Source organism: Ochlerotatus camptorhynchus, unplaced genomic scaffold (genome assembly GCF_037179485.1).
Source record: "Ochlerotatus camptorhynchus isolate MF236.1 unplaced genomic scaffold, CSIRO-AGI_Acam_v1.1 ptg000114l, whole genome shotgun sequence".
NCBI lineage: Eukaryota > Metazoa > Arthropoda > Insecta > Diptera > Culicidae > Ochlerotatus > Ochlerotatus camptorhynchus.
In genome coordinates, this window is record NW_027040604.1 from 1,125,656 (window position 1) to 1,269,834 (window position 144,179).

Here is a 144,179-nt window from a genome sequence, read left to right on the forward strand (position 1 = left end):
AGCAGGAGTACTGGCAGCAGCAGTGGCAGTAGCAGTAGCAGTAGACGTGGCAGAGGTGGCAGCAGTAGTAGTGGCGGCAATGGTAGTTGGAGCAGGAGTAGTGGCAGTAGCAGCAGCAGCAGCAGCGGTAGTAGCAGTAATAGTTGCAATAGTATTGGTAGATGCAGTCGAAACGGAACTTGCAGTATTTTGGGTGGCTGTGAGTTGGTTCACAGAATTGTTTTCCACGATAGGTGATAGAGCTGCCAGACCATCCTCACCAGCTGATGAGTTCTCCAACTGCGATTGTAAGGAACTGTCCAGGTTTATCCGATCAATACTCGAATGAAAATCCGTAAGACCGCCACCAGAACAGAAGGAAAGTAATTGCTGGAGACGATTTGTAACCGTTTTGGTTCCTGTACCCGATTGGTTCACTTCGAGCGAGAAAAATCAGGAGATAGCGAGAGCAAGGAATAGGGTATATGTATGTTCATTGTGAATTCAATCTGTATGTCAGTTTCTTGTATGCAATATTGTCTTGTTTTGAATGTAAGTAAATATGTACTCCCAAACCAACGGTCCAATTAAAAATTGTAACCCAGTCACACCAACAACTCATAACACATAATACATAACGGAAAGGAGTAAGGATGAAGGTGGGCGTTGGAAACAGGAGAAGGATGTGGACAAGGGGTGGCGGAAAAGTGGGAGGGAGGTGGAAATGGGCTTAGGTCAAGGGGGAAGCTACTGGGTTAAACTGAAGAGAAGATTCTCTTTCACTTCAGCCATTGCGCGAGATAGTTCAGTCTGCCAAGTTTGCTATAAGTTTTGGAAAAATTAGTGAAAAGTTACCAACAAATACCGGCTAATACCACCGAATACGGAGTCAGGTAGGACCCAATCAATAACCCGGTAGCGGAATTCCCAGCCCTAAGACCACCTCTCATATTCCCTTTAGGACCCATTAATTACGGGCTAAAACCACGAGGGCGTCCGTTAATACGCCAACACCCGTGTAGCAAGGGTCCATCGGTTATATACCGACGACCACTGGGAGACCACCGTCGATCACCCGATCGACTTCCAGTACAACATCCGTCGTGCCACACGGTGATAACCGTCGAGTACTGGCATCCACCGTGAGCAGTCCGTTCATCCGCCTCCGAAAAACCCCACCCGCTGCAGAATCCCGCCATCGCTGGCCAGCACTACACACACATACACACTACAGACACCTAAATCGTAAGTAATAAACGAGTGAAAAGTGGATAAGAGGTGTTTTGTACTTTTGATCAGTGTCGACAAGCCAGGAGCCGACCTTGAAGCTCCAGGGTTTCAAGCTCGAGCTAGCCAACAAAAGAGGCGAGTGTAGCCCACCCCAGACGATCTCCGTGGCTAGACCAGAGGTTAGGGGAATCCCTTTTAACTAGCCCATCTGGCTAGCCATTAACAATTGGCGCCCAATAGAAACAAGCTTTACTGATCGGAAGTACAAAAGGAGTGTAGGAAGATAGAAAAGAGTAGGGTATCAGAATAAAAAAAAAATAACCTATAAATTTCTCGAAGTGGTGCAAAGGGGTAGTGGATCCAAATTCGTTAATACGAGACATTTTCTGCGGAACACATCGTTATACCTGTGGACTTACTAGAGCGCGTACGCCGAATAGAGCAAATAATTTGGTGAAAATAGTCCCGGATAGTTGCTCGCGAATAAATTCTAGGTTTTTTCAATTCAATTTTTTCTTGATTAATGGGTCTTAACTCAACGAAAACTAGTTAACCAATTCATGAGATTCTTGTGGACAGCTACTTGAAAGTATTTGAGTTCAATTAGTTCTTTTTTTTTTTATTGTGATTGTGGTAGTGGAACTGCACGATGAATTTGCAATTAGAATACAGGCACATGAATGTGTCTCATCTCGCTATAGATGAAGTGGAACACGAGCTGTTGATTAGGAATATGTTGTTTCACTTTGACGATCACGAGAGCGTCAAACGTCGTAAACTAAAAGATAGGATGAATGAGGAGAGAAGTTTAGGAATCAATTCTGTAGCTTTTGCGAGAACTTGGAGATCTGCAAACGAGGAACTTGCAATAGTGCTTTCCCGAATGAAAGCTATCGGTGGGATATTTGAGAATCCCAAAGCTGATATGAGGCAGAAAGAGAAGATGAGAACCCGAGTAATACATTACCGTGTGAGGATTGCTCATTTAGCGAGAGCACTAGACGCGCGCAAATACTTGAACAAAATTTCCAAAATCGAAAACCAGATCGACCGAATCATAGACATTCACTTCCCGCTATTACCAAATCAGGCAGACAAGCAAAATGAACCGAAACAAATAGAGAAGAAGATAACAGAGGCTTTAGTTGAGGTACGAAACGAGATAGCAACATTGAACGATACTGTTGCTAATCTCGACGGAGAGGAAGAAGAAGGAGACAATGATCAAGCTACTGGAGGAGGAAAAGTTAACCCTATTGAACAGAAAAAGAAGGAAATGGAATTGTCAATGAAACGAACTGATGAAATTTTGGATAAGTTGAATGAATATGAGCAAGGAAAAGAAGAAGATTTTGAGCTGTTAATCACAGCATTTAAAGATTTTGTTGTTCAAACATCTGATCAACAGAGACGCAAGAAAGAACAGGAAATCAAGCTAGAGGAAGAAAGGAGGAAAGAAATGGAATTAATGATTGAACGAAAACAAAATTTAGAAAAACTTTTGGCAGAACTGAATGAGAAAGTAAAACAGGGACACACCAAACAGTCTGCAGCTCTGTTGGAAAAGGACAAACAACATGAGTCTGAGTCAGATGAAACCCCATCATCTGAGAGTGAAAAGGAGAGTCCAAGGAAACCTAAAAAATTAAACATATCGAAAACAGAATCGAAACCTAAAAAGAAATCGAAAAATAGAAGAGACAAATATAGTTCAGGTGAAAGTTCGCACAAAGAAAGTGAGGATGATAAACAGAAAGAGAGAAAAAATTCGAGTAAACAGAAAAACAGACCAAGTCAGAACGATAATATCAACAAGAAGAAGAAGAAAAGAATAAGCTCCGATTCGTCTGAAGGTTCTTCCTCTCCAGATTCATCTGAGAGTACAGAGTCGTCGAGTATAAGCTCGGAGATGCAAAGTTCGTTGAGCTCATTTGACTCTTCCGAAGTTGATAGGAAAAGGAGAAGAAGCTCAAATAAGAAAAAACTTAGGAAAAGCAAGAAGAGTAGAAAACCGATGAAAAGGATACCAGTTGCGGAATGGAGACTTAAATACGATGGGAAAGATGATGGTAGGAAGGTGGCTGAATTTTTAAAGGAGGTCAAAATGCGATGTCGGTCTGAAGACGTTTCGGATTACGAACTATTTAGATCGGCAATACATTTATTCACCGGTCGTGCCAAAGAATGGTACATTGACGGGGTAGATAACGGGGATTTTAGGGATTGGACCGAATTGAAAAAGGAGTTGAAGCGAGAATTCCTTCCTCCTGACATTGACTTCCAGTTAGAAATCCAGGCCACGAATCGCAGGCAAGTCAGAGGTGAAAAATTCACAGATTATTTCCACGAGATACAAAAATTATTCCAGTCGATGACAAAACAGCTATCTGAAAAGAGAAAATTTAATACAATCTGGCGTAATATGCGTCACGATTACAAAAATGCTTTAACAGGAGCAGGAATTAAGTCCTTGAACAAATTACGGAAATATGGCAGGCGAATTGATGAAAATTTTAGTTTCATTCAAAAACAGTCTGAACTCACAAATCGCTTACGCAATAACCATGTTAGCGAAATGACATCAGATCAAAATAAAAACCAGAAGAGTTCTGGCAGCTCTGGAAATAATACTCGAATTTTCACCAATAGTAAATACAATCAAACAAAACCTAAAGGTTCAGGCGAGGAATTGGGATATCAGAAAGGAAAGGCAGGAAATGAGAAAGGGAAAAGAGAGGAGGGGAAAATGGAACCTATGGAGGGATCTGCTAAAGGTACGATGCAAGCATTGGTCCACAAGTACCAAAGACCACCTATAGGAACATGCTACAATTGTAGAAAACACGGACACCATTACGTAGACTGTCCCGAACTCAGGCGAAAATTTTGTCGTTTGTGTGGGTTCTCGGATGTTTTCACTAGTGCTTGCCCATTTTGTCAAAAAAAACTACGAGGGATCAGCTTGAGGAGGCAAGTTGATAATGTCCTCGAAAGTCCTCCCACTATAAATCAAATTTTCAGTGAATTGACCGCATACGGTTTAGAGCCACTATCCGATACTGATTATGTCACTGAACCCAGCGTAGACGAAATTTTTGTTCACGTTCAGGGCGATGACCGACCTTTTGCCAAAGTTAACGTAATAGGGGTTGAAGTTCTTGGGCTTTTAGATAGTGGTGCTCAACGTTCTGTGTTGGGAGCCGGATCTGAAAAGCTGATAAAGTTTTTGAAATTAAAAATTCACCCAACAACTGTTTCAGTAAAAACTGCGGAAGGAAAGAATGTTCCTGTAAAAGGTCTTGTTTACCTACCGATCACTTTCAACAATGTAACCCGAATCATACCCACACTAGTTGCACCGGAGCTCCGTAGGAGACTCATTTTAGGATTCGGAGATTTCTGGAAAGCTTTCAGCATCCGACCAACATTGCACGGAGGAGATGGGCTCGTTAGAATTGACGAAGTCGAGAGTGCCGAAATGAATTCTGTTAGAGAATTCTCAAACGATCTCTCCGATGAGCAGATAACTCAACTCGAGAACGTAAAACAACTTTTTAAAGTCGCGATTGATGGTGAGATCCTTGACGTCACCGCATTGATCTCTCATAAGATAGAGTTCAAAGACGAATTTCGACACTCTGCGCCAATTCGAATCAACCCGTACCCAACCTCTCCGGAAATGCAACGAAAAATCAACCTAGAAATTGATAACCTTTTATCGCAGAAAGTGATCGAAAAGAGTAAAAGTGATTGGTCACTTAGTACTGTGCCAGTAATTAAACCCTCAGGAGAGGTGAGATTATGCTTGGACGCCCGTCGCCTCAATGAACGGACTCAAAGGGACGCCTATCCTCTCCCCCACCAAGATCGTATACTGAGTCGGTTAGGAGCGAGTAAATATATGACCACAATTGATTTAACTAAAGCTTTTCTGCAGATTCCACTCAACGTTGACTCGCGTAAGTATACGGCCTTCTCGGTGGTGGGTAGAGGACTGTTTCAGTTCACCAAGTTGCCTTTTGGCCTCGTAAATAGTCCGGCTAGTCTGTCACGGCTGATGGACGAGGTTCTAGGTTATGGGGAACTGGAACCGAATGTATTCGTTTACCTGGACGACATTGTCGTGGTAAGCGATTCATTTGAGGCCCACCTTACCAGCCTTCGGGAGGTTGCTAAGCGACTCAGAGCCGCAAATTTATCAATCAACCTCCAGAAATCCAAATTTTGTGTAACTGAATTACCCTATCTCGGTTACCTATTGACACCCGAGGGAATTTGTCGAAACCCCGATAGGGTCGACGCTATTTTGAATTATGAACGGCCCAATTCAATTCGTGCTTTGCGCCGATTTCTGGGGATGGCAAATTATTACAGGCGTTTCATTGCTTCCTTCAGCGAAATGAGCGCCCCTCTCACTAATCTGCTCCGTAAGAAACCCAAATGTATCGTTTGGAATGACGAAGCTGAAAAAGCTTTCGTCCGTATTAAAGAGAGCCTTATTTCTGCTCCGATTTTGAGCAATCCGAATTTCAATTTACCCTTCCAAATACAAACTGACGCAAGTGATAATGCGATTGCAGCCGTGTTGACTCAACAACACACAGACGGGGAAAAGATCGTTGCGTATTTCTCGCAGAAATTGACCCCAGCTCAACAGTCTTATGCTGCTACAGAGAAGGAGGGATTAGCCGTTCTCTCTGCTATAGAGAAATTCCGGCCATATATCGAAGGGATGCATTTTGTGGTGATGACCGACGCTTCGGCTCTCACACACATCATGAACGGAAAGTGGAAGACATCTTCCCGATTAAGCAGATGGAGCATTGATCTTCAAGGGTACGATCTTGAAATCAGGCATAGACGAGGTAAGGATAATATTATACCTGATGCGCTATCCCGAGCTGTCGAAGAATTAGATGTCGAATCAGAGGATGACTGGTATACGGGATTACTGAAGAAAGTTCAGGCTTCCCCTGATGAATACTTAGACTTTAAAATTGAATTGGGGAAATTGTACAAATTTGTACCGACGAAAACAGAAGTTTTCGATTATCGGTATGAGTGGAAACTCTGCGTGCCGGAAAATATCCGAAAGGAAATTCTTTAGAAAGAGCACAATAGCGCTTTCCACATAGGCTATGAAAAGCTGTTAGAAAAGGTGCGACAGCGGTATTTCTGGCCGAATTTGGCTACGTCGGTAAAGAAATACGTTCAGTGCTGTCAACAATGTAAAGAATTTAAACCTTCAAACGTGTCACAACACCCCGAGATGGGAAAACAACGTTTGACCACTAAACCATTTCAAATCTTATCGATGGATTTTATCCAGTCATTGCCACGTAGCAAATCTGGAAACATGCACCTTCTCGTTCTGATGGATATGTTCTCCAAGTGGACAATGTTGTTCCCGGTTAAGAAAATCGCCTCTGATGTCGTCATCCGTCTGGTTGAGCAGCACTGGTTTCGTCGATATTCTGTCCCTGAAGTCCTGATTACGGACAATGCCAGCTGTTTCCTCAGCAAAGAGTTCAAAGCCTTCCTCGAACGATATCACGTGCAACACTGGGCAAACGCACGCCATCACAGTCAGGCAAACCCCGTCGAGAGACTAAATCGTAGTATTAACGCATGCATCCGTACATACGTGAAAACCAATCAACGGGTGTGGGATACTCGTATCTCGGAGATCGAGTTCACGATCAATAACACTCGACATTCATCAACTGGTTTCACCCCGTATAGAATCCTCTACGGTCACGAGATTGTGGCTGACGGAGATGAACACAGGTTAGACGTAGAAACGCAGCATCTCTCTGAAAGGGAGAGGATTAATCAAAAATTGAAAATTGATCGTGCTATTTTCGACACTGTTTACAAAAATCTCGAGAGAGCACACGAAAAGAGTGCCCGATGTTATAACTTGCGATATCGGAAACCTGCTCCTATCTACCAAGTCGGTCAGAAGGTTTTCCGACGAAATTTTACACAGTCCTCAGCAGTAAATGCGTACAACGCAAAGTTGGGACCATCGTATATTCCCTGTACAGTTGTGGCCCGGCGTGGTACCAGTTCTTATGAGCTTATGGATAGCTCAGGCAAAAACATAGGGGTCTTCTCAGCGGCCGATCTAAGACCGGGTAACCCCGAGCCGGAGTATTCCTAGAATAAAATTTGTTATTAGGACGCGGTGAGCTAATATTATAGGATAATAAATTTATTTATTTTCTGGGTTTTGTTGTTCAGTTTTATTTTGTTAATTTCTTTTGTTAATTTATTTTTGTTTGTATAATTATTTGCATGATAATTTCTAGGGTGTTCATAAAATATAAGTTGCCCATTCGTATCGAAGTAGTGTAATTTACAAAAAAAAGAGAGAGAGAAAGAGAGAGAGCGATTCTAGAGTGTGATGAGGTTCAAGGTCAGTCTGTTGGATTTTCGATTGTCTGGTTTTTTTTTGTCTTTTCAATATTCGTATTATTCAGTCCCATTTTTGTAACTTTCAAGGTTCCCATAGATCGCACTCGGAAATAATATAGGATAGGCTTACTGAAATCATAGTACGCGCATCAGGAGGAAAACCGATCAAGGGCATCACAAATGTTAAATGCAACAACTCCGTTGTGCATCGAAAAATTTTAAACGCGTTATTATTTTTCCTATGACAACAGACAGCACAAATCTATAAAATTTCCACAAATCCGTCACATAAACCTCACTATACAATATAAATATCTCCAGCAAAAACACTAGCAATTCCAACCACAATCACCAGGCCAATAGTTCGCTTGAGTTCAACTTCATCACGTACCACTCGAACAAGATCATAGGTAGTGTTCGGTCATTGTTCTTCCTCTCAATTTAACTGTTGAGATTTCGGGAGAGAAAGACCGATCAATCAAGAAAAAAGGGTAGAGGCGTTAGTAAATGGTTTCTTGTACAAAGTAGACAAGACATTCTATTTGGTAGACATAGCGTCATTGCATTATTTGTTCTTACCGATTCCGAAGTTTGCAAAAGGCAATACTCAACCCTGGGTACATGGTTAAAACTGTGATGTTCTGAAAATCAATTGGTATTTGTGAATAAGTTGTTGAAAAATAAATCGATAAATCAATTTATTTTTACAGGGAGTGTGGGGTAGTGTAACCGTTTTGGTTCCTGTACCCGATTGGTTCACTTCGAGCGAGAAAAATCAGGAGATAGGGAGAGCAAGGAATAGGGTATATGTATGTTCATTGTGAATTCAATCTGTATGTCAGTTTCTTGTATGCAATATTGTCTTGTTTTGAATGTAAGTAAATATGTACTCCCAAACCAACGGTCCAATTAAAAATTGTAACCCAGTCACACCAACAACTCATAACACATAATACATAACGGAAAGGAGTAAGGATGAAGGTGGGCGTTGGAAACAGGAGAAGGATGTGGACAAGGGGTGGCGGAAAAGTGGGAGGGAGGTGGAAATGGGCTTAGGTCAAGGGGGAAGCTACTGGGTTAAACTGAAGAGAAGATTCTCTTTCACTTCAGCCATTGCGCGAGATAGTTCAGTCTGCCAAGTTTGCTATAAGTTTTGGAAAAATTAGTGAAAAGTTACCAACAAATACCGGCTAACACCACCGAATACGGAGTCAGGTAGGACCCAATCAATAACCCGGTAGCGGAATTCCCACCCCTAAGACCACCTCTCATATTCCCTTTAGGACCCATTAATTACGGGCTAAAACCACGAGGGCGTCCGTTAATACGCCAACACCCGTGTAGCAAGGGTCCATCGGTTATATACCGACGACCACTGGGAGACCACCGTCGATCACCCGATCGACTTCCAGTACAACATCCGTCGTGCCACACGGTGATAACCGTCGAGTACTGGCATCCACCGTGAGCAGTCCGTTCATCCGCCTCCGAAAAACCCCACCCGCTGCAGAATCCCGCCATCGCTGGCCAGCACTACACACACATACACACTACAGACACCTAAATCGTAAGTAATAAACGAGTGAAAAGTGGATAAGAGGTGTTTTGTACTTTTGATCAGTGTCGACAAGCCAGGAGCCGACCTTGAAGCTCCAGGGTTTCAAGCTCGAGCTAGCCAACAAAAGAGGCGAGTGTAGCCCACCCCAGACGATCTCCGTGGCTAGACCAGAGGTTAGGGGAATCCCTTTTAACTAGCCCATCTGGCTAGCCATTAACAGATTGGATGCACTGGATTCCCTTCTGTTAGATGGTACAGCCGATAACATAGTATTGAGAACTTTGAAATTTTCAGCAAAACAGAAACAGCAAATTCTAGTACTACCCAAAGAGCAACTAACACAGATACAGTATGAGCACAAAGCAGATAATGAGTAACACCACCGATCGTTCCCTAAAGAAAACACAAACACTCCTGGCAACGAAATTGACTGTCAATGGCGGCAGAATAGAAGCAGGGAGTGAATTTTCAAACCAGCTCACCACTTCGATTTGGGCAAAACTCGATGCGTACTTTATGTTGGATGGTACAGGAGCTAATTGTTTACCGATTCACTGAAGTTGCAGTCCAAATGGTATTAAACGATACTATTAAAACCGATTCGAAAACAGAGCGCGTATCTATGCAGGTTTGACGATTTAGCCGTTACGTTACGTCTACGAAGTTTTTAAAGATCTTTCTATTTCTTTATAAGTTGTATGAATTTTCTAGAAGCTATACGAACTTTCAAGAAGTTCTACGTACTTTCTAGCTGTACTGAAACTTAAGTTCTACAAATTTCGGAGAAGGTCTACGACTTTCACAGAAGTTCTACGAATTCTGCAGAATTTCTACGATTTTCCAGAAGCTCTACGAATTTCTACAAATAATTCGTAAATGGGAATAAGGGTGTGAGTTAATTAAATTTCGTTGAGTAAAAGGGTTCAAAGGGTGACATCATGAGTGATTAGCTCTGATAACAAGGTCGATGCGAAGGCATGGTCATGGAGAAATGATAGAAAACGAGATTAAACAGTTCTGGAAATAACGTTATGGTGCCAACATCCAGTGGGAGCTGAATTTTATTAGGTCCAAGATCATCGAAATATCCATTAATTTGAATAATTTTTACACAGAGTAATTAAGTTGTTTGAAACCAGCAAAGTCAATCATGCTTTTTAATAAGTTTCTGGGACAAGAAATATTTCCCTGAATTTGAATTAAATTCCCTGATCTTCCAGGTAGTCGACACCCTGTTTGATTGAGGATGACTCGTCATCCTCTTCACTTCATCATCAACGTGAAGCGACACCGGTAATAAGAGCAAAAGAGTCAAGAGTCCGGAACAAACCCAGTACTAAAATACTTAAGTCTAGGTGCCTAGTAATGTGGTGGTGGTGTGGCATCACTCAAAATACGCCAGCTTCACGGCACATGACATCGAAGAAAACGTTCGAGGTAATGCTCACCACAGCTACATCAGTGGGATCTGGCCTATCAGTCATCTTCTTTCTGGTGGCTGAGAACGGAAAGGCGGAAGCTAAATCTGCATCTAACAGTATGAACCGATCAAATTAGTAGGTCGTTAACATGTGATCAATTGATAAATAGGGAGCACGGAATCAGTCATCATGAAATATGCGGTGATACAATCTAAGTTACGTACATTCAAAATCCCCGTTGAAAACTTCCAGAGTTTTGTTTTACTTGTTTAAAAATGTTCTCCTTACCTTGTTTCGGTGAAAATAGCCTCTCTCAAATCGTATCCTGTTTTGCGATAAACGGGTGAACTTTTCCCAGGAGTTTTTCAAACGATGGAGCTGACATCCTGGAAAAGTTTGGGAAGCCTTTTATGTCCTCGTACCGAAGTTCTTGTAGCACCAGATGAGCAAGATCCTTAGCGGTATTTCTCTTCAGTAGCCACTGCCGACTCCACAATTGTCTTTTTCGTTTCTTTTGCATTTTATTGCAAGAACGTAAATATACCAACAGAAGCAAGTGCTAAATTTCTATAATTCATGCTCATCCAGCGGAGTATCGGGCACTTAATAATGAACAAATACAATGATTTACCCGAGAAATTGAATTCGTTTAAAATGTTCAAATCAAAATCGAAAAACAGATTACGTTTTCGACTAGTGCAAACAGTGTAAACACGGTCAGATAAAGGGATTCGACATGATTTGTCGAAAGTGAAATCGAGCAGATTTTTCGTTATGGCGGCATGGAAAGTCAGACATACAAATCAGATAGTCTAAACGGACCTTAATGTCGACTTTGTTTTAGCGCTATAGCTGCATAATGCAAAGCTATTAAAAAATGTGATTAAGGTTAAGGGACCGAAAAGTTAAGATAATTTCATCAAGTCTGAGCCGTTCAACATTTTCGCTTTGGACATTTTATAGTAACTTAGCAGGGCATTCACGACCCAATCGAAGATCCAAATAGCCATGAGTAGAATTTCTTTAATTAAAAGAAAAGGGTTGAGAATTAACAACAACTCTTTTACCCCCTTTAAAGAGGGTTCAACAGCCTGATTGGAAAGCTTGTCAATGTCGAACCCTCCTAACGAGGACATCAAGTGAAAGTTTTTATTGAATCAGATTTGCGAATCAATTTCAAATTGCTAGGAAAACAAATCGGAAATTGTCAGTGAAGTCGTCCTGCTTTAAATGATGTTAAAGCCCAGCGAAAACTGACTGAAACAGTGGCCGAACACAGTGTGTTATTCCGGTGTCAAACAATGGGATTTCGATTTCATCCTCAACGGTCTAGACAATAAGCTTGAAAGTCATTAAAATCAATACGATTTGTTTACCCATGATTGCACGAGTGTTCGAAGTAGCAGAGCGAAGTCAGAAGCACAATAATTTAATGACGATCATGACGTTGGTGACGACGATGAGGACGGTACTTGACGAAACTGGCACCAAATCTCCGCAGAACCCACCTCTAATGAATGGCAATTGAAAAGTTTTTAAGAGGACTTTGGCGGCCAATTTCCCACCGAGAGAAAGAGAGTAAAATATAAACAACGACCTAGGATGATGATGATGAGGACGATAACGACGATGATGGCTGACGGTAACGATGGAAGACTGTGCTAATAAGTATTGAGAAACAGTTCGTCGCTCGTTGCTGCTTCCTCATCGTAGTAACCGCCTACTTTGTTCGCTCTGTGTGAGCTGTTAAATAAACAGCGAATGATTTTCGCAAAACCTCGTCGACCCGGAGTCGGTGGTGCTGTTGCCACTGTTTTCGTGATTCGAAGGAGGTGTGAGTTATGCGATGACATTAAATTAATTAAAAGCCAATTTAAGTTCCATAAAATGGATTCGTGAATGTAGGACGGGGGATAAAGCATCGACGGAGGATGGTGGGTGCCAAATTAAGTGACGATGGCAAAGTTTAAATCTCGACGATGGTAAGTTTTTGTTGGCAGCCTGTGCTTGGATGGTTTGGCTATAGCCGGCGGCTGCCAGCAGCAGAAGCGATTATGAACGCTCCGTTAGGTTTAATCCATTGTGGCAGCTAATTTTAGCTCCAACGGAAACAGGTCCACATAATTGCTGAAATGGGTTTAACAAATTGCCAGTCAATCAATGGCTTTACTGGAGCCGTTCGGTGGCTTTATCACGTCAATCAACGCTGGATGAAAGTTACTTTGCGTTTTGTGTGGCCTACTGTGCGTCTCCTTGGAAACATTACGGTTTGGTGGGCAGTTCAAGTCTGCTGTGCTGATTTCGCCTCCATGATGTCCATCCACAAACAATGGAAAATTAAAACCTGAAAGTAAACAGCTCGCTTTTATTGGGTCAATTTGCAGTCATAATAAAAACATGGATAACACAGGAGTTTGCGATGGCGACCAATCCCAAACACGGTGGATTTCACTCGGAAAACAAATATTGATACCGAAAAGCCACCTTCATCCGAGTGTACAGGAAAAATCCACCAAAAACATCATCCCACGTCCGTTTTCGCACTCACAAAAAAGTGATCCCCGGAAAACGGAAACGACGGGGGCGAAGAGAGTAGGTAGATAGCTTAATTGATACCATGTAAATATTGCGGTTTAATGAATATGCAAAAATTTAATTCAATCAAATATTCATAACAGCCATTCGTCCTGTTTGGTCCCTTTCGTACAGTGTTCATTCCATCCATCGGAATCGAAACCGTAACAGCTTTTTCCCTTTGGGCTGAAAGCTCTAGGTCGGACGAGTTGACAATGAAAATTTGAGCGTGAATGGATTTCCCCCATCCCTGCTGGTGACACGCGACAATGGCAGCAACGATGTACAGGGTGATGCAGAATGACTGGCACCGATTTCACAAATATTCAATTCTCAATGGGTATTTTTGTATTAAAGGGTGTGCCAATATCAGCTTGTATTGATAGTAGGATTTGAAATTTCATTCGGTTTTCGATTTCGAGCAGCCATGGGCGTGAAAATGGAGCATGTCATAAATCTGTATAAATTCGTGTGTTATCATTTAGAAACTGAAATCTCTTCGAAAAAATGAAACAATTATTTTTCGTATCATTATAGAGGTAAAAAGGAACCATGCGTGGAAAATCCGTTCAATAGCAGAGCTTAGACGCATCGCCAGGACTCTAAAAGTGCATCGCCAGGACTCTAGTTTGGCCATGTTCTGTTGGATCTATCCAATCCAAAAAATCTCAGTAGGATAGTTTTCGAGATAAAGCTAAAAATTGAAATTTCACTGCCAAAAAATGTGTTTAGTAAAATACAAATATCTCCGGTTGTAATTATGTTATATTCAATATTTTAACGTCAAATTAAAGGTGTTAAAATTTGCTTTTGACTGTTTGAACGTTTTTTTTTCAGTAAGATTAGTGGTACAACCACTACACATATTTTTATTTACGCTGCTTAAAAACACAGCAAAAATTAAATTTGTTTAAGAAAAAATACAAGGGACAGCCCTACGGGGTTGTACACAATGGTGCCGGAGGACTACGTGGACTTATATAATAAATCTTATTTGTTAACTGCAGCAGGAGCTTGTGTTTTGTGTAGCAATTGGAGTTTGAGCGGGGTTCTCTCTGTTTATACTCCTTAGTATGACGCGCTTGACATAGATGGCCCACAATGACTCACGAAGAGCTACTGATTCCGATCAATAGCGGTGTGGCTTCTTCCTCCTATGGATGCCCATGTGGGCTGCAGCTCACTGCTTGCAGGCAGCCTTTCGTTGTGTACTGGAGAACACCACCACTCACCACGCGGTGATTGAATAAACACCGTTTGGTCAGACCGGATGGAATTCAACTTTGAAATCTGTGTTAGGGAAATCGCTTTTCACAGGCAATCGGCGATAATTGTCATTCGTGCAATTTTCAATAGTGACATTTTGAAAAATGATAAAGTCTTTAATATAGCAGATGCGTCGGAATATTTCTGATCGATTGGTGGTAAAACTATTGAAATTGATCAAGGGGCAGCTGAGTTATTAGCGTTCAAAATCTTTCATAATTTTGTTACATGTTCCATTTTCGGTTTTCACAGTGTACCCCCATATAGAAATCACAGGCGTAGTCAACATGCAAAATATAAAAAATAAACGAACTATTGATTAACAACAATACTACTTATCTCACTGACAATTGATCACCAGTTGATCGAAAGGTTTTTTTTACCTTTAATTTGGTTAAAAAAAATGATATAGTCTCATTACAACCGGAGATATTTGTATTTTAGTAAACAAACCTTTTTAAAGTGAATTTTCATGTTCTATCTGTATTTTTGGATTCAGCGCACGATTGGTCAAAGGTTCAAGTTCATTTTTTACTCTTATTTGTAAACTAGTTTAAGAGAGAGAAATTTGAATTAAATTATGCTAAGTTGAAAGCTATATGTGTAGTATATCTGAAATATACTGATATCAAAAAATCATTCAAGCGTTCAATTGGGTTCTTTAATTTTGAAAAATATATCCGTTTTTATACATCATCTGAAAGAGCTTCGTTTTCTGAGCACAGCGATATTTTTTTCGAACCCTCACACTTTTATCTCGATTTTAAATCAATATTTAAAGCAAAATAATAATATCACTGTTTGACACTAAACTGACAAACTGACAGCTTGCTCCCATACAAAGTGACACCGCGGGGCGCTAATAAGTTGATTTTTGCAAATGTAATCATTCTTATTTAAAATAGTTCCAGTGTACCAAAATTGATGAAATTTTGGGTTTGGGTTCCATTTCTAATGCAGATTACGAATATGCATTTACCTCAATACCGTTAAAGAACCCAATTGTTATGCCCATTTTTAAAAGTGACAGTTATTCCGAATCACCCTGTAGACTGGGGGTGGTAGTAGATAGGTAGGTAGGGACGGTTTCAGAATTTGAAATCATTCCACAACTGGCGCTGGCAACACTGACAAATTCAGAGAGGGAGAGAGAGAGAGAGAGAGTGCTGAGGCTGATGCTTGATTGAAGGCTGCTGGTGAAGACGGGTGCTCATATGCAGTGTAGTCTGGGTACACATCACTACGGATGGATAGGAATGAGGATAACAATAACTTGAGCGATATTTTAAAATGTCAACTTGTCAATTTATTATTCATAACCATTCATACAAGCTGAAATTACATCCGGGCACGGATGCTGTTACTACTGGAGCCATGTGGATTATGGCGCGACAGACTCAATTTATACCGTGAAATGGAGGTTGTGCATTTCGGCTTTCGACGGATGATGGAAGCTGTAATGTGATAGGCCGTAGTAAGCTGAGTTTGAGGTATGGATTTTATTTTATTTTGGATACTGACAAGTTGCCGTTACACTCATTATACCTGCATGGTGACTTTATAATGATCCTTTGTACTAGTAATTCTGTTGATGCTGGACAGACGGTTGCCACAGTGTCCCTGTTGAAAAGAAATCGGCATTCCCGAAACCCTCACCATTCGGTAGATCACTGTGTGAAACCTAACCTAGCTCTCCCGTCCCCTGTTCTCACCCACGTTGACAGTTCTTCCGGGCTTGTTTTAGTCCCGTTCGTTGCCATCTCTTTTACTCTCATGGCGAAAAGTGAGGTTAGCTTTTGCGTGCAGTGCTCTATAGAAGGGACTTTTCTCGTCATTTAATGCCAGCACCCGTTTTAAAAATGTTTTCTACAGTGAACGATATTGTTACTACACCACGGTCTTTTTTCACGTAGGATTATGTTTTTCGGCAACATATTGGGGGTGAAATTTAAAAAAAAAACCAGAATCGACCGCATTACGAAAAGAGGTCAGGTTTTGACCACTTATAACTCTGTCAATAGCAGATGAATTTTAATTCTAACCAAGCCAATCGATTGGAAATTTATCGATCAATCTGCTAAAATGAACACTTTATTAATTTTCTATAGGTTACTATTGAAAATTACACAAATGTTCAACTGTTGGAATGGTGATCAAAATTATCACCGATTGCCTGCAAAATGCGCTTTCCCTAACACAGCAGCAGCATTTGTCAAGGTCATCAGTTCCCGCAAGCAGCTAGCTATCAAGGCTCAACCTTGTCTATAGAAGGTTTGGAACTGTAGGCCCGAATGTATTGGTTAGATTAATCATATCGTCCGGTCATTTTCCACAGAGACGGTGCTGTTCCGCAGGTAGGAAGTGATAAAAATCCCCATATAGAATTTGAGAGAAGTGGGAATAATTCGCTTTCGGTGCATATTCAGATCTAAAAAGTGAACGATAACCTAAATAAATTAGTCAATATAAATGATTTTTCCCCATACAGTTTTATCTGCTTTACTACCAGTCCCCAGAGAGCCGAAAATTCAAATTTGAGAGAGCTCAATCTCCTAACATGCCACGTTTTTTATGACACCCGATTTGTGATTCCCCTTTCACAGATTACAACATAGAGTACCTGACACTACAAAACATATCTGGTACCTCTATATATGCATGGAGGCGAACCAGCCTAAGGCTGAAAGCCTCCTAAATAAAGCTAAATAATAATAATCTATATATGCATTTAGATTAACATTCGAAGTCCCACCTTTTTTACATATTCTGCACAAACGATACTTTCTGCCCCGCCCCATTCATATAATTCGACAGGAAATTCTGTGATTTTGAGTGCAGAATGTGTAAAGAAGGAGGAACTTCGGATGTTAATCTAAATGCATATATAGAGGTACCAGATATATTTTGCACTGCACTGTCCTCTGTGAACAACTATCGGAAAACAGATTATGTGTAGTTTTCGATAGATGCCACCGCCAACAACAACAGTGAAATCTGATGGAACATGAATGCAGAAGCTTGATAACATGATTAATTCGTTTTTCCCTCGGCTTTCATTCCGCTTCTACCGAGCACGTAATCCTACGTCAAATCTACGGTCGAGTCTTGGATACATCCTCTTACTTTTTTTGTCTTTTCAACAATATTTTTAAAATTTGATGCTTACAGTATGTTTCTTCAATTTTTTCTGTATCTATATTCTGTACTTAATACATTTGCATAAGAGAAAAATATAAAATTATATGGTTGTGAGCCAAGGGGTAAGTCACTCAGCACATTGTGTCGAAATTAGATTCGGCACCGCTTGGGCACATCCATCGGCACACCTTTGAAGTTGTTCACAACATGCTGTTTGACTGTATATTCAGCAACATCCTCTAATTGAATATACCCGAGGAACTCAGATCAGCAGTTCACTTATAGATCTAAATACGAAATGTAGGTTCTAGAGTGGGCTCAAGAGAAAGAGGCAGCTATTCAGACCCCATTAGCACCCTTGATTCAAATAATGATGCAACTCACACAAAACAAACTACAGAAGTCTATTCATCATCCTCTATAGTCGGTCTCCAACAATGTTCCTCGCCGATTCCGTCTCTTTCCGGCCACTGATAGACCGTTGTTCTTCACAGCACGATAAGCTAGGTTTCTGGTCTGCCTTTGAGGGCATTATAAAACCCTAAAACACAGGACTTTTATCATCCTATGATCATAAAACACTAAGACCCGCCACTTTCTGCGTCATCCTCAATCCTATTTATCCTTGTGATTTCAAACCAAAACATCCAAGGTGTCAGAAATACCGGCTTGCTGGGATGGGTATTTTACAAAAAATCGCAGCTTGCTCTATGACCGGCACAATCAGCACACCTGCGGCACTCCTGCGGCACACCTACGGCACACCTGAGGCACACCTGCGGCACACTTGCGGCACATTGACAAAAAAGATGACCCAAAATTGGTGTGGGCAGAAAAACCGAAACAGAAGGAAAAAACCATATACACTGAAACCTCTGTTTACGAAGTCTTTTTTTACGCAGTATTCAATTTACGTCCCTCCTTTTAAGAACTAAATCCCAAATAACGAGGTTTCGTTTTACGAAGTAAGTCCCAAATACCGAGGTTTTTTTTACGAAGTAAATTCCAAATAACGAGTTTTTTTACGATTATGGGAATCTGGGAAAAACTATGAAATATCCCACAATATGGGTATCTTTGGAATCGGAGTGAGATGTAGGAACCGGAAACCCATGTCTGACGCCATTTTGAAATCCAAGATGGCGGCATCCGGTTAATGAAAAACTGGAAGATACTTTCAATACCCCACAATATGGGTATTTTTGGAATCAGGGTGACGTGTAGGAGCTGGAAATCTATGTTTGACGTCATCTTGAAATCCAAGATGGCGGCTTCCGGTTACAGAAAAACTTGAACATTCTGCCATATACAACACAAAATGGGTATTTTTGGAATCGGAGTGACGTATAGAGAACGGAAATCAATGTCTGACGCTATTCTGAAATCCAAGATGGCGACTTCCGGTTACATAAAAACTTGGAAATTCTGCCAAATACCCCACAATATGGGTATTTTTGAAATCGGAGTGACGTTTAGGGACCAGAAATAGATGTCTGACGCCATTCTGAAATCCAAGATGGCGACTTCCGGTTACATAAAAACTTGGAAATTCTGCCAAATACCCCACAATATGGGTATTTTTGAAATCGGAGTGACGTTTAGGGACCAGAAATAGATGTCTGACGCCATTTTGAAATCCAAGATGGTGACTTCCGGTTACAGAAAAACTTCAAAATTCTGTCAAATAGCCCACAATATGTGTATTTTTGGAATTGGAGTGACGTGTAAGAACCGGAAATTTATGTCTGACGTCATTTCGAAATCTAAGATGGTGGCTTCCGGTTACAGAAAAATTGGCAAATACCACCACGTCACCCCGATTCTTAAGATACCCGTATTGTAGGTTATTTAACATTATTTCTATGTAACCGGAAGTCACCATATTGAATTTCAAAATGGCGTCATACATGGGTTTTCAGTCCTAATAAGTCACCCCGATTCCAAAAAACCCATATCGTTAGGTATTTGACAGTATTTCCCAGTGTTTCTGTAACCGGATGTCACCATCTTAGATTTCGAAATGGCGTCAGACATGGATTCTCGGTTCTCACAGGTTCCGATTCCAAAAATATCCATATTGTTGTGTATTTAACGGTATTTTTCTGTTTTCCTGTAACCGGAAGCCACTATTTTGGATTAAAAAATAGCGTCAAACATCGATTTCCGGTCCCTACACGTCACTTCGCTTCCAAAAATACCCATATTGTGGGCTATTTGACAGAATTTCCAAGTTTTTCTGTAACCGGAAGTTGCCATCTTGGATTTCAAATGGCGTCAGACATCGATATCCGGTTCCTATACGTCACTCCGATTCCAAAAATACACATATTGTGGGGTATATGACAGAATTTTGAAGTTTTTATGTAAGCGGAAGCCACCATCTTGGATTTCAAAATGGCGTCAGATATTGATTTCTGGTCCCTGCACATCACCCTGATTCCAAAAATACCCATATTGTGGGGGTATTTGGCAGAATTTCCTAGTTTTTCTGTAACAGGAAGTCGCCATCTTGGATTTCAAAATGGCGTCAGACATCGATATCCGGTCCCTACACGTCACTCCGATTCCAAAAATACCCATATTGTGGGGTATTTGGCAGAATTTCCAAGTTTTTCTGTAACCGGAAGCCGCCATCTTGGATTTCAAAATGGCGTCAGACATCGATTTCCGGTCCCTACACGTCACTCCGATTCCAAAAATACTCATATTGTGGGGTATTTGGCAGAATTTCCAAGTTTTTCTGTAACCGGAAGCCGCCATCTTGGATTTCAAAATGGTGTCAGACATCGATTTCCGGTCCCTACACGTCACTCCGATTCCAAAAATACTCATATTGTGGGGTATTTGACAATATTTTCAAAAACCTCTTTTTACGAAGTAAATCCCAAATAACGTGTTTTCTTTTTACGAAGTAAATCCCAAATAACGAAGTTTTTTTTACGCACTAATTCGATTTACGAACCCCCGTTTTGGTTCGTAAATGGAGGTTCCAGTGTATTCGAAAAAAAAATTTCTTTAACTCTATATAACTAGGAACCATCAGGCGGTGAAAATTTTACGTCTTGAAAAGAGTTGTTTATTTTGTCAAGATAAACTACTTTGCCGGAGACACAAAGTCTCCAAAACGTCAGAGAAAGAATTTAGATTGTGACACCATCTTTGCGGAAGAGTTTTGAACAATTTGTTTATGTCAATAGATCGTTCTTATTATGGTGAGAAACTTTACCGGAGACACCAAGTCGCGAAAATGCTACATTTCAGAATTATTAATTTTACTCCTCTAGGTCACTGCGTCACTGAGTACCACCTTTCCGGCGAAGTCCTACTAGCTCCGCCGGCATCAAGAGATCGCCCTGATCGTGGACATTGCCTCGGCCTATTAGTGGCCGCCATCACGTTCATCTCCACTTCCGAAGCCACTACCAGCAGAGACGGCGTACTCTGGACCATCGTCACCCCCAAAGTCTCGCCTGCATCGTCACCATCGGCGCCCACCGCCCGCACTGTATCGGCGTCCACCGGACCATTTTCAACTCCGAACAGGTATTTAACCGTTTCTGTAGTGTTGGTTAGGTTCTCCCGTTTCCAGTGTTGGCAAAATCAGGAATCAATTGATATTTTTCCGCTCTCATGTGCACGCAATATCACGTGCAAAAATCAAGCTGCGAGTTGACTCGACACAAAAATGATTCCGTTGCACATCGTTTACTTAGAAAGAGAAAGCATAGTATGCTATCTCTTTTTACTCTTCACCGATGGCAGACACAAAGCGACTGCTGCCAGTCGTTATGGAAGTTTCGGTTGCATTCGGGTGTAACGCAAAAATTATGAAACTCAATCTCACCACAGTTTGCTGAGATTTGCAACTGGTGAGTTTTGTTAGCTTGATATTCCGAGCTGCGATATCACAGCTTGCAAAATCAACCGCAGTTGTTTGCTTGTTGATTTTTGACCACGAAAATCAAGCGTGATCTTGGGCGTTGCTGAGATTTGATTTTTTGATATTTTTCCAACACTGCCCGTGTCCGAAAAATCTCCCATGTCAATACGCCCTGAGACCCGGAACACATAAGGGTTTAGAGTGCCCACCCAAGAAGCTGCCATTGGTCAAGACCACCAGCTTGGGGCTTTGGGTGGTTCCAGGGCTTATAAAAACAAACTAATATTATATTGGACGGATCTTGAGGATTGTTATAATTGAAATGGCAATTTTTATCGACTTGTTACTTGAAATCAATAGCGTTGCTAAGGACTTGATAACAACTAATAAAGTCTTCGGTAGCTTCGATTTTGATTACATCAATACCAAGAACTATGGTTCACTCGCTACATGTTGTCCTATAAATATCCCACAGCCTCGGATGATGATCCCATCCATGCTTGGCATACACAGTTTTGGTCACGAACTGCTCATTTGCAATAACTTTGCACACAGTTGACGGAACATAGCTCTTTTTAAAGTAGTAGATAGAATAAAGTTTAAGCTTGCTATAGATACGTAAGAAAAAGTAGATGCTTATTCTAGTAATAAACTGCATTAGTTTTGCGTTGTAAAAATCTCGGGCTTTAAGTGGAAAAAAATCATTGGTGTTGATTCAAATGTTAAGATTTACCTACTCTTAGCAAATCTATAGTAAACTATGATTCTAATCTATCAATTACTTTAAAGAAAAACAAATTTCAACAACTGAGTGAAAAGTTATTAACAAATGAGCAGTTGGTGTGTACAACTGTGCATGCCAAGCATGATCCAATCCTCTGGATCGAAACGTTAGCGATGATAAACAATAATCGACATATTTCCTTGAAGACTGAAAAGCCAAATCAAAATTATCCATTTATCACTCCAGTCGAATACCCTTCTTCTAGTTATATATGGCACCATAAAGCAATATTCACGAATTATTTGATATCTTCAAGTTAATTCAAATCAATCATTCATAGCAACCACCTCCCTTCAACCCATCATCACGATGAAATGAATTTCCAAATAAATTGAACAATCAATGCATTCTTCGCTTGTTTCCCGAATGCAAGGCTCACACTCATTCTCTCACTGAATCAGAAGAACAAACGAACATCGGTATGAACAGCAGCATCAGCACTTAAAATCAATTGCTCGGAACGCCATTCCATTTATTTTTCCACCGAAAACCCAGCATCCATCCGATGGGCAGACAGAATGGAAACGAATCGATTGCATCGATAGTTGTTCGGATTGTTGCCGAGCAACACTAACTATTGAAATTTATTTGTTCGAAAGTGATTTTTTTGTGGCTCGTGTTATGAAAACAAAACAAAATATGAAAATGCTCCGAATTGTTTTGCTGGCAGGGGTTTCTCACTCATCGTACATAGCTCGAATTCAAAGCTCGGTGATCGTTGATCTAGACGTGTATCTCAACCAGACCTCATAACGCCCCCCCCTCCCCCAACCCCTAGCTCTGCTGCTGATCGAATAAAAGATAATATGGTGGTACCTAGTCTTGTAAAATCTCTCCACGCTCGATTCGACCGCAGACGAAACGAGACAACATTCGAACACGAACCTGCAAACACCGGGGATAGCGATAAACAAAATATAATACGATAACGAGATTTCCAGTTGATGTTTATCGAAGGGAATTCTATTCTGTGCTGCTCTGGCCGACAAACTGGTTCTTCTCGATTTTCCATAGGAAGAGGGGTACCTACCTACATGCTCCACCACTTTCGAGTCTGTACGTTCTTGTGTGTGGTGCAGCGTGGTTAGTGAAATCCTAGCAAACGCGCAGGATAGTTTTCCGATATTCAATTTCAACCGAACGAGCTTCGAGCTAAAGAGCCGAACAGTGAGTAGCTTGACGGTAGACTCGTGAAAAATCCGGCTCAAATTTTCCGAAGAGAAAAGTCCGCAAACTGAATCCACAAACTGGTGCACGATTTACATTTCCTATCCATCAGGATGAGCGGCCCCAGTCACTGCCAGTGAATGAAAGCCTCTCCCCTGAAGAGGAAACGTGATTCGAGACGTGGATGGGGAACACTCTTGTCCTCTTTGTTTTCCCACGCTCTGTCACGTGGACTTCGGATTGGATGGGTTTGTATTTTTCACGATGCTTTTCTAATAATATCGGGAGACTAGAGGGATGTTGGATATCTGTACTTCTGCTGGCGCCACTCAAGTGAAACACTATACCACGCTCGGCCAACCCTACGAAGACGGACGGACGGGAGAAGGGCGTAGAACGAGGGTTTGCATTGGATATCAAATCACTCAAGTGTCATAACGGAATGGAAATGGAAGATGGGAAAGTATCACCGGTGAGTTGGATTGACATGGTAAGTATCAACTGGTGGGAGGACTGGGAGTGAGGGTAACAATGTTGCAACATCACAGTGGAGAGTGGTTGTACCTTTGACTCAGCCTGATCAAATATTTGAATCGTCTGATATTTTGATTCGTGTTAAGTAATTAAATTTCTGGAACGCTCACGGGGTTTGGAAAATGGATAAATATGAAATATTTTACAATAACAGCGATTAGATGGGAATATAGTTGATGTAAATTACCCCAGTCTGTGTTCTGAGGTCTGGTTTTGGATCCGTCTCTATTTAAATTGGTTAGCTTCCTTTTGGGTACGTTAGCGTTAATCAGAAGAAGAAAAAGTTTTGACATACCTATTCAAGCAATTATAACAGTAGGCTGCGCGTGTGAACAAACATGACGTTCGTTTTTTTTTCTCGAAGTTTTTTATGCTTATTTGGTTATTAATCCGGGTAACATTTTCGACGATTGGACACTTCAAATTGGTTCTACATAGGACGGGACTAGTTTATGTCGATCCCCATCAAGCGAACCGTCTTCGATTGGAACTACGATGCAACAATAGCACGGATGCTTCCTGTGGATTCATTTGAACTAACTTGGTGAGATCGTATCTGATTTTATCTATTTAAACTAAATTTACATGATTCTCTTGAAATTTGGCAAATTCTTAATGGATTTTTCTCCACACATCCCATTTTTTGTGTATTTGAAATCATCATTGTACGCCAAATGTCTGCACATTTTTGAACATGTGGTGGAACATTACTTTTCATATTTTCATATTTTTTTTTTCATATATATTAAAACATTATATTATATACTGGGTTGGGAAGGGAAGCCTAAGTTAATCAAAGGATTTGTTGACTGGACGAGGGTTCGTGGATTTGTGATCACAGATGGCCATCTGGTCGGTTTGTCTTCCAAAGGTCTTCAATGAAGCTGATTCACTCTGCTGCAACAAACCATCAGGCAGAAATTTACAACCCGTAAAGTATCTGCAGACATTGGTAATCCTTGCACTGATGGTGGGTTCCATTTACATCACCTATTCAAGCAATTATAATGATTTCACACCAGAGATACCTCCGAACTCTTCAACAAGATCGAAAAAATATCATGACCCAGAGGTGGCAGGGAGAGACAAATGCCCCTTTCCACTTATTTTCACTCACTTTAAGATAAATCTAATGGAATGAAACTACCTTAGGAGAACTTCTTGACAACATCAATAAGGATTGCCTGGAAACAGTGGTCCGAAACGGCAATTTACCAGGAAATATATATTTACTCTGTTGTTATAAATTTTTGGAGGATTACCCAACTAACATTATCAGCTTTGTAAGCCAACTTTTCCAGCGTTGTGCTGTAAAGTAGCTGAAAAGAAGCTGCAGATACAGCTACAAGCAAAAGCTAGCAAAATAGTTTTGGAGAGCGTTTACTCAACTTTCTCACAACCATTATTCAATTTGTCAGTCGCACTGAATAAAATCAGCCAATAAACGCTAATGTCACTTCTATACACACACTACCCAACTTTCAACTTGTAGTTGCAAAACAAAGCTAACAAAGTGAATATATTACTCATTTGATGGCTTCTACACAACCAACCACTCTTTCTGAATAACATAAACATCAAAAGTGCTTTTTCAACAACTTAACAACCTATACTCAGCTTATAAACTGTGTTAGAGCTACTTCGGAAGCATTTTCACAGTCAACTAGGTTTATTTTTAGACGTGTGCAGTTTTACAGCTTTTACTCTGCTCTTTTATAACTAGTCGAGAAAAGTGATTCATGTGTACTATTATAAAGCCTCTACTCAGTGATTTTGTTGTAGAAGGGAATGTTGATTTGTTTACATAAGTTCAAAAGGTTGGCGTAGCACAGTTGGTAGTGTCAAGGTTTGCCAATGAGGTCGTCTCAAGTTCGATTCCAGGTTCTCCGGTGCAGGGTAAATAATTTGGTGATGATTTGTAACTAATTTCGATTAATTTGATTCACAGCAAAATAAACTCAATAAATTCCTTCATAAAAAAGCGTAAACAGTATTTAACCCGGCTTCAAGAGAAAGCTGTGTAGTGATTATTGGATAACCGGGAAAAGGTTGAATAAGCGCTTTTGGAATGATAAAAACATACTCGTTCTTCTTTAAGCGGGGTAAGAAGAACCACCCCCATAAGACGGACCATGACGGATTTTTCGACAACCAATGCACAACATTGGATGCAGCAAGCGCCACATGAAAGTTACTATAGCTACATAAATCGGTTAACTGGTTCCACAGATATAACCGGAACAAGTTCCAATGACCATAAGTTCGGTGAGCAAAGGTCTTTTTTTTCTTTATTAGAGTGACTTTCAGCCAGTTGCTGATTCGTCACTTGAAGCATAGATCTAGAAATGACCAAAAACGGTACAAAACTATATTGTGACACATAAAATCGCATGAGAATTGGAAAATTTGATCAATAGGAGTCCAGGGACTCATTTTTTACACCGTGACATGAGAACTCTAAAACATTGCCATTGGTGATTAAATTCAGTATGGTGGACCACATTGGCCACTCACAGACATGTTCCGGATATCGACCGGGAGCAAATAAAATCTATTTTAATGTTGGAATGTAAATTAGCAAGAATAGTCACATCTTACCAGAGATGGATGCATCCAAATATTTATTGCTGGTTATAGCCAAGAGAAATGAATGTAGCTCGATCTGGAAAAACATAACTACAGTTTCAATCCAAGTCACTACGCAGCAAAGAAGGGTGACGCTTTTAAAGGGCGAACACGAAATTATTGCGACACATTCAACAGGGCATAACTTTTTTACCATTGGGTAAAAATCAACCAAATTTTGCACACTTTCTCATTGATGTGTAGTGTGTACATGCTGTCAAACTCGAACTCGTGTTTTTCGATTCAACGAAAATGGAGGTGAACCAACACGAGTTGAGAGAACAAATTCTTTCCAAACACCTGGAATTTCCTGACCTGTCGCACCGGCAGTTGGGAAAAATGTTGAACATTCACCATTCAACCGTCTCCAGAGTGTTGAAGCGGTTCCAGGAGCGGTTGACGTTGGACCACGGCAAAGGAGCTGGAAGAAAACCGGGACCGGAGAACAAAAAGATGGAGGGAAAGGTGAAGCGGATGATTAAAGCAAATCCCAACGTCTCAAGCCGTGATTTGGCTAAAAAGATCGGCATGTCGCAGAGCTACGTCCAGAATGCAAAGAAGAGAGCTGGACTACATACATACAAGGTACAGAACTTCCCAAACCGCGATGAGCGGCAACAATAGACGGCTAAAACTCGGGCACGGAAGCTCTACGAGAAGATGCTGACAAAATATGGCTGCTGTGTGATGGACGACGAAACGTATATAAAAGCCGATTTTAAGCAAATTCCGGGGTTGGAGTTTTTCACCGGCAAGCGCAAGTTCGATGTGGACGACAAATTTAAGAAGAAGAAAATGTCGAAGTTCGCCTCCAAATATCTCATTTGGCAGGCCATCTGCTCTTGCGGACTGAGGAGTGAGCCTTTCGTGACAAAGGGCACAGTAAATGGCGAGATCTACAAATCTGAGTGCCTCGAGAAGCACCTTTTGCCGTTCTTGCAGCAGCACGACAAAGCTCCGCTATTTTGGCCAGATTTGGCATCATGCCACTATTCTAAAAGTGTCCTGGAGTGGTATGAGGCCAATTCTGTCCATTTTGTTCCAAAGGACATGAATCCGCCAAACTGTCCGGAGCTGCGCCCGGTGGAGCAGTACTGGGCAATAATGAAGCGGGAACTTCGGAAGAGCAAGAAGACAGTCAAAGACGAGAAGGACATGTTAAGAAAATGGAAAAAACTGAGAAACTGGTACCGGATGACACTGTAAAGACTTTGATGGAGAGCATCAAGCGAAAATGCGTTCAATTTTACACTCAAGGCTCCATAGATTAACTTTTCTTTTGATTTTTGAAGTAAATATATGTATAAAACTACCCTAAAATTTTGGTTTGATTCTAAACATTATAAGAAAATTGGCATGACATTTTCGGTGTCGCAATAATTTCGTGTTCGCCCTTTACCCCGTCAGAAGTGATCCGTCTTACCTCTGGTTTAAATTTTTCATAATATCAGGCGTAACATTTGATAACGGCACAAAAGCTTTTGTAAACAAACTTTTTAAAGCCCTTTACATGCGAACCGAAGTACGATCACGCAAACCAACAACATCATCGGATAGGGGCAACTCTCACCTTTCCGAAAGTGGTATTGCTTTGCGTAGGTATACTTTGGTTCGCGTGTAAAGGGCCTTAGAAAGTTTGTTTACATATGTTTTTGTGTCGTTATCAAATGTTACGCCTGATATGGTATATTTTCACATGTTTCCTACATTTTGACATACCTTTATCTACAGTCACAGAAACAGTACAGTCTATTGAAGGAAAATGGTACCATCAAACGTCAGAAAACATCGTTTGTTCATCAAAAAGTCTTATATTGGTTGTTTTCAAAATTAGATCGTGAAAGCCCCACCGAACGAAAAGTTTGTTTTTATTTATTGTTTTGAAGTTTCAAAAGTTCGGGGGCTACAATGTGTTTCAGAATGATAAAAACATGCTGTTAATCTGTTCTGTATTGAGTATTGGCAAGAGTCTTGAGGATTTCATATAGAACTGGCTGTGATCCCTCTTACCCCACCGGACTTTCTTACCCCGTTTTTCCCTACGTATCTTTTGATATTATAAGGAAAAACACGTAGAAAATCAAGAAATTTTAGACACGTTTATCTCTAAAATGTAACTAAATACAGCTAACTTGAAGTAGAAAGCACACTATTAAGTAGGAATTTTGACGTAGGACTACGTCTGTGATTTCTATTTGGGGGTACACTTTGTGAAATCCAAATATGGAACATGTAACAACATTATGAAAGATTTTGAGCTTTAATAGCTCAGCTGGCCTTGGACCAATTTCAATAATTTTATCACCAATCGATCAGAAATATTTCTGCAAATCGATAGCATTGCTTTCAACTGTTGATGTTTAACAAGAAACTATTGAAAAGTGGTATATGTAAAGCATTGTCCAGTGTACACATAAAAAGTGATAATTTTATCACTGTTTTCATTAAATAAAAGTTCTTCCCAAACCCAGTCGTCATAATCGAGTACCACTTGGTTGCACATCATTCTGCTTTAGCTTCAACTCATTTTTGCTTTGGACGGCGTGGTGAACAGGCAGCAGAAGCAGTAATACCAGCAGTAGGAAGGTGGATGCAGGTTAGGTAGTTCACTCTTCTACCTAACAAACAACAATGACTGGTCGTGGCAAAGGAGAAAAGGTCTCGGTAAAGGAGACGCCAAGTGTCATTGCAAGGTTCTTCGTGATAACATCTAGGGTATTACCAAGCCCGCCATCCGTCGTCTGCTTCATCGTGGCGGTGTCAAACGTATCTCTGGTCTGATCATCTGATGATCTCATCTAGTCACATAACCAACAAAGCAACTTCACCTGTGTAAAAGTAGAATCATCCACTACCTCTACTACCATCGGCCCTTTTCAGGGCCACCCACATTTTCCAAAAGAGTTAAATTTCTGACCATGTCCATACTAAAATTCATATCAAATATTCTTTTCGCGGCAATCATAGTCATTGTAAAGAGTATAAACAGAGAGAACCCCACTCAAATTCCTATTCCTACACAAAACACAAGCTCCTGCTGCTGTTAACAAATAACATTTATTATATAAGACCACGTAGCCCTACGTCACCATTGCGCAAAACCCCATAGGGCTGTCCCTTGTAGTTTTTTAAGCTGTCCAATGGAGGCAATAATGTTGTGCTAAGTAGCATATTTTTCGAGGTAGAGCCAATTTATGGCAAGCATAGACCAAAGCAGAAAAAAATTCGATAGCTCAGTAATCTTTGAGATCATATCAGGCATAACATTTGATAACGGCACAAAAGCATTTGTAAACAAACTTTCTAATGCCCTTTACAATCGAACCAAAGTATGACCACGCAAACCAAAAATATCATCGGATAGGGGCATCACCTTTCCGAAAGTGGTATTGGTTTGTGTAGGCGTACTTTGGTTCGCGTGTAGAGAGCCTTAGAAAGTTTGTTTACAAATGCTTTTGTGCCGTTATCAAATGTTCTGCCTGATATGCGTAGGCAATTTTTTTTCATCAAATATGATCTTCAATCACTCCTTAAAATATTTGCACCTTATATAACAAATTTGACCATAATTCGGGGTATCAGGAACCGATTCTTCGGTGACCATAAGGCTTTGTTATTATTTGTTAGAGCTATTTGGTCATATTTTTATGAGTAGATGAATTGGTAATCGAATTTGTATTTAAAATAATGCATCTGACAATTTAGTCTTCATTTTTCAGAGTTATCTCTGAGGCTCCTCACCCGTTGCGAAGTAATGAACCCACTGGTGATCGAAAATTTTGAGAAGCTTCTGGAGCTAAATCCTCAAACATGTTTTATGACTTTGTACTACCTATATTTAACACAGGATGTCAGCCCTTCAAGAAATATTCCCAATCGTGTAATCTTCTCCGATTTCGGCAATTCAGTGAATTTTGATTTATCTATGACGCAGGAAATCCGCGGAATTCCAGAGCATCATCGTCCTATGATTGCTCCGTCATTATACGCTGCAAAGTTTGGCCATGTTGATTCTGCAAGAACGTTTTTCACAGATGGATCTCTAATAGAGGAGTCCGCTGGTTTTGGTGTATTTAATGAATTTCATAGCGCCTCTCGAAAACTTGAAGCTCCTTGTTCTGTGTATGTGGCTGAACTGGCAGCAATTCACTACACTTTGGAAACTATTGCTTCACTTCTTCCAGACCACTACTTTATTTTTACGGATAGTCTCAGTTCTGTCGAGGCTATCCGTTCCATTAGGCCGGTAAAGCACTTCTCGTATTTTCTCTTGAAAATACGAGAACTGCTTAGTACTTTATCCGTGCGCTCTTTCATCATCACCTTCGCGTGGGTCCCTTCGCATTGCTCAATTTTGGGCAATGAGAAGGCGGATTCACTTGCGAAGGTGGGCGCTATGGAAGGCGACATTTATGATCGACAGATCGCCTATAGTGAATTTTTCTCTATTTATCGTCAGCAGTCGCTCGTTAGCTGGCAACATCAATGGAGTGAAGGGAGCTTGGGACGATGGCTACATTCAATTATCCCTAAGGTGTCGAAGTTTGCATGGTTCAAAGGGTTGGACTTGAGTCGAGACTTCATACGCGTGATGTCTCGTCTCATGTCCAATCACTATTGTCTAAACGCTCACTTGTTCCGTGTGGGGTTGGGAGACAGCAATCTCTGTGAATGTGGACAAGGTTACCAGGACGCTGATCACATCCTTTGGTCTTGTGCGGTGTATCGTGGAGTCAGATCACATTTTTATGATTCCCTTCGGGCTCGAGGTAGACAACCTAATGTTCCAGTTCGGGATATTTTGGCTAGACGCGATCTGGAGTTCATGAAACTCATATATGTTTACTTTAAGGATATTAACCTTAGATTGTTAGTTTGATTAACCTTGTGTTTAGTTTGTATTTTGTACGTGTGGGTTTTTTTTCAATGTTTGTTTTCAAGATGAATAGAAATAATTTCATGCTTTAGGATTAATTAAATAGTTGTATCGTAAACCACATTTCAAACCTCCTTCTTCCCTTTTCCCATCCAAAAAATTGTAAATCTCCACTAACCTCGAGACAACCGCGAGTACTCGGTCCAGTTCCTTTAACTTTAAATTTAAGACAGTAATAATGTATAACGCAAAGGATAACTCGGCTCTGTAAAGTTTATTCGATTGAGCCTGTACAAATAAAGTAAATATATAAAAAAAAAATTTAGTCTTCATGAATAAAATTAAAGTTAATTTAACACAGACCTAATCAGATTTGCAAAACGTCCAGTTGGATTATTGAACTCGAAAAACTCTTTGACAGCCGTAAACGCATGAACACACCCTGAGATTGGTTCGTTGTTCTCAAACATGGTTCGGTGAAAACTTGCTTGCAATAACGTTGTATTCCGAAGAGATTTGCTCGGCACACGAAAGTTCAACATTGCAAGCAGATCGGGGGCATCAGTTTCACCATTCAACAGCTTAGCAACGAGCAACGATTGCTGTACTTTCCGTCGCCGTTCCAGTGTGTCTAAACCCAACAGTCAGCATCTATCAGGATACGGCGGCAAATTGCTCAGTGCCAGACGAATTAACCGTTTCTGTACCCGTTCGATCCTTAGGCACCACGTGACATGGTGAGGATGTCAAACGACGGACGCATTTTCCAACATTGTGGGTCCGAAAAATCCCAAATTTGGTATTAATCAGCATGACATAAGAGGTAAAATACCAAAGAATAATATCAAAAAAATTACATGCAAAATACTTTCCTAATAACAAAAATTGATATTTGGATACCTGAGTGGTATTGTTTTGGTATTGCACTATCATAATTTGGTATTGGAATGGTATTGTGGGAACATTTTTTTGGTATTATTTTTTGGTAATTTACCTCTTATGTCAGGCTCATCCATACCAATTTAAGGTATCGAGATTTCGTTCCTACTCAGGACTGGTAACTCTAGTAAGAGTATCGCCGTCGATATCATAGTCAAACAATGTGGCACCAATTGGCAAACAAATTAAGCGAGTTTTGCGGAAGCCAACAATACACCACAATGTATAGCTTTAAATCATCTGCATAGATCAGTTTGAATCCTTAGCACAGAACCAAAGCAGCAACGGTCTGAGATTGCTACCTTTTGGATCTCCAGACTTGTTTGAAAACGGCGAAGATACACATCCCTCAATCTTCACTATAAGTACACGCTCTGTAAGGTAGGATTCCAAACAAAAATCAATTGCATAGAAACTCCAAGATGAGAAAACTTGTGTAGCAGTATGTCAATTTTATCGAACGCCGCCTTCAGGTCGGTATAAATTACATCGACTTGCGCTTTTTCCTCCATACTCGTTGTGCAATTCGACGTAAACTTCAACAAGTTGGTGGTAGCCGATCGTCCGGGCATGAATCCGTGTTGATCAGTGGAGATGTAGCTTTTTGTGGCATCGAGCATAACTCAACCCGCTATAATCTCTTACAATTTCGAGCCAGCTGAGAGATTCGGGATTCCCCGATAGTTAACAACATTGTGACGATCGCCACGTTTGAAAATGGGTGTCATAAACGATTGCATCCAAATGCGAGGGAATTTTGCTTGCTGAAGTGAGCGATTGAAGATATCACAAAACGGTTGCGCTAAAGCGGCAACACAACGACATATTATAACTGCAGGTACACCTTCAGGGCCAGGGACATACGAACGTTTCAGCTTATTTGCAGACAATGAGACCATTTCTGGATTTACAGCATATAGTCCAAGCTCAACAAAATCAGCTTCATCGATGTAAAATGCTTGGCAAACAACTGACGCTGTAGTAGACATTCGTTGGGATCACAGCACTTTTCCATTTGGAGTTAACAAACTGGAGTCCTGTTCTCATTTGATACGGTGAACATAAGCGAGGCAGCAGGACAATTGTTTTGTGTCGGTGCAGATGAAATGTTGTCAACTTTCTTGCTCAATACCTTAACCATGCCGGATAATTGCTGCTATTGTGAAGCAAGGCTGTTGATGTTTGACGATTTGGAAGAGTCCAGATCAGCTACATAGGCGCGGATACTTCTTCGTCTGAGTTTGCAAGCGCACAGATTGATACCACAATGTATTGATGCTGGCTAATGTGGAAGAAAGCTTTACAGAAACCACAAAACACTGGCTCCATATCATTGATATCCAATTAACCATTTTATTCGAGCACTTAAAATGGCGTTTACTACCACTCGAACTTTGAAATAAAACATTATTTTGAGATTTTTTCTTCTAGAACCTTGAGAAAAGTAGCCAACATTTGTGCGTTTCATAAAAAATATAAATTATTTGGTCCAGGTTTGTGAAATCGCTGGTAGAAAGTCACGCCAAAACTGCTTGACAAAGTGGTTAATTAGCAGGTGCCGCATTGTATTTTTCTCCATTTCTGCTTTCGATTTCCGTCGTAGCTTCCGAAACGATAAACAAACTCTGAACTAAACGAACAATTGCACTGTTGGGTGGTGCTAACGGTCACGATGGCGTGTGTAGCGCTGACTCCGATTCAGATGCGAAAAACTGGTTGTTCTCCACTTTTCAAATGAGACACGGGAAATAAACAAAGTTTTAATTGCCAAACCGAAAAGATCAGTGGATTGTAACGCAACTTAAAAACGGAAAGACTATGTATATTCGAGGTACTTTGGAAACTCATGATGATAATTTTCATTCAAATCAAAAATAACTTGTAATAAACACTGCAAACATCTAGTGAACCGTTTTCCTTTTTTTTCGGTTGATTTATTCCATTCAAGCTCACCAATAGATCACATCATTCGAGCAGTGCCGTGGAATAATATTTTGATAATGTTTCTTCTAGAACATTGAGAAAATCATAGCGGCGCCGGTGTTGTAGTGGTAAGCGTGATTACCTCTCACCCTAACAGGCCTGGGTTCAATCCCAGTCGGCGCCGCTGGGATATTCTGAGGCATAACATCTCTGATCACACCTTCCTTCGGATGGGAAGTAAAGCCGTTGGTCCCCGGTTCATGAATTGATGGGTCGATAGGTAGGGTCCAGGTGTGGCAGCTGCCTCCCTGGCGTCGGTAGCATTGGTGCTCAGCACAAAATCGACGGAAAATAAATCAAGGAAAAAAAAAATTGAGAAAATCGGGTCTTATTTATTCTCAGCTTCTCATCTAGAGTTTATTGCGTCGTTCTCTTAAAATCACTGTTAGAAGGTCATCCCAAAACTGCTCGACAATATGATTAATTATGTGTAGGCCGCCTAAGCAAGCTGGCTCGTTTCCTACAACGTGCTCCTTATGTTGATTGAATAACATTCGTTGTCTCAGCATGTAGATGAAAGCAAAAGGGGCAACATTCAAATATATTCCGGACCAATGGGGACGGGGATTTTTCGGACTGCTTTCCCGGCAAGAAAACTTTTCCCTTTTCTTCAACCGATCTTATTTATGGGTTCAAGCGGAAATTTTATTCTAGTAATTATTCCCAGCTAACTTTTATGTACAAAATTATTAAATTTACAATCACTCTGTTGATCTTGCTCAACTCTTTGCCTATTTACTATGTGGTACCATATTACGGGTTTCCTTTGCCTCACTATGTACAGTGCTCGTGATATTCTTTAGCTCTCCTTCCGCACACCTTACTCTCTGTACAGGAATTAATACGAAACAAAAACTTAATAGGAAAACTAAACTTAGAAAAAGCTATTTTCTTTCGTTCTTCGGGTCCTTCGGCCTTCTCCACCCCACCGGCACCCCGCACCTGGCCATAAACGCTATCAAGTAAATCACGTTGCGCTACCATGGCTCTCTTGTCCTCCTATAGATCGTAAATATAATATTTATACTTTTCTCAAGTGTGTCCTTTTCTCGATTCTCGCTCAACTTAGCTCACTACTTTTGATATAGTTTTCTTCTTCTTCTCCAGTTGCCATCCTCATGATCATCTTTCCCGGTCTGTCGTCGGTGAAGTGAAACGCAATCGGAGTGGCCAGGCGAGTCTCGAAGTTTCCGTAAGTTTTACTTTAATTTCAAAAAACTTCACTTCCATCCACTCGACACTGGCCAAGCAGGACCGGCCCTTCGGGACAACGGCGATGGTTGATGGTGATGATGCCATTTAAGTTGGTGACAGCAGCCCCAGTGGTGGGAGAAGTGGTACCAGTAGCTACGGCTGCAACCGGAAGGAACTGATGGTGGTGGTCCTGGCAAACAGGGTGGAACAAAGTAGCAACGTCATGCTGACCAACCATCGGGAGGAGCTGCTTTTCACTGTGTCAGAAAGGAGAAACCAAGGATGTGAGAGAAAGATTAGTTTTAGAAAATCAATTTACTGCCAACATGTCAACGACGACGGCTATGATGCCGGTGGATGAACGGATAGTTTTGGTTTAACATTGTTTGCAAAGACTTCGAGGGAAGAATTGAGTTATAATGTGATTTTGATCCTTTCGATTGTTTATGTGTGTTCAAAATGTCAGTTTATTGGCACCGGAAGGAAAGGCATTATGGATTGTAGGATTTGAAATGATCGTTGAAAATGTACGGACTGAATTCTCTTGTCACTTTTCAAATATACCAATCTACATTGATCGATTCTCTTCATCGACTTTCGATTTTCGTTAATAACTTGACTGCATTCTTATTTAGGGCTATTTTGTCAACATAGTCTGCTTAAAGAAAGTATTATTAAGCGTAGTGGATGATAAGAACAGCTGAACATGGAGCCGAGTTATTAACGAAAGAGTCATTTCTTGATAGGTTCATCACTCCACGATCTACCTGGACCTGATTGGTTGAATGTACCTACAAACCGACTTAACCGCTATCAACAACTGCAGCAGAAGTTCCAAGGATTTTGGAACAGATGGCGTAAGGTGTATTTGTGCCAACTCCAAGGACGCACTAAACGCTTGGGTCCTGCGAAATCATTCGAGGTCGGCAGATTGGTGGTAGTTTGAGACAAGAACTTACCCGCAACACGGTGGAAAATGGGGCGAATTACGGAGACCCATCCAGGTGAAGACGGAGTCGTAAGAGTTGTAACGTTAAAAACGAAAGATGGGTTCCTCATGCGACCAGTAGAAAGGATCTGTCTGCTTCCTCGCCTGGACAGAAGGCACTCATCAGTTGATCAATTATGATGCTCAACCGACGAACACCCCCCAATCCTGATCTCATCCTTTCCCTTCGTAGAGGAAACTTCTTTCTTTTCTTTCAGAAAATGCAACAATTTCAGGGTGGGTGAGAGTGTTCGGAATCCAGAAACCCAGTCAACTACAACCCTGGCCTTCATCTATTACAGCTGAGCAGTACAATAGCCTGTCCGTGCATCCGCCGGGCAGATTTGTTTACGTTTGGGCTATTGTCTACAGTCTAGACCATACATTATATACCATCCAATGATGGGGATAAGGAATCGAGCCGGTTTAGGTATATACAATTCATCTCTTCTTGGGAACAATTCATCTCTTCTTGGGAAGGTGATCGAAGTATGCCCTGCTTCTAAACGGGCGCGAAAATTTGTCAGTTGTCATATTTTTCGTCTCGTTTCTTTTCGATTTTAGGTTGAAGGCGCTTGATAAGATTTTTCTAGAAAGTGCGTGAGTATAAAAATTGAAGACTGTTTCCATAAGTATTTTTAACGGAATTCCAGTCGTGTGAGCTGTGATTCGGGTTTTCCGTTATTTTCGGTTCCGTCGTGAGATTTGTATTTTCTAGTGCGCGGTTCAAGAGTAAAATTTACGGGCTGTGAAGTGTAGTGGTACTTTTACGATTTTGGTTACCTCTGATATTTCGGAGCAGCTGAATGCTGAAGATTCGGAAACCAGCAGCAGTTCCGGTGTATTTATGTTTCCGAGCTTAAAAAGAAGGAGTTGCTGCTCTTCTGTTTCTGCTGCTTACAAAACGAAAACTCTGCGATTTGGATCATGTCAATTTTGAAAGATCGGTGAGATCATTTCATATTTTATATTATTTTGCGAACAATTTCAATTTATATATGGCAACAAGTTGTGTGTTGAGTTCTAGACATTGTTGGTGTTAATGACAATCGATCGATAATGCAGACTTGAATTTTTCCTTATTTCCACTGTTGAACTCTGATCAGCTGGCGTGAAGACACAAACTCACACACACAGTTATCCAGTTAAGGGGGAGTTCACGGCTCCGAAAAAGATAATTACGTATTGATTTTTGCAAAGGTATTGTAGAAAGATAACAGAAATCTAAAGATATCACATTTTTTCTGAACTTTTAAGGAGGATTCATGTGCAAAAAAGTTTTCTAGTCATCATGGCTTAAAGCAGGACTAAAAAAAAACACGAAACATCGACTTTTCGGTTTTACTGAGTGTCTTATTTCTTAATGATGCGACGGAAAACATGTTTTTGCATGTAAATTTTCTCAGGTATCTGAGGACGGAACTGATTTTCTTGGATTTTTATGTTTTTTCCCGGTATTTTTAGGAAAATAAAAATTCCTCTTAAGGATGCCCACAAAACTAGCTTCTTTTCCCTTTTTTCCATTTCCTTCACCTCTTTTTAGAAAGCGAGAAATGGCGCTGTAACCATAGGCCATATAGGGCTAGGCATGCTTGGCATGCACAGTTGTACACACCAACTGCTCATGTGTCAATATCTTTTTACTCAGTTGCTGAAATTTGTTTTTCTTTAAAGTAATTCATAGATTAGGATCAAAGCTCACTATGGATATGCAAAAAATAGATAAATCTTAACATTTGTATCAACAACAATGAATTTTTACTCTTAAAGTCCGAGATGTGCAGCGAGCATTTCTCACTTCATTTTTACAACGCAAAAACAAATACAGTTTATTACTAGAATTAAAATCTACTTTGTTTTATGTATCTATAACAAGCTTAAACTCTATTCTATCTACTGCTTTAAAAATAACTTTGTTTCGTCAAATCTGTGTAAAGTTATTAGCAAATGAGCAGCTCGTGACCAAAACTGTGTATGCCAAGTATGGGGCTAGAACAAGAGTTAGTGCTAATGTCCGAACCACTAAAGGAAGATGGACCATTAGAGTGATGCAAAATTTGAAATTTTTGCTCCACAATACTTAAACGGTTCCAAATCTGATCCTGACTAACCTCTCAAAATTTGAACCCATTTGGTGAGAAACTGAGATGGCACAAACCATTTGAAGTTTGTATGGGAATTACTATGGTAAAACCAAGATTTTTGTTCATGTCTATCTAATAATTCACCATATCGGTTTGCTTCAAAAACTTTCAACTGTACTTGTAGGAAATTTTCCCAGCTACAACTTTGCTCAAGACCATTTTTTGATTAAATCCAAGGATCGAAAGTTATCAATTGTTAAATGCGCTGATGTCTTATGATCATGCTCAATCAACTGATCAGCAGGCAACATTGGTGTTTCTGGGGCGATGAATAGGACACAAAAATCATGGCTACTATGTCACACTGCAAAATACAGTGTTGCCTACAGAGCAGCTGCTTAATCATATCATAAGTTTACCAATCTCTTAAATAATTAATAACTTTTTCCTGTCTCGTTTTACATACAAACAATCTTCAGCAAAGTTGTAACTGAGAAAATTTTCTATAAGAATGGCTATCAAACTGTTTCGCAGCTCAATACGGAAAAAGACTAGAAGGCAATGAACAAAAAGTTTAGATTTCCCATAGTAATTTACATGTAAACATCAAATGGCTTGTGCGAAGTCTGTTTCTAACCAAATGAGTTGTAACTTTGAGAGGCTAATCAGGACCCGATTTGAAACCATTTAAGCACTGTGGAGCGAAAAAGTCAAAAAGTCAAATTTTGCATCAGTCTAATGGACCATCCCTAACATTTTTAGACTAGATGCTCCCAACGACTAATCTATCTATCTATCTTCTATCTTCTATCTTCTATCTTCTATCTTCTATCTTCTATCTTCTATCTTCTATCTTCTATCTTCTATCTTCTATCTTCTATCTTCTATCTTCTATCTTCTATCTTCTATCTTCTATCTTCTATCTTCTATCTTCTATCTTCTATCTTCTATCTTCTATCTTCTATCTTCTATCTTCTATCTTCTATCTTCTATCTTCTATCTTCTATCTTCTATCTTCTATCTTCTATCTTCTATCTTCTATCTTCTATCTTCTATCTTCTATCTTCTATCTTCTATCTTCTATCTTCTATCTTCTATCTTCTATCTTCTATCTTCTATCTTCTATCTTCTATCTTCTATCTTCTATCTTCTATCTTCTATCTTCTATCTTCTATCTTCTATCTTCTATCTTCTATCTTCTATCTTCTATCTTCTATCTTCTATCTTCTATCTTCTATCTTCTATCTTCTATCTTCTATCTTCTATCTTCTATCTTCTATCTTCTATCTTCTATCTTCTATCTTCTATCTTCTATCTTCTATCTTCTATCTTCTATCTTCTATCTTCTATCTTCTATCTTCTATCTTCTATCTTCTATCTTCTATCTTCTATCTTCTATCTTCTATCTTCTATCTTCTATCTTCTATCTTCTATCTTCTATCTTCTATCTTCTATCTTCTATCTTCTATCTTCTATCTTCTATCTTCTATCTTCTATCTTCTATCTTCTATCTTCTATCTTCTATCTTCTATCTTCTATCTTCTATCTTCTATCTTCTATCTTCTATCTTCTATCTTCTATCTTCTATCTTCTATCTTCTATCTTCTATCTTCTATCTTCTATCTTCTATCTTCTATCTTCTATCTTCTATCTTCTATCTTCTATCTTCTATCTTCTATCTTCTATCTTCTATCTTCTATCTTCTATCTTCTATCTTCTATCTTCTATCTTCTATCTTCTATCTTCTATCTTCTATCTTCTATCTTCTATCTTCTGTCTGTCTGTCTGTCTGTCTGTCTGTCTGTCTGTCTGTCTGTCTGTCTGTCTGTCTGTCTGTCTGTCTGTCTGTCTGTCTGTCTGTCTGTCTGTCTGTCTGTCTGTCTGTCTGTCTGTCTGTCTGTCTGTCTGTCTGTCTGTCTGTCTGTCTGTCTGTCTGTCTGTCTGTCTGTCTGTCTGTCTGTCTGTCTGTCTGTCTGTCTGTCTGTCTGTCTGTCTGTCTGTCTGTCTGTCTGTCTGTCTGTCTGTCTGTCTGTCTGTCTGTCTGTCTGTCTGTCTGTCTGTCTGTCTGTCTGTCTGTCTGTCTGTCTGTCTGTCTGTCTGTCTGTCTGTCTGTCTGTCTGTCTGTCTGTCTGTCTGTCTGTCTGTCTGTCTGTCTGTCTGTCTGTCTGTCTGTCTGTCTGTCTGTCTGTCTGTCTGTCTGTCTGTCTGTCTGTCTGTCTGTCTGTCTGTCTGTCTGTCTGTCTGTCTGTCTGTCTGTCTGTCTGTCTGTCTGTCTGTCTGTCTGTCTGTCTGTCTGTCTGTCTGTCTGTTTTTAGTCACGAACAGGTCATCGGACAGAACACTGGTCATTTATTCATACATTCGCGGTAACCGCAGAAGATTCGTGTTCCTTTGTATAATCGTGTAGTTTAATTTGATAAGCCAAATAAATTGTAGTGATTGTGAGTTTGTGTATTAAAATAAACGATGCGTTTTGATACTGTGACCATTCCGAGAAAGATAATTCTACCTGCTGTTGAGAGGATTAAGTTAATGGTCGGTTTTACTAACTGAGTAGAAAATCGTGGTTTTAATCCCAGCAAATAATTTTAGAGCCAAATTACTTGCTCGTCAGTGTGAGGTAATATAAGTGGCTCAGTGGCCCTAGAGTGACTGTTTTTGCAAATTTCTATTATTGATTATTTATAATAGAAAGTTAATGAATATCATTTGTCAAATAAATACATGGTCACGCATTTAGTTTATGGGTTCACATATGGTGTAAATATGTGTTTACCCAAAATGAAAGTATTAAGTTGATGTTTGACAAAATTCATAAATGAAGCACATGTATAAAATCATTCATATATACAAAGTTCTAGAAAGTTGTGGCCTATGTCACCGTTTTCGTTTCGTTTTGATATTCTGCGAATACCCCTTTTACGGTTTTGCTCTAAACTAATTGCTCTAAACTACATCCCTGAATTTGAGTGATTTTTAGAAATTACATCCGGTGTCCTAATCACTTGAGCTGGAATAATCTAAATGAATTATTCAACTCTTCATTATGAAAATTAGAAAAAAAGCATTTCAGAGCCCGCAGTTCCTCGTATTTCCACAAGAATTCACCAATCGTTAATTATTGTGTTTAAAGCTTTGCAAATAATTAGCCAAAAACTTACCCAACAACATCGCAACCCGGTTATCGATCGAGGGCTTTTCCCACTGCATAATGCTCTCCTGCCCGTTGCGCCACAGCACTGGCGACAGACTTGCGACGCACTTTATCCTCATGAACCCATCGATGTAGTGCTGATGGTGGACGACCATGCTCAGCCCGAGGAAACTCGTCACCATCCCGTGCTGATTGACCAACCGTGGATACTGGACGATGCTGCTGGGGTCCGTCACGACCTTATCGTTCAGGTACCACTGCAGCGTCGAAGCCGGATAGGACCGTCCCGAGGTGCAGTTTAGCTCCATCGTTTCGCCTATGTGGTAGGACCTCCTCTCGCTTCCGTTGATGTGGGGACCATCCTTGGGGACATCTGTGCGAAACTTTCAACACTGTAGGAATTGAAGGTCTAGGGGGAAAATTTCACATTCAAACTTACGTATCACATCCATTTGTCCATCACCCTGGACCGAATCGAAGTTGGGCGCCTCTGCAGAAATCTCACACCGGTACACGCCGGACGATTTTAGCGTGAGCTGTTTCAGCAGGACTTTCGTGCCATCCGAATGGTTCGGATCGACCCGAATGCCGTCGATTTTGTAGCTTTTGATGGGTTGAGCCGCCGACGGGACATACCGGTAGAACTCTTCGTTGTCTTTGTACCACTTGATGGAGTAGAGACGTTCTTCGCCCTCCGAATCGTTGTAGTAGTCATCGTGGTGGGCACTGCCATAGCGCGAGCCCCCGGAGGAGTCATTTCGCGTTCGACCTCGCTGCTGGTGGGGGTGCTGCTGTTGGTAGTGGTTGATGTTGTTGTTGGTATTGTGAGTGTGGCTACTGTGGGACTGCTGACCGTTCAGTTCGTACTGACATTCGAGCAAGGCTGATTCGCCGCGGAATTTGTACGTCGGGATGCGGACCGTCGTGAGCCGTAGCGCTAGGGATTCTGTGGAGAGGAGAAGAAAATGAATTTTTCATATTGAATAGTTAACTTAAATTAGGTTTTGAGAATAGATAAACAGTCGAAACCCGATGTCCGTTGAAGATTTTTTTTCCTAATGAAAAACATTCCAACTTCAAACTTTTACAAACCCTTCAAATCACCCCTTCAATCACGCCACAAAGTATTAAGAAAAAAACTTCCATCAACAGCCGGAACAAGTTCGGTAATCTAGCAAGTCGTAAATCTCGTAATGAAGCTAGTGCAGCGCAACCCTCCCTCATGGCCATTTCGAGCACAATGTTACACCACACCACCGATGCCAGGCTGAAATGCAGCTCGTTAAAATCCCGCATTCAACCCGTCCTCTCACCTCCCCACAAAGGACCACCGTCCAACTTTCGCACCGGAGAGCAATATAACGGCCAATCTCAAGTGCTATCTATCCGCTGGTGATTTTCTCCACTTCTGTGCATTTTTTTTCTCTTCTCTTGTTTCTGTTTGCTCACACGCCGCCACTTCAGGCGTGAATGTGGATTGTGTGTCCCGTCAAAAGTGTCATAAAGAGACCACCCCCCCCCCCCACACCTGGAGCCTGTCTACAGTACTGTTTTCCGCAATGATGATGGTAGCAGGCACTGGTTTTCGCGTTGCCGTCAGCGTCAGTGTTGTCGTCGTCGTCGTCGTCGTCGCGGTTGATAACCCGTTTAGCGAGTGCACTAACACAGTGCTTCAGCTCTCTTTTTTTTTCTTTTCAATGTCGCTTCCGTTTTGCATGTGGGCGCAACGTGAGGCTATTCATGTAAAATTGCGCCGGGACAACCGACTACCTACCTATGGGATGCTCTGGTGGAATGGCAGTCCTACCACGAATATCATCACCATCATCGCGCTCATCAGCTTGAGCGTGCCATTATTTGGCAATAATGGTGTTTGGTGCAATAACGCATCGAAGCAAGCTAGCAGCTCGCTCACTTGTCGTTCGGAATAATTGTTATTAACTCTGGCATGTGTAATAACATTATGGCAATATGCCATGACGACCATGTGGTTTTGAGAGTGAGCTTGATTTTGGCAAAATATGAACCAACGGTGATCGCAAATTGCCATTTGAGATGGAATGAATTTCGATGATATTGACATTATGACGTTGATGGGCTAGGTATCGTTCGTATTGAAGTAATTTAAATTAATGTTAACCAGTGCTGTCAATTCGAGTTAAGTAAGCTTAAATCTAATTTTGGGCCCACGAATCACAAAGTATACTGATAAATTCGGAATACTTATTCAAATAGCAGCCAAAATTAAACATATTTTGATGTTCATACTGAAAAGTAGTAACTGTGGGAATTTTTATAGAGAGACAAATAAATCATACTATTTTCAAAAGCGACCAAAAATATCCATTAGTACCATCCAAATGACGCGTTGTTCTAGATAAAATTGATAAATAGCAGATTTTTAGCGATGGGCGCAATCTTAGATCCATAGGCCAACATTAGAGCCATTTCCTCTATCTAAAGACTGGAACGCGCAAAAATTAGTCGACAAAAAAAATCGTTTCTTGCAGTCAAAATTCATATCACAACAATCTTCTTATTTTTTTTTTGGTAGTTCAATTCATATATTTAAAGGAAAAAATATTCGTTTATTCTTTTGGTTTGCCAAATCCGAACTGGCGTGCCTTCTGCTTAACCCCTTCCATTAAATTTTGCACAGTGATCTCATCGACCTTATTCGCCGCCGAAGGCCAGTTAGATTTAATCTGCTGCTCGTTTCCCATGGATTTATTAGTTTTTGTGAGATTCCGTTTGACCAAGGCCCAATCAATACCGTTCGATAGGGTGGAGTTCTGGGCTGTTGGGAGCGTTGTGGTCTTTGGGTACCACAACCACGTTGTTCGCATCGTACCACTCGATTGCCTTTTTCCCATAGTGGCAGCTCGCCAAGTCCGGACAGAACAGCACAGGTTTATTATGTTGCTTTAGGAATGGTAGCAGCCACTTTTGCAGGCACTCCTGGACGTAGATCTCTTGATTGATGGTTCCCGTAGTAATGAAAATGCCGCTTTTTAGACCACACGTGCATATGGCCTGCCAGATGAGATATTTTTTCGGGAACTTCGAAAGTTTGATGGTTTCCATTTTCCTGATGCGGTATAAAACTCCTGTCTCGGAAGCTGTTCCTTAAATTTCGTCGTTCATGACGACACAGTCAGACTTTGTGTGCAGATTCGTATACAGCTTTTGGGACCGTTGCTTTGCCGACGTGTTTTGTTTGTAATCTCGGTTCGCCACCTTCACCTTCTTAAACGTCGACAACCCGGCTCATTTCTTAGCCCACTGCACAGTAGTATGAGTAGTATGGGAGACATTGAACTTGCCAGCGACGTCCTGGATGGAGAGGTTAGGATTCCGCTTATATTTCACCGCCACCTTCTTCGATTGCCACCGCTTCCAGGCTTCCTGGTGGTCGACAGACGCTCCCCGAACACTTTTAAAACGTTTGTCACGATCGATTTGGCCACATCCAGCAATTTTGACAACTTGGCGTGTGAGAACGTTGGATTCTCTTGCTGCGCAAGCAAAACTTTGACACGCTGCTCCTCTTGCTTGGACGTCATTTTGAAAACTGGAGAGCAAACGGTGAAAACTCATCATAGAAACCATTGTATATACACTCAACTTCCAAATGCAGTATTTCAGGTTTTTTTATGCATTTTTAACAGAAATACACCTATTTAAAGTTGACCAATTTTTGCGCGTACCAGTCTTTAGTACTGTAAGATATTCCCAAGTAACAACTTTGGGTTTATGAGGGTTTTGTAGACCATGATTTAGACTTGTAGAATGCTATAAAACCTCTGTTATGGTTGCAATGTTATTTGGGTTGAGACTCATTTCAAGATATTCTGAGAACCGTGAAATGAGGAATACATTAGTTTATCTATTCAGTGAAAACGATGGTTGGACGGAGGTGCGTGAAATAGCTCGGCTCGGTCGGTGTTGATGTTGGTTCGCTCGCAACTATTTTTGCAAAAATTAAGTGTTTTCGACCGAAATTAATACCGAAAGTGTATCAAAAGTGCTTCTGAACGTGTTTCGCAGTTGGGTGTGCTGAAATTCGTGCATTCCCGGTTGATTTTCAGTGGAAATTCCGTGTCACAAAATTGCTCACCGAGTTCATTTTGTTTTGCCGTTCGAAGACGACAGGTTTGCTTTCGCGAGGGTGACGTTTATTGGATCCGTTTCTTTGCACGGGTGTGTTTTTTGTAACCAGCGGTGTGTAAGTGTGCTTGTGATTTTCATTGCTTACCGGGAGGCCGGTTCACCGTGTTCGGATGTCACGCTTTCGGCGTGTAGTTCTATCGAGAGTCTCGTCACCGTGTGCGAGTTTGAACATGGTCCGGTTGGTAAATTAGCCGGGGAAGTGCTGATAATGTGTCCGCCGCGAGTTTTGGTGATGATTTGGTGGCCGAAGTTGCCGTGAATCAACGAGTTTATGGCTCGCAAAAGTGCTCGTCTGCTGATCTCTCGCCAGTATCGGAGATTGTGAGCAAGCTGAAAGATGCCTCGCTGGATACGCCCAAGACTGGACAGGCGGTAGCTGGTGACAGTGAGCAGTTCCTGGGGAAAGCACTAGACGCGAACCTCCTCCCAGATGACCATGGCAATGCAAGATAAATTGTTTTCGTTGAAGGAAGTATTACAACAAAGGTAATTGCTATGAGATATTTTTGCAAACAGTGATAGATAGCAAACATGAAGCTCAAGTGCCGGACAAAGGTGTTATATCCTAGACAAATGGTAAGTTACAAATTCGCTGTTGTCGTCGTCGTAGGCGCCGTCGCAATCACCGTAGGAAGTACCGTTAGTACATTTAAAATTAACCATCAGCCGCTGAAACTATTTGAATTATTGCGTATTTTATTTTGTTCATTACATACCAAGTGAAATTCGAGAACGTAATTTCATTTGAATAGCCTGTTTAACCAGGGCTTAATCAATTGCCACGCTGGTTATAGCTTGTTATGATTGCTTGAACAATGCATAAAGAGTAAATCGAAACATTGAACGTCGCGTGAAAGTCGAACTTAATGAAGGCCTAAGTACTCTTTCGAAGCTTTTAGTTTTCGGATTTGTAAGATCGTCGATTGCAGTGGCTTGCTTACTGAGCAGAAAAACGCGGTCCCAGGTCCTTTCATATTAAAAAGGTTTGGTAAGATCGCTTGTTTATCGTGGATTTTGTAAAACTTTTCGTTGTCATCGGTGCCGGGTTTGAAAAGTTAAAACAACTTGAGTAACGGTATAATGTGATATGAGGGGCTCGGTGGCCTTAGAGCAACCATTTTTGCTTACTGAGCAGAACAGCATGAGTTTAATCTCAAGCTCATCCACATTCATCCACATTTTTAACATGAGTACATGGAAATAACAGCAACTCGATGATTAAACAGGAGCTCGTCTGCCTAGTGGCAAACGTTTTTGCTTACTGAGCAGAAGACTGTGGGTTCAATCCCAAGCTCTTTCGCGTTATATGATTGTTAGGACATCAATTCAGCTTATCGTTTACCAAAACGAACCCTGTTGCAAACCCAACCATCTTACCTAACATCCCAGTGATTCCTTGTGGAAGTACAGAGGACCATCAAAGCGAGTGTCATGTCAACACATTCCTACCCATTTCTTTCTTGACCTGCGTTCAGGCGCGGCTGGCGCTGGAATTGCCTAGTTTGAGATCACCAGTTTTTACACATTGATTGCTAGTCCCAAGCATCGTCTATTGGTTCTCCGTGTAATAACAGCTGGTCTGGCAATAACAGAGGTGGTTATTCATGCTCATGCTCATGTTATTTCTCTACGTTGTGCTGAGCCATTCAAATTTGATGTTTAAAAAATCTAATGATCTGGACCAACACCAAGGCATACGTCCCTTAAACAGATTCGTTCGAAAGATAAAGTATTAGGATGAACACTCAAAATATTATCCTAAAATTAAATTGAAAAGTAATGAAACAAGTGTATCTTCAATGGCTGTCCAAATTTATTCATATCAATGTAAAAGTGCGATCAATTCATTGCAATAGTCACTAATGATTGTAAAAATCCTCAACAAATAAAACATAATCATCAAAATAACGGGTTTGAGGGAAATCAGCAAAAGCATATTCGACCGTTTGACTTGATATTGATCAAGTTGTTACTTGATAACAATTTTAAAGCTTATTTCGAACTTAACAAAATATTGACTCATGTAATCAAATAATAAGAAAGTCAAGAACGAGGTCTCATTTTTGCTCTGAAAAAAGGTGTACTCTGAAAATAACTTCTCTAAAGTTTGTGGAACTGCCCTGTTCTTCCTGAAATTTTAGAAACCTCTCTAACGTTTTTGCAATTCTTGTGAAGCTTGTGGCATTTCTTAAACATGTCTAAGCTTTCGTGAAGTTCACTGAACTTATGTGAAGAACTCAAAATGTTTCTCAACATCTTTGAAGTTCTATGGAAATCTGAGAATTCTCCTGAACATTTGGGAACTTCTCAAAATTTATCGCAATTTTTCCGAAATGCAAGGAACTTTCCTGGAGTTTCAGAATTTTCGAAGCTTATGAAACTTCTTTGAAATGTTCCCACATTTTCCTAATGTTCATGAAGTTCTTGAATCATCCCCAAAGTTTGATGGACATATATGACGTTCTCGAAGTTTTTCCGAAGATCTCTGGACTTCTGTGAAACATTTGAAGATTTTTCTGAAACTTATATACATACATAAAATTTCTGAAACTTTTTTAAGTTCCTTCAATTTTTCTGGAATGAAAACGATATACACTCAGGTCTGGCCAGATCAGAGAAGCTTCCATGAGCTTCTGGTTCTGTTTTGGATTAAATGGAACTCTCCTCAACACCTAGTACTTTGGAGTCAATCGATTTTATTTTGCAAGCCAATAAAAATTGGTTTTGCTGTTCCTTAGTTGATTCTCATAAAAAAACTCTGAGCCAATAAAGTTTGTTTGCGTACCTGTGCCGCCAACGTATGTTTTATTGTGAGCTGAGTAGTAAAAAATGTGCAGATTCATATGTTCTCGTCGCATAGCCTATTGGCTTCTGCTGTTGAGTTTACAATTAAAAATATGTTACGAAAAAGAATGGTTGATTTCTATGAGATAACTATATTTTGCAATGGATAAGAAAAGTAACTACTTTTGTGGCTTCTGAATGTTTGACTCCCGTTTGACAGTTCACGCTGGCTCCCAGTTGACGAGTACATTGAGTGAGTCCATAGTACTCAGCTTAACTCTTCTGAACTTTTAACTAAAGTTTGCTGGATCTATGTGAAGGTCCCGAAATATTTCTGAAGTTTTAAAGTTCCTGCAGCAGTTTTGAAGCTAATGGAAACGTTTTGAAGTTCTTAACGCTTCCATGAACCTCCTCATATCTTCAAGATGTTTTAAGAACTTCCCTTACGTTTACGGAGCTTGTTTATTAAGCTTCACTGAAATTCTTAGCGCTTCCTTTCATTCCTCAGATCTTCTGTCAGGTTCCTGTAAGGTTCTTTAATTGATGGGACTTCAGTGAACATCTCTAATCTTTCATAAAGTACCATGGCCATCCGGGTTCATGTTTATGTCACAATCCCAAATTATTTCTTCTAATATCAGTTTCGTGGATTGACCACTTTTACGGATGTTCCGGATCTTCCGGAAGACGGTCCCACAGTTATGATCTCAAATTCTTTCCTAAATCACCTAAATGTTTTGTAAAAAATCACGGAGTTACAGGATTAGTTTCGTAAATTGACGACTTTTACGGATGTTCCGGATCTTTCAGAAGATGAACCCATGGCCATCCAGGTCCAGGTTTATGTCATGACCTTAAATTCTTTCTTATATGACAGTTCCTATTGTTTTCAAATAGGAAAACAACGCAGTTCTAGGCTCAATTTCGTGGATTGACCACTTTTACGGATGTTCCGGATCTGGATTCCAGAAGACGGTCCCATGGCCATCTGTGGTCACGTTTATGTTACGGCTTCAAATTCTTTCTTATATCACAGTTCCAAGCGTTTTTGAAGAAATCCCGGAGCTCTAGGATCAGTTTCGTGGATTTACCACTTTTGCGGATGTTTCGGACTTTCCGGAGGATGGTTTCATGGCCATCCGGGTCCATGTTTATGGTACTAAATTCTTTCTTATATTCATAGTTCCTAATGTTTTCGAAAAACCTGTGGAGCTCTGACTAGGATCAGTTTCGTTTATTGGCTACTTGTACGGATGTTCCGGATCTTCCGGAGGACCGTTCCGTTGTATCCATAAGCCACTTGTAGACCCCATAAACGCAACTTAAAAATCGTGTAACGACTCTTTTTGCTTTTAAAAAAGGAAGACGACCCTATTTACGATCTAAACGGTTTGTGTGTGAGATATTGAAGAGATTTATTATTCGATTGAAAGGCCTATCATTAGGGTGGGGCTTATTTTTCAAAATTTTTTGGGGACACGTTTTCTCATGTGGAAAATGATTACTAGGGCCAAATGAGGAACATATCCAGAAATGAGCGTTTTCGTTAAGATTTAGAGGTGGCGCCAGAGGCCTAAGGACCAAAAGAAATTTTTGTTGCACACTTCTCAAGTAACGATTTCGGTTTTATAAGGGTTCTGTAGACCATGATTTAGACTTGTAGCATATAACCATAAAACTTGCAATGTTACTTGGGTTGGTATCTAAGCGATGAACTAGTTGGGTTGCTGAATTCGATGAAAGTCTTCCCGAAATGGAGCGACAGAATCTCGCACTGTCGATTCGATTGAAACCAGGAGGTAAGAAACCACAGAGAAAGCGGGATCTACCATTCAATGACTTGTTGAATGCAACTTTTAGCAACAGCAAACACAGCCAAATTGTTTGATACACTAGAAATGAACAGCAGTTTCCTCACTGTCCATGTATCGTCCTGGATCAAGTATGAAGCCTATATTCATGGTATGAACATTGTCGATAATTTGAAAGTCGTAAACGACCACACTGAAAGGGTTATCCGGCAAATTCATGATTATAATCGTAATGTAACTCAAAACGAAGAAAGTTTCCAAACCTGCTATGCCGTATATCTCGAAAATGGCTAAAGATATCGCCAAACGGACAAAATGTTTGTCTTTCAGGGTAACGAAATCACGTGTTTATTTAAAAACGCACTAGACTTGTTCGAAAATCAGCTTCGTTCGATATATTGGACTTAGGCCTCTGGCGCCACCTCTAAATCTTAACGAAAAACGCTCATTTTGGATATGTTGTTCGTTTGGCCCTAGTAATCATTTTCCACGTGTCCCCAAAAGATTTTGAAAAATAAGCCCCACCCAGCCTATCATTACCATTATGTATGGAGTATGACATCGTTCAAATGGCCGCCTCGGCTTCGCTTGCTGGCGTGCATCCGAGAAGTTCAATTTTCCATGACTCTGGCGCACAAATCGGGCTGAATCTCGTTGATGGCTTAAGTAATTTTGGCTTTGAGGGCATCGGTGGTTGGCGGCTTATTGGCATAGACCTGCAATTTAACATAACCCCACAAGAAAAAGTCTAGCGGGGTTTAATCACACGATCTTGGTGGCCAGTTTACATCGCCTCCGCGCGAAATAACCATGCCCGGAAATCGCTCATGCAGAATATCGATTGTTTCATGCACTGTTTGGCACGTTGACCGTCCTGTATCATTCACATCCATATCGTCCACCTTAGGTCAGAAGAAGTCGGTAATCATCGACTTGTAGCGCTCTCCGTTGAAGGTGATGGCCTCGCCAGAAATACTGGCCGATGACGCCTCCGTGACTTTCTGGGGATGCATTGTCACTTGGTGGACCTCGTGCGGATTGGCCTTGTCCCAAATTTGAAAATTCTGCTTGTTCACATACCGGTTCATCCAGAAATGAGCCTAGTCACTGAAGAAGATTTTTTCATTCAAAATCGGGGTCAGATTTTGTTACATCCCCACCAGAGCTATATCCCGGAGAAAGTCCTTCACGTACTCGTCGAGCAAACATTACACAAAGTGCTTCCCCAGTGCCGGCTGTTGCAAACCAGCGGCCGTATGGGGCCTAAAGCGGTACCATGGTGGTGCCCTGAAGCGAAGGCGGCGATTCGACATCGACGAAAGTGTCTTCGATATCTGCGGCGGCTGCAGACATCTGATCCTGATCAACCCGCTGCATTGGCGAGGTTTCAGGACACCAGAGCTGTAGCACGGAAGGCGATAAAGGAAGCAAAAGAACGATCGTGGGAGAACTTTGTGGCCAAAATTGCACCAAGCAGCACGACAACCGAACTGTGGCGAACGGTGAACACGCTACGTGGCTGCCGACAACAACGTACCGTCGCACTCAAGCGATCGGATGGCTTCACCGATGACCCCGAAGAAACTGCCGAAGCGCTAGACAGTTTTTACAGCGATAGATCTGCGACCTCCAGTTACCCTATTTCTTTTCAGAAGACTAAGGCAGCAGCTGAAAGAGAGTCCATATATGTTTCGCCAAACACGGACGACGTGTACAACAGCGACATTACCCTAAGCGAACTGCTGTGGGCTCTCGAGAAAGGGCGAGCTGCCTCGACAGGACCCGACATGATAGGGTACCCAATGCTTCGACGTCTACCTTTGTCCGTGAAGATGACGCTGCTAGAGCTGCTCAACCGGATCTGGCGTAATGGAGAGTTTCCCACCAGCTGGCGAAATGCAATCGTGGTGCCCATTCCGAAGCCAAACTGCCTCGATACCGGACCCGCTGCGTTCCGTCCAATCTCGCTCACCAGCTGCATGGCGAAGCTGCTTGAACGCATCATAAATCGACGACTGATCACCGAGCTAGAGTCGAGCGGGCGACTCGACAAACGACAGAACGCTTTCCGTGCCGGGCGAGGCACCGACACGTACTTTTCCGAGCTCGAGCGAACGCTTCCAAGCACAGACGAGCACTGTCTGATAGCATCCCTGGACCTGTCGAAGGCTTACGACACCACCTGGCGGCGTGGCATAATCCGCACTCTGAGTGCGTGAGTGAGTGACCTCTCTGCTGCAAGCTGGGTCAGCCATAGTTACTGCGAAGCTGCTCTACGGGATTGGACTTGTTAGTCGAGGAGGGCCAGCAACCTTGCAGACTCTCGCTCCTGCCTACAACAAAATGGTTCGCTTCGATTCCGGAGCATTCGTGACGAGCCCGATTAACTCGGTGATGGCCGAAGCTGGGACTCTACCCTTCGAACTGCTAGCAGCACAGACCACAGTACACATTGCCATCCGAATGCTCACAAAAAATCCAAACAGCAGCACCCTACCTCTGATTACACGCGCTTCAAATCGCCTCCAAGAATTAACCGGTTCAACGCTTCCTGCTGTCGGTTCACTCGTGAGGCAGAGCAATCGCTTGTGGCACGCACGAAAACCGACGATAGTGTGGGATGTGAAAAGAAGCATACGCGCTGGAGACCCACCGGAGAAAGTTCGTCCAGTTCTTCGACAATTACTGGAGACTCGCTTCCATAGTTCAACCATCGTCTACACGGACGGCTCCAAGTGTGAAGACACGGTAGGAGCTGCATTATTCTACGAAGGGCTATCTAGGACCTACAGTCTTCCGAACGAATGTAGTGTTTTCTCTGCGGAGGCCTACGTTATTAAAATGGCCGCCACCATCCCTAATGTTCAAAATGAGTTGGTTATTCTCACGGACTCCGCAAGCTTCCTACTGGCTTTGGAGGCTGGAACTTCCCGGCACCCTTGGGTGCAGGAAGTAGAGAGAATCGTGCAAAGCAAAATCATCCGTTTCTGCTGGATCCCTGGACACGCCGGCATCAGGGGAAACTCTGAAGTTGACCGACTAGCCAATGAGGCTAGAAGACAACCAGCCATCGACGTACCGATTCCAAGCGAGGATGCGATAAAAGCGGTGAAACATGCGCTACGTGGTCAGTGGAATAGGCAGTGGTTTAGCACAACAGAATCGAAGCTGAGGGAGGTGAAATTCGACACGCACAGATGGACAGAACGAGGAAGTTCAGCCGACCAGCGTATGCTTACACGTCTGAGAATCGGCCATACGCGACTAACCCACACGTTTCTTCTGAAGAATGAAGCCCCACCGGTGTGTGAATGTTGTGGCACGGTGTTGGATGTAAAGCACATCATTCTTAAGTGCAGGAAATACGACGAAGAGAGAAGGAAAAATGACATCAGCACCAGTCTACGTGAAGCTCTGGACAACACGGAAGAAAGAACAACACGAATGCTTAATTTCCTACATGAAACGGATTTGTACAAAAAACTCTAGAATAACAAATTACAAGAACTTTAGAATAACAAATTGCACAGGTGAAAGAAATATTAAGCAACACGAAGTAGAAGACTAGAATAACAAATTAAAAGAACTGTAGAATAACAAATTACACAGGTAAAGATGGTAGAAAGATGAAGAAATTCGTCAAGAAAAGCGAAGTAGGAGAGTAGTATGAAGTGAAGCGAAGGAGAAAAGTAATTGTTTGGAAGCAAAGAAGAAAAGAAGAGAGAAGCAACTGAATTGTAGCACTTACACTAACAAAAACACTTGCACACCATACACAATACACCAAACATCAAATCGAACGGACATGAATGCATCGTGGAGATGTAAAATGTCCTTAATAAACAAACAAACAAACAAACAACTGTTCCAAAACCCAATCAGCGAACACACGGTGCTGTCTATGATCGTTAAGCTTGAAATCCTGGATCAACTGGATCTTGTATATGTGCAGACTCAAGTCTCGATGCAGAATTCGCCAAGTTGAAGCTTGCGAGAGGTTGAGTTCTTGTGCGCGGCGCAGAATCGACTGCCGCGGGTTCTACTGCTCACTTTCGCGTACAGCGGCGATATTATCGGCAGATCTTGCGTTCCGTTGAGCGTTCACCGAACCAGTTTCCTCGAATTTGTTCACCACATTGCGAATAGTCCTCTCGGTAGGATGATTATTGGGACCGTAAAATGGGCGAAGCGCTCGGAACGTTGCTCGCAAAGAACAGTTCCTTTTATAAAACTATTTTATCATTTGCACGGGCTGTTGGACGCTATAACCACCGACAAACCGGCATGAATGATAATACAACATACAAAGAAATTTCTGATCAAAGCACAAAGCTGACATCTGCCGCCGTGTTCGCGGAAAATATTTATCCTAGACACGAACACGCGTACAAAATTTATAAGTTGGTTCGTGGCTAATCTATTTCGGACAAATTATTTTTATCTAGATAAAAAGATAAGATTTATATGGTTTTGACAGATGGGATCGCAGCACTTTTGAATCGGCCGTTATGGATTCTCGATCAAGAGTTAAGATTAAGTATCATATCGGTTTGTCGGTGCTATAACTCTCCATGGTAATTTGGCAAGGCACACTGTATAAATGACATCTAATTTGACACTTGTAGCTTCAACAATATGGCCGCAATGAACTGTAAAAGTTAGGAAAACACTATTAGTAATCCCTTTGTTTACAATGAAAACTATCTACAGACCCTAGGAATTCAATAGGTACCACAATTTCAAATTAATAAATTAATAATAAAAAACTCGTGTATTTTTAAGATAAAGCGCAGAGCGAAATACTATTTTGAATAGGGTAGACGTACCAGTCATAATAAAGGCTGACTAAAAGTAAATTGGTACGCACAAAAAGATTTCGTGATTCAATAAGTTTAAAAAGTCCATTAATGCTTGCTTTTATTAAAACTTTAAAGTTACAGCATTAGATGGTTACATTTCTCCAGTTCAAACGAAATCTCGTACCTTCCTCTTGATGGAGCTCATCAGCGCCCGCACAGTGGAAACGGACACGGAATCAGCGCATTTCTTCCATTTTGCCCTCATTCGCGGGATGTCCTTGACTGCCCCGCCGCTTCGTCGAAGACGCTGCTTTGGAATTGCCCAGTATTTTTCGATTGGTCGAAATTCCGGGTAAAATCGATCTTGTTGGCAGTATACCACTTCAGAAGCACCTTGGAGTAGTGGCAGCTGGCCAAATCGGGTCAAAATACGACTTTGCCCCTATGCTTGCGGATGAACGGCAATACACGCTTTTTCAGGCATTCTTCGATGTAAACCTGGGATGTCATCGTCGAGGATGTGACAAATGGTTCCGTTTTCAGGCCACAACTGCAAATCGCTTGCCAAATCATGGTCTTCTTTGCGAACTTGATGGCAAACTTTTCACGGCGAAGCTGCTTTAAATTGAGTTTGACGTATGTTTCGTCATCGACTAAAGTGCAGCCCTTGTGTTTCGTTAAAACACGGTCTTACAAGAGCCTTGCACGCTTTTTGGCCACGGAATTCTACTTCATGTGCCGCTTTGGATGTTTACTGGCTTTGTACGACTTGTATCCTTCCCTGGCAAGGATGTTCCGCACCGTTTGAAAGTTGACGTTGTACCTTCTGGCCACATTTCGGATCGAAAGACCGGGGTTGGCTTTAACGCACTTCAACACCTTGCTGCGCAGCTGACGATTCCAGTTTTTTCGTAGGTACGCTGATTCCTTTCCACACTCAGGGTTTCCTTGTAGATTTTGAGCACTCGGCACTCGACAAACTGTTGTTTTCGGCAGCTTCAGCACTTTAGCCAGCTTGGAACCGGACCATTTGACGTTATTCCTGAACGCGATCGACTACTTGGATCAAACTTGCACCGGTTGTTCTCTATAGAAGTGTAAACAAACCACTGTCGAAGATTTTCGATTCCCAATACTAGAGGCATGCTAGCGGCGTGCGAGGGGCGTACCAATTTAGTCAGCCCTTAGGAACATTATAGACATGACTGGTATCTGGGGCAAATTATTTTTTGTGCTTCAAAACTTTGATATTTTGGAAGGGGGGGGGGGGGGGAGGGTGATGTTAATTAAAAATAAAATTTGCATCAGCCATATGGTCTTTTGGAAATTTTCAATAAGTATCTTGAACTTGTACTTGAAATACAAAACATCAAGTCTTTTAATATTTCGAGATGTTAAATTCAACATTTAATGGATTTCATTGTAAAGCTGTTTTTTTTTTAAACTGAGTGTCATATGTATATGAAAGAATTATAAATCGATTCCATTCAATCCTACTGCACCCTCAGAGATCATTGGAACTGGCCGCGGTAGGGAGCTACTTTTTCACCCTACCTGACCCCGGCAACCCACTGCAGTGTACTGTAATAAGTCTGACTACAAGGACTAAACAACTACTCTGAATTTTTTTCAAAAAACATGACAAGATACCCCATTTGCATTGAATATTTCATCATTTAACAGTGTTCTCAAAACCAACAAATGTCACTCCAAGTCAAAGAAATATCATTCATGACTATGCAATTTCAATTTGCAAACTTTGATAACACTGAAGAGGCTTGTTAGCCGGGAAAACACTCTGTTCTTTTCATTTACATCGCTAAATAGATGCCATAACGGTCTCACGGTAATTGAGAATTTCTTAAACTTCCCAAATCGCTTCTGCCAAACAAAGGAACATCGACTTTCCGACAGGATACACATTTATTCAATTTGCAATCTCATCGATAAGCTTTTCCGCGAATCCGAAATGAAGGATGCCCAAGTGCCTCTTGGTGTCTTGGTGACTCAATTGGCTCTTACACGGCAGCATCACAACAGCCCGGTATCAGCTAACAAATTAGTCTTCCGATTTCAATTCCGCAAGGGTTCAGGCGCAAAATGTGAAACACGACCCTGTTCCGGAACCGTATCACGACCCCCTCTGCCCCATCAGGCGTTGCACAGCATCCTTTAATACCACTTTATTGTGTCTCAACTTTCTATAACCAGCTTGCTCAACTGTGAGCCTACCTTTTCCGAGACAATCATAAAGGTCCCACGCACACGAACGTCGATTCATCCTTCCGCGACCCACTAGAACAGTATGAATTGTCTTCCTCTCTGCTCCAACCCCCATCCCGCTACTAGAGGAGACAAAAGACAAAAGCATTCTCAAATTACCTGATATTGTAAGTAATCCCAATAGCATTCCAATGAAGCTCCTCATCGTTGTTATTCCTCCGGATCCGTGGCGGGTGCTTCGAAAGCTCTTCCTCATGCTGTTGCTTTTGCTGCTGCCACCGTCGGCGGCGTCGTCTTCTTCGTACTGTCGTTTCGCTTTGTTCAGCATTAAATTAAATTTTGCATCCGTCCCCACAGCCTCATAACCCTCCCTCGCGACGTGACCTGCGGGGGGTGAGTTCTTCGCGACGTTGTTCCCACCACTCACACAAACACACTGCCACTTTTGCTGTTTCCCTGCTCAGTAGCGCACTGGTTCTTGTGCACTTTCTTCTTCCTACTGTTAATAACGATTTAACTTGCCGAAGTTCAGTGAGAAGTAGGTACGTACCTCAACTCAATATGTGGAGAGTTCTTCAGCTTCAGCAGTACCGTGCGATGGGGTGCAGCCGTTGCCGTTCATGATTGATCTGAAGCACATTTTGATGACGCTGATTTCACTGGGAAATACGGTAGATGTGAGTGAGATAAGGGGTGAAGCAGAAGTGTGGCTCACTTTTGGAAATTAAATTTACTTTATAGTCTTAAGTAATTGTTTAAATTTTTCACCATTTTTCCTGAATTTGAGATTCAAAATTCAAAACAATTTAAAGCACTTCTTACGAGTTTAATCCGCAAACGATATTTAAATAAATGATAGGTAATAATGGCCCATTGACAGTAGCGTGCGCAGAAGGTGGAAGGGGTTTCCACCATCCCGGGATTCGGGAAATATTTATTTGATATCCCGGGAAATCCCGGGATTCCGAGAAGTTAATAAAGATAATAGATTATTTTAATACTTGTGTGTTTGCAATTATTTTTTAACGATGTTCTGAAATGCATGTTTATTTTTTTTCTCCACTGTTCATCTCCTTCGAAGAATAAAAAAAAAGTAAGAGGTTGTATCCAAGACATCCAAGACCGTATTCCGATTTGACGTAGGATTACGTGCTTGGTATCAATATTTAGCGACTGTGTTGGTGGAAACCACTTTTTACAGGCAATCAGTGATAATTTTGATCACCATTACAATAGTTGGACATTTGTGAATTTTTCAATAGTTACCTATTGAAAATTGATAAAGTATTCATTTTAGCAGCTTTGTAGAAAAATTTCCAATCGATTGGCTTGTTAAGAATTAAAATCCATACGATATTGACAGAGTAATAAGTTGTCAAAACCTGACCACTTTTCGTAACGCGGTCGATTTTGGTTTATTTGAAATTGCACCCCCAATATGTTGCCGAAAGACGTAGTCCCACGTCAAAACCCCCGTCTCGATGAGTCTCATCGTCGCCTACTGGTCACCATAGCCGGTCGAGCTTCAGGCGAAGTTAGAACCGCACTACTGTTCATATTGGCGACAACGCTCTGATGAGGCAACGAAACCTCACCCCCAAGCTCAACCCCTTTTCCTATACTTCGGCAATGCACCCCTCTAACCTCGAGGGTGCGAAGGCCGGCAAAAAGGGGACTACCCAGTGCAAGAGTACTGGGGTTGGTGCTAGTCCACCTGCCGGTCTTACGCAAGTTGCTACCAAGAGTGGAAAGACTACTGGTAGGGAGGGCAAAGTGCTAACCCAAGAGGTTGGCACAGACCCCTTGCCTGATGCCGAAACACCAACCGATAAGGACAAACAGCTCCTGGAAAAGTTGGTGGAAAGTCTACGTAAGGAGGTCGCCCTTGGCAAGGGGAAGATCAAACAGCTCAAGGAGTCCAAGACTCGCCTTGAGATGGAATGTGCTCCCCGTGTTGGACAACTCGAAAGAGTTGGCGTTAACCTCGACTCTGATGAGCGCGAGGTTACTGCTCCCGTGACCCGTAGGAAACGGAAGCAGACCGCCGGCCTCGAGGACACTCGAGGTAAGAAAAGCCGGAAAAAAGGAGAAAATACAGCACCTTCTCCCCCTATTGACTCGGTATCGGAGCGATGCTGTTGCCGGTAAAAAGTAGTTACCATGTCCGATGTCCCACAACAGAATGGTAAAGAGCCATCGAACGTAATACTGCAATGGAATGTCCATGGGTTGCGATCAAAGTTATCTGAGATCCAGCTATTGACAAAGAAACTGCCCAGACAACCAGAATGTACGTATATTTAAAGTTGTTTCTGTGATATACAAACATATATCCAAACAAACAAATCGTATAGAATGCAAAAAAAGGGCCTATACCTACAAAAGTGGAGGCCATATACGTGCAAATTTTAATTTCTTTTTAAACGAGTTGATTTGACATTATATGCGATTCAATCTGTAATAACAAATTCAATTTGAAAAACCTTACGATGTAATCCGATTTAATTTGTGATACAGTACGATGAAAAAAAGATTCGTCGTATATAAGTCAGAAATTTGCATTCTATACGATTTAACTTAAACATAATGCGATGTATGTCATACTTATATGCGATGTTGACTTAAACTGTAGTTATTTACGATACTTTCTGTACATTATTATACGACTTCTGGTTGTCTGGGTGAACCCTTGTGTCGTCGCTCTCCAAGAAACGATGGCCAAGGTAGCAGATCTACCTCCAAACTATCTCGGTGGTAGATATAAGTGGTATATTAAGCCTCACATTAATGCCTACATCCACGGCACTGGATTGGCTATTAGAGAAGATAAACCACATAAGGTAGAGCAGTTGGATACTGAACTGGAGGCCACCGCGGTCACCATTCAGTTTCCGTATAAGCTGACTGTTGTTAGCTTATACATGGCTCCGAGGAATAGGGTTGGCAAGGAAGTGAACGTCATCGGCAAACTGCAAGATCTCATCTCGCAGCTGCCTGTCCCTTATGTGATAGTGGGCGATCTGAATGCGCATCACCCCTCCTGGGGATCACATAAGACGGACGTTCGTGGTGAGAGGTTGTATCAGCTACTGGACACGTTGGGTTGTTCAGTGCTGAACGATGGCAGACCGACTCGGTTCGATCCCACCACCGGGGTAGAGTCCGAGATTGATCTTACCATAGCCTCTTGGGATGTAGCCAGCCAGTTTATCTGGCAGGTTGACGATGACTTACACGGAAGTGATCATTTTCCTATCTCATTGTCACAGGCTGTAAACCTCCCGTCTACTGTGACAAGGCTGAGATGCAACCTTGAAAAGGCAGATTGGGACAGCTTTGGCAAAGAAGTCTGTCGTATCCCTTGCTTAGGAGATTACCCCTTGTCGGCCGATTGGCTCTTCTTGCTACTATGAACGAAGTCTGGCTTTCTGGCCAGATACCGGACGAGTGGAAAGAAGGGTTGGTTATTCCTATTCCAAAACCTGGGAAGGATAAAACCCTAACAGAGGGTTATCGGCCGATAACCCTGCTGAGCTGCATGGGAAAAACACTCGAGCGGATGGTTAACCGTCGTCTGTCTACCAAGCTGGAGAGGCAAGGACGGATCCACCCACGGCAACACGTATTTCGATGCGGCTATGGGTCGGAGACGTTCTTCTCTGAGCTCGATCATTTATTGGACAAGACCTCGTCGGAAGATTTGCATGGAGATGTAGTCTCCCTCGATTTGTCCAAGGCATATGATATGACATGGAAGCTTCCTATCTTGACTTCCCTCAAGAGCTGGGACTTCCAAGGATGTATGTTTAAATACGTAGAAAACTTTCTACAGAACCGTAGGTTCCGAGTATTGATCGCTGGCACAACCTCTACCTCGAGGTTGCTGGAGAATGGCATCCCGCAAGGGTCTGTCCTTTCGGTTACACTGTTTCTCATTGCGATGAACTCAGTGTTTGAACGCATTCCCAAGGAAGTATACATCATTGTATACGCCGATGATATTACCCTTATCGTGTTAGGTAAATACGGTAGGGTGGTTAGGCACAAGATGCAGGATGCAGTTCAGTCTGTCGTTGACTGGGCAGATGGTGTTGGGTTTGTGATTTCCCCCGAGAAGTCCAAACTGCTGCACGTCTGCTTTGGTCATCATCACAGACCGAACCTGCCTTATGTTAGTATCGGTGCGGTCAAGGCCGTACGCGAGAAGAAACTGCTTGGTGTGACTATTGATAACAAACTCCGATTTGTTAAGCACGCCAAGTTGGTGAAGGATAACGTCAACAACAAGTTGAATATCCTTCGGACCCTAAATGGTCGCTTCTCTGAAGCCTCTCGCAGTACATTGACCAAGGTTGCTAGGGCTCTGGTTGTCCCTAGCATCCTTTACAGGGCGGAACTGTGGAGCAGGGGTGGTGTCTCCCTGCTCAAGATTCTGGAACCTCAGTACAATGAGGCGTACAGAATTTGTAGCGGAGCGCTGAGGTCTTCACCAATAGCTTCTCTGTTGGTGGAGAATGGAAAGGTCCTTTGGTGAATGTTGTCACCGAAGACCTGGCCACCAAGGCGCTAAGGCTCCTAGAAAGGGATCCCATTATCAATGACAGGCTCACGGTTGCAAGGGCGAGAGAATGGTGGAGCGACTTGACGGGAGTAGATCTTCCCACGTTAGCCCAGCGAGCTAGGCTGTGGCAACGGGCATGGGATGCTACTGCCCCGAAAGTTGATTGGAGGGTTAAAGCTATGTGCGGGGCGGGGGCTAGCTCTAGTGTGGCGAAAGCTGCATTTAGGGAGGTCGCTGCCTCGTACGAGGGAAGGCTCAAGCTATTTACGGACGGTTCATTAATCGAAGAGGAGGTTGGTTATGGGGTGTCTGGGGAGGACATAAGCCGCTGCGGCTGGTTACCCGGTCTCTGTGGTATCTTCTCAGCTGAGGCCTATGCTCTCCTGCAAGCTTGTAGGCTAGCAAATGGGTCTCAGGCCGTTGTATTTTCTGACTCTGCGAGTTGTCTCTCTGACCTTGAGCATGGGCAGGTTGGACACCCGTGGCTGTCAGAGGTGCAACAGTACGCTAACATAACCTTTGTATGGGTACCTGGACACACAGGTATACCAGGGAATGAGGCTGCTGATAAACTAGCTAACCAGGGTCGTCTTGCTCTACTAGAGGCCACTCCGGTGCCCCATAGTGACGCTACCCGCTGGGTGAAGCAGATCTCGCGATACGCATGGAATGTGTCTTGGCATAACAACCGTGATGCATTCCTGCGTCGTATCAAGAACACTACACAAGAGTGGAAGGATGCACCTAATTCTCGAGATCAGAAAGTTCTGACTCGGCTGAGGATTGGTCATACACGGCTCACTCATGGACCCCGTTTTAGCGGCAGTGTGGCCTACTGCCAAGGATGCGGTGCGGTATTAGATGTAAATCATCTATTGGTGGAGTGCCCGGCAAGAGCACAATTAAGGGAAGATATGGGTGTCGTTGGTTCAATCCGTGAGGTATTGTTCAACGACAGGAGTACAGAGCAAACTGTACTCAACTTCCTGAGGGCGTTAGACTTATACGATATGATATAAGCATGAGTAAGTTGAAGTGGCATTAGAAAGAAAATGACTGGTAGTCATGCCACTTCATTCGACAAGAGACAGTCTTTAAGGTCCTAAAGACCAAGGTGTGTGAGGGAGGACGACCGACCTAACGGGGGACACAATGATGAAACAGCTGATGTTTAAAACCCGTCTCGAATGAACTAAATTCTCCTCTTGTAGGGGAACAGTTTAAAGAGACGTTAATAGACGTATCCGTATCCTCTAACCTCGGGTATTCGGCCCAACTCCTACTAGACATAGTATTAAGTCAATTTTGTTACGAATAAAGAACAATGAATTATCGGCTCCGTAAAGCTTATGCGATTGAGCCTTACAAATAAACAAACTAGATAAAAATCCTGAAGCTTTGAAAAATATCTAGAGGACTTTATTGAAATCTTTGATCAGCTGTATATCTTCTAAATACTTCCTGACCGATCTGCCATCTTGAGAGACCCAATTTAATTTTTGACCAATTTAAGATCTTCCGATCTTCCTGATCAACCAACAATGACATTTGAATGTTATGAACAGTTGAATATCTTAAGAGTAATAATTGATCAACCTGAAGGCTTGAAACATATCCAGAGGGCTTTAAATCTCTGATCAGCTGTATATCCTTTAAATACTCTCTAATCAAACTTCCGTCTTGGAAGGATATCTGAAAGACGTTATTTGATTTTTTGAACAGTTGCAGATCTTCAGAACATTACTCGATCAACTTTAAAAGTCTTGAGTAATATCAAGAGAAGTTTATAGATATATTATAGAAAATTCTACGATGCTTCTTGAACTTCTACGAAGATTCCTGTACTTTCAAGAAGTTTCTTGATCTTAAACATGAACTTGTATTGTTAATGGACCTGGTCTTCGCTTCGAAGTTGACTTCTGTGATGATAAGTATCACATAAAAGGTAAAGTAGGTAGCATCATCTTCATCGAAATGTAAGTATTATTGACAATACTCATAACAATCGACTCGCATAAGTGATTATTCATTATATATAACATTTACATTTAAATACATATACAAAAGGGAAGGAGGATCCAACAGGGCACCCGATTGAGGCGATTTGGACGGGGAGAATGGAAATGCCAACTCCCTGTGGATAACATTTCGTGGATAAAGGGCGAGCTCTTCTCTCCATTTATTGGGACATCTTCCTGTTTGGGGGCTCATGTTTTTGACCAATTGTGCGATTAAGTTGCTGGAAGGAGATTCTTTATTGTCCTGTTGATGCGGATCCCGTAGGGCGACTTTGGCCCTTCATACAGTGACGTGTTCAGGACAATCAAATGTTATTAAGCTTGATCAAGGCAAATAGAGGAGAGAGTCCATTGCTATCGGACTTAGTTTCCGTGCTACAGGTGGTGAACCACTATCATTATCAATATTATCAAACACAGTTCCATGAACTCAAAGCTTCTATGAAGTTCCTTGAATATATGGAATATTCCAAGAACTCCTGAGATTGTTCGTACCAGTACTTCAATGATTTTTCCATAGCTTACAACTTTTAATTTTTCGATAGCTACAACTGAATTTATGCCAAGTTTGCTGAACATGTAAGAATTTCCTATAATTCATCCAATTTTCTGTGTTTATGTACAAAGTTTCCTTAACATCTAACAAAAATGTCTAAAGTTCTTAAGATCCATAATTTTTGATTCGGTATAATAACATCCACCAACTTCTTCAAACTTCCGGAAAGAACCAGATCCTTTTCTTGGAATTTTACTGAACATATTGGCGAAACGAAGCTGTCAAAGTTACACAGTTCCCTAAACTAATACGAAGATCCTTAACGTTCTAAAAAGTTGGATGAACTTCTACGTTATTTCCTGAGCATCTAAGCAATGTCTTAAGCTTCTAGGAAATTTCCTTAACTTCTACAAAGCTTGCCGAAATTTTTCAAAGTTCCAGAAGATCGTAGGGCTTCAACAGAGGAAACAGACGCTTCTGTAGACACTTCTTGAGGTAGACCTTCCCGTTTACAGTCTCGGTAGTCACGAACGGCGCATTCTGTTTGCCATATGAGCAGATTGCTTGCCAAATCGTGTATTTCTTGGCAAACTTTGAAAGTTTCTGCTTCCTTACTTCCTCCGAAACATCAAACTTGTGCTGGGCGGTAAAGAACAGTAGCCAGGGAAGCTGCTGGAAGTCCGCTTTGACGTAAGTCTCATCATCCATGATGAGACAATGAAGCTTCGTCAGCAGCTGGGTGTACAGTTTCCGGGCCCGTGACTTTCCCACCGTATTTTGCCGTTCGACACAACTTGGAGCCTTCTGCACTTTGTACCTACGTATGCAGTCCCTCCCGGTCCTTGGTTCTCTGAACGAAAGACTTGGACATATTCAATTTTTTGACCACATCCCTGACCGAAGTATTGGAATTCCGCTTAAACGCTTTCACGACACACTTGTGATCCTGATCACTAATAGAACATCCATTCTGACCGCATTTCTCCTTGCGTTCGATGCTCAGAGTTTCGTATTAATGTTTAATCGCACGACTCACCGTTGACTGAACGGTTCCGAATTGTTATCCGATGTCCCTAAGATAGAGTTGAGGATTTTCCAGGTGCTTGCGCAAAATCAATTCGCGACGTTGCTTTTCGGGTGACGCCATTTTTCCGACTTTCGAAAAACTGACAGCGATAAAACTACAGTGTAAACAATGCACTCCAAACTACTTCTACCCAAATTTTCAAGAGAAAATACCCAATGGGTAATTTTCTACACCGTTTATTTCGTGATGTGATTTGATGTGGGACACCCTTGAGTGTGTCTACTGCAAGCTGCCTTAGCAACAAGACAATCGTCAATGTCCTTTACATAAAAATATTAGGAAGGGGGCTTAAACATAAGCCCTAGCGGAGGCTGATGTAACTAATTCGTGAAGTTGTCGATTTTCCATGAGAAAAGCTCATATATTTCTCTATCAACAAATTGCTCCAAAAGTTGTTCAAAATTGGCGAAACCTCTCTTGAGTGGAGTTTTTGCCGAAAGGACATCGATACAAACAGAGTCAAAAGCCCTCTTAATGTCCAAAAATACTGAGCCCATTTGCTATTTCCGAGCAAAAACCAGTTGAACTTCAGTAGAAAGCAACGCAAGGCAGTCATTCGTTCCTTTGCCATTCGACTCGACCCACTTTTCCAGAGCAGTGCTGTAAATTCTCAAAATCATTTGAACATTTTTGATGAAAATGAGAAAAGTAGCTATTCGCTATCAAAGGGGGCCTCCTCCGAATGGGTATCAGTTGCTTAGTCATTTGACGAAGAAATGGATCATTCTCATTTGAGAAACGCTATATATCATTCAATTGAGTGTAACCTACACATTAACGGAGCTCTGGTCGACATTCCGGTAAAAAGCTAAGTCAACCCGACACCAACCAACCAAACCCCAACCCGATGTTGGCCCGTCATTGACCCTACATAAACTCAAAATTGACCCGACAACAACACGACATTGGGTCGACATCTACCTTAAATTAGCCTTACATGGATCGGACATCGGGTCGACTTGTCTGTTCGGGACTATTTTGCTGGATTTCTTCCATACTTCACTATCGTATATCAAATGATAGTGAGTGACTCAATTGACAGTGACAATGAGCTTCGAATGAGAAAGGGGCTCTTCAAATTATGGTCATGTGAGAATTAGTTCACACAGAATTTATTGAATGGTTGTATTGGTTCATCTTCAATCGAATGATATGATAATTTACAGCACTGACCAGACGAAGAAGAATCATTTTCTCCATCAACTTCCGAATGCAGGAAAGCATAGATCGGACGCTGGCTTAACGGGTTTTTGAATGGCAATGACTCTCACTTGCCTCCAATCATCCGGAACAACGTTGTGCTCCAGAAACTGTTTGAACAATTTCAACAAGCGCCTCTCCGCGACGTCTGGGAGGTTTTAGAACGAGTTTTACTTGATTCTATTAAATCCCGGAGCTGTATTGTTACATGAAAGGAGAGCAAGGAGAAGTCAACCATGGAAACAGTAGAGTCCATTTCGTTCACGTACGCTGCTTTGAACTGGCACTGAATCAGGACAAACTTTACGCGTGAATTCAAAAATCCACCTGTCCGGATACTCCGTGTGTTGTCCGATGATGTCGCGTTTCGCATTCTCCTGCCGACATTCCAGAGCATTTTCATGGAAGTCTCCCACGTTAACCCTGTTAACGTGTGTTTGTCTGTGCTTGGTTTATGAATGTTCAAAGTACGTGATGGTCGTAAAAATCCGAAAACATCATCTAAAGTTTTCCAGAAAAATTGGTAACCCCAAATTTTCATGAATTTTGGCTTCATTCATGTGACGATAAACTATGCCTGTGGTTGAAATTTCATAGCATTCTGAAAATCTTTGGCCCAAACCTCGACATGTAACCATCAAACTGTAGACTTCCCTGAAGAAAAAAACCTGGAAAATCATGGAATTTCATCCAAATTCAGGGAAATATTTCATAATCCCAAAAACTAATTTCAAACCACTTAAGTACTCGGTGTAGTTTGAGGATGGTCGTTCAGTTCAAATTTTAATTAGAATTGCAAACTTGTGGTTGCTCAAGTAAACATTTCTCAAATAAAGGGGTATTTCGATGATTTTAGGCTTAAGAGCAACCGCACCAATGAGTAAATAAAGCACATTCACCAACCTCTACCATAACGCTACTTGCGTACCGGTGGTTGCTGTTCAGGTGGGGGAAATAGCAATCCGCACCTTGGGAAGTAGTGAGTTCATAAGTTTAGCAACCCGGTAGCAACGCATGAGACGGTTGCTATTTCGAATGAACGTCAAAAGTTTGTTTCGCCGGTGTGGAAAACGGTAACTTAAATTATGACTCTGATAGCAACGACCGGTGTGGAGAGGAGCGATTAAGCTAGAATGGAAACGCTGTGCGTAAGTAAAATAGTGCCGCAAATGGCAATGACTGGTACGGTTGCTCTAACATAAATTCAGCCCCCACTCGCAGTGATCGCAGTTAGCCGCGCTTGAAATCTGACGTTCTTATTATTGGTGCGTATTTTTCTTCCGCGGATTTGAAATCTTTTGCATTAAACATCATTTGTTTGGGCTGTAATTGAGTCTTAGGTGTTCGTGAAATTGTGCTATAGTGGATTACCTCCCGGGAGCCTGGTTCTCCGAGTTCGGATGTCACACTTTCGGCGTATGGTTGTATCGAGAGTCTAGTCATCGTGGGCGAGTTAGAAACCCGGTTCGGTTGGCGAATTAGCCCGGGAAAGTGCTGATAATGTGTCCGTCGCGGGTTTTGGTGGCGATTCGGTGGCCGACGTTGCCGTGAACCAGCAAGTTATCCGCTTGCAAAAGTGCCTGGCTGTTGGTCTTTCGTCGGTATCGGAGATTGCGAGCAATCTGAAGGATGCCTCGCTGGATACGACCAAGACTGGTGGCCACGAACGGCTCCTGGGGAAAGATCTAGACGTGAATCTCCTCCCAGATGGGAATGGCAATGCAGGAAAATTTGTTTTCGTTGAAGGAAGTATTACGGCAAAAGTTTTGTTTTCCTTTGAATGCTTGTCACAAAAGAATAATATATTATTGAAGGGAAAAGTCAGTGCGTCAAAATGAAAAAAAAAAAAAAAAAAAATAATACTGTTGTGTGCAGGGGTTGAAACAGTTGACGTTTTTTACTACACTCGCTTCGTTGTCGTGCGTGACAGTCTGTTTGTATTCGAACACTCATGCTCTACCGTCGTCTCTCTCACATAACACAACCGGTAGAATAACATTCGATCGAAAAGAAAATTATCAAATAACTATCATGTGAAATGAGTAATTTCGTTCTAATTCCTCAATTTGGTGTAAATCAAACCATTTCTGATCAGAAATATTATTACTAAGACATCATTGCTTGCTATTTTCAGAATTCACACAAGCACACCATCAGTAGCTCTTATTATGAGAAAAACTAAAATAAATACATTCGCGACGGTCTTCGGCGACAGTGTCGTATGACAGAGCCTGTCATACGATATTTTAGTTTGGTACTGTACTATGATAGCTTGTTTTGCAAGTGTCGGAGGCAAAGGCAGTCAATTATCACAAAAAATGTGTTGAGTACCGTGACCGCTTACAAGACTGGTTGTGTGTTTGAATAGTAAAATAGCGAAAAGAAAGGAAGACAATGGAGTTATTTTTTTTTCATCGAAAGAATGAAGTGCTGGTGTTTCCGTTAGTTGTAGTTAAATCTAGAAGAAGTTTGAAAAATTATGAAAAACTTCAGATATCCCCATTGGATCCCCGATCAAGTTGTAGCTACGAAAAAAGAAATCTCCATTAAACCTCCAACATCCAATCCTCCGATTTATTTATTTATTTACAGGGTGATTCAGAATAACTGTCACCGATTTCACAAATATGCAATTCTTAATGGGTAAAATGGGTATATGTTCAAGTATTTTTGTTTTAAGTGTGTACAAATATCAGCTTGTATTGATAGTAGGATTTGAAATTTCATTCGTTTGTGATTTCAAGCAGCCATTGACGTCAAAATGGAGAATGGCATAAATCTTTAAAAAAATCGTGTGTTATCTTTTAGAAACTGAAATGTCTTCGAAATAATGTAACATTTATTTTTGCATCATTATAGAGGTACAAAGGAACCATGCTTGAAAAATCCGTTCAATATCAGAGCTTAAACGCATCACCAGGACTCAAAAAGTGCTGGAACTAAAGCGTGCGTGCCAGCTGTGGTTAATTTTCATGACAAATGTGGCTGATAATTAAGGTAAAGGGAGAGAGATTTGAAATAAACTATGCTTAGTTGAAGATTATATATGTAGAATATCTGGAATATAATGATATCAAAAATTCATGCAAGCGTTCAATCGTTATGACCATTTTAAAAAGGGACAGTTATTCCGAATCACCCTGTATTTGAGAGGGACCAACTTTGCCTCTTCTCAAGTGGGCGGAAAACCTCTTCTTTTCGTATCAACAGATAACATTCAATCTTACAGATACATATAAACTTAAACTAAATCAGGAAACATTAATTTTTACTTAATCAGGATGATAAAACATTATAGAATAAATACTTAAGGCCAGCACGGGAAGCATTGAAGTCAGAAAAGTTATAACATCTATTAAAAAATTTACACATGCTAGTAATTGGTTCGTTTGCACCATGGTTTGTGCGAGAATTCGGGATCGTAAAGAAAGAGTGGGTTCGCAAATTGACTAGCTGTTGTAAAACTGGACTATAGTCAATGTCCGAACGCAGGAGATCGACGATGAAGACAGCCTTAGCGACGTTACGGCGAACAGTGAGCATTTGTAGGCTCAGCCAGTTACATCGACTTTCATAATTAGGGAGGTTTACAGGGTCTATCCAGGGTAGCCAACGAAGAGCATAGCCAACAAATCTCCTCTGAATAGACTCAAGTCGATTCGTGGCATTGTTGTAAAACGGCACCCAAACTACTGAACAATATTCCAGTGTCGAACCGACTAGAGGAAAGTAAAGCGTTTTCAAGCTTGAAGTGTCTCTGAAATCTTTAGCAAAGCGAAAAATAAAGCCAAGCTGAGAAGATGTTTTACTGGCGATACATGCTCCTTGAACGTTAGTTGACAATCTAACAGCCTTTGACTGTAGTCTCCCGATTTAGTGTCTGACCATGAAGGCTGCACGTAAAGCAGGTGGGTTATTTTTTTCTGCAGAAAGTGATGATGGAACATTTGGAAGCATTCAATACCATGCTATTCTTGAGACACCGTAGCAAAAACGTTCAGTTGTTGTTGAACGAAAACTGAATCACTAAGATCCTTTACGACAAAATACAGTTTAAAATCATCCGCATAAGATAGCTTCGGACACCTGATTGAATAGTGCATGCCATTCAAATACAAACTGCCCAATATGACTACCTTGAGGTACACCAGAAGAAACCGGAAACGACTGAGAAATACGGTCACCTATTTTCACTGACATTTGAAGATCGGTGAGATAAGAACGAAGCCAATTAAGAAGGGAAGCCTAATCGGTCTAACTTAGCAACAGCAATCTTGTGGTTCATATTATCAAACGCAGCATAGAGATCCGTGTAGATAGCATCAACTCGCGAATTATAAAAAAAAAATGTGTATTGCACGAGATTTGATGCAGTGGATCTCTTCTGCATAAATCCATGTTGTTTGGAGGCAACGTAACTGGAGCAAGTGTGTTTAAAATAATCCAAAACTATCAGCTCAAAAAGTTCTGAAACTGCGCACTAAGCCGCAATGCCTCGATAGTTGATTACTGACTGTTTATCGCCTTTCTTGAAGACAGGAAAAACGAAAGCATTTTTCCAGCCATCAGGAAAGATTCCAGAATTCAACAAGAGGTTGAATATGAATGCTAGTGGTGCGCGCAATACTCCTATACAGTTTTTTAGTCATCACAGATGGAATTCCATCAGAGCCAATACTGGACGAATTTTTCAAGCGAAAGCCTGCTCTTTGGACGTCATCTCTCGATAAGGGCGGATGAGATTCAACAGCTAAACGTATGGGAACCTCACTTGCTGCATCTGAAATGTGTTGACGAAAACACTGCAGAAATGTGACCTGTATAGATCCGTGATACCATCCACATTAGACATTTCTCGATCCCCGTTGAACATCGTTGATCTTTCACGTGATTCCAGAAGCTTTAAGGATTAGTTTTGAGCTTATTTTGTAGTTGACGCTGGTGTTCTAGGTAGAGTTGCTTGTACTGCTTGTTAATGCGTATGTATTTCTTTCTCGACACGTCAGTTCGCAGTTTGAAAAACTTTTTCAAGGCAGCCTGTTTAGATGATTTAAGACGTTTCAAACAAGGGTTTGACCATGGCGGGTGAGTTGGTATGACTGGAGTTTTCTTCGGTACGAACTGATCGATTGCATAAACCACATTATTCGTAAAAATAGTCGAGGAAATATTTACGTCATGATCACGCAGTTCTTCATCCCAGTTTATGCTCTCGAAAAAGCCAGTCATTCCATTGAAGTCAGCCTTCCAGTAGACATATGAAATGCTATTCATAGTGTTGCGAAAAGAAAATGCCTAACTCAATTTCAATGGTATCTGCAGAGGTGGATGATGCCTTCAACGCTCAACTAATGGCACAGGCGCCTCATAAATCGAGCAACAAGAAACAACCTCACGGCTAAGAAAACATAAAACAAGCAATCTATCAGTCTAATTGGAAACACTATTTCGTTGCAGGAGATCAGCAGTACTGTAGCTGTCCAGAAGAACTGCTGCAAAGGGTGCAATGTTTGAGCAACTGGATTGAGGATGGAGGAACCCAGCGGCATTCCAGGACCATTTGATAGACGATACATTGAAATCACCATCACCATTATTCGTTTTATGTTACATTCATTCTTACATAGCTCGGAGCGCTTGGTACGGTATGTCCACGCATACTTCTACCCCTGTAGATTCACGAAATGGTTCGCTATTTAAACATATTGATTTAAAATCGAATCATTTCACATAATCATCATCAGAATATTTGGGTGTAACGCAGTAGACCAGGCCGTTTGGATGTTTGATGTTGACACGAACATTTATTAGGCGTTATCTAACCTAACCATTTTCCAGGATGCTTCTCGTACTGGCTGCGTTTGTATTAGATTAGATTAGATTAGATTAGATTAGTAAAATAGATAGTTTAATGCTACTAATCTCCATGGAGGCGAACCAGCCTAAGGCTGAAAGCCTCCTAAATAAAGCTAAATAATAATAATAATAATAATACTAATCTCCCTATCAAAATGCATAATTTCCGCACCGTAGATCCACATTCTATGTTTTCACTGAAGGTGCACTCGAGGGCGCTCTCAAGTGTACTTTCAGTGAAAACACAGAAGCTCTGCGGTACGGAAATTTTGACTTTTGATTGTGAGATTAATAGCACTAAACTATCTATTTTAAGATGGACTAACTGAAAATACAATTGAATTGAACAGCATTCTATATTAAAAGTTAATGAAAAAGTCCCACAAGAGCGTTCCATCCCTGCTGACGAAAACAGGGGAAGACGTGCCGAAGTCATCATTTCCCCTATTTGAAATTTTCTTGTAGAATTTATTCCCTGTCAAACGACACCTTCTCGACTCTGGGCATGGCAAAAAGCATATCCGACTTTTCCAATAACCCACTCACCAAGTGGCAATTTCCGCTCACTCACCCACTGACTCACTGACTGGTGTAGTAGATGAATCGACCCATTTTTAGCTCCTCCCGTCATCTGCGTTAGAACATTTTGCGAACCGACAAACTGAAATTCCATGACCGGAATTTGTCCATCCTGGTCAGCGTTGGAGAGCCCCATCATCGTCACATCCCACATCAACAGCATCGCCACGGACCGCCGTCATAGTGAGCGGTGAAACGAACCAGCAGCACCAGCATCAGTTCAATCGTAGTAAGCTGAGAGCGGAGAACCGATAAACGGAGTCGACGACGACGACCAAGGATAAAAGAAAAAGCGATCCCTTTACCAAAAGGAGCGTGGAAATAGCGGATATTATGATTACTTTTTATTGTTATAACATCCTTTCGCTGAACTGAGCCCCGGTCGGAGGGAGGTGAGCGTCCGGAAGATGCTTGGGGTGGGCTCAAAGCTAGACAATAATGTTGAGCTCTTCTACTCGGGATGTAAACTGCTGTTGGCAGAATTTCAACATGATCCACTGTGACTAGGCGGGTAGCTTCCCCTTCATAGCAGAAATAGCATAGTATAAAATGGAGAGAGTGGAATGATTTCCAGGGGTGGGTTGGAGAGATGGCGAATAATCGAGATCCAAGTAACAGGGAAAGAGGGCTACTCAGGAAATCCACCGTAGGATGGAGAGATCCCCGTGGAGCGTTATTGGATTCTAGAATCTGAGATGCAAAAAGAAAACGTTATTACCTGAGTGTTTGGGTTTAGCCATTTTTATTAAAGGACAAAGTAGGGCAATCGAGAAGGCCTTTAAAATAAAACAAATATCTTTTTAGCATTTCTGAATAAACTCTGTGTCAAAAAAATTCCAAAGATATTCTACGAACCTCAGAGAAGTTTGATGCACTTCAGAGTAAAAAAGCCATGCCTTCCCAGCCCAGCAGGAATTAGTCAAATTAAAGTGAATCTTAAGTGCACACCATTCCCGTCGTTATAAAATGACTGAAGTTCTGCGTCATGGCAAAAGTTAACCCTTTCTAGTTGAGCTGAGCCTCTTTTACACTTTCAACCTTTCACCCTGCCAACCTAATTTAAAGAAGTCCAACAGCATTTTCCCAACCCAGTCGGGCGTCGTCGTTGGTCGTTGGTCTGCCGTTAACGACGATGATGGTGTGATGATGACAACCTGGTTGGTAGCTAGGGTATGCACCTACCAACATTAGCTTCCTTCGTCTGCCATTGACTGCGTGTTGCCGTCTGTTGCACATCCTGTTTGGGCAGGGTCGAGGAGGTGGAATCAAATTTGCAAATCCCTCCGAGCAGGGCCATGACCATGAAGATTTTAAGAGTCCATTCGGTTGCTGGTGGCAATTCACCTGGGAATGGACTCGGTCTGGGTGTAACTCGGTGGTGATACATACAGCACACCTTCGGCAAAAGGATTAACGTTTTCCCTCAGTTGGGTACATCAGGAGTACAACATTCAGGTCGAGAACGGGAGAATACGAATGCGAAGTAAAACCGAAAAAAAACGACTGCTACAAAGGATTTCAGCGTGTAAATTGAGGGTTTTTGGAAAAGATTTTCGCTGTTTGTACAGGTGGTTGGTTTTCAGGGGGATGGGGTATGGATTTAGAAAGCCACCACCAGCTGTTGTTTGCATTTCTTAACCGACTCTTTTTAGCTCGGGTCAGCGAACAATTGCAATGGAGATAAAACGGATTAAACGTAGATTTCTGTTTCGAAAAATTTCAAAACCAGTAACGAAGCGAGAGCAGTGTTTCTTTTTTTACTTTCAGCTTTTTGCAAAGTCTGTTCGTGGCACATTTGGAGGGATCATCAGACCGTTACTGAAAGCTTTAATATTTGACATGAATAATTTCAGGGCATCTCAACACATTTTAGGTAATTCGTGACTTGTCCAGGATGAGATTTGAACTCGTAACCTTTATGCATGGATGTTAAGCACTACGCTGGGTTCGTCCCCAATTTTTTACTTTGAAATAAGTAGGTTTTGAGGTTTGGATGATATTTTAAAACCATTCTCTTTTAATTTCGTTTACCGCTAATTTTTGCCGGTATTTGCACAGCAGAGCTCTCGGCAAACAAATCACAAATCTCAGTAAAAGTCACGCTTGGTTGCTGATTTTTGAAAAATGTCTCATTGAATATCGTTAAAGTCTGATGCCGAACACTCGACAAAAAATTGCCGAGCTGGGGAAAACACAATTACATTTTTCAACAGAATAATTCCAAGGGATTTCTGACCACAATTCAACTGGAGAACTCCTGACTTTATTCCGAAGAGAATTACGATAACAATTCCGAGAAAACCTGAAATTGAACTCCGATCTAAGGCCATCCGCAATGCTGAGTTTAAAAACTGTTTCTAAAATTTGCAACTGTCAAACACGAAACTGCAACACGATCAGCGCAACGCACAGTTTTAACAGGTGTTTGATATGCATCCCCACATAGGTGTGCAAAATTTGTTTGCTTCGGTGATTTTAGCACGAACGAAGTTAGGTGATTTGGATTCAAAAACAAGATGATTACAACAACGTAATACAGTGTTAACTATCGAGCTCGAAGTTGTTTCGAACGATTCTACTGTCGAAACATTTAAAGAAAGTACTATATGAAGTGCGTTTCGATGATGGAGGAGATTCCAGTGGCCATCATATTCAAAGCTATGGGCACTAGCAAGGAATCAAAATTATTTCCAAATGACAAAATGACAAGCGATCAACGAGGGATAACGCTTTGTCAGAAATAGAAAGCAATAATGATATAATCTTCTTCCTTGTTTTTTTTCATGACAAACCGTCTCTGTAACACAGCTCGCTCAGGCCGGTAGAAGGAAATGACCAAATTGTTGGCAAGTTGCTTCACGAAGTAAAGCCGAAGATGATATTCGTGTGTTGATGGAGAGCAGGCTGTGCTTGTGAACGAACGTCACGTTTATTTTTGCTGTTCTATTTTTTTTCTCTAGTTGGATGCTGCTCGAGTGGATTTTTTTTTGAGGATATCAAGACTTTGGCTCTACTACTAGAAGTCAAGCAAATAGAGACCTGAAGTTTGTGAAGTGTGAATCTGGATCAAATTGGATGGATCTGCTGTGATTTTTGTCTAGACTGGTTTCACATTTCCTTTGTGGTTCGTCTTCATAAGGGCTGTACTGCAATGGCTGCTACTGAGCCCCGGTCAGCGTGTATTTTTACAAGTGGCTTTGAAACCAGGGTGGTGGAGCCTCAACGAACTCGTGACTTCCCGATATTATGAACCTTGAACCTATCAAAGGAGAACATTACTCGGGAAATTTCAAACAGATGAACCGGAATGGTATATGTTGGCTCCTGCCAAGAAGTGGATCATCTACAATTGGGCATCCACTGAAAAGTGGCATAGCGTCTTGTTGCAGATTTGGTGAAATCGTTCTTTTTCATCGTTTTTTGTCAGTTTGTACTTTGTTTCCGTGAATCCATGTTTGAGGTTGATCATGTGCCCACGGTTGGAGAAAAAGTTTAGACTGTGTGTGTGTGCGATCGAACGTGAGGTTTGTTTTTTCCGTGGAGTTTTTTTTAAATCTATAATCGGTTGCTGATCAGGTCAATACCAGGCCCAGGAGATGATTTCTAGTTTGTCAGCGAGTTCATTAAGACAGAAGAAGTCCTGCGAGAGCTGCATCTCATTGTATCTAGTTCTACCTCTCTGTTATTTCCCGCTGAGAAGCTGTTCCCAAACAAGTAGAACCTCCATGAGGCGTCCCATCAATCGTCCCATCATTAGTTCCATCATTCGTCCCATCATTCGTCCCATCATTCGTCCCATCATTCGTCCCATCATTCGTCCCATCATTCGTCCCATCATTCGTCCCATCATTCGTCCCATCATTCGTCCCATCATTCGTCCCATCATTCGTCCGATCATTCGTCCCATCATTCGTCCCATCATTCGTCTCTGCGTAGAGTCGCTGCGTAGAGTCGCAGCGCTGAACCTGACAATTGGCCACGAAAAGGCTTGCAAATGCACATACACTTAGATAATTAATGTAAATTTAGGTTCACTGAGAGCGACATATATGAGCGTCAATTTAGACATAAATTTGAGTCATAACAGACGCGAAATATAGCTCAATCAAGCGTACTTTTCGTCGAACAACGAAGTTTTCGCTTTCTTCTCTTTTCAGAAACCGAGTAATGGCGCTATAGCCATAAGCCTTAAAAGGCTAGGACAAGAGATAGTGCTCATGTCCTAACCGTCAGAAGAAAATGGAGCATCACTTAACCTTTCTAGCTTTGATGCTTCCAACGACCAACCAATCATATAATTACCAAAATCGGAACGTATGATACGAGATGTCCACGTTTCTTCCATTAACTGGATTCTTAAGCATCGTGTTTAAATCTTCGGCCCGATGTTTTCTGAATCATCTTGCCCCTTAAATGCTGCACTGTAGGCCTGGCCGTTTTGATATGTGTGACGCATCTTCAATGTGAAACATACATCAAATAGACAAGAAAAATGATGGAGGTATATCCATCATTTTCCAGGATGCTTTCAAGAACTGGCTGTGTTGGTGTTAGATTAGATTAGATTAGATTAGAGATGATACTCGTGTGTTGATGGGATTTTTTTTTCTTATGTCTTTTCTAGATTCCGATCAAGCTATGTCCTCAACCATGTATATTGCAACAAAGCAGACAAGCAATGTATCATCCTTCTACCACTCCGATTGAGCTGTGTTGCAGAGAGAGTTTGGCGTGGTATTCATAGCAAGCTTTTTCTGTATTGTTGGTTGCTTTATGTGTTTGGATTCACAATATCGGTTTTGCTCCACCAGACTCAATTGATGTTAAATCAGGCCCTGATCATTCTCCCAAATTTTAGTTTATTTGGATGTGAACTCATATGCACCGGCCCTTTGAAGGTTATATGGGAATTACTATGAGAAAACTAAACTTTATGTTCTTAACGTCCTAGTACTTCGCCATAATGATTTTCAAAAAAGCTTTTCTTATGTGAAATTTAATTTTGCAGGAGACCACTTTTTGATTATTGAAGCTAATTAGTTATTAAGGAGACCGAAGTAGGTTCTGCACGCGAATAGTTCAGTTTCTTGCGCTCCTGTCGCGATTTTTACGAGCTTGTCTGTGTGTTTTCCGTCTAAAAACTCTTTTTCGGTTGTGTAATACTTGAAAAATGAAGATTTTTAGCGGTGGTCTCATTAAATAGATAAAGTTTGCGAATAGTTCTGGTGTCGTGTTTTCCCTCCGGTGTTTTAGACAACATCGATCACTGGTAGAAGTTCGAGAGAATCTGGCAGACCAGAAATGTGGAGGATCTGAATCTGATAAATGTCGTTTTACCAGCGTAAAGAAAAGTTCAAAACCGACCAAGGAAGATATACGGAAGGAAATTGCCGCACGGAATCACAGAACAGTAGGAAAAGTGCAAACAAATCGGTGAATCAAAAAGTGGTTCGTTTTTCTGCTCAACAACCAATGTGTTGTGGTACATAGGAGAAAATTCGGTTAGATCCTTCCATTGAATTATTTTATGATTCTTCAATATTGTACAAATATTTACACATTACACATAACTACACATAGTAACTCGGAGCGTTTGGTACGGTATGTCCACGCATTATTCCACCCCTGTAGATTCAAGAAATGTTCCCATTAATTTCCAAGAATCATCTTTACGGCAAATACAACGCAGTAGGCCTGGCCGTATTGGTGTTTACATCAATTAGACAAGAAAAATGATTAGACCTCATCTAACCTAATCGTTTTACAGGATGCTTTGTCATACTGGCTGCGTTTGTATTAGATTAGATTAGATTAGAATGAAGCGAATTAGTTATTAATTAATTTCGAAGCCGATAACTTCCTGTTATGATTTGTCGACTGCAGGGCAACACTGCATCTTGCACTTATGACATAGTAGCCAGGATTTTCGCCCTATTCTTCGCGCCAACCACACCATTGTTGCCTGCTGAGTAGTTTATGGACCATGCCGGAAGAGTATCATCTGCCTTATTAATTAATAACTTGTTACCCTGACGTTCAAATGAAATGCGGTCTTTAGCAAAGCTGCAGCTGAGAAAATTTCATACTAATACAGATAGCAAATTTTTCCGCAGATTATTACAGTGAAGGGCTAGAACGCTGAGAACCTAATTTACTTTTCCTATAGTAATACCCATATAAACTTCAAAGTGCCAGTGCACAAATTATTTCAAATTTTGAGAGAATTATCAGGACCTGATTTGAAATCGATTGGGGGAGCAAAATTAATATTTTGAACCACTCTAATGGGTACTGATTTGTTAAGAAGATTAGGCAAGCGGTATGGATTTTCTGATATGATATACTGCTTCGACAAAGGACTTTGAAATATTTTCAAAGACACCTGACTATCTAAGAGACGTGATTTGAATTATTTGACTGTTTGATATGTTCAGAATAAATGATAAATGATAAACTTCATGCTGCTTAAAAAATATCCTAAGAATTTCCTGGAGATGGCTGATCACCTTATGCTTTTAAAATAATTTCAGATCATCCTGGTTTCATGGTTGAATATCAGAGAGACATGATTTGAATTGACGGACAGTTTAAGATCTTCAGAATAATACTTGATTGTCCTGAAGTATGGAACAAATGTTCAAAGAAGTTTTTGGAGATTGCATAGTATAGCATAACAAAGCATAAACCAGGTTGCACAAAGGTGGTACGATCTCCAAACTGTTGTTAAGAAGGAGACCCACCTTTATCCGTTGCTGTTGGATAGTAATTTGTGATTAATTACTACCTCTTAGATAAAGGATGTGTTTCCCTCCAACAGACCAGAGCTGTCCTGGCCACGTCCTTGCATCTGGTGGGGAAAGGGAAGGAATTTTAGTCCGCCAAGTTACTTAAGAGAGATGCAGAGAACTCTACGACCCCTTATAAGTGTCACGGGAAGGGTGGTTTTTTTTAGTAGGGAGGGTAAGCCATAGGATACGCCCAACCGGCGTTGCTGGCAATCGTTATATCAAGCATTTAATAAATAGAAGCTGTAAGTAGTTTATCTGTCCGTTGTTGCTACCCATTACCTAAACATATTATTCAAAACAGTCTTCAGATTTTAGAATTAAGAAACGTTATCAGCTCGATCCTGTTGCTCCTTTGCGCCTGAAAATGTTTGTTGATCCTAAACATATACACAATTCATTCTGATCGATAGGAGGTACTTATGTGTAAATGGTTATTAATAGTATGTGGAATCGTAGATTAGAATAAAGATTCGCCCTTGGCCTAACTCCCACTATCTGGCAGTGGCATTATGGATAAAATCTGCCTGTAAATAATTCTTATGAATGCAAGAAGCTTGAACCCGGGAGTTAGAAGGTGACAGCTCTACCACAGCTACAATAGCCCATTTCAAGAACGCAAGCATTGCGAAGCCACTTTCACACATGATAAGCCCCGCTCCAATACATTATCGATGCAAATATACACCATTGATATTGTACTGAAACTTTCAATCAAGCAGAAGTGCAATACTTGATTGACGCGTGTTTAGTAAGTTTTGAAATGATCGTCTTGAATTAGATGGATATTTCCTATCGAGGACAGAGGAACGAAAAGGTAAATACACTTAGCTGAGCGTAACTACGCGTAGGTTAGAACAGTCGGCACCACATGCAACGGATAAGAATTTGAAATTTTTCACTTAATGCACTTTTCAACATCACTTATGTGCTTTCAAATTAACACTTTTTCAAAATGAAATTGTGAATTTATAACATTTTCACTAGAACGAAAACGACGCACCAAAACAAAAACACGTCATTTTCGCAGCGTGGCTTACTTCGATCTCTCCTGTTCAAAGAAGTTTTTGGAGATATCTGAATATTGAAATAATTTCTGAGGCACGCGTTATATGAGAGATGGAATTTGAATTATTGGATACCATCAGAACGGTACATATTTAACCTGAAGGCTTGGAAAATAATCTGAGCATTTAATGATGATTTCTGATCACTTTGTGCCCTATGAAATACTTTCTGAGCAACGTGGTATCATATGAGAATATCTGAGAGACGTGGTTTGACAGTATTGATCAACCAGAAGTGGCCACTCAAGCGGAAATTAACCGGAAATCGAAAACAACCAAGATAAACCGGGAAATAACCGAAAATTTGATTTAAACTTAAGAATATTTGTTATAAAAATTCTTGTTCGATGCCTTTAACATTTCTCTTAGAATATCTAATATTTCTTCATGCTCGGAAGTCTTAATAAGAAGTCTTTCTCTTAGTACGGGATACATCAAACTAAAGCGGAGCTCTTAAAAATAGCAATGTCCCAAAGTTTAAAAAAATGTGTCAAGTTCAGAATCGTTATCATTCTCACCCCAAAAGGAACTGGATCGCAGGATATTTCTAATTATTTCTCAAGGATTTCATTAGGATCATTCCCAAATGACTGCAGTGTCCTCCTGCAAAGTCCTGTCAATTCCCTTAAAAAAAATTCTAGAAATTCACTAAGAATTTAGCTTTGTATGCTTCACAATTCTTTCGTGAAGTGGCATTAACTTATCTACAGAATTTTCTTTAAAATTTTGTATTATATCAGGATTCCATTAGAATTTTTCTCAGAATTCCCTTGACATTCTTCGCAAAATGCCTTGGAAAGAACGTCTTGGATTTTTCTTGAAACTCTTTTGAGAATTTCATTGGAAGTTGCTTCTGACTCAAATGGAATTACTATCGATATTACTTTGGATGTCTCGTTTTTTTTCGGTGAGTTGGGTATACAAATCACAGTACCATTACTTTGATCTGTTGTGATAAATTCCCCATTTTTATGTTATTATATTAGTATGTCGTATCACTATCACGCTTCACAACCGAAATAAACTGACCAAAAGCATTTTACTAGCCTGGTATTACATTTCGAATGAAATGTACTACTGAATTGGGACTTGCATTTCAGAAAAATGCACTTTTTATTGAACATTACTGTACAAGAGCATAGCAGGTTTTCAAAATCTTCCTTTTCTATGCCACAGAATCGACACATATCCCCTTGAAGTTTTCCTATTAACTCGTAACCGTTACAAAATATATAAAATTTGCATGTACTACCACGTTTCATAAGTTATTTGGTGTTGGTTAGTAGGATTATTAAAATATTTTTGTCACTCCATTTTGTCCGTTGATCAATTGACCTCCATTGTATCCGTTGATCAATTGACTCATACGTGATCCGGCTTAGCCAGACCAAAAATAATCAGCTGGAAGGATTTTGTCTCGGGAACCCTCCCTAACTGCCAAGTTCCCCTCTCGGTAGAGTCACTCTGGCCTTGCCTGGGCTCTCCCGATGTAAGCCTATGAGAGAAGATGCCAGGGTGGAAATATAGTGGTTTCACGCACAAACGAAACCGCTTCCGCACACCGCCAGTCAGCCAACTTTGACCACGTCCGCCACACCGAATCTGGCAGTACTCGTAGCGCAGTGAGTCCATCGTACAGCAGCAAGCGCTCGCCCAACGTCGTAGAAGCCGTCCATCTTCAACATCAGTCATCATCATCCGCAGTACCGGTACGTTTTAAAAATAAACTACCCACTTTCCCATACGAGTTTTGAATTGGCAATAGCTGATTTTAAAGCATTTAATGTTGCTTGACTATCAGACATAATGCAGATATTCGAATGTCTGCGCCAGAATGTTACACCGCATTTAAGAATTGCTTGAATTTCTGATTGAAATACGGTTGGCCAGTAACCCATAGATTTTGAGATATCTATCCCTGGACCAGTTACCCCTGTTCCCACACGATTGTTTAATCTTGAACCGTCGGAATAAAAAAACAGTAGAACCTGGGCGGAAGTTTGGTCCCTCACTTTCCCAAAAATTGCGATCAAATTCTGAAATCGAAATCGAAATGATATTTTCTCTCCATCCAGTCTTAATTTTTTTAATACAAAAGAATCAATTTCAAACAAGATCACCTACCAGGAAGTACTTTGTTCGTTGAACGGAAGCAGATAAAGTAGAGCATCTAGTGCCATACTCGGTGTACTGTTCATTGTACCAGTTATTGAGAGAGTTGCAACGAAGAGTTGCAAGCTTGAGTTTTTCATTGAGTTATAAGAAGCACGTTACGACCCGACGGTCTCCCATGCCAACCAACACAGACAACCAAGCCTTTGTAACCAATGCAACCGGACTTTGACCAGCTGACCATGCTAGACCAACAACAACAATCGATAAGTCGTTCGATGTCTTGCTGTGTCGGAATTCAACTTGGAGACAACGCGATCGAACGGGCACCAACGCACTACGAGGAATCCGCCGATGCTAGGTATTGAGTTAATATAAGTGCAGGGACTAGAACACAAGAGTTTAGTCTTAGTTTCTAAGTTAACGATTCAAGTTTAGTGGAAATAAATATTTTTTTTATATATTGTGTGACAAAGTTTCGGTCTTACTTGCATTATCAAATGCTATTTCAAAATCAATGCACGCTGCTAGTGAAATTTGTTTTGATTCAAAAGATTTTTCTAGTTTTGTAACAAGCATATGAAGATTTACCAGCGAGTGCGTAGTAGGCTCTGCCCGAGAACGGTTGGTTTTAAATTCGCTGTCACGAATTTTGTGTTTTCCGCGTGCTTTTTGGCTGGTACCAATGCAAAAAGAAATTCGTTTTCATTAATGTGAATAAATGAAGTTTCTGAATAATATTGTGAAAACTCCCGAACAAGAACTTGGTACAGATAGAATTGTTGCTGTAGCGTCGTGCTAGCTGGTTTGTGCTTCGGTGGGGTTTTCTTTTCGCGTGTTCAGTGCTACGCCTTCGCTTCCTGAAATAAAGTTTTCGTTTACGTTTTTGGTGTTGGCGTTGGCTTCCCGATCACGGGAAAGATAGTTTTGAAGGTTAAACTAGAGCCAAAAACTCCCAAATATGCTTTGCTTGCGGGTCGATATGTTGTTTTTCCTGTAGCTTTTCTCTCTCGCTAATATCACTTGGTGTTATTTAAATTTTAGTTTTGTGCCTTTTCAAAAAAGTAAGGATACAAATATATTTTAAAACTGACTTTAGTGCACGGCCCAAAAGAAAGTTTGACGGGTTGTGTAGTATTGTGTTAGTGTGCTTGTGAAATTGCCTGAGTTAATCAAAAACGCTGTTCCACCAAATTACTAAATACGCACTGTATTTGAAAGCGTCATGTTTTTGAATCTGGAAGTGTGCTGGCATTGCCATTACTCAATTGATAACGGTAATTGTAACGGTATTATTGCATGTGAAAGCGACCTCAGAATAGCCGTGAATAACCAGGCATTCTGAAATGGGTTACTGGATCTGCAGTAAAGCCATAGAGGTAACTCTAAGACCAGAAGGTCCCGAAGAAACGTGCTCACCTTTTTGGCTCAGCTCTGATACTATCTTCGGTTAGAAGAGATACGAAAAACAGATGCCAATTATTCAACAGGACTCAACGAGAATCGAGATGACAAAGATTCAGTAGCAAGGACACAATACTTAAGCGGTGAGATCTAACTGATTACAACTAGATATAAAAATATGAAATGCATCCTACTAAATACGTGCCATCTACAAAGCAGGAATTGCATTGATGATGGAAGTTTACACGCAGCACCAATATACATTTTATATCGGTACTACGTGTATGCGGGGCTAGTTGTAAGTGAAAGTAACCTCGGAATGGACGTGAGTAATCAGGCATTCTGAAATGGGTTACTGAATCTCAACAGAGCTATCACCTTTCAACTTCTGGGATTTTTTGCAATGGGATCAGTATAAGATAATAATAGATTATATTGCAAACATTTTTCTTCCATAAAAACACTGCCGGACAGCGGAAGTAGGATTGGATACATACATACAAGCATATGAAGATTTACCAGCTTAATTTGCAAACTGATATTTGCTCAAAGGAATTGTAAGCAAGTACGTTGATTTTGATTTTTTGATATTTTCCCAACACTGTTCTCGCCTTCATTTATGTTTCTAATTGAACATGGAAAGTGTGTTTTCATCATTATTTCTAATGATTCTTCCTCAGACATAGTAAAATCAACAATCAATACGAAACTAACGATTTTAAATTGGCTCACTACTTGACTAGCCTATTGGTCCCAAGCAAACGGTTAACGTACCCCATTCTAGTCGAAATTCTAGTACTACACAATGTTTGTTTTGATTCGCTATGAAAGTTTGACAGGTAAAATCAGGGGTTAGTAGATTTTCCTATGTTTCGAGGGGTGAACGACTAGCTTGGGACCGACGAGAGTACCAGAGCTGAGCCAAAAAGTTGAGCACGTTATTTCGGGACCTTCTAGTGTTAGAGTTACCTCTATGGTAAAAGTGCCGTTCCCATTTTGAAGAGTTCCTATGCCATTTGAATGATCTTTTGAAAGGATCTGCAATCTGGCAGCAATTGGAGTATGTTCAATGTTTTCACACGTATGCTTCCAGTCCTAACTTTAAGATCTTCGGATTTCCTTATTATAACATGGCTTTACTATATTGATCCCATTATCATGTTATTAGCACCGACAAAACGACATGAAATTTGATCGAGAATCCATAACGGCCGATTTAAATGTGCAGCGATCTCAGCTGTCAAAACCATAGAAATGTTTCTATCTAGATAAAAAAATAATTTGTCCAAAATAGATTAGACACGAGCCAACTCATAAATGTTGTACGCGTGTTCGTGGCTTGGATGAATATTTTTCGAGATTACGGCGGCAGATGTCAGTTTTGTGCTTTAATAAGAAATTTCTTTGTAATTCGGTTTGTCGGTTTGTCGGTGTTATTAGTTCTACTTGAAATTCTCTTTGATCGATTGATTGATTGATTAAAATTTAATAGATTTTCAGACGAAGGTGATTATTAGGGTAAGTGTCAAGATTTTGGGCATATATCCATTAAGTTGAAGGGTTAATCCACTTTGAAATCTTTAGATTTTTTTTTTGAATTCCATGGAATGCTTTTCATAATCTCAATAATATTCACTTCAGAACTACTTTGGAATTTACCCTAAGTTCTCCTTACATTTTTTTGAAAAACTTTTCCAAATTACCTGGAACTTCTAGCAAAATTCAGTTGGAGGTCGCCCAAGACTTTTTTTAGAATTATCCCTAGAATTCATTCACAATTTTTTACGAAACTCATTTGTTACTCAAATCAAAAATCTTCAAACTTTTCTTCAATGAATCGGAATTCAATTTTTTTTTCAAATTCCAAGAATCTATGATCTTCAAAATTAAGTTATATTTAAATTTTGCGGGTCTTCCTTTTTTACCATATTTAGTTGTTTCAATGAAACCAGGAAAGATATGTTGGTCTCCCGGGAAAAACCGGGAACAAACCGTAAGTTTAATTTCATGCACCCAGTGGCCACTCTGAATTAGATGTAATATAATAGACGCACATACTTATTTTGAGCTTAAATGTTGCAACATCTGATACTGTCTAGCGTCTATGGAAATGGGTTCGAATCTACCCTCTGGATCTCAGTTCAATTTAGGAATGTGCTGATAAAAATCATTTCTTCTACACTCAAATCGAGGCAACCTTAAAAGATAAACCAACTGCCTGCATGAATTTGAATTTTGACATGACAACATTCTCTTGGTCAAGGCAACCGCTGAGTTTCGAAGTCAACATTTATTTTGGCTCATTCGTGAATGTTTGTTCATTATCGTCTGTGTTGTTGTCACACTCGGATCGATGGAAGATTATTCAAGCTGAACATTGTATTAGGTCCTAAGTAACATTGACAGATTCTCTTCGTCAACTTTCTCTTTGGATCCCCACGGTCATGTGAAGACATTTGCAGGTATTTTTAGCACACAGACCGATAAAAGAATTTTTTTATCTAGCATCTAATACGACAAACACATCAAGAAACGGTTCTGTGCTCAAGTTATTAACGAAAGAGAAAGTCGACGAAGAGAATCGATCAATGCACAGTGGTCTAGAATGCAGATTAAGGTGGAATGATATGTTATGAACCTGAAATTGAAACTTTAGTCTTTAAGTCTTTTCTACAAAGTTTTTCCTTATAGTTAGGCCCTCATTTTTATGAAAATGAATTCTAGGGTGGTTCTTATTGTCATTAAAATAAAAAATCTAACTTTTTTGTTTGAATAAATTCAGGTATACATTTTTCGGCAAAGTTATAGCTGAGCTAATTTCAAGCAACTTTGTCCCTGGCAACTTTTTTGTATCTCTTAAATTGGCCGATTTAGAGCTATTTTCTTGAATTGAGTTAGGGTGGCTCTAAAAAAAACAGTTGTTTTGCTCTAGTTTTCTTTTTTCCAATTTCTCAGCAAAGGTGCAATGAAATAACTTTTAGATCTTTAGAAGGCGCAAATTTTTGCTGCACAAAGCTTGTCAATATCTTTCGCCGATCAAGAGTTATTGACGTTTTTACACTAAAAATAAGCACTTTTCAAATGTTGATATCTCTGACTGGGGCAAACAAAAAAAATTTTTTTTATGGCATTTGAAAGAGCGTATGTTATTCTGTCTGCGTATGTCTTAAAGAGTTTTAAAAGTCTCTGCAAGATGACTTTCAGGAGAGATTTCAAATAAAAAAGTTAGTGCTAAAAAACTATTTTTCCAGGAACACACTAAGTCAACTCCGAAAAATTACTCTAAAATGAGAACGTTTAGAGACAGGAAAAAAAAATATCTAAAAGTTATTTCAAGTCACCTTTGTTGAGAAATTTGAAATAAGAAAACTAGAGCGAAACAACTGTTTTTTTAGCGCCACCCTAACTCAATTCACGAAAATAGCTCTAAATCGGCCAATTTAAGAAATACAAAAAAAAAAAAATATAGCAACAAAGTTGCTTACAATTAGCTCAGCTATAACTTTGCCCAAGAATGTATACCTTAATTTATTCAAACAAAAAGGTTAGATTTTTTATATTAATGATAATAAGAACCACACCAGAATTCATTGTCACAAAAATGAGGACATTGCTACAAGGAACAACTTTGTAGAAGAGACTTTTAGTCTAAAATTTCAATTTCAGGCTCAAAACATATCATTCCACCTAAATCTGCATTCTGGACCACTGTGCAATGTTACTTAGGACCTAATGCAATGTTCAGCTTGTATTATCCTTTACCGAAGTGATGATAATATAAAGGTTTTGTCAAAACGAATTTAACTTTTTTTGCTTTTGAGGATCGCTTGCAAACGCGTCTTCGTCGATAGGTAATTGCACTCATTTGTTCATTTCCCTCGTTTGTGACAGCGAAGATCTTCAAAGCAAATTCAATTCATCTACACTGGGTCGAAGTGCATTGCGTGTCGTGGTAAATGATGAAAACAGTCACTGGCCAACTCCCACACGGCCAATGAAGCGACCCAAATTCGAGTTTAGTTTACTCACAATCGCCAAAAGTGCAGGAACTCAGCGATGAAAACAAGTCTGCCGGAAATTGTTTCTGTCTAGCAGTAGTACCGATAGACTGAGTGAATCCAATCTTTATTTTTTTCATATTCGGGATTATTTTCCTGGACAAAGTTGGAATAAAAACTGGAAATACAAGAAGCAAGTTTACTCTTCCCTGAGTTACTGCATTTTATGTCTACTACTTTGTGTAAATTTAGGTCGTTCTCATTGGCCGTGCAGTGGGAGCTGAATTTGTATTAGGCCCTTATTCGTTGTAAAAGGGTATATTTAAGTAATTTTTGCTCCACAAGTTCGCATCACTATTTAAAATTTGAAAGAACAACCATCCTCAAAATACACTTGGTAAGTAAGTTGTTTGAAACTAGCGAAGTCAGTCATTCTTATTAATAAGTTTATGTGATTAAGAAATATTTCTCTGACTTTAAATGAATTTCCTAAGATGCCCTGATTTACCAGGTTCTAAAACGAATTATCTGATTTGTCAGATTTTCCCAACTCGTCAAGTTTTTGTCAAGATTTGAACAGCCGAGTACTCGGTATTATTTTTTTCTGAGAACTCAGTAGGAATAAAGTTTGTATCCTGATATTCAGTCAAATATTTTCCGAGACTCAGCAATCGAACATCACTTTTGCTGAGATCTCCGCAAAATATGTAAGGCTGTGCAAATCTTGGCAAACAACATTAAGTGTGCAGGTAGTCTACACCCAACAATACTAAATTAAGCAAACACAATATCGAAATGACACCACAACCCGAGCAGAATCGAATATCTTGATACCTAATCCTGACATAACAGGTTAAATACCACAGAATAATATAAATTAAAAAATGTTCCCACAATTCATTCCAATACCAAATTAAACAAATACAATACCAAAACGATAGCACACATGGCATTTTGCCCGCAATATTTGGTATTATTCTTTGCTATATTACCTCTTGTGTCAGGATTATCAACACCAGGATGATATCAGGAACAGAATTAGCTTTTCATAAGTTATTTTCTTCTGCTCGAAAATACTCAAACTTAGGTATGCTTTTGGTATTGAAATATAAATTTTTGTTAGCTAAAAAATATTTTGTATGCATTTATTTTTTTGGAATTATTTGCAGATATTTTACTTCTTATGTCAGGCTAATCCACACAAAATTTTGGTACCAGGAGCAAAACTAGGTATTCATAAGTTACTTTCTCATTCTCGGGCATCACAGCACTGATTAACAGGCTACGTACCTCGCAGTAGATTTAAATTCTTAATCCGAAAACTGGTATCACTATGAAAGTGAAGCTCACAATGGTTCATCCATCATGTCGAAATGTAAGAAACTTTATAACAAGATGATTGATAAGGTTCAAAGGGAAGAATGTTATATGTTTCACTCATGATGCTGTGAAAACACTCATTATGAGGAGCATCCTACAGATGCATTCTTTTAAACAAGTCTCACGTACATTATTAGCATTTGCAAGGGAACTATAGTATAATCACTTAAATAAACATTATATCCTCATGAAAATCAAAGTTCTTATACAAACAACACTTCTGCTTCCACCCTTGTAAGACCCTTTATCGCAGATGAAAACTATCGCCTCAGCGACCGAAATCGGACAAATATTAATTCTGTCCTTTTCTCCCACCACCTCACCGCAAACTTTATTCCCAGTTGATTCATAATGAAACCCCCACGAGTTCCATTTCACCCCCCACCCAACACCACACACAACCGCCGAACAAGACTCGCTTCAGCTGTACGCTAATTACGGTGCACGTTCGTTGTCCACGCCAACTTTATCGTCGTCATCTTCGTCGCAGACTACTTCGATTCACGTCCCACGAGGAGAGCGAGTCGGAGCGATTCATCTTCATGAAAATCACACTTTCATAAACTTCGATTTAGATTTTCACAACCCTTCGATTTTTCTTCCGTTTTTTTGCCTACAGCCATTCACTATGTGCCACTAGCTGTAGATCGGGTCCAATCCACCGTGAATCGATTCGATTCGATTGTTTTTGTTCCGCGTTCGCACAACAAGCGGGGATCCGGAAATTTGTCGCACAAAAAAGCTCCTCTGGCTGCTCTGTGTGCTCTGGGAATGCTGGGAGCTTTTTTTTGCCGCACTATCGCCCGCTATTATTAGTTGCTGGTGACGTTCACCTCTGTTGGTCGTGTACCTACAACTCACTAGAAAATGCTTTTGTTGATCGCGCTGGAAAAATCGAACACCACACAACCGTTCAGCTATTTCCCTCCAAAACCCAACGGTCGGTAAAACGCGTCCTGTTCGAATCGCGACTCGAGCGAAACTGACGGCCGTTCGATTAAATATGAATGCCAATGTACGACGGGCTGGAGGACATCGATTGGAACGCACACGATGTTGCTTTGGGGCGGCCGGACGTGAGTTTGAGTCGCTTTCCCTCGCTCTGGGTAGGCGAGAAAGAGCAATCGTGTCGTCGGGGGCTGGAAAATGCACTCTGCGAGAAATTTGAAAGAGAAAAAAATCTCTCACCGACTGACCGGTTGGGGTTTTTCCAAGTGAGACGTGAGGAGGCTAGCGGAGTGAGTAAGAATGGGCGAACACTGTGGAGCGCTTGAGAGAGAAAATTGCATCTCAGGTTGAGTTCCGTGGTGAGTATGATTGCATGTTGCAGCTCGATTTTCCATAGATAGTCAAATGTTTCATTCTGTCACACCGACATTTCAAACCTTTCTTTTATGGATTGAAATTATGACATAATAATCTGTGATTGGTTGGTTTCTTCGAGGTTTCTTCAAAGTTGATGATTATATTGCACAGGGTTATTTTCATTAATACTTACATGAAGCTTAAATTGTACACACCAATCTTAAGTCTACACGACATTTTTCTAGTGGGAGGTGCTTGGAATTACTTTGTATTATTTTGTTTTGCCAATCAGCGTCGATTTGGCTATTCGTTAAAAGTGTGCTTTCAAGAAGCGTCACATACACATACGACTTGTACTTCTTGAGGTTGGTTATGGATATTGATGAATAATCACAACATAGAATGTACCCAAGCAACACACATGTTCTATAACAGTTTATTTAACTTTTGTATGACTAGTTTTGGTTGTATAGAAGTTTACTCAACATAATTCTATAGAATCTCGGATAGGTCGGGTGAGTATTGAACTGCATGGAATGTATCGGGTAGTAATTGGAGCTGTTGTTTTCTCTGTTTCGTTTTCAAGTGGTAAAGCACAACGGATGTTATTGAACGAAGTGTCAAAACATGCGTTAGCTATAAAAATAGGAAAAAGATTTGTTATGAATTTCGACTCGGGTGGATGCACTTGATAAATGAGCCACACAAGTGCCCACTTGCAAAACATGGTTTTCTTGTAATTTGATATTCTGACCGAGATCAGCTCTATTATATGCATGGAAACTTCTTTTGAACTTGTGAATGATAAGGGGGGTCTCACGTTCTTTGTGACTTTGTCTTACATTTGATATTTCAAGAGCAAATGTTCATTATGTCGTAAGTAACATTCGCACCGATCCGAGAAAAATAAAGTTTTGTTTTGATGACCGAAAAGTTATTCCTATTTCCAATTAAACACATATAATCTCATAGTGATAGCAATGTTTAACGTATTTAGCCGGGTTTTAATCATACAAAGGCAAATCACTAGCTTTCATGCTAAGAAATACTGGTTTTTGAGTCAAAAGTAATTATTCGTCTTTTGGTGGCCCCTATTGTTACTTAAGTCAAAGTGTATTTACCAGGATATTCGGGAGAATTATCAATTACGTCTCCTTACGTGCAGACCATTCATCATTTTAAGACCACCGAACATCTTAGCAACAAACAGTTCGATTTATTCACTTTAATAATGAGAAAGCGAAACGACGAAAGTACACTTTTCACGGGTTTCTCAGTGCTGTTACTTAAGGCAAACGGCATCTCCATAGAAATCGGGTGACTTAAGTAACATCGAAAACTATTTTGATCGGAAGGTGATTACGTCAAAAAGCAATTCGACTGGTAAATAAATTTAAAAATGGGATGTGATCCTATATTCGGACAGTATATAGGGAGCATCGATTGACACTGATAGCTCGACTTTGTTTACCTTTGTTACATTCGACGTAATGAAAATTTGCTCTTGATTTATTCCAGATAGAGTATACTACACAAGGCACCTCACCATCCCTCTCCAAAGGGGGAGTTTGGTAAAGAGAGATGAAAAAACCGATTTGCACCTTCCTTAAAAGTTGTCCTAGCTCGCTTGTCTAATATCTATATACAATCTTCACACTGCCGTACGCTAACGGAACTATCAACTCTATGCTTTCATCTACTCCATCTATCGTATAAAAATTACCACTACAGTCTGTTATTTGAAATTAGCATCTTCAACTATGAACCAATAATGTTAAATAATCAATCAGCCCGATTCTCTTAATAGATTTTCTCTTTCACGAATAACCCGACTGCAAATGAATTTCCCATTCAGTGTGTTGATTCAGGCGCAAGCTAACTATAGTCGCTATATTTATAGTCTGGCGGATAGAATTTCGATCTTTCAAACAGCGGAACCAATTCAATATATTGCAGACCAACAATTGAAATGGTACTATCAAGTTTTATAAACAAAACTTTGATTATGCTTTCATCATCGGATAGGGAAAATTTGAGTTAGTTTGAGTTAGTAGCGAGGCTTAAGTCACGAGAAAACGGCTTCCAGAAGTTTTGTTCGTAATAGCTGATGTGCCTTTTTCTGTTGTTGGTCGTGAATTGACAGCTCAATTGGTCAAACAGCTATTTGACAGCTCAATTGGTTCCCGAGATTCTATCCGCCAGGCTATGAATATAGCGACTATACAGCTAACATCATCTTATGTTGAACTGTCCTGTGAGCTTAGCGAGAAATTCGTTTATGTTGCCGTGGAAAATCAAAGAGAGAGGCCGAGGATAGGCCCTTTTCAAATGTTCCGCAAGAATACAGAATAAAATTCGAAAAAATGTTTCACCATTGCCTGCGGCACCGGCACCCCCAACAGCTACGCTAACGGTTGATTATGGTATAGTACATTGATTTATCATTTTAATTGATTAGCCTACTTGGCTCTTCATCTTTGTTTAACTTGATATTCTAATTTAATATTTGCGTTTTTCAACTAGTTTACAGAATATCCCATTGGGGATGTGTTTTATTTGAATTGAAAAAAAGTGATAACCTACCTAACTACGAGTATAACTTAACCTAACGTGCTAGATCACGTATGATCTGATGATTTGATCTCAGACAGGTGTCTCTGAACCTTTCCAGGATGAATACTCTCCGTTCTTCTAATGTTTGAATTCCAGCCTGGAAGTGGATCTCAGAATTTCTAGTCCGCGGGGGGCTGTTTAGGACCATCCTAAGGATATTGTTCTGGATCCTTTGGAGTTTAAGGTGATGGCATTTTGCGCAACTCTCTCAGATTGGCATACCGTACTCGATTACAGGAAGGATGATTTGCTTGTAGACAACAAGCTTATTTTTCAGGGACAGGGTTGACTTCCTGTTGATAAGTGGATACAACGATCTTATCAAGATGTTGCACTTGGTTTTTGTTTTGTCAACGTGCTCCCTGAAAAGAAGCTTGCTGTCTAGTGTTAGCCCGAGGTACACGACCTCTTTGGACCATTCCACCACTGTGCCGTTCAGGCAGATCTTGTTATTCTCCGACGGAACAAGTCTAGGAGATTTAGAGTGTGGAAAGATAATGACCTGGGTCTTTGCCGCGTTGATACGGATCTTCCAGCTGTTGAAATATTCAGACAGGACGTCCAGGCCAAGTTTGGCAGTCAGAGCTCCGATGAACCTACCCTTGTAGACGATGGATGCGTCATCTGCGAACAGAGACAACGATCCACCATCAGGGAGAGCCGGCATATCGGAGGTGAACAGGTTGAATAGGATGGGGCCAAGAATGTTCCTTGTGGAACACCGGCACCGATGTTGAAAGCATCCGATGAGATGCCATTCAGAGAGACTCGGAACGTCCTGTCTGATAGATAGTTGTTTATTATCTTCACTAGGAAGATTGGAAGACCGTATTGCTGCAATTTGAACACCAGGCCATCATGCCAGACATTGTCGAATGCTTTTTCAACGTCCAACAACGCCATGGCAGATGTATTCGAAACAGACTTGTTCCGTCTGAGAATGTTTGTTACTCGAGTCAGCTGGTGGACGGTCGAACGACCTTTCCGAAAACCAAACTGTTCCTCCAGTAACAAGTTGTTTTCTTCAGCACATGTTAGGAGTCGGTCATAGACTGCTCTTTCGAACAGTTATGATAACCCTGAGAAAAGGCTAATTGGTCGATAACTTGAAGGAGAGGACGGATCCTTCCCAGGTTTCCGGATGGGTATGACTTTAGCTAACTTTCAACACGAGGGGAAGTAGCCAAGTCTGAGGCACTGATTAAAAATCAGTGCCAGATGGTTGTAGAATCTGGAACTCAAGTGTTTGAGTTCCAGATTCAGGATGTTGTCGAAACCTGGGGCCTTCATGTTTTTAGATGATTTGATATAGACCAACAGTTCGTCAGCCGTAATCTCGGATTCCTCTGGAAAAATGTTAGGAATCTGAAGAAGATTGATTGCATTTTCAGTAACCTCAGATTCATGAGGGCTGACGATGTTTTGTCCGAGATTATGGGAGCTGACGAAGTGTTGACCTATCGCGGCAGCCTTCTCTTCAGGTGTTATCAGATGAACCACTGGGTCGCCGGGACGATCCAGTGGGGTCAGTGGGGGAATGGGTCTAGGCTTGTTTTTAAGAATTTTTGTAATGAAGTAATGAAATTGGGTTGTTAGCGGAATGCTAAATAAAACAGCAAAAAAGGTTATCTTCCATTTAATTCCACTTAATTAATTTTGGTATCCATGACAGATACGTATTTCGACTACAATGTGCAGTCTTCATCAGTGTCATTCCCACTAAAGAACTTATCAAAATCTAACCCCCTTAAGTACTCATCCCCTAGGTAAAAAAGTCAAGATCATAGGTATAAAAATGAAACTACAATGTGTTGAATCGGAACCTACCTAACTAATAAAAACCAAAGATTTAAGTAAGCTAAAGGAGAAAAATCTATACAACTCTCTAATAAGGAAAATCCCCAAAGGCTTGGTAGCCATCATAATGAAGTAATGAAATTGGGTTGTTAGCGGTTAGTTTAGTTTTTTTTTTTTTTTTTTTTTAATTTTTGTAAGTTTCCAGAAGGGCTTAGCACAATCTGGGAGAGAGCGGATTTTACTAGCAAAATCGTTATTTCTGACATCCACCATCCTGGCCTGAATGATCTTTGTTAATCGATTACAATTGGTCTTCAAGTTAGGAAGGCCAGTACGCTGGTACTGCCTACGAATGGTGTTACGGAGTCTAATGAAATCTTTGGTAGGGCTGTCAAAGTTCAGAGTGTTACTCACCTGTCTGGATACTGGCACGTGTTGTTCCCTGGCCCGGGAAATCGCCTCTTCGATGGTTTGTAGGCACCGGTCAACATCTTCCGACGTCCCCGGTTGGACATCGTACCCTAGCAGCACGCTTGTCACAAATCAATTGTAGAAACTTATATACGACTTATTTCAGTCATAAACAAGTTGCTGTAACTTATTGTGATGGAAGTGTGCTGCTCGGGTAGTCGATGGTTGTGTCGACGCAGTGTTGATATTGCGCCCAGTTGACTCGATGGTAGTTGCGCCGGGAAGCTTCGAATCGGTTAACCGAGGATCCTACTTCGGCCACCACCGGGTAGTGGTCCGAGCTTAGCTCCTGGAATGCCACAGGTTGCCAGACGTTGTGTCCCATGTTGCTTACGAAGATGTCGATGGTCGCATGGACCCCAGACCGACTCAACCGGGTGGGAGAGTCCGGGGCCAAGATGGTATAGTGGCCCTCTTGTAGGTCTTCATTGAGGATGATGCCGTTTCTATTGCTCCGACCGTTGCCCCAAGCTTGATGTTTTGCGTTCAGATCGCCAGCGATGATAAAGTTCCCGCTCCTCCGGGTAAGTTTGATGATGTCTTTGCGGAGGGCCACTGACGACCCGTCTCTGATGTTGATTTGCTTGGGGCAGTAGGCCGCAATCATGGTGATTGAGGTTTTTATTTAGGTTGATCTCATCGGTCGTGCACAAATTTGAAGGGACAAAATCTGACTGGTCTTATAGAGCTTTTCGACGTCAAATCGGCGGACACTACTGTACCATTTAAGTCCAACGAGTGCGAGCAAGAGAGAAACATATTAGTGGGAAAATACACCGTCGATTCATACATGTGTGATAGATAGAGAAAGACGATTCAGCATCGAAAAGGTCTATTGGAATACGTAGGGTAGGATGGTTCTAAACTCACCCCTGGGGTAAAATAGCCCTTGCGCTGTTTTTCATAGCTTTCCGATTGTCAATTCATGAATTTAACAATCAGCATTGCTAGTTCAGTGCTTGAATTAACTTTCTGGCACATGATATGTAGCCCCATATAATTAGAAATGGGAAAGCAACGAATAACTGCACGGGGCCATTTTACCCAGGGGTGCATTATGGGCTATTCTCCCCTACATTCCACGATTTTGCGTACGAATTCTTCTTCTTATGCTAACACCCAAACTAAACATAAAGCCTTCTTCTGAAAAAAACGGGGGTTAACCGACATGCACATATCAACAATAAAGATCGTTAACTAAAATCATTATGTGCTATAAATCTTCGGAACCGGAATTCAAATCGGTATGAAATTTTTTTCCCAAGTAGATATGGATAAGGTCTTTCTACTGTTGAAGAAATCATGTTGATAAAGTGTATCGTTGATTTAAAAAAAAAAATCGTTAACTAAAATCATTCTGCCCTATATATCTCCGAAACCGGATGTTAGATCGAGAAAAAAAATCAATAGCGATCAATGGCACAATGAAGCCTTTCAAACGAGATATCAACCAAATTGATCGGATGAGCCATCACGAAAAAAGCTTGCCTAGATGAAACGCGTCCACAGACGCATATTCAGACATCAGCAAATTTCACCTTGCCGGGTTGATTTTTAATGTTTAATTTGATTCTACGATGTCGTTATCAAACTGTTGAGCCAGATCGCGTCGAGTTCTATCGATTACAGGTGAGATAGCTTGTATGGATGGCTATCGGGCGCAGACGGCAGGACGTGTGAAAATCGATTCTAATACCTATGTTACGCTAGTAACAAAGGTAATACAGTTTTAAAATGGGCTTCTCTAGAGTAACTGCTTTTGCTTGTCATTAAAAAGACATCTTTATTTGTGAATGACTTGTTTTTACATAAAAGTACTCAACTAAAACTTCATAAAAAATCATTGAAAAAATATGAAAACAGCTTCTGTTTGTTCCTAATATTATTTTTTATAAGCTATTTAGAAACAGCATAAGTCCATGAGATGTTAAAAAACATAAAAAAAGAAATGTTTAGTCTTAATAATAATCGTGTTTCTTAAAGTAAATTTAATCAAAATAACATTTGCCAAATTGCGATGTCACAAAACACTAGTGCCTTATAGCTCAGGAGGGTACACTATGGTTGCGTACTTGCCACTGCGTGGGGGCCATTCATACTAGGTAACCTTTAAATCCGTTGAACGAACTCTAAACATTAACGTACGTACTTGAAATTTTAGTTTATTTGTTTTCAAACCAAGACGAACAGGTTAAGAGGTTGAATCCATTTAATACATTTTTGAAAAAAAAAAATAAGGCCGACCCGCAGTGAAAAGTTTGTCCATTGAAGAACTTCCAACCAGAACTGAAGATGCTCCAGAAGGTGGTAGCGTTGAAGAACAATAGACGGCTATCACCAATGCCTAAATCGAAACGAGTGGGGACACATTTGGAATTCTGACCCAAATCCAATTTGAAAGTTTGTTCAAATACGACACAACTGTGACTCATTGCACAGTTGAAAATTTGGTGTGAATTGTTACTCAGTTGAAGATTTTTCGAATAAAACTCGATCAACCAGAAGCCTAGAAAACTAAGATATCTGATCACCTGATCGACTTTGGACCACAGGCCCGGGTTAAATCCCAGTCGGCGCCGCCGGGATGTTCTGAGGCATAACATCTCTGATCACGCCTTCATTCGGATGGGAAGTAAAGCCCTTGGTCCCCGGTTCATGAGTTGATAGGTCCATAGGTAAGGTCCAGGTGTGGGAGCTGCCTCCCTGGCGTCGATAGCATTGGTGCTTAGCACGGAAAAACAAGATCGACGGAAAACAAATCAAGGAAAAAAAAAATCATGAGAGAATATCCGGGAGATGTGATAAGAATTGATAAACAGTTTGAGATCTTCAGTACAATAGTACTTGATCAATCTGAAGTCTTGAAAACTTATCCAGACGACTTTTAATAGACGTGAAGGACTTCGGAATAACTTATAAGCTGCCTTGATTCATAAGAGAGAAAATCTATATGGATTATGGAATAGGGTAAGTATGCAATTGATGGCCCAGTGCTCCAGTTTTTGGCTCTATAGCCTAACCCAAATTTAAAATAAATTTGCATGGTTTATTTGCGTAGATATCTGGCAAAATATATATTCTTGCATTGTACGGAAATAAATTTGGTCAAAAAAAGTCAAGATCATAGGTATAAAAATGAAACTACAATGTGTTGAATCGGAACCTACCTAACTAATAAAAACCAAAGATTCTACAGACGGTTCTGTAGACACTCCTTGAGGTAGATCTCCCCGTTTACAGTCCCGGTAGTCACGAACGGAGCACTCCGTTTGCCACATGAGCATATCGCTTGCCAAATCATGGCAAACTTTTAAAGTTTCTGCTTCCTTACTTCCTCCGGAACATCAAACTTGTGCTGGGCGGAGTAGCCCCGGATCTGCCAGAAGTCCGCCTTGACGTAAGTCTTAGCATCCATGGTGAGACAATGAGGCTTCGTCAGCATCTGGGTGTACAGTTTCCGGGCCCGTGACTTTCCCACCGTATTTTGCCGTTCATCACGATTTGGAGCCTGCTGCACTTTGTACGTATGCAGTCCCTCCCGGTCCTTGGCTCTCTGAACAAAAGTCTTGGACAGATTCAACTTTTTGGCCACATCCCTCACCGAAGCATTGGGATTCGGCTTAAACGCTTTCACGACACGCTTGTGATCCTGATCACTAATAGAACATCCATTCTAACCGCATTTCTCCTTCCGTTCGATGCTCAGAGTTTCGTAGTAACGTTTAATCACACGACTCACCGTTGACTGCACGATTCCGAGTTGTTTTCCCATATCCCTATAAGAGAGTGTCGAGGATTTTCCAGGTGCTTGCGCAAAATCAATTCGTGACGTTACGTGACGTACACGTTATTAACGCTTGATTTGGCGTAAATTTACACGATATTTGATGTAAATTTAAGCGCAATATCACATAGATGCGCAATGTCGAATGCAAACTTATACAAAATTTCGTTGTTTAGGCGAACTATACCCCCACATAACTACTTCACTTCAGGGGGAAAGCTTAACATAATTTCTTTGGATTTAGTAAAAAACTTATCATATATGTCTTTACGTGCAAGTAAACCGAAACAAAGATATGTGTTTCGCCTGCAACTTGTACTTTCGTCCACACATGCTCAAATTCTTTCATGATTCATGATTTCAGAATTGAGTTGCGGTGATAAAGCAACTAGAACAACTCTTAACTTTTTTTCCAGACCATAGATAATTGCGGTCACTTCTGAAAACATTGTAATTGCTACCAAAAACCACTTCACTTCTTATACCTTCATCCCAACTAGTTTCATTGGCTAGAATTATGAGATAAGATCGACTCAAAATTTTGTTATGAATCTCGTTAGTCTTAGCAGCGTTTTCAATCGATTAAAGTTTTGACAATATACCGACTTTTCATTCGTCGCAGTGAAGAACTTGATGGACTTGGAACTAACGTAACACGAAAATATTGTTGGCGTTTGTAGTTCGATATAACAGCTATGCATTAGTAGGTATTATGCTTGTTGTAAGACCATTGTTTCAGTCTTCCTTCCTACCATTGGCCATTTTTCGAACTTTTTTTTATCATCTTTTGCACAAGCTCTGTTCCCACTTGTTTGGCTGCCAAATTCCATTTCCACTTGAAATCCTTCAGGTCAATTGCAGTTCCACCCTTTTTCTTCAGTATGTGCTTCACAATGTATGATGTATGATAATTGTCTACCACTTATTGTAGCACGGAAACTAAGTCCGAAAGCTTAATGACCTCTGATTGTCCTCAACATGTCACTGTATGGAGGGCCAAAAACGGGTTTGGTGGATCGATAGGTAAATTCACCTATACGCCTCCACGGGATGGTAGAAAATCTCCTTCCAGCCACATGATCATACAATTGGTCAAAAAACGAGCCGTCCGACAGAAGGATACCCCAATGAGTGTGCAGAACAATCCGCCCTATTTCCACATGATGTTAACAACAGGGTGTTGACAATCTCATTCTCCCACAACATACTACCTTCATAGATGGAAGGGAACATTTGTGTTAGTAGGAAATGGAATATATTTAGGAATCTCTATTCGGAAATATAAAGTAAAGATTATGTGAATATGTAAACAAAATTAAATCATTACAAAATGAAAGATCTCACTAAAATTATCTACTATAAGCCTATCTTTCTATGTTTTCGAAGCTGTTCCATGCATCATCCTTGCTAGTAAAGGGTTATACGGTCAAAATTTGGTCAATATCAACTTGACGTATTTCTTTCAATTTTGCATTTCAAAAACCTGAACACCCCTCATTTTGAAGGTGTGTGTGTGTGTAGAATGTTGCTCCTATTTTGATTTTGGAATTCACTCTTCAGTTGTCAAAAGGCCGTCCAAGCAAGAAGAGCAGCGTATCAAAATTTTGCTCGCGCATCGCGAAAATCCGAGCTACTCGCACGCAAAGTTGGCAAAATCGCTAAAAGTTGCCAAATCAACCGTTACAAATGTAATTAAAGTGTTTGGGGAACGTTTGTCGACAGCCAGGAAGTCTGGATCGGGGGGAAATCGAAAACCGGAAGCCGCTGAGACGACAAAGAGAGTTGCCGGTAGTTTCAAGCGAAACCCTAACCTCTCTCTCCGAGATGCCGCAAATAAGCTGGGTGTATCGTCTACAACCGTGCATCGAGCCAAAAAACGAGCCGGACTATCGACTTACAAGAAGGTAGTGACTCCAAATCGCGATGATAAACAAAATACGACGGCCAAAGCGCGATCCCGGAGGCTGTACACGACGATGCTGACGAAGTTTGACTGCGTGGTAATGGACGACGAAACCTACGTCAAAGCCGACTACAAGCAGCTTCCGGGACAGGAGTTTTATACGACAAAAGGAAGGGGAAAGGTAGCAGATGTTTTCAAGCACATGAAACTGTCAAAGTTCGCAAAGAAATATCTGGTTTTGCAAGCCATCTGTACCTGTGGCTTGAAAAGCAGCATTTTCATAGCTTCCGGGACTGTCAACCAAGAAATTTACGTGAAAGAGTGTTTGAATAAACGTCTGGTTTTTTCTATTGTCGGGATTTTTTGCGATAATCTTCTGTCAGCGTTTTGGCTGGTGGCGCTACGCCATCCGGAAGAATTTTCGTTTGAATTATTTCCAAATGTATAGTCCAGTTCAGTTTTTACGTATTCAGTAACCGTGTTGTGCCAGTGTTAGTGATTTAGACCGTGAAATCAGCATGGAAAGAAAAGATTCCCATTGGTTAAACCCTGTTAAGCCGTGCCGTTCTTTTCTGGATACTAATTTGGTGAGCTCGTTCCTTAATTTTTGTGGTAATTCTATCGTAAATATTTTTTTTTAATAATTAAATACGCGTCAATCAAATTTTGCGCTACTGTTTTATAGAAAGTTTCAGTACATTATCAGCATCGATACTGTACCGGAGCGGGGCTTATTGTAAGCAAAATCTTCGGAAGCATGCGATCTTGAAATGGGCTAATGGGTATACGGTAAAGCTATCACCTTCGAACTCCAGAGTTCAAACTTTTTGCAGTCATAAAAAAATGGTTACAGGTAGATTTTATACATAATACCACTGCCAGACCACTGCCAGACAGGAGTGTGATTGTAGACACATACAGTACATACAATAAATGAACGAATGAAAAATTGCATCAGTCAAATGTGTCAAAATTAGTCTGTTTTTTTTTTTTTTATAAAATCTTTATTCTGTCTTCCTAACATATAAACATGTCTTACAAGCTAGGCTATTCTAAACTAATTACAGGAATTTATTTCTAAGAAGAATTTGAAGCTAGGCAAGGAGATCATATGTCGTTCTGTTTCCAAAATATATCGACTAAACTGAACAAATTTTCTTAGAATCATAATTTTGTCATCCCTGCTAAACTCTTCTAAGGTTGGAGCTATCAAACTGGAAAAGGTTAAGAAGCGCATTAAACGAGGATCAAATCTGTTTAGTAAATGTCTAATAAAATAGTTCCATGACTGATTGACCGAAAAACGTTTACAAAATATATGCTCAAGATCTTCGAGGAATCCGCATGATAAGCAATTAGGGTTGTCAGCAATACCTATGCGATACAAATGAGCTCTGTGATCAATTTTCCTATTATAAAGTAAATAAAGAATAGATTTTTCATTTGAGTTCAGGTTTTTTAAGTTAATATTATTCCAGACACGTGGCCAATTGTTTTGTTCTTTAGTTTCAATAGTTGGTCTAGGCAATGATCCAATTTTATCAGAATATAGTTTTGTCATAGAAAAAGGTTGTGTTAGATCATGTTCGTAAAACAAATTCATGAAAGAAGGATACATATGTGGTAATATAGTAACAGGTTTCCTAATGACTACTGACTACTGATATTAGGCAGAATATAATTTTTCAACAAACACGTGTCGGTTGAATTAGGATTTATCCCACACACTTAGAAATACCTAATTTTACACGTGACGGAATCCATCTTTGACATAAAGGATGAGACGTAAACAAACATGTCATGTAAAATTAAGTGCTCCGAGACTTAAATGTTCGATACTCGACGAAAAGTACCGGTGATTGAGCTGAATTTTGCTTATATTATGACTCAATTTTATGTCAAAATTGACGCTCGTATATGTCAGTCTCAGAGCACCTAAATTTACATGATTTTTTCTAAGTGTGCAGGCTACTATTGTAGAAAAACGTAATTGATAGATATTGGGCGGAACGCGTCGGAATGTTTAGAAAAATAGGGCGCACGCTTGATCCGGTTTAAGATACATTGTTGACTGCTTTCGGGAACGTGATTTCATTTTAATAACTTGTTTACTTGTTTAACCATTGAACGTCGCGTGAAAGTGGAACTTAATGAAGGCATCAGTGCTTTTTCGTAACTTTTAGTTTTCGGATTAGAAAAATCATCGGTTGCAGGACAGTGTTACCGATTTATATTGGATAATCCAAAGCTATGTTGATCATTATAACATTAAATTTTGAATAACAAATTATAAGACAATCTTATTCAAATGTCGTAATAATACCTCTGACCAAGGAAAAATGATTTATATAGTTTTCATAAAAGTTGACGATACAAATACTAATGAGGAAAGGAATTCCGCATTTCCTTTTCCCAAGTCCTTTTCCTCTCCTTTTCCTCTCCTTCCCTTCCCTTCTTCTCTTTTCAGAAAGCGAGTAATGGCGCTATAACCAGATGCCATATAGGGCTAGGACAAGAGTTAGTGCTCAGGTCCCAACCGCTAGAAGAAAATGGTAGCGAGCAAGGGCGCTATAACCTAGGCGAATACAGCATTCCCTCCGTATAGGTTACGTCCGCACACCGCTATCTGTTGTCCTTCGACTGAGGTCGGCTGGATCGATTGAGGGAGGACTGTACGCTCGAACACAAGGGGTAAATACCTGTGTTCCATCCCAGGAGATCGGACAACCAAGGAGTGTACATTAACTTTCTTAGCTCTGTCACTCCCAACGATTTATGTAGCCTATTTTCAATTCCTGCATACGGAGCGGTTGCTACGGTATGTCCCCGCTCTTTGATTACCTGTGGATTAAATGTTAACCACTGTCTATACTTATTAAGTAGATATGGTAAACATTCACTTCCACAAAAATTAACTAAACGCTACACAGTAGGCCTGGCCGCTTTATTGTTTGTTTCACATCCTTGATGTGCAGCAGGCATTAATAATGACAAGAAAAATGATAGATGTATCATTTTCCAGGATTCTTTCAAGTACTGGCTGTGTATGTGTAGACTAGACTAGACTAGACTAGACAAGAGTGTTTGAATAAACGTCTGCTGTCTTTCCTGAAGAAACACGGTTGTTCCGTACTGTTTTGGCCGGATTTCGCATCGTGCCATTACGGTAAAAAGGCCATGGAGTGGTACGCCGCCAACAACGTGCAGGTGGTTCCCAAGGACAAGAACCCTCCCAACACGCCAGAGCTCCGCCCAATTGAGAAATACTGGGCTATTGTCAAGCGGAACCTAAAGAAGACCAAAAAAACTGCTAAGGGCGAGCAGCAGTTCAAGGCAAACTGGCTTTCTGCGGCGAAGAAGGTGGACAAGGTGGCTGTACAAAATCTGATGGCAGGGGTCAAGCGTAAGGCCCGGCAATTCGGATTTGGAAAAGCGGAAGCCTAACTGAATATTTTTCCTGAATTTTATACTAATTGAACTTGAAAAAGAAATTTAATTTGATTTTTTAAATAAACGATTTCACCGATTTACACGCGTTTTCCCTTGACCAAATTTTGACCGTATCACCCTTTACTCTCCAGCACACGTTTTCTTTTCAAACCGAAGCATTGAATCCATTTAACACTCTTTCGCCTGCGTTACTATATTGGAAGCAAACCGCAGGATTCACAGCCGAATACGCAAACCCTCCAGTACTTGGAGTACATCTGATCACCAACACCATCATAGAACGATTGGAAAACCCAACACTTCCAACGCAGGCATCGGCATCGATCGCTTCACTATAGACGAGTGCACGGATGGATTTGAGATCACTCACTCGACAAAAAGTGACACAACAGCGGGGCCCTGTTTACTAAAAATGAACACATGAATAATACTCGCGTAACATTTGAAATGGGCTTATCAATTTTTGTACACAAAACTTGTTAAGCCCTTTTCGCGCGAACCGAATACGCCCACGCAAACTAACAACACCATCGGGTAGGTTAAATTCTCCCCTTCCCGATAGTACTCTTGGTTTACGTGAGCATACTTCGGTTCTCGTGAAAAAGACCCAGCAAGTTGTTTACAAAAAATGATAATCCCTTTTCAAATGTTATTCGAGCATTATTTATGTGTTCATTTTTAGTAAACAGGGCCCCGCTGTTGTGTCACTTTTTGTCGAGTGAGTGAACTCAAATCCATCCGTGCACTCGTCTATGCCACAAATTTCTGGTCCGGCAGCACACGAGAAGAAAATAAAGCAAGTAGGTATACGCAGATAGCGACATCTCTTCTGATGCTTGCAAACACGATGAATCACGTTTCCTTCTCGATTCGAAAACTTCCCAGAAAGTGAGAAATCCATCACATTCACACACGTGAGGGAGAACAGCCCATAATGCACCCCTGGGGTAAAATGCCCACTTATAGAAAAACAGCGATAACTTTTCCTCAGATGCATTTTCCGGGTAACGGTTTGTGATTGTTTTCAACTGGAGGTTTAACAAATAATTCTTGATCATAAAATCATGTATTGACCAACTAATGCCTTAAAAAAATTGCATTTTGTGCAAAACAGGACACAGTTGTTAAAATCATCGAATGTAAATTAAGCTTTTAACATCATATATCACCAAAAAAATAACAAATTTACGTTTCGTATATTTTTTAGATATTTTACTTGATGAATCACAGTTTAACATTCTATTGAGATTTTGAGACCTTATTTCTGATGTAACATAAAGAAATAATCATTTGAAATACCGCATCCCTTTGCATTATCTACTTGCAGGGGTTATGGTTTGTTTACCATGGGGTGCATTTTACCCCAATGTTGTGGTGCGTTTTGGCCATTGTTGTCGTGCGTCTTGTCCCAATGTTGTGGTGCATATTGCATCATGAATCAGGCGTTTTGCCCCGCTATCATTTTGGAAGCAATTTAAAAAATACCTTGAAAGTCATGGAAAATCATCCTTTTGTAGGGGAAACGCTCCTATAGTTGCGGTACGTTAGAAGCGTTAGGTTCCTATAGTTGTGTATGGAGTCTCCATACACAACTATAGGAACCTAACGCTTCTAACGTACCGCAACTATAGGAGCGTTTACCCTAGTTCTAAATCACTTGATCTTTGTAGAAAACATGGTAATGAACCAAACGCCATTACTTTCTTCTTGATTTTAGCTTCCATTCGCCAGCCATTGACGATTTTGCTTAAACGGTGCGTTTTGCACCATCCTACCCTATAACCGACGGGGCGGCAGAGTGCCAGAGCTAATCTGTCAAATGCAGCCGAAAACGATCAAAGTGAATGCACGCACAAAACAGAGAGCAAACTTAAAACAGAACCCTATCCGACGGGTTTCGAAACTCCAGTAAATTGTATTGATATTTTACACATTAAAACACTGCTCATGTATAAAAGAAGGAAACCTCTGAAAAATATGAGATTCTAATGTATAATTTAAGTTTTTCGATTACGTCTATAACAAATCTATTAAAAATATAAAAATTGATTTCTCATTAATTTTTCAAATCCTAAGACTAAGTTTTCCAATGTGACGCAAGTTTTTCAATGTACAAAGTGTACATTTTTAAAACTCAAGGTTCTCAATGTTAATTTTAATTACAGTTTCTCAAATAATTCTCATGATTAAACTTTCTAAGATGGGTACATTAAATATCAAGTTTTTTTTTATTATTTCATTCAAAATTACAGCACAATCAATGAAAACCAAGTTTTAAAGAACGAGCAGCTTGCAAAGAATGGAAAATGGAATAAAATCACATTTTAGTTTTGAGAATATGTCTGAATTCTTGTCAAACCATTTTCAAAATATTTACGTCAGCTTTTGGCCTTTTGACCTTTCGTCCCTTTCGACTTTTTGCCTTTCGACCTTTTGTCTATCGACCATTTGTCCTTTTCGACCTTTTGTATTTCAACCTTTTGTGTTTTGACCTTTTGTCTTTCAAAATTTTGTCTTTCGACCTTTTGTCTTTCGATATTTTGTCTTTCGACCTTTTGTCTTTCGATATTTTGTCTTTCGACCTTTCGTCTTTCGACCTTTTGTCTTTCGACCTGTTGTCTTTCGACCTGTTGTCTTTCGACCTTTTGTCTTTCGACCTTTTGTCTTTCGACCTTTTGTCTTTCACCCTTTTGTTTTTCGACCTTTTGTCTTTCGACCTTTTGTCTTTCACCCTTTTGTTTTTCGACCTTTTGTCTTTCGAAATTTTGTCATTCGACCTTTTGTCTTTCGACTTTTTGTCTTTCGACCTGTTGTCTTTCGACCTTTTGTCTTTCAACCTTTTGTCTTTCAACTTTTTGTCTTTCGACCTTTTGTCTTTCGACCTTTTGTCTTTCAACCTTTTGTCTTTCAAGCTTTTGTCTTTCGACCTTTTTGTCTTTCGACCTTTTGTCATTCAACATTTTGTCTTTCGACCTTTTGTTTTTCGACCTTTTGTCTTTCGACCTTTTGTCTTTCGACCTTTTGTCTTTCGACCTGTTGTCTTTCGACCTTTTGTCTTTCGACCTTTTGTTTTTCGAGTTTTTGTGCTTTCGACCTTTTGTCTCAAAGCCGGTCTAACCTGGGGTGAACAAATGCAGTTTTTTGATTTTTCAAAATTAATTGTCAAATGTACCCATTTTGAACTTCAAAACAATCGTCAATTCAGTGCTTTACGCATTGAAATTAAAATCCGAAACGCTTTCATCTTGCATTTTATAAATGCTCAATGCGTTTGAAAAAGATATTCATGCTAAATTATCCAATGTTTGTTTTCCGATTGTTCTCTATTGTACCCATCGATTTGACGGTAGGGTAGGTACCAATCGAACACGATGGGGAATACACACACACCCGATCCCCCATTCATTGGAGAGCGAAACCGATGGGGAAATTGAAAAGAAGCCGTTTTTAATCCATTTGCAGTTTCTCCCGCGCCAATTTTCCTGCTCGGTTCTCGTTCCTGCGGGAATTCAAATCGAACGAACCCCGGCATGGAAATCCGGACTGCTCTTTTGTTTCACGACGACGGTGTGGCAAAGCTTGTCGAGTATTTTTCGATTTATATTTCAGGGGGGGCATCTGCTGTAGCCCGCCCGGCAAAAGTAGCTCAACGATTGACCGCCGCTCGCTTCCTTCTGCAGGTCCGGTTGTTTGTCCGATTTTGTTTTGCTACCCGTCCTGTTTGGGATTTTGAAACATTCCGAATCCTGTGAGGAAGAAAAGACGCATGTGTGGAGAAGGAGGAGGAGAAGGGAGCTGGACACTCCGGCTATGGATTAATGCCGTTTTTATTTGCCATCGAGAATTGTGTGTACCTTTTTGCCATTAAAACTAATGGACTGGCTCGCAGCTGGATAATTGCTCGGGGATTTGTTTTTGCAGACAGGATATCACAAAGCAAAAGGACAGTTTCAATAAATTGCCAGCTCTGCCTTCCCCGTTACTAACGGTATACTTTATATGGCTACCGTTTGATCCATTAGGCTGATTTGAATTTTTTATTGGAAAATTTGCAGGGGTTGATAATCCGTCAATGGCATCTTAATGTGAGTAAAACATTTGTGAGAAAAGCATACATACCGCAACATATGCAGATGATAATGGGTTGACTTAAACCATTGAAAAGCTTTTCCGTTGTTCCATCGAAACAATTGACGCAACTCAGCAATCCCATTCTCATAACCACTCCATTAGCAAGCAGGGCCGTTCCGTCGTCGTATTGGATTTCATAACTTGATAAAGCATATCATTCGCGATGGCACTCAACACTCCCGGCCGGTTCCATTCGCCTCCACGGTTTATAGCCAGCGTGAGTGTTATTGTTATTATTATCAGAGCAGAGCAAATGCGCTTACACATCATCGCTTCGGCCACCGTCGTCGGTCGTCGCATTTGCCGTTCCTGCTCCAGAGAGGGCAATATGGATGTGGACGGACTAATTCGCACGGGTATCAGTTACGCCGCCTGTATTTAGAGCAACTCAACCGCGGATGCCACTTTCGGGCGGATGATTCCCCATCATACGTTGTGAGTTTCAATGGATGATGGGTGGCTGCGTCCTGCGAGCTTCACGACAGAAGTTCTGTGTATTTCAATAAAGCTTCTAAAACCCCAGCCCTCTGATGCCAACCAATGCGCGTAATGAGGTTGAGTGGAAGTGGGAGGAGAGTTGGGTGACTCATTTCTCACATTTTCCAATATATTTCAGCACGCTCATGTAAGCATCCCTCCAAGGATTTTCGTCCCATTCCAGCTCGCATCTACAAATGATGTTCGAACAAGCCGTTGGAAAATTCACGCTAATTCTGTTGGGATGATGCGAACTGAGCGGGTTGTCGCAGATAATCCCAAGCCCGGTGTTTTCAATGTTTCCGCTGGCACGGAATGGATGGCTTTTGGATCCGGATGCCAGATACGTGTATAGACATTCATAGATCAATTAATGGGGCTTCCACTGTGATGAGGAGCTTGTCGCGTTGCTTTCCGGGCATGGTGTGGCGTTATTGGTTAGATGTGTAATGTTAGCGGCTGGCATGCGCGGTCTGGAGGAAGGATTTCTTGGTGAAATTGGATGCTTGATCCAAGCTGTAAATAAGCGGAAGTCCATTTTTGTGGTTGATTGCGTTTAGGCAGGTATAGTTGGGATTAATGGCATTTGCCGAAAGGTTGTGTGGGTGGTGTGTAACAGATGGCAGTGTTACCAGTTTTGCAGGGTATTATATTCAACATTCAAATCTAATATTTTTCAACAGGATTTACGTTTCGCGGATTTTATTAAACTCTATTGGTGTAAATATGTGGGGAGACCTCTATTTTATTATTTTGTCTTAAGGGTTACCATTTCCATGTTAGGGTGGTTCAAAAATTGCTTTTTTCTTCGATTTTTTTTTCAAAAATCACTTTTTAAATTTTTTTTTTAAAAGATTATAACATTTGAACCAAGATCAAAATCAACATCTCCATTGATTTACAGCAACTGTTAAATGGTCACGATGCATGATATTTTAAATACATACCATAGGTAGGTGAAAACTCAAAACATATTTATCAAAAACAAAAACAACGCATCGCTGATTTTTTATACTAAAGCCCAAATTTTTATTGAAAAATATAAAAACATATTGCGCCCTCTGTCTTCAAACCTTGAAAACCTTAAAAAAAAAACAAATAAATCCCAATTTTTTATCAATATGTTTTTTCAGTTCAAGTTTTCAAGGGCATACAAGCTTTTTGTAAACAAACCTTCTTATGCCCTTTTCTCGCCATCCATATGACACCAACGCAAACCTTTAAGATCACCGGGTAGGGGACACTTTTCCGTTCCCGATGATATTCCTGGTTTGCGTGGGCGACCCTCGGTTGGCGAGAAAAGGGCCTACAAAGGTTTGTTTACAAAAATCTTGTAGGCCCTTTTCACATGTGGCTCTTGATATATATATCGTTTTGCTATGGGATGGCTGATATATTAGGATGGGCCCAAGGGGTGGTCACTCTACACACTTATTTTGCGCCAACTTTTTCCTTAATGTGCCTCAATGTGCCGCAGCTGTGCCGGTAGTGAGCGCTCAACTTCCGAGCTGAACAGACACGTTTTGGCTTTCGCTCGTGGAAGTAGAACACGAACTAATTTCCAATGTTAACTGTGTTTTTTCGTATTCTGCTCATTGCTTAGCCGTTTGGACGCGTCCAAACGACTCCGCGATGGGCCGTCGAGAAAATACCTTTTGAATAGATTTTTTCGAATGTGTCGAAGAAACCGGACCTTGCCAAAGTCCACAAATTCTGTGCGACCGTTCTTGGTCTGAAACAAGGTGAAGTGCTACGTATACAGAACAGCAGAGCCCTCGGTGTTTCGTTCGTGAAACTCGTCGACCTAGAGTTGGCGCAACGAATATGCGAGGAACATGACAACCAACACGACATGGATCGAAGAAGGCCGCGCTGCGAAAATGACGTGTTTTTGTTTTGCTGCGTCGTTTTCGTTCTAGTGAAAATGTTATAAATTTACAATTTCATTTTTAAAAAAGTGTTAATTTGAAAGTACAGAAGTGATGTTGAAAAGTGCATTAAGTGAAAATTTTAAAATTCTTATCCTGTTCTAACCTACGCGTAGTTACGCTCAGCCACGTTTATTTACCTTTTCGTTCCTCTGTCCTCGATAGGAAATATCCATCTAATTCAAGACGATTATTTCAAAACTTACTAAATACGCGGCAATCAAGTATTACACTACTGCTTAAGAAAGTTTCAGTACATTCTCAATGGTGTATAATTGCATCGATAATGTATTGGAGCGGGGCTTATCATGTGCGAAAATAGCTTCGGAATGCTTGCGTTCTTGAAATGAGCTATTGTAGCTGCGGTAGAGCTGTCACCTTCTAACTCCCGGGTTCAAGCTTCTTGCATTCATAAGAAATGATTGCAGGCAGACAGAAGTTGTTACCACCGATGCGCAACGAACAGAATTTCCCCACGCTAGCCTCTACCTCGGCTTCAATTCCCCATCGGACAGCGGGGCGTTGACTCCCTCTACAGGTCAACAGCCCCCTGCTAGCGGCTGAGTGGATCACACATTTGCTAGTGGCAAGTCCGATGGAAAGAGCTCAAGAAGGCATCTCCGTAATCGACCACCAGGCAAGAAGCCTTGGGTGGAGGACGACTGCGACGACAAGCGAGATGGGAGTAACCAACTGTCGTAATGGCTGAGTTCTCCAGTTACAGCCCCGCCTTCATCAACCTTCGAACCTTTGTACGAATGCTGGACGATCGCATATTACCTTCGGCACAACTCGCAACACGTCGTCCTCGCTGGCGATTTTTATTGCGTGCTTTGCCCGAGCGACGTCACGAGTGCAAACACAAGTCCGGCGCTCCAGGCGACCGTACGGCAGCTGCAGCTTCTATGTAAGCTATAGGCTTTGCGAGCTTCTGCGAAGTGCTGCCACACACGTATGTTCGTTCACAGACCACAAAGCTCGGTCGTGAACAAGGACGTGGATTCTGGTCCCTCCGCCCTCATCTTTTGACTGCCGACGGAGGAATTTCCCTAGCTGGATGGCATGGTGGATCTCATACGCGAAGCCAAAAATTAAATCGTTTTTCCGCTGAAAGTCAAGCGAAGCATTCAGCATCTTTAACGCTGAATACCAACGTCTCTAGGCGCAAATGAGGCTCGCGTATGATGGCTACTACCAAAATCTACCGCGTGAAAGCGAAAATGCTCACGCTGCAGCGGCGCTTCGCATTGAATTTCATTCGGATCAATGAAACAGTCGAAGCTGGACATTCTACATACCATCTGCTCACCCAATGGACAAGTGGAACATATCGTGATGTTCAAGAAGAATGGAGTCCAAGCTATGGTTGAGTTTGACAGCATTGAATCCGCCACCAGAGCTCGCGATGCATTGAACGGCTGTGACATCTACTTCGGTTGCTGCACACTAAAGATCGACTATGCCAAGCCAGAAAAACTCAATGTTTACAAAAACGACACGAGCTCCAATTGGGACTACACATTGGAAGCAGCCGTCTCCAAGGATGCCTGCAACGGACGAGTCCAGTTGCTACACGGTCCTACCATCTTCGGCAGAAGGCCCACCCCGTACAACGACCGTCAATCATTAGTCAACCATGGTTCTAAACCAAACTGGAAACCAACACCGGCCGGAAAACACGTTGGACTGATGAAGAACGCACCGCTGACTCGAAACGGGCCAGCCAACTTCATTCAACCGGCACAGCAATGGGGCGCAGTGATGATAGTCTACGGACTCGATAACAACACAGCCAACACCGATAAGCTGTTCAATCTATTCTGCCTGTTCGGAAATGTTGTCAGGATAAAGTTCCTGAAGACCAAAGTGGGTACCGCCATGGTCCACTTGAACAACATTCCAATCGGAAAAGTCATATTGCATTTTCCAAGCAGAACTACTTGTCAGAGTCCACCCTACCGGACAATTCGATCAGCTTCAAGGACTACAGCACCTCCAAGAACAATCGCTTCCTTTCCGGAGCAAGATTCTCCACTTCTTCAATAGCCCACCCGGTATGTCCGAGGATCTGCTGCTGACTGCATCCACCACCAAGGACTGCCACCCGTCGCAAGTGCGAATGCTCCCGCTAAAATCAGAACGTTCCTCCTCCGGATTGATCGAGTTCCCACAGCGCGATCGATCACAAAGGCACAAAATTCCCAATCATTATGCAGCTGTGCTCCACGTCCAAGGCGATGAAGCGTGGAGCAACGAGAACATTGAAAACATAGGCATCTGGCAACCCAATGTAGGCAGTGGCCACGACAGCCTGGTCGGCAGCAGCGTCCGGTGGTGTGACGCCCATTTCGGTGACGGGTGGCTGTCTCAAATCCGAACACCATGGACCAATGTAAGATGGAATTCATGTTCTTAGAAGGAAAGCAAAAGCAATGACGAGATTTGGTAGAGTTCAGTGGTTCCAGTAACTTTAAAGATCAGAAAAATTGTAACCATGGGTGCCAAAAAGGGCCACTGACTGTGCCCAGGTGTGCCCAAGCTTGTTTGAGGCGGAGTGACCAACCCCTTGGATGGGCCATAATGATCATTTTATTAGAATTTTTTTTGGTTCCATTTGGGGTCCCAAACAACTGTGCAAAATTTGGGGACGATTCGTTGGAACCCGGATTTCCGCATTGCGTTTGAAATTTGTATTGACATTAGTGTGGAAAATCCTACTATTTAGCATTTCCATTCGTAGGGAACACAATTTTGCTTGAACCATGCAACTATCTTGTAAAAGTATAGTCCAGGAAATGCTTAACAAGTCAGGCATAACATTTGATAACGGCACAAAAGCATTTGTAAACAAACTTTCTAAGACCCTTTACACGCGAACAAAAGTACGCCCACGCAAACCAATACCACTTTCGGAAAGGTGATAGCTGTCCCTATCCCTATGTGCGTGGGCGTACTTTGGTTCGCGTGTAAAGGGCCTTAGAAAGTTTGTTTACAAATGCTTTTGTGCCGTTATCAAATGTTATGCCTGAAGTTTGCTCAGGGGTGTACGATGCTTGAAGCTATATCTGTTAAAATATTTATAGTTTGAATCAAATACCAAAAACCAATTTTTCTGCCAACACTGCCGTTGTACCAAAGGCAATCAGATTCCATGCTGAAATAAATTCGGAGTGTCGTGTCTTATAGATTTGGTATGTTCAGATGAATTATTCAAAAACAATTGCTCTATCTCATGTGCATAGATGTGCAAACATGGAAGGGGGGGGGATTACTACACCCCTTCCCCTTTGCTCCTATGAAATTGAGCAAATGTTTTTGAATAACCCATCCGATCATACCAACTCGAGAAGATGGGAAACACCAGTTCCATTGAAATGAGTTAGGGAGCGTGGGGTACAGTAAGACCCCTTTTTTTTTTCCTCTGTTCGGGACCTAACACTACTGCGACCAGTAAATTGATCTATTGTAGTATATCCCGTGTCCTTAGTTTAGTGCATGTCGTATTACTCCATCACTATTGAGAAATGATGAAGCATTCGATTTTTTTACAGTTGCCACTCTTGCATTTATCGCAAGGATCCGAGTCTAATTGAAAGGTCCCGCTATTTATACCCTTCGGAGTGTTGAAACACCCTCCAAAGGCGCGCCCCTTTGTCAGTCAAAATTGGATTCCTTAGCAACAAAATTAAGGTATGACACCGATAATGACCATGCATCAGAACCCTAGTCTTAACCACTTCAAACTAGGGAACAACGAAGAGAAGATTAGGAATCACATAGATGAAGACAACTAACTCATTTTTTGCCTTGTTTCAAGATCATCCTTGGTAGACAAAGCCGAGTCTTGTCACTATCAACAAGGCATAAAAAGTAACAAGGACTAAGATGTGTTCCTTGGATTACTGAAAAATCCTGTTCCCCTAGTTTGAAGTAGTCGGGACTAGGAATCGGTGGTAGATCTTACATCCCGTAACGTACCACGAAAAGGTGATCTACCCACGTTACGGGGCGCCCCCTTATCTCTTACTACGCTTATGAGATTTAGCAATTGTTTTTGAATAGTTCATCTGAACATACTAAGGCTCTGAACCATTTGGTGGATTATTTTAACTTTTAGTTAAAATTTGACAGATGGAAAGTTATCGATGAACCCTGCTATCCGAGCTTTGTTATTTCTGACAGACAAGAAGTTAAATTTTGACAACCGTGGGTAAAAAACCGGTCGATCGACAGCACCGGGATTTTCGAACACAGAAAATAACTTTCGAAATGTCACTTTTAACCACGAGTGAAATTTAACTTGGCAAATGGTTCACAGCCTAAATCGATAAGATAAGAAACTCCGAAATTATTTCAATTTAGGCTGTGAACCATTTGCCGAGTTAAATTTAACTCGTGGTTAAAAGTGACATTTCGAAAGTTATTTTCTATGTTCGAAAATCCCTGTGCTGTCGATCGACCGGTTTTCGAGAAGAACTTAGCCAAGGTTGTCAAAATTTAACTTCTTGTCTGTCAGAAATAACAAAGCTCGGATAGCAGGGTTAATCGATAACTTTTCATCTGTCAAATTTTAACCAAAAGTTAAAATAATCCACCAAATGGTTCAGAGCCTTAGAATATGACTACAGTGTACTTTCGCTCGTTGGGGTAAAACCCACAGCCCACTAGAGTGAAATGTTTTTGTTAAGTGGCCTGAGCTGTCAAGCTGAAAATTGGTTGAAGGAAATACGGATTGTTTATTATTTTCAAAATCATTATGTAATGTTCCAAATTGTTTATCCATGAGCCCCTCGAAATGGAATCAGCACTGGCAGAAATGACGCTACAGCCCATCTAACGGGCCCAACTTAAACGAACCATGAAAAATGTCCTCGAAGGTACTCCAAATTTTCGTAAAGCAGCTGACTTGTCTGTAGCAACGCTCAAAAATAAGGTGCAACTACCCTCACTTCGTTCGATTACTTGCTTCGCCCTATTTACAGCGGCTATCGAAATGCTTCAATTAGTACGGATATTTGCAACGATATTGAGTGGTGATTTGGAGAATGTTTGCTTTGTATCCACCGTGATTCACCGTCACTGTAGAAAGTGAACCATGTGTGGGGTTCCAGGCGGTATGAAGTGCCAGAGGGTCGTTGAAATGCTTGCGATCTTGGCGCACTCTTGGTTGATTTTCTCCATCTTGACCATCTCGTTGTTTGCTCCCTGGAAGCACGTAGCATTATCGGAGAAGATTTGATTTGGCTTGCCGAACTTGCTACGAAAACGAGCGATGGCCATTCGACACGACTCTGTTGTGCATAGTCTCATGCACGACCGCACGGCCAAACAAGTGAAGACTGCCACCCAACGCTTCTCCTTACGCCGTCCCACCGTAACTTCGACTGGACACAGGTAGTCAATGTCCACGGAGCTGAATGGGCTACCTTCTGGATAGCCGGACGCATTCTTGGAATATGGAACCACTGTCTCATTTCATTGAACACTGTCTCATTTCGTTGAACACTGTCTCCGAATTTGCGTGCCCGAACTCTTCGTGATAGTGCTGGATCTGTTTCTGGGTCACGTAGTGAAATCGGGACAGAACTCCCTTCGGCATTCGCAAGTCGACCGTCCATGCGTAACACGCCTTCGCTGTCCAACACCGGACTACGTTTCTTGACAGTCGCCACTGTTCCGTCCGGATGACGCTCCAAGATGTGCGTGAGCGCGCTCATTTCATCCGGAAAACTGTCCCATTGCGCTTGCCGCCAAAGAATTGTTTTTGCCTGCTGGAGCTCTTCCTGTCCTAGTTATGCTTTCACCGAAGCGTAATGCGCTGCCGTCGCTTCAATCAGCTGCCGCTGCTTCGCCTGGTCTTGGCAATAAAGCGTACTACGCTGGCTGTCACCCGCAACAGTTTCGTTCAACGAGAAACCGGTTCGACGTTGATCACCCCGTTGAACAGTACTACACCTCTTGCTTCTTCATCCATGTCTTCAATTATCACCTCTCGCTTTGGCCACCGCTCTTCCGGCCGATGCAGGAACGCTGGCCCGTTGAACCATTCTCCAACGCTTTGCAACGGTGGACCTTGTCTCCACTTTCGTCAGCACGTCTGCGATGTTCAGCTTGGTCGGAATCCATCTCCAATCCACTACCTTCGTAAGCTCTTGAATCTCACCGACCCGGAATGCAAAGAATTGCTTATATCGGTGTTGATCGGAATTGAGCCAAATGAGAGTGCGGGCCCAGGATCGTTTGACTCATCCGAGCACCCATCAACTCCATGCGTGGATCGATTGACGTTTTAGCGGCGACACCACTTCGAGATAGCCCAACGAGTGAAATTCCACTGTACCATTGGTACAACGGCAGTGTTGTCAGAAAACGTGACTTTTGGCATACGAATCAATCCTTACATATTTGAACAGTTATAACTTTTTTCTAGACGGAGATCGCAGTCAGTAGGCCGCGCTTGAAAGCTGACGTTTTTTTTTTATTTTGCTGCGTATTTTTTGTCAGCGAATTAAACATGTTTTGCTTTAAGTTTGTTAATTTGTGTGCCGAAATTTGATTTCAAGTGTTCATAGAGTTATCATTTAGTGATATGTCGTGTTTTGCCGCTGATTGCCTTGAGTGACTCGGTAGACGTTGAATCTAACCTCCAACATCTACGACGCAGCTTCAGTTCCATTGTTCAACATCAACAGAACCACTTTAGATCGGTTTTCATGCTGTTTGTTTAGGCTTGACTCGTGTTCATTTCTTCTTTCATTGTCAAATGAACTTACTTTTGCGTTGACGCGAAGCTGTTTCATCCAAATTCACGCAGTTTTTATGACTTTTGTTGATTGTTCACTCGGTTCATTAAAGCGTGTGCGCATAGATCTGTGCACGTGGTTGTAAAATTTATCATTGTTGGGTGGTTTGTTTACCCATCAATATGGGTATTTTTTTAATCGGGTGACGTCTAGAGGTCGAAAATTGATATGTGACGCCATTTTTAAATCCAAGATGGCGGCTTCCAGTTTAAGAAAAAGTGGGAAATTCTGTCAAATGCTTATCAATAAAGGTATTTTGGAATCGGGATCATTTCTAGAGGATGAAAATCGATATCCGACGCCATTTTGAAATCGAAGATGGCGGCTTCCGATTTACGAAAAAGTGGAAATACAGTCAAATACACATCAATATTGGTATTTTTGTAATCGGTATGAAGTCTACAGATCAAAAATGTATATGCGACGCCAATTCGAAATCCAAGATGGCGGCTTCTGATTTCAGAACAGGTGGGAAATATTGTCAAATACCCATCAATATAGGTATTTTTGGAATCGCGATGGCGTCTAGGGACCGGAAATCGATATCCAACGCCATTTTTAAATCCAATGTGGCGGCTTCCTATTTCAGAAAAAATGGGAAATGCTGATCAATTTGGGTATTTTTGGAATCGGGGTGACATGTGGAGATTGGAAATCAATATCCGACGCCATTTTGAAATCCATGATGGTGGCTTCCGGTTTGAGAAAAAGTTGTAAATTCTATAAAATACCCATACAAACGGTTTTTTTTAGAATCAGGGCAACGTCTAGAAGCCGGAAATCGCTATCCGACGCCATTTTGTAATCCAAGACTGTGGCTTCCGATTTGCGGAAAAGTGTCAAATACCCTAAAATATAGGTATTTTCAGGATGAGGATGAGACGTAGATGCTGGAAATTGATGTCACGCCGTCTTTTAACCCAAGATGGGGGCTTTGGTTCGGAAAAAAAAAACTGTGAAATACTGTCAAATAGCCAGAAGCCAGAAATCGATGTGGGACGCCATCTTGAAATTCAAGATGGTAGCTTCCAATTTCAGAATATGTGTCAAATAGCCTACAAATGGCATCGAATATCGATTTTCAGCATCTACGCTTGGTCCCCGTTCCGAAAGTACCCAGATCTTTGGGTATTTGACAATTTTTGTGAAACCCGATGGCCGCCATATTGGATTCCAAAATGCCATCGAATATTGATTTTCAACATCTACACGTTGTCCCCATTCCGAAAATACCCATATTGTAGGGTATTTAACACTTTCTGAACCCTGATGGCCGCCATATTGGAAAGCCTATGGAGTCCAACAAAGCATCGGATATCGATTTTCGGCAGCCACGCGTTGTCTCCGTTTCGAAAATACCCATATATTAGGGTATTTGACACGGTTTATGAAACTTGATGGCCACCATCTTGGATTCCAAAATGGTGTCGAATATCGATTTTCGGCATCTCCGTTCCGAAAATACCCATATTGTAGGATATTTGACACTTTCTGAATCCTTATGGCTGCCATATTAGATTCCAATATAGCGTCGGATATCGATTTTTGGCATCGATGTGGCATCCCCGTTCCAAAATAACGTGAATTAACGATCTTCCGCACCTTCATTTCGTCCTCGTTCCGAAAATACCCATATTGTGGGGTATTTGAGACTTTTCTTGACCCCGATAGCTACCATCTTGTGCCAGGATTCAAAAGATCATTGATAGGGGTAATACATACGTGTGGGCTTATTGAAGTGAAAGTAACCTTGGAATGGGCATGACTCTCCAGACATTCTGAAATGGGTTACTGGATCTGCAATAGAGCCACCGATGGACCAACGTGACAGCTCATACAAGCTACAAAATTCTTGCCTTAGACGCCATATTTAAAATATGTACGTTAAACACTACTACCATCTACACACCCGATCGAGTCATATCATGAGCAAGGAAACGAACACACGTAGAATTGATATTGGCTTGGTTTGCGTCTCATCTCGTTTGAAATATCTGATCGCCAATTTGACAGATCAAACCGCTCGTTTGACAAATCGAGCTGTGGACAAACGAAATGCTCCTGTGACATCCCGGACTAAATCTGACATCTCTAAATGAGACATTGTAGAGAGAATGCTTCCATAATAATACTGCCGGCCAGTGGAATAGAGGGATAGAGGGAATACACACACAGTTATAACTTTTTCTAACATTACCGAGACATTCTAGCACCGTACATCCTCCAGCAAAACTGTTAGGCATTTCCTGGACTGGTTCATGGTTGGTTGCAATGTTTAAGTAAAATTGTGGTCTCGAGGGATGAAAATGCAAAAAAGTAGGTTTTCACATACTAATGTCCACACAAATTTCAAACGCAATGCGGAAAATCGGATTACAACCAATCGTCCCCAAGTTTTACACAGTTGTTTGGGACCCCAAATGGAACCAACAAAGGGTTGTTCTCGCTTGATGAGGCCAAGTTTGCATTTTTCCATATAACGGTTACCAACCTTAATAGACTCTCAGGTAATAGATGTGCGGATATGTACCAATATGTTTGTATCCAAACGAGCATTTCCATACGATTTTACGGTCCTTTTGCATACATCAGCTGGCATCCGCACATCTTTTACATGAGTATCTGTACTCAATCCTGGTACTCCACGAGGTGCAATATTATGTCAACGATCTTGCTGAACAATGCCACAATTTCCCTCTTAGGAGGAGCAGTACAGCTTACAGTGCCAAATGCACATTAGAAATGCCTGTCCTCGCGCGTTTGTGAGCACGGATGAGTGAATGTGATGGTATGTATGTACAGGGTTGCCAGGAATTTTTATGAAAATATCAGGACATCTAGTCATAAAATATCAGAATTAATTAGTATAAGCATTTTAGACATCAAGTGAATTATGGAACAGTCTTCCACTCTATACGAAGTCCGTTGGACCCGAAAATCAGGATAAACCTGATAAATAAGGAAACCTGGCAACGCTGTCGAATTTTCCATTCCCGTAAACATTTCCCAACAGCATGAGGTAATTCAATACTACATCGCCATCACTATCATCATCATCATCATCATCAATTCTGCTCTCGTTTCTAGCCGAGTCCGAATCACCACCGCAGGAATTGCGTATGGACTGTGTCGCTACCCTTTCACCGCCGTCGTCCCGATGCCGAGGAATTCGATGGTTCCTAAAGGCCTCTGCAATTCCTAGCTATAGCGATTGCCATATTGCCGCGATTCTAGAATACTGATGCGGGTTTTGTTGCCGTTGCTAATATCGCACACACGGGGCACTTTCTCATTGGGAAGGAGCATATTGCTGCTGCTGTTGTTGTTTTGGTATATGTTTAGTCAATAACTACATAATACAATTAGGCGTATGAGGTGCTTGACTCGGCGACGCCACCGCGTGTTGATGATGACAGTCGGAACAGCGTGGTAGGACGCATTGCTTACCATAAGTGACTCAAATAACAGTCACTCTAATGTTACCTAAGGGCAAATTGGGTTCAGATGCAAGGCGTAGAATCAACAGTAGGTGTCGAAATTGGAAATGCTCTTACCACGCGCGATGTTTTACGGTCGAACGAGGTAAAATTATTACTTTGGCAAGTGCTTTCCAACTAATTTCATCAATCACCTTTCACTCATCTCTGATAAATCTTCGTGCAGACCATTCCAGTTTGATTGTAAATTCCCCCAAAGCTCTCACGATACCTCATCCATAACTCAGCCAGCGGAATCAAACAACAATCGAAAACTATTACCAGCGTGATTACAGTTGTTCGCACAAATCCCCACAGCGGCAAAACTTTGCTAAATTACTTTCGAATAGCTCGCTCCCAACAACAGAAGAGCACAATAAAGGCAAGCATATTGGCCTTAACCACATTTTAATTTCAAGCCAAGCCACGAAGCCATACAACATTAAAAGCGCCATTCTCGCGCGCTTTCTCACTCTGACTAAACACACCCTTCCTGGATATCTGGGACCTGGGGTAGGTATTTGAAAATCAAATCCGACCAGTCAACCAACCCCCGACGGTGGCAATGTTGGCGGCAGCGGGGATCAAGTATCTTTCAACCGTGGTGGCTTGGCTTTCCTTCGCACCCACCCCGCTTCGGACCGCGCCGCCTCTGTGCTGTGCCATGAGCTGCGGTAGCGGGCGAGCGAAATACAAAAGTGTAAATGTTAATCACCAGATGGCGTGATTTGAGGATATTTTCAGCTGTTTGGCATCGATTTTGGGTGTGAGTGTGGGCTTCGTCCTGCTCTGGTGAACCAACACGAGTTTGTCTGAACACTGGTATCACTTTTTCCGATGTTGGTTGGAGTTCTATTATGGTGCTGTTGTTGACTAGACGGTTCACGTTTTTTTTTTCATTTGCGGTCTATCATTTTGTTGGTAGTTGAGCTGCACAGCGAATGCCTGTGGTGATTAGCAAATGACAGTGATTTTGGGCCAAAAGTTTACCTCGGCTGGTTGGCAGTTTCCGTTTGAGGTCCCACAATGGCCATGTGGGAAAGCTATATTTCAGTAGTTTGATATGTTTCATGAGGAATGAGGTGGAAGAGGAAATACCACATCTGAAGTAGTAATTGGCACGAATTTTGTTTATACAGTTTGCGCCATAACAAATGAGAAATTTTTCATACAATTTGTAAGAGAATTTTGTAGCTCATTGAGTTCAGAGACGCGGAGACTTAAAACTAGACGCTATACATTACACTGATGCAACCTTTGAAATTCTAGTTACACAGTGGTCAAACGGTTCCAAATTGGGTCCTGATTAGCCTACCAAAATTTGAACTCATTTGGCACGAAACTGACTTGGCACAAACCATTTGAAGTTTATGTCACACAGTTAGAATATCAATATCATTCGCCTCAATGTCAGTGCGCAAATGACATTGACATTGTAAAAGGACCACTGATATTAAAAGATCTGCCTCATTTTTTTCTTATATACGCCAGCTTATCGAGTACCAATCTTTAGAAAGCTCATCAGTAATATTTAAAAAATGCAACGGTTAAACAAAAAAGTTGATTTATCGAGATATAAGTAAGATTTTCAACTTTTCCCTAGTGATATTCATATGGATAGTAATATTAAAGTCGTAGCGCCTGATATCATGCTTGTTTGCTACAAATATATGTGTCAGAAGTGAAATTCATGAGCGCGTCTTATGTGACGTCAACCTCTTCTCTTACCCAAGTGTTGACCGACTTGCGGGTCCATCGATCTCAATGTAAAGTGAGATCAATTTATTTATTTTGATTGTTAAATTATATTTACTATGCAAAATTATAATCATACATATCTTGAAGGACTGAATCTGCTGGATGGCTTGAAGGTACGTAGTGATCGCCTTACGGTGATCGCTTCTGAACTACACGAATGACTTGAATAGCTTGATGGTTCTGCTTTTTCAGAAGACCGTTGACGGCTTGAAACATCATCCGATTCAACATTCTGTTCGGCGATCTCAGAATCAGTTGATTTACGCCATTTCTTTAGATGTACAACGTTTCTTTCGAACGTCTTGTCAGAATCATTTGATTGTATGGTCACGTTCGGTCCATTTCTATCTAATAGCGTGAATTTATCATTGAGGAAATTGGAAGATAGCTTGTTTGAAGGAAGCAGATATTGCTTAGTTTCGCCCGCCGTTTAGCATCTTCTCTCTCCTTTTGCAGCATCTTCTTTGAAAAATCCTGGTCTCAGAAATCCGAGCTTGGTGGTACTGCCTCAAGATCTTCAATCTGAGGTAGCTTAGAACGTAGTTTTCTTCCCTGCAACAATTCACTTGGTGCTTTTCCGGTTATGATGTAGGGAATATTGTTGTATAAATCCAAGAAATGGTCGAGTTCTGCCTTCCAATCATCATGAATGGCATGAGCAACCTTCATCCACTTAAGGAGGGACCGGTTTTGTCTTTCAACTTCGCCGTTTGCTTTGGACCAATACGGTGAAGTGTGGTTAAGATGTGTACAGTACTCTTTAAACTCTGTTGATACAAACTGTTTTGCATTCTCAAGTGTTATTGTTCTTGGTGGAACCCATGTTCGGAATATTCGTTTGAGGCGCTTAATTGTTTCTTGGGCAGTGATGCGAATCATTACTTCGATTTCTATGTAACGGCTGTAGAAATCAATTACCACTAGAAGATATTCTCCTGATGGAATTGGACCCAAAAAGTCTATAGTAATATCAATCCATGGCTTTTCTACTTTTGTACTAATTGGCATCCTTGACACTTTTCAAAGGTTTTAACTGTATCCTGGTCAATCCCTGGCCACCAACATCGGTCACGAAGTCTTCTTTTCATCATTGATTGGCCAGAATGTCCCTCATGAGTCACTTCACACATCCTTGAACGCAACGCGATCGAAACTAACAGTTTGGTGCCACGCATAATCAACTTGTTGACATATGAAAATTCCAAACGAAATAGCTTATATTGTTTGAGGTCATCCTTATTCCAACTATTGATTTCGATGCATTCGATAAGCCTTTGCAGCTGCTGGTCTGACTCTGTAGCTATGAACACCTCGGCAATATCTATTGCTACTGATTCTTGCACAGTTCTGATAACCTCCTCTGTTTCAGAATCAAAATGTCCGTTTTCCATAACCGAAAGCATTGACAAGGATTGTACCATCACACGTCTAATAAACACATCCGTTTCTTCTGTCCATTGTGGATCTTCTACATGTGCAGCAATACGGGATAAGCAATCCGCTAAATTAGAAGAACTTTTCCGATAAACCACTTTGAATCTGAAAGATTCAATTCGCTACAACCATATTTCGATTCGCGCAGTTGGTCTTGAGTTTACTAAAAACAGAGTTTCAACAGGTCGATGATCAGTTTCAAGTTCGAATGTGATTCCCAGTAAATAGTTCTTGAATCTTTCGACAGGCCATACAATGCCAAGGGGTTCTTTTTCGATTGGTGGATAGGTTTGTTCTACCTTTGAAATGCTTTTAGAGGCATAGCTGATGACTCTAGGTTGAAAGCCCTTAAATTGAGTCAAAACAGCTTCCATTTCTAGTCCTGAAGCGTTAGTTACCACCAGGGTTTGATAGTTTGGATCATAGAATCCCAAGCTATCTGCTGACGCAATAAGTGTCTTAACCTTGTCAAAAGATGATTGATGTTGTTCACCCCACTCAAACGAAGATTCCTGTTTCAGTAACTGTCTCTTATGATAGTTAACGGTCGTTAAATTTGGAATGAACCTTTAAACGTATTACCGTTATTATTATTACTATTTATAGATATTAAAATCAAATAGTTTTTTGTATTACCTTGAAACGTATGTCACTAGACCAAGAAAACTTCGGAGCTCTTCTTTTGTGTGAGGAGCTCTGCAAGATAAAATCGATTTCACCTTTTCTTCACTCGGCGATACCCCGTTGGTTGATAACTTAAGTCCAAGAAACAGCAGTCGTTTGTATCGAAAAAGTCCCCAATTGGTGATGAAGGTCGTAACGTCGCGACAATCCTCTGATAATTCCACTTGGTGGAATGCTTGTTTGATGTCGAGTGATGTGAAGAACTGAGCATTGCGGAATCGTGATATTAAATCGTCGAAAACAGGCAACGGGTGGTTCAGCCTATGTATAGCTTGGTTTGCCCTCCTCATGTCAACGCATAGTCGTAACTTTACTTGGTTTCTTTACTTTTTCAATGATATCCATTTCCAGAAGTTCATTCACATTCTCAAGCAGCGGTATGGGACAGCGACGTAATGGTTGAATAAAGGGAGTTACAGTCCCATCAATGGGAATGTTTAATTTTATACCCTTTTTCTTAGGAAAAGGTTTCGAGGGATTATCAATGTTCCTGACAAGTGAAAAATGGGTGCTTGGTAGTCTAATTTTCAGCCCACCCAAGTACTTCAAATCTCCGCGTACATCGTACGGGCTAGACAAAAGGTGTGCGTTTGACTTTGTACTGTCGCATTAATGGCCCTTCGCTCATTTTCAACTTCTATTCAATTTTCTAACTGCCGTACTCTAACGGCACTGTCCACCTACCCTCTACTAAAGATAATTCTCTAGTTAATAAAATATCATACTAAAGCTTCATGTTAGATAGCATTTCCAACCAACTCTGAAAATCGCAAACTTCGCGTATGAAGTAACATAAAAACACTTTGAACATACAGTATAGTTCACTACCAATATGTATTAAATAGAGCCGAAAACCACAGAGGGTCTAGTATAAGAGAGGATCATTATCATTTCGCTTTTTCTGGGCGACGGTTTTTGGCATAAAAGTGAAAGAAGGAAGATGTTTTGCTTTTTAATACAAACGCACACGGTCATGAGAAATGCCATTGGAGTAAAGAAAATTTCCCTGCCATTCCTTCGACATATCCTCTGACAACCCAATATATTTTCAAATCCTACAGGTAGAGCGATCTGCATGTGTATTGAATATAGTTTTGAGAATTCAGGATGCATGAATAATTGGATATTTTTTACATAAATAGGGGGAATGTCGGCTTCGGCACTTCTTTCCCTTTTATCGTCAGGGGAGTAAATGAAGTCTTCAACGCTGGCCAGACTGAGCAGTTATAACATGTAATAACGGTTGTCAAACAATTGCAATACAGAAACCTCCATCAAGATAGCGGTATAACATGTTATAACTCTGCAGTCAGTGTTCACTCGGCTGTCGACAAAAGCAGGCCACTCTCGTTGTGTGCTACGCGATCGTCTGTTTTCTCGGCAGCAACAATTGTGTGGTCCTCCTCATTGTTCTTCATCAGCAGTTCTTTCGGTCGATGCGTCGTCGACTTTGGAAAGCAACCGTTTCGTGATGAGTGTGTGAGTGCTGACCACGTTTTGCGTCCATTGCTGCAATGGACGCGCTCTGACCCTCGTTGGCGTACAACAATTTGCCATACAATGAAACTACTGGAAGCGGCTCCAGTTCTGATGGAGGAGGCTTTTTGGATAGCGGAAGATAAAGTGTTTATTGTGTTGTACCTTTTGACTATAAGATGAATAAGATGTTCTCATCTTTCCTACAGACACTCTATACATAAGCACCAACAGAAGTGTACACACCTTTCAATATATGAATCTTGGGTATGTTTGAATTGTATATACCAGTAAACTAGTATTAATGGTGAAAGGTGGTATAAGTGTAAATAAATTTTGAGTGTAAAAAGCGTTCTCTCCACCGCTAGGTGTCACTATCAATTGAAATTTAAATGACTCCGTTTCTGATTCCCATGTTACCTATCTGTTCTGTGATTATAGCCTACGTTTGGCCAGATAATAGTGTCTCGGCCCTTGACAATTAGGCCCGGAAACTGTTTCCAATTTCACGAACCGGCCGTGTGCTGACGGATGACCTTTTTAAGGTCCAACATAAAAGAGGTCCTATCGGACGAATACGTAATTAATTTACGGTTTTCGGTGCAGGGTATTAAGTTACCTGAACGTTAAATTTCCCTAGCGTACACTAGCTGCTGCTAGGGGGGTCCTGGTTCTCGTTCAAAAACATCAACCACTGCACTTAGCTAATTAAAATACGTCTTAGCACACTTCTTCTTCTTCTTCTTATTCTTCTTCGTGTTTCAAGCATATATCGCATATTAGCTTATTGCGTGCTCTCAACTTAGTCTTCTAGATGCACTTCCACAGTTGTTAATTGAGAGCTTTCGGTGCCTGTACCATTTTTGCATTGATATGATTGTGTGGCAAGTCCAATCATACTTCTATGCCCAGGGAAGTCGAGAAATTTTCCAACCCGAAAAATTCCTAAACCGAACCGGAAATCGAACCCAGCCACCTCCAGCATGGTCTTGCTATGTAGCTGCGCCTTTACCGACTGAGCTAAGGGAGGCCCCACACGCTAATGGAGGTCTTAGCACACGGACGCCTGATATTAAAAGAGGCCGATTTTGGGCAATGGCCGTTCTTTCTCAAAATTTTCCTTTATCCCGTCATCCTAGTTTTGTATGGTTGTTTGTAGTTTTATGGTGGACATAACATAACGGCACAACATTTTCACAGCGGTACAGAACCCTATCACTTCTGTGGTATACTGCTGTTCTTGCACAAGAAACGTGAAGGTTCTGAAAATATAACATAAATAACAAAAACCTATGAACTTGTACCTATGCCTAGGTGATTTTTAGCAACACTGCCAATGCAATCAAGATATTTAGGCACTGCTCGATTGGCTCTGGCTTTGACAGTTAGTTTAGCTCAGAACCAGCCTGTCCGCTCCTCTCTTATACTAGACCCTCTCTATTAAAAATAATTTCTTCTACACTTAACTTAGCTGAAAATGAAGACAACCTGAACCGATTGACCAACTAGCTGCATGAATTAGGTTCTACAGCGTGACGTCACGAATGAACTCAGTGTTAATCGGCTGAACCTTTTTGACATTTCAGTGGTACTGTTCACAAGCACTGTTCACACAAATTTCTGAATTTTAACTTGCAATTGTCGAGGAAATACGCCACAGTACCACTGAACTGTCATCAGATTGAGGTTAACCCCGACGGTGCAAAACCTTCTTTGAAATTTGACATAACAAAATTCTCTTGATCAAGACAACCTCTGAGTATCGAAGTCAACATTTGTTTATGTTCATTCGCGGTTGGATGTTCACTATCGCCTGTGTTGTTGTCAATATTGAAATTCGTCTTCATCTTGGTGGGGTGGTTTTGAGGATCAAATGCAAAATGATTATTTTCATTTTACACAAATATACCGTGTGACCGAAGAACGTGTCGTGTTGGTTTTTACACACAGATCGATGGAAAACGATGGGCTCTTGCTCTTTTTCTTCTTCCCTTTACTTAACGTCGGTCTCGGTTCCGCAATCTAGTGCCAATCATCGACGGACGTCGATTGCCATCCATTGAAGGCAATCGAATGTGCAGGAAGGCAGCTTTCACACCTGCGTAGGATATCGCACTGAATTAAACACAAATGGGCCGGGACCAACGGCTTGACTATCCTTTCTAAGGAAGACGTGACCAGAGATTTTTATGCCTCAGAAAAATCCCACCGACCTCGTCTGGGATGGAACCCAAACCCATTGGGGTGAGAAAGCAGTCAGGGGCGCTAAGATGATAATTTTTGATAATGTAATCGTACTTATTTAAAATAGTTCCAGTGTACCAAAATTGATGAAATTTTGGATTTCGGTTCCATTTTTAATGCAGATAACGAATATGTATTTACCTCAATACCCCCAACAACCCAATTGATAATACTATCGAGGTCTTAGGCTCTGGGGTCGACAATATTCATAATCATCTTTTGCCTAAAATGAATTTGATTATTTTGCTTTTGAGGATCGCCTCTGATTTAAAAAAAAAATTGGGTTGGATAATCAAGCACTGGTGAATATCAACAAACGCGTATTCGTTGATGTATACTGAACTCATTTGTTCATTTCGCTCGTACGTGACAGCGAAGATTTTCAAATCAAACGCCGTTTCTTCTACACTGGATTGAAGTGCTACTCCATGCATGTTTTGGTAAATGATACAAAAACAGACACCGTGCAGAACAGCTGGCACAGCCAAACATTAGCTTCATAAATCAATTTTTGCTTGGTCCAGCTGTTCTTCGGCTGAAATTGTTAGTTAGGAGTGGAATGGTATCTTAAATCATAAATCGGCACCTATTTTCAAAATTAGACTTTTTCAACAGGCAGAAGAAAAAGACCATCCACTCTGGAATTAAATTCAGATATTTGGGCAAAGAGAAGCAAATCTCTTCAACTGTTGAATCAATTTCTAATCAGGATTCCACCACCACACAGAAAATCCAGCTGATCAAACCGTCTATTATATCAGATATCAATAGACTTTCGCACTTGTACTGCTACCGCCAAGTCGTATCCGTTCAATCATTAATCTTGCTAAGTGCCTAGAATGATTCGGCTTCTTTCTCTGTACATGCAGCATCGATAAGCGAAGATTATCGGCCTCCCAACAAAGAGGCATCAGTTCAATAGAAATTCTCTGCTGCTTTCATTCTACAGCACAGCTTCACTGTTGATTGCCATTGCTGTTAGAAGCATTTCAAACACATTGCGCTGTCCAGAACGAAATCCATCGTTTGATCGAGTGCTTTAAACCGATGTAAGTTTATTTGAATTTGCAGTATTTCGATTTACATTTCCCCACTACATAAATTTAGAAAATAAATCAAAACTTCCACTCAGCGCGGCCACAAAAGCCACCCACATGGTCGACCAGAGCAAACACAACGGTAATAAATTTGGCGAACTACAACCAGCTCAGCCCAAACACAGCAGCTGTCGTCTGCTTATTGTCCGGGGAATGTGTTCGTTTTGCGGTGGCCGAAACTATATTTCCTGAATTTCTGTCACCAAACCAACCCAACCCTTCCCGGACACCACTGGATCCACAATTCCATCTTTCCCGTGCTTTCGCCGCCATGCGCATGCATTCTAAGGGAACCCCATTTTTCACATCTCCATTGTCAGCACCGGAATTGGCTACGTCCGGAGAAGAGAAAGACAGACTTCCCCTTTCCGCCGGTGATGCTCAGAGTGTGTAGTGAAAGGTGTTAAAAAGGTCCTTATCACACCTTCCACGAACTGGACCCTTCCCACTTGTCTCTCTCTCACTCTCTATCTGAGGATAGAAATAATAGCCGATGGTGATGTCACAGGTGTGTGCGTGGGGTGAAAGCGATGATTGTTTAGAGCTTTGTATTTTTGATAAATGTCAATTTTCAAAATGCCCGCTGTAAGAAACGGATTATGGTCTGTTTAATTGGTCTCTCCACAATCTTACTGTCAATTTAGCAAATACAGAAGGTTACATGTTGAGAAGTTGTTGTTGGCATTAATTTGTACTATAGGCGAATCCAATAGAAACTAAGCGATTGTTTCAGCCTCTGGCGGTGAATAGGGGAACCCTCAAAAGAGTGATGAGGGTGGACATTTTGTACCTTTCCTGATTAATTTATGCACCGCAGGGCCTCCCTTAGCCCTTAGCTTAACGCCCAAACGTTCAAGAAGTCAAAACGGAAGCTATATGATAGCCTTCTGTGTGGAAGATTGGCGTGTGTTATCATGGACGATGAAACATACGCCAAATTTGACTACAAGACGCTTCCTGGAGACCAATACTACACAGTCCGTGATGGTCAGGACGTTGCTGATGCCGATAAGTCAAAAGCGTGATTACCTCTCACCCCAGCAGTCCTTGGTTCAATCAGGTCCAGGTGTGGGAGCTGCCTCCCTGGCGTTGGTAGCATTGCTGCTCAGCACGGAAAACAGGAAGGAACGAAAACAAATCAAGGGAAAAAAATTCAATGTTTACCGAAAAATTTGGTACGAAGGCCATGGTTTGGCAAGCGATATGTGAGTGTGGCAAGTTGTCAAAGCTATTTGTGACGAAGGAGACGATCAAGGGGTCATCAACTCTGCACACTGTGACAAAACACAGTATGCCACACTGATCGGTACACTGAAAGAAAAGATCTGCCATATATCGAATGATTCGTCATACGGTGTGTTAACAAATGCCAATAAAGTGAAAATCATTTTAAAAGCAGATGATAATGGACATACAACTTGTATGAATTAAATATTGTTTCCGGAATGTACCAAACCAAACGAACATAATCTCAAGTCTGAGAGATAAATGTATCATCGAAGGCTCATAACGAAAATCATTAATTTTCCTAATGAATTCTTGGTGTATGAAAAATGTAATTGAAAATGTAAAAAGTCGACAGCGAAGTATCTGACAGACATGTTAAAAAACACGTGACTTTAATTTTTCAAATTGTGTTTTGAGTTTCTGTAGGCTGTTATCTTCAACGATGGGTAAGTTTCAGATTAGTTTCGGTATATATTGAATTAATTAATATGGTTCAATTTAAGATAATTACACCACAGTGCAGTGCATATGATTATTCGCCACATAATTGTGGACAAAAACAAGTTTTCAGAACCGCTTTCGTAAAGACGCCAAACACTGGAGGCCGAGCAACGTTCCTAGCAGGAGGTGCAGGAACGGTCGCAACGAAAGTTGCTCTACAACTATGCCGTTCGGACGCGGGAAGGTGTCACGAACAGTTTTCTAGAGACACTACAGACGGGATCGGTGTTTGATAATCAAGATCAACGATAACGACGGGGACCACGACCCGCGGGAACGGAGCGGAACTGGATCGAAGCCGATCGCGAACAGGAATTACATCCAATGCTTACTCCAGTTACGAGATGCTCTCGGAGCTGTTGAGACCTTCGTATGAACTACTTAGCTCGAGGTACATAGGTGCATAGATCGACTTTACTTATAATTACATAAAAATAAAGCATTGTAATACTTAAAATATTACCAATTTTCAACAGACAACATAGCTACAACAAGCACTCAATATAAATAAGAAGAGAATTTAATTAACTTATTATATTAATTTAATTTACGTCCACCTATGCTCTTAAACATTGAACAAAAACCATCCTAGATTAGGATGATATGCATCCAAGTTGTTGTGGTTTTAACCGATGATGAATTGAATGACGATGATCTCAAAATCATCTTATAATAGTAATAGCATAGAGGTAACTCTAAGACTAGTAGGTCCCGAAGAAACGTGCTCAACTTTTTGGCTCAGCTCTGGTACTATCTTCGGTCCCAAGCTAATCGATTCACCCCTCGAAACATAGAATAATCCACTAGCCCCTCATTTTATCCGTTAAACTTTCATAGCGAATCAAAACAAACATTGTGTAGTTCTAGAATTTTGACTATAACGGGGTACGTTAATCGATTTGCTTGGGACCAATAGGCTATTCAAGTAGTGAGCCAATTTAAAATCGTTAGTTTCGTATTGATTGTTGGTAATAGGGCTTGGGTGAAGCAATAATCATTCGATCAAAGGATCATGATTTGGTTCAGTGTACAGTTTGGCACACACTGACAAGTAGGACAAACATAATATAACACAAAACGGCATCACCACAGACAAACAGACACTCGCAAGTTGCTCATCGAACAAGCATTTAACTGTAAGTTGCATTAACAAGCATTTAACGGTAAATTTAAAAATATCTCAGTTGGTAGTACGGAGATCGAAGTGTGCTCTGCTTCTGTAAAGACGTGAAAAATTTCCGAGTTTCAAATTTTAGGCTTAATTTTTTCTCTCATTGATTTTTTTCATCGCGTTTTAGCCCGAAACAATGTGCCACTCGATAACATAGTTCTAGAAAAGAACTTTAGTGCAAAGCAAGTGCAAGTGATCGGGTAAAATGCATTTCAATGTGTTTTTTATCAGCATCCTTTTCGTCAGAACTGTTATTTGGCAAGTTGGCTCGATGATTTTAATAGGATTGGAGACGGATTGTGCAAGAGTTTTTTTTGAAGATCCGATGGAATGGTTTGAAGTGTTGAGCTAGAACTAGGAGATGCAACAGTCTTCCAAGTTTTTGCTTCAAGGGCAAACCATCGTTCATTTGGTGAGTTCGTTCCTGTTTATTTTATTCACCTGTTTCGGTTTCTACAACTTTGTCTAAGACATCATTTTGAATAGCCGCTTTCTTGCTGTATTTTGATGAGAAATCAAATGTCGAGTGCGCTATTTTCAAAGGTTGGGAACGAGTGGGTATTAGAGTGATGCAAAATTTGAAATTTTCGCTCCACAATACCTAAACGATTCCAAATCAGATCCTGACTAACCTCTCAAAATTTGAACCCATTTGGTGAGAAACTGAGATGGCACAAACCATTTGAAGTTTGTATGGGAATTACTATGGTGAAACCAAGATTTTTGTTCATGTCTATCTAATAATTCACCATTTTGGTCTGCTTCGAAAGCTTTCAACTATACTTCTAGGAAATTTTCCCAGCTACAACTTTGCTCAAGACCACTTTTTGATTAAAAGCAAGAATCCCAAAGTTATCAATGGTTCAATGCGCTGATGTCTAATGATCATGCTCAATCAACTGCTCAGCAGGCAACATTGGTGTTTCTGGGGCGTTGAATAGGACACAAAAATCATGGCTACTATGTCACACTGCGAAATACAGTGTTGCCTACAGAGCAGCTGCTTGATCATGGCATAAGTTTACCAATCACTTAAATAATTAATAACTTTTTCCTGTCTCGTTTTACATAGAAACGATCTTCAGCAAAGTTGTAGCTGAGAAAATTTTCTATAAGAATGGCTATCGAACTGTTTCGCAGCTCAATATGGAAAAAGACTAAAAGGCAATGAACAAAAAGTTGAGACTTCCCATAGTAATTTACATATAAACTTTCAATGGCTTGTCCGAAGTCTGTTTCTAACTTAATGACTTGTAACTTTGGGAGGCTAATCAGGACCTGATTCAGGACGAATTTTGCATCAGTCTAGTGGGTATGGCAAAGTTCCAATATAGATTTGCCAATTGGTTTATTCCGCAAGAGAGTCGTCCTAGTGCGTTTTTTCTGGTTTTAAACGTTTGATGTTTTGTACCTTAAGGTTCCATTTTTTTATCATGATTTGCCTGAAGAATTTTTGAATTAGTTTGGATATTTCCAAACTAATTCAAAAAAGTTTGGAAAAGTCTTGGAAGTGCCTTTGGTTCAACAGTAGTGCAGCAGGCCAGTAAGAATACACTGGAGTCGCTTTTTACGCGGGTGATATGTGCCGCACAAAAGTTCGCGAGTCATTGTGAGTTTTAGCGAACTTTTCCTGTAGATTGATTAGAGACCTTTTTTTCAGTTTTTACACAAGGGAAGATAGAACTAGGGTTCCTTCCTTCTTTTCCATTCTCCTACGGCCTTTTATTCGATTTTTCTCTTTTCAGAAAGCGAGTAATGGCGCTATAACCATAAGCCATATAGGGCTAAGACAAGAGTTAGTGCTCATGTCCCAACCACTCGAGGAAAATGGAGCATCATTTAACTTTTTTAGATTAGATGCTCCCAACGACCAATCATTTATAACAACGGAACGTACGGTACGAGATGTCCACGTTTCATCCATTTATTGGATTCTGAAGCATCGTGTTTAAATCTTTGATTAAAACAGGCCCGATATTTCTGAATCATCTTGCCCCTTAAATGCTGCACAGTAGGCCTGGCCGTTTTGATATATTTTGCGCATCTCTGATGTACAAAATATACCAAATAGACAAGAAAAAGGATGGAGGTATATCTATCATTTTCCAGGATGCTTTCATGAACTGGCTGTGTTGGTGTTAGATTAGATTAGATTAGATTAGAAATATCTCAGTTGGTAGTACTGCCACCTGTGGTGCGCATAGTATTTGACGTTTACACACTACCACCATCTGTTCAGCGTACTACCCACCACAGTGTCCTCAACAGATGGCGGTAATGTTTTAGCGACGATGTTTTACAATGCGAAATATTCAATGTGTTATGTCTGTTTGTCTGTGGCAACACTGTTGAGTGTTGTCGTTTTGCCAATCGTTGCTAAGGTTGACTACTTTGTTTACCTCGAAGTGAACCTAGTGTGTTAGAAAAAAAGAAATGTTGGTGTGCGATTTAACCAAGGGTTTAAAAATGGAAAACGGATGCCCAACGGGTTCAAGGATCGTTCAACTATCAAAATTCAAATCAACTCATCCGATTCACAGCAAAAATGCTAGCGGGTCTCATTCAAAACAGCTTCAATTCGGGCCTCACACCTACCGAGTCCTTCTTCCACATCATGGCCGGACGAGAGGGTTTTATCGATACGGCAGCCAATACGGCTGAATCGGGTTATCTACAGCGATGGTTGGTAAAATGCTTGGTAGATCTGATCGTATTGGACGATGGTACGGTTTGAAATGCGATCGGTGAAATCGTTTCCTAAGGTGCAGACGTGTCTCGTGTCCATGGAAATCAAAAACAATTCGGTAGACATTCAACGTCAGTTTATGCACGTTCGCAATCCATTTCTTTTCTTGATTTTGTTTGCGTTTCCTAGCGGATTAATCATCAAAGGCAACGGATTAATCATCAGAGGCAAATCCCTGTAGGGACGAAAATTCTCTGAACGTAATAAAAATTGTTCCACATGAGGAGAAAACTTTGAGGAAGTCTGATCTCGTATCATCGTAAATTGCTCGTACATACCGACTACATTGGAAATTAGAAGCTGGCCAAACCGACCAACACGGATTCGTCCGAGAATTCGCCTGTGCCCGTCCGCCCGTTGCCTTTGATGATTAATCCGTTAGGAAACGCAAACAATACCAAGAAAAGAAATGGATCCTATAGGGGAAACAGTCCTATTATTGCGGTAAGTTAGGCTTCTAACGCTTCTAACGTACCGCAATAATAGGACTATTTCCACTATACCGGGGATGACGGAACACTTATATTTTGTTATTATCCGTCCGAATTATAGGATATCCTGTCGTGTGTATCCGATCTCGAAGCGTACAACGACAAATCAAAGCAGGATCTTCAAGAGTTGAACAACATACAGTTTTGTTGTTATATAATAAACAATAAATTAAATAAAGGTTAACATAGAATTGGGCACCAGATTCAGATGCCAATCTTGCGCAGGATCTTCTGGAATGGATTTATTCATTTCCTTGCTGGGATAACTCTGAGACCACACTGACTAGTCAAAGCGTTGATTTCATGGTCTTCGTTTATCTCTCCGTATAAAATACAAAACAACCGAAGGTATACCGACGGAGCAAGTTTATAATTTACTAGGCCGTTTCTTGTAGCTCTTGAATCACGAAGCGTCCTCACTGGTTAAGTTTGTGATATGTGTGACCTGGGCGGAAACTTCTCGAGTTCTATGCAGTCCTATAATGGATAAAGCACTTCCGTCGAAGGTAACTGCCCCATGTCCGAAGTATTTCAGATCTGTGACACATTGGCCATTGGTTTACATTGGTGTTACATTGCGTAAGGTACACTCCGTGAACTTGATAGTTTGGTAGGCTGGAATGGTTGGTGGTTCAGGTATTAGGCGTAATACTCATCGACACATACTTCCAACTCGATCAGCAAAACTGGATCGAGGATGTTGCTCTTGAAAAGTTGAACCAGGCTCAACTTTTCCTGTCAATTGAATTCAACTGAGTTGATCATTTGACTTGCCTAGTCTAAACCCAGCTTTAGGGTGGAATGTGGAATTGAACACCTGTTTTTATTTTGGGTTTGCTTTAGTTGAGGAGGTGGCAATTTCGTCTACCATCGATCAAGTTACGTCTTTGGTTTTGCATATCCGCAAGGAATTAGCAATTCAAAGGGACATCGGCCAAAATCTTGTGAACTGATTGAATTTGTAGGTACAGGATGGATGACTTTCAGGGTTGCCAAACTCATATCCCATGATGTAATAATTAGCACACTTCGAAACGTTCGGCACAGCTTCCAGCACAACTTAATTTCTCGGCACGCATTAAGATGTGCAGAGTTGAATACCCCTTGGAGACGATGAACATGATGGCCCCATAATCCGTCAACTTGATGGCGCAGTACTATGTTGGTCCGATTTGGTGTTAATGCACTACTCGAAAGACACCGTAGATTCGTACAGAGCAAACAATGTGCAATACGTATAAAAAAAGATGAATCCTCCGAATTGTCCGGAAGCCCGGTCAATTGAAACTTTTTGGACTCATTCCAAGGGATATCTATGGAACCACTTTTATACAGTGAATTCAATCGAAGAATTTTGAAAAGGCTAGACAAAAGAGGCCAAAATTATCGCCAAGGAATCTATGTTGAAGCTCATTGGCAGCGTCAGATCAAAAGATCGCTCCTTGGAATACGATTAAAGAAACTGCGGATTATTTTCATCCGATTGAAAGGGAGTACTTTAAAGAACATATATATATGAATTAAAAATTTGAGTTCATTAATATAACGGTGTTTTTTTTTCTAATAATAAACTATGTTTATACTTTATGGGACACCCTATGAGGGCTTAAATTGCTGTGGTGATCCAGTGGTCAAGAAATCCAGGGAACACACGTTTCAAACCAAAATGAAAATGGAATATGGCTATACGTCTGATTTTGGCAACCCAGTAGCACAATCAGCAAAATGCTTCATCCTTCTTTAAACAATTTCCAAATTGATCGCAATAATACGGTAAATATTTCAAATGATTGGAGTCCAATAGCAAATAATGGAAATACTCGATTTAGATACCAGCGTAAAACTGAACACGCTCATGATCCAACTAGAGGACACTAGCTAGACTTACATCACCCCTCTCTCGACAGAAGAACTCACCTGAACTTCAAGGCCACTCACCCGGACTGGGCGATAAACGTTGTCCAGGTGAAAATGTGAAAATTATAAAATCTTTGTCGGTGACAGATTTGACCCCGCTCACCGCCCGGGTCTTACACCGAGTGAGGTTCTTGCGAGGCCATCACCCGTCTTTGGCTTTCCCGATAAGCAGAGCGTAAGAAGCCAAAAGGAGGTTTGCAGATGCTTCATTTACACCGTCGCCCTGTTACTAAGAAGCATCTTCTCTCAAGGGCTCTTGAAAGTTTAAACACCTGGAAAAGCTGATGGGGTTGATTCGCAGATTCTTAGCCGGTGATAAATAAGCAATTAACTGGAGCACAGCTAAGTGAATGTTATCTCCCGATCAGCCATTAAGGTGTGAAAAAGCGTCTCGTTTCGTTGCTTATTCGGTAAGGTTGAAAAAGCTTAGCCTGGTGTCTTCTGGCGCAGGAGATACCTACATTCTGATCTTCTCGTGGCAAAAAAGTCGTCAGTCAACCTGGTGTGGCAGGGGGGAGGGGGTGACTGGATGACTGGGTGGCGGTCGGTGTCTGCTTTGAAGCTTTGACTCATATTCTCCGGCGAGCTAAGATGGGTGATAAGCTGGTGCACAAAAGCGAACGGTTGCGGACGTGGGATGAAGATTGTGGGTGGGATGAATTTCATGATGTGGGGATGGACGGGGGGTGTGAAAAACGCAAGTTGACAAACAGTTTGCTTGACACACTCTGACGGGTCGTAAATATGGGATGATGTTTGTGGCGCTGTGGAGGGTGATTTGTCGAGCGTAATGAAATGGATGGCTGATGAATACTCCGATTTGGAATCAATTGAATGGGAATTTGCATCGGATGTTACAGGCGTGATTCAATCTTGATTTAAGATTTTGAGAGTTGAACTGTTGCGTTTAGAAACTTCAAGATTGTCAAACAAATTCTGTTGGCCTGAGTGCTAATGAGTGCCCCTTGATTTGACATGAGCGGTGGCGAAATATTTATAAAAATGCATCCAGGCAAGCCATGCTCTTGATGTTGAGCTAAGTAGACATTTTCAATTGTTTCGGTAATAAATCATTAAGAATCAATTAACGGGCTTAAGTGTGGATGTGATAAAACGGAAAACTCCATCGATACAATTATTCTTTGGTGCAACCGGTGTGTAAATATTTACCGTAATTTACCTGACAAAACTCAGGTTATCATGACGTTTGATTACTGCCACAATGACATGTTATTAATTCATTTTTTTATATGTAATAAAATTAAGATCGAGTCAAAATAAATTCTTTTAAGATACGTTTCGGCATATTTGCCATAACTTATCACAACTGGATGATTCTGAAACCTCATATCCTGACCTAATTTGGGAGATTCTGCAGATATCAAAGACATCTGTTTGTCCCTAATAGCATGCATTTGATTTAAATGTTTTAGAGTAACAAGGACACGTTTAAGGAAAAAAATATCAAGGGGTAAGTCACTCAGCACAGTGTGCTGCAAGTTGATTCGGCACAGCTTGGGCACATCCATCAGCACATCTTTGGCACATTCTCGTAGGCATTGGATTGTTTATTAAATAAAATCGGAGCACCGCTGGTCAGCTGTCATTGAAGTTGTTCACAACATTACGTGCTGTTTGACTGTGTATTTCAGAAACATACTCTAATTGAATATAATAGAGGAACTCAGACCAGCAATTCACTTCTCGGTTCACATTTAAATTCAAAATGTAGGCTTCCGAGGGCTGTCGATTGCTATCGATGCTGGTCACATGTCTTTCAGCTGCTACGCAAATGGAGTGTACCAGTAAGTAAAAGAGTAGTTTTATTTTCGGATATGTGTCATCCTATACGAGGTGGAATAAATGGTTTTAGATTTTGTAAGTTAACTAGGTTGATTAGGGAAGCATTAACAAATTTGTGTGATTGTGCCGTGAAAAGTAGTTCGGTATTGTTCAAGTGAGTTTTGTTTGGTAGATGACCAATCGTACGAGTGCTGGTGAATAGCTGCTGAAAAGTAGGGTCGTTACAAGTCGGAACTACTTTTCCCGGCACAATAACACGGAATTGTTTGCTTCCACTCAACCTAATTAACTTACAACGAATTCTCCCGGAAATCCAACTCGATTGGCAAAACTTTGCTTTTATCCTTCTTCTGGGCATAATCCATTCCGACGTCGAAAACCTCCGAGAGTTTCTTGACCGGAGTTATCACCTTCAGCAGTTCCTCTTCCAGATTGAGCAGCAAGGTGTAGTGCTTCTGAATCGTTTCTGTCGGATTGACCGGCAACGTTCGGACGACATTGGAGCAGTAGGACTTGTTTCGCGCATCCAGAGCACATATGATCGATCCCAAGTACAGATAGTTCTTGTCGCTGAACGCAATGAACTTCAAGCTGTAATTGCCACCCGATTGGATAATTGCCGGGTAGCACATGTTCAACTAGTTGGTATCCACACCGGAGACATACCTTTTGTCCGTCAGAGCCTGCTCGACACTCGATAGAAATAACTGGAATTGTGTTGTTTTGACGTGATTTCACCTCTGACTCGAAGTAGCTTGAATCTTGGCGCTGAACTTCGTGTTTGCAGTGATGGGTATTTTTGGAACGGACACAACTGAAAGCTGCCGAAAATCGATGTTTGGAATCCAAGATGGCGGCGTCCGGTTTTTAAAAAAGTGGGAAATACTGCCAAATACCCTTCAATATGTATATTTTCGGAATCGGGATGACGTCTAGAGACCGAAAATCGATGTCCAGCGCCATTTGGAAATCAAAGATGGCGGCTGCCGATTTAAGAAAAAGTGGGAAATACTACCAAATACCCTTCAATATGTATATTTTTGGAATCGGGATGACCTCTAGAGACCAAATATCGATATCCAGTGCCATCTTGAAATCTAAGATGGCGGCTTGCAATTTCAAAAAAAGTGGGAAATACTGCCAAATATACTTCAATATGTATATTTTCGGAATCGGGATGACGTCCAGAGACCGAAAATCGATGTCCAGCGCCATCTTGAAATCTAAGATGGCGGCTTCCAATTTCAGAAAAAGTGGGAAATACTGCTAAATACCCTTCAATACCCTTGAGACCGAAAACCGATGTCCGATGCCATTGTTTAATCCAACATGGTGGCTCTCAGATTCTGAAAAACTGTCATATACTCTACAATATGTATGGGTATTTACGGAACGTGTTCGAAGAAAATATATGTCTGACACTATTTTGTAATCCAATATGGCGGCTCTCAGATTCAGAAAAACTATCAAATTTGGGTATTTTCGGAACAAGTACTACGCGTACATCCCGAAAATCGAGGTCTGACGCCAGTTTTGAATCCAAGATGGTGGCAAGTGACTTCAGAAAAACTGTCAAATACCCTATAATATGGATATTTTCGGAACTGGGTCGACGTGTACATCCCGAAAATTGATGTCTGATGCCATTTTGGAATCCAAGATGGCGGCCGTTGTTTTCTGAAAAGCTGTCAAATTCTACGATATAGATATTTTCGGTACAGGACGCGTGTATGATGTCGAAAATCGATGTCCAATACCATTTTTGAAATCCAAGATGGTGGCTCTCAGTTTCGGAAAAAAAAACTGCCAAATACCCTACATCATGGGTATTTTCGGAACAAAACTACAATTTATGTAGCAGAGCCCATGATATTGCCTTCAGTGGAACGTTCTCCAGTCGTCGTCTCTTCTAGTTGTTTTGCTGTTGCAACGTTGGTTGTGGTTTTGACGTTGGATAACGTCTTTCGGCAACATACGGGGGTACAAAATTGAAAACAGTCATTTTGGATGCGTTACGAAAAATTAAAAGATTTTGAACGATAATAACTCAACCGTCTCTCGATAGATTTACGAGATAATGGCATCAATCGATTGGAAATATTTCTAGCAATTTGTTGAATGTTTCAAAACTATTGATTTCATTCTGTAAACTATTGAAAAATGGTTAAAAGTAAACCATTGTCTAAAGATGGTGAAAATCGAATTGATTTTTTTATATTCTTTACTTTCTCCAACCGAGACATCAGATGCGAGTATCTGACACCTCTGATATTTTCTGTTCTACTATATAAGCGTCCAACAAGGTCACCCGTTCCATCATTGTCAACAACATCAGCCCAACAAAACGGCCCTTTTCAGGGCCACCAAACTTTCGCAAAAGAGTTATTAAGGAATATTCCTAAAATATAATATACACAATTAAGTACAGCACATAACAGACGTTATCCAACGCTAACCCTGCGGTCGTATCTAGTATATAACCCTTCCAACTTTTTCCTATTCCGCTTTGATCCATTTCGTGGTCGATCTGGATTTCGCCCACAGTGCCTACAGTAGTAGCTGTTGCAAGGATTGTGCTACCGGTCGAGGGTGTGGAGGGGAAGGGTAGCCGGCGGGCCAGAGATGTTTTTTAGGCTTTGAGTCTGGAACGTATTGTCACGCATAAACGGTGGTGTTGGAACAAGTGGAGCTGCATTGTTCAATATAGCTGCAAAACTGATAGCTGCTGAACCAGTCTTTGCTGCTTGAGAGGTTGGACCTGGACCATTGGAAGCTTGTGCTCGCTTCAAACGACTGTCAAGGTTAACCTTTTGTCCAATTAGTTTTTTTTTTATTTTCCACACATGTACTGTCTGGATGCGACAAATTCATACAATGTCGACACGTTTGAGGCTGGTTCCGGTAGGTCACCAGTGATTGCTCGCCTTGGATGTTAATAAATGACTTGATGTGTCGTCGTAAGTTCATTTTGAGGACCCAAACTCCTGAAGGGATCCCTTTGCATGCAAAGCCATCACTCCAGGTTAGCTCCTTTGCACTCACTGCATCACCGTACTGCTTCAAGGCAGCAAGCATTTCGTCTTTCGTCACATTCTCAGACACGTCATGGATTTTAATTTCCACTCCCCCATCGTCCATCTGAAGTCGCACTTTGTATTTCTTCTTGTTCACCTCCAGCTGGGCTGTTTTCAGGTCAGGACATTTGACATGCACACAATTTTGTGCATGGTTCATCTGGAGTCGCAATATTTGGTCGAGTCGCAACCCGAGAGTATGATGCATAAACAAGTGCAGATCTTCGAACGACGGTCGCTTTGGGAAGTTCGAGAGTAGTACCTTGAAGGTATTTTCGCGAGGTCGCACAGATGCTA

At 41.0% G+C, this 144,179-nt stretch overlaps 3 protein-coding genes across 6 annotated transcripts in view; 1 reads left to right on the top strand and 2 right to left on the bottom strand.

The window, feature by feature from the left end:
• Nucleotides 1–34,991: 34,991 nt before the first annotated feature.
• On the bottom strand, nucleotides 34,992–91,081 carry LOC135699746 (uncharacterized). Of its 4 annotated transcripts, none has more exons than XM_065220063.1 (5): nucleotides 90,983–91,081; nucleotides 57,738–58,077; nucleotides 42,231–42,737; nucleotides 41,799–42,164; nucleotides 34,992–35,822 (listed from the first exon to the last, which is right to left on the bottom strand). In XM_065220063.1, the coding sequence occupies exons 2-5, from the start codon at nucleotides 57,904–57,906 to the stop codon at nucleotides 35,719–35,721; spliced, it is 1,146 nt and encodes a 381-aa protein (XP_065076135.1). In that variant the 5' UTR covers nucleotides 57,907–58,077; nucleotides 90,983–91,081; the 3' UTR covers nucleotides 34,992–35,718. The 4 variants fall into 4 exon arrangements, with proteins under 4 accessions (XP_065076135.1, XP_065076131.1, XP_065076132.1 ...); XM_065220059.1 differs by having other exon boundaries at nucleotides 57,738–58,237; XM_065220060.1 differs by having other exon boundaries at nucleotides 57,738–58,237; nucleotides 90,976–91,081.
• Nucleotides 91,082–113,246: 22,165 nt separating this feature from the next.
• LOC135699691 (heterogeneous nuclear ribonucleoprotein L-like) lies at nucleotides 113,247–136,585 on the top strand. The gene is made up of 4 exons (XM_065219982.1): nucleotides 113,247–113,846; nucleotides 113,915–114,034; nucleotides 114,275–114,372; nucleotides 136,423–136,585. Exons 1-4 carry the CDS (start codon nucleotides 113,247–113,249, stop codon nucleotides 136,583–136,585), a joined length of 981 nt encoding a protein of 326 aa, XP_065076054.1.
• A 4,513-nt stretch (nucleotides 136,586–141,098) lies between these two features.
• Nucleotides 141,099–144,179, bottom strand: part of LOC135699692 (FACT complex subunit spt16-like) — a 3,555-nt gene continuing 474 nt past the window's right edge. Inside the window, exons 2-3 of the mRNA XM_065219983.1 lie at nucleotides 143,851–143,990; nucleotides 141,099–141,446 (exon numbers count right to left, since the gene is read on the bottom strand). Coding sequence (XP_065076055.1) covers nucleotides 141,099–141,446; nucleotides 143,851–143,990 — 488 coding nt within the window. The remainder of the gene's footprint in view (nucleotides 141,447–143,850; nucleotides 143,991–144,179) is intronic.

Excerpts from the sequence above, each read along its gene's own strand:
- LOC135699746 (XM_065220063.1), bottom strand. The coding sequence starts at position 57,906 with ATGCTGAACAAAGCGAAACGACAGTACGAAGAAGACGACGCCGCCGAC. Across the intron at positions 42,165-42,230 it reads TGGACAAATGGATGTGATAC|ATGTCCCCAAGGATGGTCCC; the intron begins GTAAGTTTGAAT and ends AGTTTCGCACAG. Across the intron at positions 35,823-41,798 it reads CCGGGTTGCGATGTTGTTGG|TGAAAAGCAGCTCCTCCCGA; the intron begins GTAAGTTTTTGG and ends TTTCTGACACAG.
- LOC135699691 (XM_065219982.1), top strand. The coding sequence starts at position 113,247 with ATGAAACAGTCGAAGCTGGACATTCTACATACCATCTGCTCACCCAAT. Across the intron at positions 113,847-113,914 it reads TAAAGTTCCTGAAGACCAAA|AACTACTTGTCAGAGTCCAC; the intron begins GTGGGTACCGCC and ends TTTTCCAAGCAG. Across the intron at positions 114,373-136,422 it reads TCCGAACACCATGGACCAAT|CTTCAATTCGGGCCTCACAC; the intron begins GTAAGATGGAAT and ends CATTCAAAACAG.